Below are 135,827 nucleotides of genomic sequence, written 5' to 3' on the forward strand. Positions count from 1 at the left end.
GTAACCATACTGGGACTGGGGCTGCTCTATCCAGTCTGTTAATAGTATTGACTACTCCATTTTCATTATGTCATTAAAAGAACAGAATTTTGTATTTTTTTGCTTTTTTTGTTTTTCAATGCAACAGGAGATGCAGTTTGTAAGAGGGAGAAATGATCTGAGCCACAGATTATGCACCCAAGATTTACCACCAAACAAATGACAGCAAAGAAGCTGCAGGCTTTCAAACTGAAATTAGGTGTGCTGTGTTTGTATTTGGACTCCAGAAATGAATGAATTTGAGATTTCAGTGATAATGGAATTTCTGTGCCTTGTTACAAGGTCAAAAATGTCTGATTATTACCATGGAATATGCCATAGCAATGTCATTGTCATCATTAAACTATAACATTTATCTATTTATTTATTTATTTACCTCTATATGTCTGTGTGGAAAGGTGGTGGACAATTCACTGGCACACAGGAGACAGAATTTCATTTGTAACCTCGCTCAGGTGCACTGTTTTATTTTAGCCCGCAGAGGGCGCTGTTGTCCGTGGCCTGAATACCGACAACGGTAATCAGGTCCATGGGAATACCAACACAGGTAAACAGTCCACAATTTTGTTGCACTCACAGGTGCTCTGAAAATAATAATAATAAATGACAAAAGGTGAAAGAAAAAGGGAAAATAAAACACAGTAATAAAACTACAAAATAAAGGTGCTGCACTCTGCAGCTTCACCCCGTCCGTCGCTACCCATGCGCCCTGGTCTCCGTCCTACGCTCACTGGTTCCCTAAGTAATTAGCTGTATACTCTCTGGGGTTCTGCCCAAGTCTTTTCCCCGCTACTAAAAACTATCTTTTTTTTATTTTTATTTTGGTCCTCTCCTGCTGTGCTTGGTCCAGCAACAGCGCTTCCGCTGGCTCGTATCTCATCTTTGAGGGGCAGATCTGAGGGAACAACAGAGCGTTATTTAAAGGATCAGAAATCCCCCAAGGCCCACCTCTCAGCCACTCAGAGAGAGGGAAATCCAACACACCCTCTTCCCCACCTCTCCGTGTCATTGCCATGATTGACAGGCTGCTGCCCTCTTCCTGCAGCACCATACATACGCCAGTCAGTACAGATCTCCCCTGTTACAGTCTGAAATAACACTGTGTAACAAATTTTTTTTTTTTTTTGGTTCCTGGGTAGTAAGTGTTATTTCCTAATTGCTTATGCCTCAAAAGTATAGAAAATGGCTATTATTCCCCACAAACTTTGCTTTTGTGACCAGGACAGTGATATTTTGAAATGTACCTATTTTCCAGAACATTCCAGACAGATTCAGTGCTGAATAAACTTGGAGTAACTTCTAGAACTTTCTAGAACTTTCCAGTAATATAAATAGTAATATAAATACAGGGGCCTTAAGCCCACCAGTTCAGTTTAGTTCCAGCTGCCTAAGTGGATACATATCTGCATTTTTCTGAGATGGCATCAAGGTCATAGGAGGCTTCAAAATGGTGGCATTCCTGATGGGTCTCCAAGGCGGTTTTACCAAGTTTCCCTGCTATCTTTGCCTTTGGGACAGCAGGGACACCAAGGCGCACTACCACAGGCGGGACTGGCCACAGCGGACCGAGTTCTCTGTGGGGAGGAACAACGTCAAGTGGGAGCCACTGGTGGACCCCCGGAAGGTGCTGATGCCACCACTGCACATCAAATTGGGCATTATGAAACAATTTGTCAGAGCTCTAGATAAGGAGTCGGCAGCCTTCAAGTACCTTCAAGACTTCTTCCCGAAGCTGTCTGAGGCAAAGGTCAAAGCCGGTGTCTTCGTCGGACCACAGATAAAGAAGATCCTGGAGTGCAATGAATTCCCCAAGAAGCTCACTAGTAAGGAGAAAGCGGCTTGGAACAGCTTTGTCGCAGTGGTTCGGGGCTTCCTGGGCAATCACAAGGCCAAAAACTATGTGGAGCTGGTTGAGACTCTGGTGAAGAACTACGGCACAATGGGCTGTAGGATGTCCCTCAAAGTCCATATCCTTGATGCTCATCTTGATAAATTCAAGGAGAACATGGGAGCGTACTCGGAGGAGCAAGGCGAGCGCTTCCACCAGGATATACTGGACTTTGAACGCCGCTAACAAGGACAGTATAACGAGAACATGATGGGAGACTACATTTGGGGGCTGATTCGTGAAAGTGATTTACAGTATAATCGTAAATCTCGAAAAACTACTCACTTCTAAATCTTTTGTAGTCATTTTTGTATTACTTTAGTATAAATACATGTTAATTTGGATTCATATGTTGTTTATTTCTGACTTATGTGAACGAAAAGACACAAATTCGCCCGTTTTCTCATTGGAAATAGGTACATTTCAAAATATCACTGTCCTGGTCACAAAAGCAAAGTTTGTGGGGAATAATAGCCATTTTCTATACTTTTGAGGCATAAGCAATTAGGAAATAACACTTACTACCCAGGAACAAAAATTGTGTTACATAGTGTAATCATTGTAGTCCACTGAAAGACTTATTTTTAAGAGCAGGGCTTGAGCGTCCCTGTGAAGCGTTTCATTAGTAAGCAGTGGTTTTAGAACATGTGACATTTATTAGTGTCAAGGAACATGTAAAATAATATTTTAAAACCTTTCTGTTTCAGCTGTCTCTTAATAGCTATAGCTAAGTGTCATTGTCTGATGTATTTTCCATTAACACAAATGATGCAAACTGTAGAGTAAAAGGCTTTGATAAATGAGGGGCAAAATATATTTAAAAGCTAACACATGTGAAATTGGCCTGAGAAATCAAAGGGAAATGTATGGGAAAACTGCAACAAAAACAATCTTGTCTGATTAAAAGCCTCACAAAAAAGAATATGCCAGATGATCCATTAATATGTTGCTTGTGTTCTCTTTGCTCTTTAAGAAACCAAATGGCAAAGTCATAATCAATGTTAAAAGATTACAGAGAAAACTTTGAAATGAACAGAGTTTATAAACAGCAGTAACCAAGAAAAGTAATTTTCATCAAATGGAAGGCCAAAGTAAAATGAGGTCTGGTGCTCTGAGTGCTATCATTAGAGAAAAGTGGGCACCATACTGCCAGAGACAATGTGGAACAGACATCTAAAGCTGTCATTCGCCTCCCAGAGGCCTGAGCTAAGCCCCCATCACAAATAAAATTAGTTTGGTGACTTCTGCTATGCCCTGTTGAACTGCTATCCTCAGCATAGATCCATGCGATGGTTTGACAGAATTGTCAACTGTTTATTTTTCCCAAACAAAACAAATAAAACAGAGCATGACAAATCAAAACAAACACAAATAAGTATATACTAAAGAGCTCATACACACAGCAGAGAGAAAGATGAAAAACAAGAAAAGGAAAGCATAGTTATTCCAGAAGGAGTTTGGCCAGGGAGGTGGAGACCCATGTCTCCACTGTCCCCGGTCTCGTCCCGTTTAGTCTAGCTGTTGCCCACACCAGGTGAACAATATCTCTAAACACAGTTAACCAGTAGTAGGCTGCAGCCATTGCAGGCTCAATCCAAAGTTTGAGAATAACATTTTTGCAGCTGTCAACCCTGCCAACAGAATTTTACATTGCATTGCATTAAGGTCAACTAGTGAATCATCATTGAGCAAAAATAAAAAGGGTTCTGGCAGCAGCTGAGAACGTAACAATATAGAAAGCACATTGGCCACGTATTTCCAAAATGCTGCAATTACTGAGCAGTCCCAGAACATATCAAGCACAGTACCAGGTGCACCAAGGTTGCAAATATTACAAGAAAAATCAGGGATAAGTTTCATACAAAATGTCTGTGGAGTTGCATACGCTCTATGAATAAGTTTATAATGTATTATGGGCAGCAATGTGGAGTAGTGGTTAGGGCTCTGGACTCATGACCGGAGGGTTGTGGGTTCAATCCCTGGTGGGTGACGCTGCTGCTGTATCCTTGAGCAAGGTACTTTACCTAGATTGCTCCAGTAAAAACCCAACTGTATAAATGGGTAATTGTATGTAAAAATAATGTGATATCTTGTAACAATTGTAAGTCGCCCTGGATAAGGGCGTCTGCTAAGAAATAAATAATAATACTAATAATTAATTGATGGGTGTTTTTTTTTGAGGCTGCAAAGGTATTTGACCATACATTATCCCAATTAGGGGGGCTTCCCAAACTCCCCAATTCCCAATCCCAAATGTTTTTCAGTGCTTTTCCATGTTCTCAGTGAGTCAGCTATAATAGGACCACATTTCAAGTCAATATTTCTAGAGCTAATACCAACAAAAGGCATGTCTTGTAATCTGTGAGGTGATACCAAGGCTTCCTCCACAGAACGTCAGGTTCTCAAAGCTTTAATCCGAAAAGCCCAGTAATAATACTTGAAACAGACAGTCTACCTGATAATTTAGCTCACTGAAAAATAGTTAAGCGTACACGTTGCCCCCCCCCCCCCAATTAAATGTTGAGATCATTGAATGGGCTTCTTCAAAATATTTTGGAGGAGGAGCTAGAGGCAACATAGAAAACAAAAAATATGTGGCAGAACATTCATTTTGATTGTAGCTATCCTACCTTGCAAGGAGAACTGCCAAGCAGACCCTCTGCATCAATTAATAAAAATTATGCCTAGACATCGGATGTAAAAAGGGATAGATTTGTGTGCCTAGATATGTACAACTTTTATCTATAGGGATGATGGGGAGTAATATAACGTTCCTTGCAATAGAATTCAAAGGAAACAAAGTTGATTTGGTCCAGTTAATTTTGTAACCTGACACATATTCTCAAAAGCCTCAAACAATGTTAAAACATGTGGTACAGATTTGAAATGTTGGAGATGTACAAAACGACATCATCAGCATAGAAAAAAATGGCATGTTTTCAACCTTTAATTTCAATAGGAGTAATAAGAGTGTTTTGTCTAATGGCTTGTGCTAAAGGTTCCAGAGACAATGCAAATAGAAGGGTAGACAAAGGACATCCTTGTCGTGTTCCCCTCCCCAGAGAGAAGTGGCAAGATTCAGTGCCACCTGTGAGAACCGAGGCCAAAGGAGTGCTATACAAGGTTTTCACCATACCAATAAAGCCAGAGCCAAATCCAAAATGTTGCAAAACTAGCCAGAGGTAATCCCATTCCACCTGATCGAAGGCCTTTTCAGCATCCAGGGAGAGGACTGCACAATCAGCAGCAGAGATAAATACTCAAAACGCAGCATTTACCTCCTCTGGCTTTGAAACTAAAACATCTTTCTCTGTTCTAATTGCATTGCTAGAGGCCAGAGATTCATTGTGTTTCAGTCTCAATGCCAGCAGCCTACTCAGTCTATCCCCTTGAAAATAATATTTCTGTCTAGTGCGGTGCCTAATAAATTCAGCTCTGGATAAAGACAATGCATTAAACTCACCCATTAATACATTCAGTAGAATCTGTTTTTTAAAATGTTACTTCATTAAAGAAACCTGGATGATCAACCGCCCTCCAGGGCACATACCTACATAAAGACTGAGGTATCTTTGGTGAAGCAGGGCATTCAAGTGTGTCAAAATGTGTAACATGTTGTATTGCCGAACAAAACGGAGTAATTACTGGTTTATTGCATGGAAACTACATTGTTATTGATAGTTTGCATACTACAAGTGATTTTTTGCTACTGTTTAGTACAATTATATGTATACCTTCTAATTATCCCCTTGAAATAATGAGTGCACAGTTATAGAATGTATTTAGATGTTCTCTATTGCTAACTGGTGATATAAGTGCCCTGAATAGGAATATTTACTTTGCAATCCTTTTTTGCTTGGTAACACCAATCACCAATACCATTGACCTTTATTTATAAATAGTATTCTGAAAAATATTACATAAATTGCAAATATGTGTACACCATGCACAGTCCATTTCATTTACCAGTAAAGGTCATTCTGCACTTAGGTTAGCCTGGTTATGTGTGGCAAAGGACAGAAAAATAGAAATTGCAGGAATCTGTAAGATTGAAAATGATCCATTGTCAAAAGCTAAGATTGCTTGTTTTTCTTTTTGGCTTGCTTGAAATTGGCTTTGTGTTTGCCATTTGTTTTCTGTAACCCTTTGAGGTGAACAGCTCCTATGTTGAATCTACTGCTCCCTTTATTATTGACCAGACAGGTGTATTGTGTGCCTGCTGGTTGAATGCCTGTTTTGTGGAGTACACAGATAGAAATCTAAACATTGAGACAATTGCTCGGCGCATCAGAGGTCGCGGTTACATCAAGCAGTTAGAAAAAGGGCTCCGATATACAGCAAATGCCAATCAACTTTTTAGTACATGCCCACTTCTATTTCCAGCAAGATGAGGGACAGTGATGAGGAACATGAAGAAACACTCGTTGTATGTGATCAATAGAAGGCATAGGAGACAGAGAAGACAAGTGTGGGGACACAGAATACCACAGTGTAGGGAGGAGTTAGGGGAATTCCACACGCTCATAGGAGAACTGTCTTCCCATGAAGACAAGTTCTTTCAATATTTCAGGATGTCTGAGTGCCAGTTCAACGATATTCTGGCGCTATTGGAAGATGACCTTCTAAAGGAGACGATCAAGTTCAGGAAGCCCATAGGAGCAAAGGAAAGGCTTGCAATATGCCTCAGGTGAGTACAAATATGAATTATTCATTGTTCATTCTTTGTAGTACATATTGGAAATGCCTATATGTACAGATCATTTTTTTACGACCTATTACTTAGGTTTTAATATACCATACTAGGTTTTCATTTTATGTAGTACTGTAAAAATGGGTACTGGCTATACGCACACTCCACGCATGGCAGGTTTGGTATAGTCAAGTGCTGAAAATTATGCTGTGGGTATTGCCTCAAGGAAGTAGGCACGGTTGCCTTTGTTACAACCACTTGCCATTAAAGTAAAACATAAAATAAGAACATGTTATGTATTGTTTATTACAGCTTACTTAATATGATGGTACTCCATAAATTATGTATATATTTGTACTGATTATTATTATTATTATTATTATTATTATTATTATTATTATTATTATTATTATTATTATTATTTAAAGCAAAAAAAAGGAACTACAATATGCAGTCTGACATGTCTTTATTGAGCATATAAGATCATACATAGTGCTTGTGCTTTAATTATACATTAATGACTGCTTATCAAATAATTTATAACACTTCAAACAAAAACAAAAAAATTCCTTGATGTATGCTAGTACCAGTTTTCTGACATGATGTTCTGCGGTGGAACATTGGAGGGCAGTCTTCTCTGTAGTAAAAAATTGCAATGCCTGTATTTACTGTTTATCGTTTTTAAAATAATATATAAAATAACACCATGTATTGTGTATTACAACTTACTTAATATATTATTGGTTATATTAAAACTACAGGACTTTGCAGTAATTTCATTACTTGACACATGGCCCTTTTTATTGAACTGTACAATTCTACAACAACAATATATTCGGTTTATGTAGCTCAGAATGTAACTCATCCCAAAATCCAAGCAGGTCATGCTTTGCAGATTCGGTACATTATGGAAATCTCCCATAGCCCCTGATGATGGGCCGGGACCGTGGGTGTCCCCCCAGGTGCTGGCTGGGCAGATGGGAACAGGACCTCCATCTCAGCTTGGTGTACAATTTGATATATTTTGAATTTGACCTCCGCTTTTGTTCTGTCAGACAGCCTTCTAAGACTGGTAGCCATTGAATTAAAGAAGTGACATATTTCATCTTCATCTTTGACTGCCACTGGCTTTGAGGTTTTTGCCTTGAGGTAATTTAAGATTGATTGGTCCACCTCAAGACTAGTATCACACTTTGTCTTCTTAGTGGGGACTGTCAAAGATGACACTGAATCTGGTACTGAGGAAAAAGAAACATTGTTCTGATCAGTCTGTATGTGCTTCCTCATTGCTGTCACCAACATACTCCCCATCCGCCTCGTCTCTTTCACCACTGTGCTATCACTTAGCTATCACTAAGGAGCAGGTTACCTGAGGTACTGAAAAATAAGGGCAATTAATACATACAACATTAACAATCAAAACACAGCCATTATATACTTTAGTGTTTTTTACAATTGTGCATATGATGTGTCTTCTGTTAAATTACTTACTCTCTGTGCTGAAGGTGTGGAATGATGAAATCAAGTATGCTGGCAAACTTGTATTTCTTCACTGTCTTTGCTGCATCTCCACTTTTGGAGGCTGTCTTCTGCCTATTGTGGAAAGCATCTCTGACATGTGTCCATCTCTTACGGGCTTTGTCTCCTGCAATCTCCTGCAGTCTGTTACAATATATATATATAATCTTTAAATTATCCTATTTTTTAGGTTTTTGGCCACTGGAGATTCTTACAAGATCATTTCCTTCAGCTACCGAGTTGGCAAGTCAACCATTGTCAACATTGTGCCTGAGGTATGTGAGTTGATTTGGCGAAGACTACAGCCACTGTACATGCCAGTTCCAGAGGAGGAGGACTGGGTAAAACTAGCTGATGGATATCAGAAGAGATAGCAGTTTCCAAATTGAATTGGTGCCATTGATGGCAAGCTTGTGGTAATCAATCATCAATCAATCAATTTTTATTTTATATAGCGCCTTTCATAGTGGACCACCATCACAAAGTGCTTTACAAGATGCAGTAAAAACAAGAAAATCCATAGTACTTTAAATACAGAGAAATGCATAATACAGGCTCCCCCAAACACAGGATCCACCTTTTACAGCTACAAAGGTACATTTTCTGGGTGCTGATGTCATTGGTGGATCACATGTACTGCTATACTATCATTGATGTTGGAGCATACAGATCCAACAGTGATGGTGGCATATTTGCAAAAAGTACACTCGGGAAAGCCTTGCAAAATAACAGTCTCTATTCCACCTGCTAAACCTCTACCTGGTGCACCAGAACTTGGAAACGTACCACATGTGATAGTAGGAGATGTGGCATTTCCCTTGAAATGAAATCTGATGAGACCCTACCCTGGACAAAACTTTGATGACAACAAACACATTTACAGCTACAGGCTGTCAGGAGCTTGCAGAGTAGAGAAAAGTGCATTAGGCATTCTGGCTGCAAGGTGAAGGATCTACCAGAGGAGGATACAGCTTCATCCACAAAATGTAGACAAAGTCATCAAGGCTATATGTGTACTGCACAATTTCATACAGAAGACATCAGTCTGTGCACCCAATCAAGCGCAAGTGGAGCCTCAGCTGCCAAGTACTCGTGATCGTCCTGGTGCTATAGAAATCCTCAGTTTGAGAAGTATCAAAAGAAGCCTTTACAGTGAGAGAGACATTAAAAAATTATTTCATGTCCCCAGCTGGTGACGTCTCATGATAAAGAAGCGCCTTTTTTGGACAGGCACATTGAATGAAGAGCCCATACATAAAACATTAGCTTCCATGATATTACAAAATGCAATATCTATTTGTATATGTATATGTTCTTGGTATGGAAATGCCAAATATTGAAAGTTTATTTCTTACAAAGTTGTACTATTAAACATCTTATTCATCTGATTTCAAATGTTTATATTTATTTGCAGCTTCTTTCAAGATTTTCAATAATATTGATACTAGGGTGTGCAGTTTAGAGGAATTTAATTTTCCCCTTTAACATTTACCATCAATTACAGAAATCAGCAAATAGTTATAAGAGAAAAGAGGGGAGAGAGAAGGGAAAGAGGTAGAAGTCAGGAAAGAACGACAGAGGGAAACAGTAGGTCTGCCAGGTGGGAAGCAGAGAAAGCATCAGCCAACCAAAACAGGAGCATCAAGAAAGGGATGGGAGCTGGAGGCAATCAAAATAAGATAAGAAAGGTTGCCTTGCTGTATACAATTTCTCAGTGGAGCCACAAAGAGTAAACTTAATTTTTTCAAACTTGAGAAAATGCAACACTTCTCTAATCCAGCAGATGTGAGTGGGCGGGGCAGTTTGCTTCCAATTTAGCAAAATTAAGCATCTAGCCAGGAGAGTTACAAATGCCACAGTGTCTGATTCTAATTTGGGCAAACAAATAGTGCTGGGTACCACACCAAACAAAGCAGTAAGCGGTATGAGGTCAATGTGCAGCTGCAAAATGTGTGAAATACTCTCAGAAATAGAGGACCAATAAGAGTTCAGCTGGGGGCAGGACCACAACATATGTAAAAGTGTAGCAGGGGCTTGTTTACATCTGTCACATGTTGGGTCAGTTTCAGGGTAAATCTTGGAAAGTTTAAGCTTAGTCAAATGAATACAATGGAACATTTTAAATTGTATTAGCCCATGCCTTGCACAGATAGAAGAGGAGTGTATGCGGGACAGCACTGCCTCCCAGTCCTCATCTGCAATAGCGTGGCTAAATCTTGTTCCCAAAGTATTTTTAATGTGAACAGTGACGGGCAATGTAAGGCAAACATTTTTTAATAGATTTGGGATACTAAGCCCTTAGAAATTGGAATCAAACTAAGAATTTAGTCAGTTGGGTAATTTGGAGGTAATGTGGGAAACTGGGTGCTTGTAAGTAGCGAAAGAAATGAATTCAAGGGAGGTCGAGGTAGCGTTTCTAGATAACGTTGCTCACACAATTCGATCGTATTACCTGTCGTATTTTACCGACGTCAATTTACCTGGTATATGATGGGTGGATCACAGTCATTTCCTGCGTTGAATGTTAAGAAACATGGCTGCTCTATTGCATGCTGTGCATAGACAGAGACAACTGCAGCGACAGAGAGAATCAGCTCAAAGAAATCTCAATAGAAGATGTGTGTGCAGTATCTTTGATATGCTTTCTGATCAGGAAATTATATTGAAATACTGCTTGAAGAGGGAGGTTATTTTTAAGTTTTAAGTTTTTTAAGTTTTGTGATTCCTTCGCTAGCAGCACTCAATTTGTTTGCAATGCCTGTCCATTTCGTCTTTTTTGTTGCTGTTTGGGCACAAGCCATTATTGTTTTTCCTATCCGCCTTTTCTCCCAACACAAAATTTCTCCTACAACTTTGCTTTATATATAGGCTCATTATATATATATATATTCTGTTGTTGTTGTTGTGTCTCACCTGTTCTGACAGATTTACTAATTATTTTGGACAATATTTATTTAGCCTTATTTAGTTAAAAAATGTGGTTATTTTCCAGTTGTAAATATATACATTATTGTGGATATATACAATCCTGCATAGGGTAAAGATTGGGTGTTAGGTCGTTGAAAACAGTATTTTCTGTCTCTTACATGAATAATGATTATGCAAACATGATTTCCTAAACAATCAAAATACATGTTCCCCCTGTGCTGCGTGATTCATCTAGTTTCAGACAGTACAGTATTGCTAGCCGACACGGCACCGACAAGTAACATAGAAGCAGGTGATAAATGGTCGAGTTTGCAGGTGATAACTGGTCATAAGACCTATCGTATTTGAACTTACGATGTCGCAATATAGAACCGAGCCCCTGATTCCTAGTGCAAATTATAAACTGGAAGATATGAAAAGACACCTTGATGTCTTCAATATCTTCCATGACAGCAGGTGGTTTGACAGGTGTTTTCTTTGATTTTGCGTGGTGCAGTGATATGTGGCTAAGCACAGTTGCAGTGATTTGCCATTGTTCCTAAGTACAGTAGTTCCTAATCGTGACATTGTGCTGGATATTGTAACGGCTTTGAACACTGAAGGACCAATCAGCATGCAGCATTCTAATACTCTGTTTTATAAGGAGGCAGTGTGGTCCAGTGGTTAAAGAAAAGGGCTTGTAACCAGGTCCCCAGTTCAAATCCCGAGCATTACTCATCAGACCAGAGAACCTTTTACCACATGTTTGCTGTGTCTCCCACATGCCTTTTGGCAAAATCCAAACGGGATTTGATATGGGTTTTTTTCAGCAATGGCTTTCTTCTCGCCACTCATCCATAAAGCCCAGCTTTGTGGAGTGTCCGGGTTATAGTTGTCCCATGGATGGTTTCTCCCATCTCAGCTGTGGATCTCTCCAGCTCCTTCAGAGTTACCATTGGCCTCTTGGTTGCTTCTCTGACTAATGCCCTCCTTACCTGGTCACTGAGTTTTGGTGGACGGCCTTCTCTAGGCAGAGTCGCTGTTGTGCCATATTCTTTCCATTTTTTAATAATGGATTTAACGGTGCTCTGGGGGATGTTCAAAGTTTGGGATATTTTTTTATAACCCAACCCTGATTGGTGCTTCTCCAGAACTTTATCCCAGACTTGTTTTGATAGCTGCTTGGTCTTCATGATGCTGTGTGTTTAGATATGCTCTCTAACAAACTCTGGGGCCTTCCAGAAACAGGTGTATTGAGATCATGTGACACTTTAATTGCACACAGGTGGACTCCATTCAACTAATTATGTGACTTCTGAAGGCAATTGGTTGCACCAGATCTTATTTAGGGGTGTCACAGCAAAGGGGGTGAATACTTATGCAATCAAGACTTTTCAGTTTTTTATTTGTAAATAATTTTGAAAAATATGTAGATTTTTTTCCCCACTTCGACATTATGGACTATTTTGTGTAGATCAGTGACAAAAAATCCTAATTAAATCCATTTTAATTCCAGGTTGTAACACTACAAAATGTGGAAAAGTCCAAGGGGGGTGAATACTTATGCAAGGCACTGTATCCATATTCATAACATACCATCTCCTTTATTGTGCCGGTAACAGTGTTTAACATGATGGTATTTTATTGGGGGTTGCATAAACGCCATTTACCGTCAAAAAATCGGTATTGTGTTGGTACATGACCCTTATCGGCATCATATTTAACACGTGAATTAATAGAATTATTCTAAAATTAATAATAATTACAAGGTACAGTATGTACCAGTATAGGAAGCAAGTTACATAAATGATGAAAAGTCTCTCTACTGGTGCAGAAGAAGCTGGAATACAAAGATATCTTGGAGCAATCTTTGCCAGAGATGGGTACTGGCTCCCATGTCCTTTCCAAAACTCCAGAGGATTTGCTTCTCAGGCATACATGGTTCAGAGGTAGTTTACAATCTCAGCCTCTACTGTAGAAGGTGTGGCCACACTGGAAGGAGCACACAGAAGTGAGCTGAAAAATAATTTTCTTTTCTTTTCAGGTGGTTCACAGATTTCCTTTTCTGTTTGTAAGGACATACAAGCAGTTTCAGCTGCAGCCTTGAGAATAAGGTTCTCCTTTGTGCTCACTGTGTCACTGTATGTGCACCACTGTAACTTGAAACGTGGGTCCAAGACTGAAACTGTTATGAATGCATCACACTCTTCATCAGGTGACAGGCGCTTGTTTACAGGGGTTTGCAAGGCATACACAAAGGGTGACTGAAATTTCTGATGTAAAGTCTTCATCTCAGCCTTCAGAATCCTCACACATGGCACTACCATACTTCCAGTGACAATATTCTCACCTTGAATGCAATGAGTTGCACTTTCAAATGGTGCAAGAATCTCCATCAAGTCACTGAGTACATTCCTATCATAAGCAGTGAGATGCTGTAGTGTCAAGGTCTTGTAGATTCTCATCTGGCACCCTCAGGATGGAGCGGATCATGTGAAGTTGAGAGTTCCAACGTGTTGCACTGGCTGTCTGAAGGCATTTTTCAGACTCTAGTATATCTGATGCACGAGTGGACCTGCAGGCATAAGAGACTACACAAGCAGTTTTGCTCAGAACCTTGTTTTTTGACCACATTTCTGAAACTGTCCTTGATGACCAGCTGTAATGTGTCAGTAAAGCAAGGAATGTGTTCCCACTGTTCCAACTGTGCATAGGTGGTGCTGTCAGAGCTGTAGGCAACAAAGATCTTCATCACCAGTATCATCATCACAAAAAGCACTGGAAGAAACCTTAACAACTATATTCTCAGAGCCAGGTACAGAGAATGCCTTAATGATATTGGCAGCATTATCTGTGGTAATGTTAGTGTCTTTATTTGTGAGATTAAAGCCAGCAATGGTCTCATGATACTGTTCAGCTATACTCTCAGCTGTGTGAGATCCACAAAATTGCTTGCAAGCAAGCATGACAGAGTTCATTGTCCAGTTCTGAATGAAATGAGCAGTAATCCCAATATAGCTGCACATCTGCCTGCTAGACCAGATGTCAATAGTCACACAGACATTCTGGGATTGCTGCATATGAAGGGTGAAACCTTCTTTGAGCTGCATACACTTCTTATGTTGAGACAATATGTTTTCTGCTGGGAACCTCATAACATGGGTCCAGCTAGTTCAAGAATGACTGGAAGTATGTGCTGTCAACCACAGAGAGTGGGATCAAGTCTCCTGCAGTGAAGGTCATTAGGGCATCAGTGATGTCAGTTTGGAGATGGTCTGTGGACTTGTACTTGCTCCTGCTGGTCTGCTTACCCTTTCCTGGCAATTTTGAAGTATACTCTTTGTAGACTTCCTTGTGTTTCATCTGAAACAAAACAAAACAAAACAAAACAAAACAAAAATGATTAACAAGGAGTACGCCTGCATATATCATCTTTTTAAACTGCCTGTAAGGAAGTTATCTTGCATGTAAGCTGTGTATAATTGGTAGAACACACTCAGAATATGTATAAATCTACATTAACAATTTCTTTAGATTACAATATTGTTTTATATTGCACTTAATATGGAAATAAACAAAAAGAAAGAGATTACCTTAAGATGCCTGAGATTGGATGTTGCTTTAGTTGTGACAGAAAGCTCAGCATAGCAACAATTACATTTTACACAGTATTTACCCTTGGCATCTGGCTTATCAAGCACATTATAGTACTGCTGTATCACAGACTGAACTGTACCTGACATCTTTACAATAGGGTTGACTTTCCTAAGTAGAATCATACCACAATGCTTTGTTGTATTTTTTGTATGTTTAATAGCCTTCTAAAATCTATGCATGGTATTTATAGTCATTAATAGTTACAGCTGGTGATTTACTCAGAACATCAAAGCATCCAATAAATGGCAATTTAATAATGTATTTGTTTGTCAAACTGTGTCATTCCTTCATACTTCAGAGTTTGAGAAGATCATGAACAGGTGAGTTTGATTGAGCTGGATGCATGGTAATTGTAGAGGTATGATTTGTAGGTCTCATCTTGATGAATAGGGGTTACACACAGGTGAAAACAACTTTTGCAATTTATTGAACAGTATTTAAATGCATTTTAAATGTTTTTGAAGCTTTCCCATGATTTTGAACTGCAATTACTTGTATTTCAGAATAGGCAATTACCAAGTGAAATGCAAATAGTTCACAGTTTTGCATTTAAATACTTTTAAATGCAAAATGGATTTGCATTTGACCCCAAGTCTGGTTTGTATAGGTGTATTTATTTTGGCCATAGTGCCTTTTTGTTTTGTTTTGTTTGGGTATCTGAAAGGGAAAATATGCTAATTTTGATGTAAAACAGCCAACTTCCAAAATCCCCAAATTCCTGTAGCACAGAGCGTCACAAGGGCCTCGGCAGAGAAGGGGTTAAATTACTCTTTGTAGACCTAATTAAAATTAAGCAATGATACTAAACTGACCAACAGCATCCAAATGCAAAAGTATTGAAAGAAAATATTAGTCCTGAACCATTGTGAAACTAGAATGAACTGCGTGAAGCTGCAAAACGAAAGATATCTGGAAACTGCTTTAAATGAAATGCTGCATTATATCGGCATATTGATTGAATTCAAGTGGAAAGGCCCTATCCAGAGTCGAATGTATCTACTGTATTTCACATGAGGTGCAGTTCTACATGATTTGCACATGAATTGCCACTGGGGTACCAGGAACATAATAAATAAAAAGTTTAATGTCTATTAATACACTGTAATGTGTATTGTGTCTAATTGTATAATACATTGGTATGAGAGATGCAATAACATTTTATTGAGCTTATTTATCACAGTTACAAAATGACAAGTGTGTAATAATGGCATGTCCATTTCTTTCCCTTGGCTGCAAAAATGCAGTTGGGTTTTTGGGGATTACACTTTCATTTCGGTTTTACTGAAAACAGATTGGATGTCAAAAACAGCTGAAAGATTTGATGAAAAACGATCCAATCATAACTGACTTGCATTCCTAGCGTGGACAATTGTGTGGATATTGTGTTGGAGTTAAGTGGAGGAGCAGTGTAAAAACTCAGGGTCTAACAAGATTGCTTTCCAATTTATCTACTCAAAGCTTGATTCTCTGTGTATTAGGGTAATTAATTATTGCCTAGACGCCTTGGATGAATAAACCAGTGGAAAAACTGATGTAAAAAAAAAACAGATATTTCAAATTTCTTTTTGTTGTACAAACAAAATTAATATATATTTTTTATATCAACAGACAAAGACTGGAATAGCATTGCTGTATAATGAAGAGTCTAATCATTCTTATGACATTCGACTAAAGCTAACAAAAGAAATATTAACAATTCAGAAACAAGACGTCATTGTCATCAGTGGAAGTGAATCAAATTTAAACGTAAGTACTTTCAAATGACTTTCCATTGAAATTCAAAAAGCTTCCATTATTTTACCTTAAGGGAAAGTTGCCCATCCATGGCACTCTCCAGTAGAGATGTGGTGAGTATGAAAATGCAGATTGAGTGTTGCGTATTTCATCATACTCGCGACTGAGTATGCATATACACGACCTTCATACTTGCGTATTGAGTATGAGTATAGCTCAATTTCTAAATGTAACACCTTCAATATTCTATGCCAGTAATCATGCAAATACACACATTTTATGAAAACAAAGTAATGGACCACAACTTTCTTCCAGGGCTTGAAATTAAGCCAGACCTTCTGGAAATGTCCAGTACAAATTCAACCAGTCTACAGAAATATCTAAAAAAAGAATTGACTTTACCTTATGCCCGCAGATATTGCATCCATTATGAATAGCTGCTGCATCGTAGCCAAAAAATTGCCAAACTTCACTTTTTTGATGACCCGTTGCAACCCGGCCACCGTGACGAAACTGCTTCTCAGCTGCTCCATCTTCGTCGTCTTCTTGGCCTTCCTCCTCCTCACCAACAACAGTTCCAAGTTTCTTCAGTATTTTCTCCCATTGCTATTCAATCATTTACTTTGTCTGATCTTGAGTGTCTTTCATAATTGTTTATGTGCAATACTGCAGTAGTTACTAGTTCTCAACAATCTTCCAGCTCATAGCCGGCTCCACTACATGGCATTTTCTTATTGGTTCTTTAGATCTCATTTCTTATTACCTCAGTCTGCTGCTAATTTTGTCAGATTTATTTTTTGATTCTGTCTGTGTATTCTGGTTGCTCAAAACATTTTTTGTCCAAAACATACTTAAGCAAAAACACAATCTATACACAATTCATTTTGATTGTGTATGCGTATAGGTAATGAGAAATAATGAGTATATGCAATTTTGTGTTTGGGTATATGTATACTCACCACATCTATACTCTCATCCGACGTAAACATAAATAATAATATTCTGGTGTGTTTATATAAATAAGGTTATTGGCTGAAACTAAAATGGAATGTATGTTGAGTCTCAATGTACATTTCTTCTCAAAGATTCTTTATTTACAGCAAAATTGAGCATTTTAAAAACTGAGCTTGCTGTGTATGATTGTTACTCAAAGAACTAGAGCTCCATTTCAAAACAGGATTTTTTTTTATAATTATATATTTTTTTGCGTTTGTGGCGATCTGTTACAAGTTTAGACATAGGTGGGGTTTCCATGCAGTTTAGAGACTCCAAATTCTGCCTCCATTGCCGTGAGAATGTGATGTAGCCGCACCTATCAAACACATTCCTCATGCTATAGGAAGTGTGGTGCCAAAACATGGCATGGCTAAAAAGAGTGGGTAAATGGACTTCTCACACTAAAAAGCCACACAAATTGACAATTATTATTATTTTTTTTTGCATGGAAACATGGCCAAAAGCTGTACCTTATGTTCACGGGACTTTAGCAGTGGAATCCCGTTTGTGACGTAACTTTGTTCAACTTTCTACTGTAACTAAAGGCCGTACCAAGCAAGTCTTTATTATCTGAGATTTTCTTTTTTTTTAACTAAAATTATTGAGATCATTTATTCAATGTTTCAAATTATTGTCATTTGACTAACATAAAACGATGGTGCTTTATAGTTTAGTTGTTTAATAAGCAAAAAATGCAGTCCTTTGCAATAAACAAATAAATAAGGAAGTACTTTCGAAAGCCTCTTGCAAAGAAATTTTTCATCCATTACACGTTTGTTATCTTTGTTAGTCATCAGATAGCTTTTAGCATAGAATTTTCTGTCCCTTAGCAGTAAGATGCAGTTCATTGTTCTCTAGCCTTTAGCATCTATCATCAGTACCTACTGTACCAAGAACAAAAAAGTCATGTTTGTGCCACAAAATGTATTAAATTAGGAAGCTGTGAATTGGTGCCAGTGGTATCCTGGATATTGTTGCGGGCTACGGATGCCCCAGGCTTGAGTGACCACCTATAGAGTTAAAGTAAAATCTCTAAAACCTAATTCATTGAGCCAACTGTTGGTTACAAGAATTTGTTAAAAAAAAAAGACAAATACGTGGCTTGCTTAACATCAGTTTGCTGCAAGTCTTACATAACGAGGTTCCAGAAAGTTACAAAAATGCCCAGGTGGATTAGCATCTACTGAGAAATGTGTTGAACTCATATGGACTACCAGTATACTAGATCCCCAATAACAACAACAACAACAACAGCAACAAAATATCTAACCACACTCTACTGGCGAGAGGCTTGCATTGTCTGTGCAGAATTTGGATTCAGATTATTATTATTATTATTATTATTATTATTATTATTATTATTATTATTATTATAAGAATATTATGTAGTGAGAAATGTGGGCGAGGGTAGCCTATTGTAGATTTACGACCAGTATTTTGAAAATGTACTGTACTAAACATTTTGACTGGATCATTTTTATATCATTAACCTAAAGTGCTGGATTTTAGCTCAGTTCGTACAGTACTATAAGGATATATGCAGCCAAAAAATGTTTAGCAAATAATATATGGATAGTACAGCGTGCTTTCTTCTGGAATGTTGGGATTTGTTTTTGTTTATTTGTGGGGTTTTTTCTTTTATTTGTGTATCGCTATGTCTGGGTTTTTGTTTGTTTTCCTTGCTTTTTAATTATATTTTTATGGTGGACAAATAAGGCAGGCTGACTTGCGGTTCTTCAACACAACCTAAAAACTTTGTGGAAAATCAGTTTAAGAAAGGTGCACGATATGTGTAGTTGTGCAAGGCCAAATTTAAATATACTCTCCCGTATTGTAACATTAATTAGGTTATTTGCATTTGGAAGGAGAACTTCTCTCCCTAAAAGAAAACTACATGGAAACCCAGATTACCCGAAATGTACTCCCAAAACAGCGTAAGAAAAAGGTGAGAATTACTTTTATTTGTCCATGGAAATCCCACCATAGAGGCAAAAATATTGTTTTTGTTAAATCTTGTAGTTGTAAAGGTATAATGGTGGCCTGAAAATTGAGAATCTATCATGTTCTTGAAAGGTACCAAGCCTTCTTAGAAGAATTCAAGAGGCTTGGTTTCAAAATAAAAAAAATAAAAAAAACAGGATAATTAATTGTATTCACTGGTCACTTATGATGAATGTTATCACATATCAGGGCAGTAGCCAGCCATGAAAAATCACGCGGCATTTGTCCATGCACTGCTGAGCAACGTGTAAGAAAATGTAAATAAATAATTATTTTTATGATTTTAACCGAGGCCCGTGCCTCAGGTGCCTCATAGCTGTGGCCTTGCATGTAGTATATTATTAATGTATGTGTTCAAATTCGTTATCAATATACAGTATATAGTTACTATTTAAGGCCCTGGATTGTGGGTGGAAATCGATTGTGACAGAAAAATGAAACACTATACTTTATTATACTTTAGACAAACATTTCCAAGTGCAAAACTGTTGTTTATGGACAAATGCATGGGAAAATCATTCTAAGGGTGAACGTGGGCAGTAGCTGACAGCATATGCAAAGGTATATTCCAAATGCCGGCGTACAGAACTTGTCTTTGCCCATGTTTATGTATTAACAAATTCAAAAGTAGAAAACTTCTTATGAGCCAATTTGCAGTTTATTAAAATAAACCCTACTGGGAGTTAATATTAGGAGCAGATTGCTCTTTCTCAGTTAAAGAGGTCCATCCAGGTAAGATAGTAAAGATTTGGCTTATGGTATCCATAGGTATTGTATTCCATCTGCCTGTATTTTATCTTAAATGTTTAGTGTAAGTTGCTATAAAACGAAATTTTCTTAGTTCTCATAATCATTAACACTCTCACAAATCCCTTGTTGTGTTGCCGTCAATTATTTTTGTTTCCACATGAGACAAAGTCAAATTAATTTTGACTTTGTCTCATGTGAACTAAATTTTTTCCTGCCCCAACATTTTAACTTGAGTATGTTTATGTATCTGTGGTAAATGTATGATATGAGGAGGTGGGAATTAAAGTGGACGACCTTCATTTTTTTGCTATACTAATATTGGTGAAACCCATAATATTGTTATGTTTATGATTTTACGGTGCTTATTGACTTTAGCAGATTACTGATGACAAACAGATAAGACTGTGTAATGCAATTCAAAACAGTGTTTTTAATTCACACCTCAAAACACAGTAAATATCATACATACAGTGTTGTTCATATTACAGTGTGTCTACTTACTGGCTTTACTGCACCCCAAGAACATTTTGTCTTCCTTTCTTTGCTCACTGTCAATGCACTGCTACTGTGATGACAGGCCACTTTCTCATCTGCTCTTACTCACTCGATCACAGTGAAAGGCCCTTTCTGCGTGGTGCAGATCTTTTACAGTTGCACTTTCTGTCATCTTCTTTAACTGACTGACCCTGAAAAGGAAACAAAACTTTGATGTATATGTCATAGGCTCAAAACTAAACATTTGATTTTAACCTCTTAATTTACCGGTATGCAGTGTGTAGATTATTATTATTATTATTATTTATTTCTTAGCAGACGCCCTTATCCAGGGCGACTTACAATCGCAAGCAAATACAAATACATTCAAGTGTTACAATATAAGTCATACAATAAGAACAAGAAATACAATAATTCTCAAGTGTGACAAACCACAATTCAATAATACAGCAGATAATAGTGAAAGTTACATCAGGATATGATTAAGTAGTGATAGTTACATCAGGATATGATTAAGTACAAAATACTACAGATTAAACACTTGGGAGATTACAATATTCTGAGGTACAGGATTAAATGCAGTAAAATAGGGGGCAGATAAGAGCAAAATAAAGCATATTTAAATGAAGGGTGATAGTGTCCCAGGATACAACAGAGGAGTTCTACAGGTGCTGTTTGAAGAGGTGAGTCTTAAGGAGGCGCCGGAATGTGGTCAGGGACTGGGCAGTCCTGACATCTGTAGGAAGGTCGTTCCACCACTGCGGAGCAAGGGTGGAGAAGGAGCGGGCTCGGGATCCAAGGTGGTATTCTTAACCTTGTCTTGAAACATACTATTGTTTTACCAAGCTAAATTATAGTTGTACTTTTCTATTTTTGCCTAAAATATAGTATTGTGCAATTTTTTAAAGCACAGAACTGTTACTCTTCGACGACAAGCTGTTGGGGGATTGGGACTGAGCATAAAAGTAAGTATACCTTTTTACTTAGATATTTTAAAGTGGTTTTTGATGTTGGCTTTTAAAATGTACATATTTTAACGGAATAATAAATCATTAAAAAAAATGTTTTGTCTTTTAGGGGGGTGCTGAGCATAAAGTACCTGTGGTCATATCAAAAATATTTAAAGATCAAGTAGGTAAGATGATCTTTCTTAAATATTTGTAATATAAATAAATAATCTATTACTGTAGGTACTGTATTCAAATAACAAACTCCACACATTATCTGTGCAGTACACAACAGAGTACCATCATTTTCGCTGTAGCACTGCAGCGCTGCGTGGTCTGTCCGGGTGGTGAAGGGAAAGCCACACAGGAAGTGCCGGAACGCTGCGACCACCACTAGTAGCTTCCTCTGGGTCACACAGAACCAACGCTCCGCCTTGTTGAGGGACCGGCTGTAGTAGGCCACCACCCTCTCACTGTCTGGCCTTTCCTGGGACAACACAGCTCTGATGCTGGTGTCCGTATCCAGGAGGAATGGTAGGCTGGGGTCTGGGGGGAGAGCACTGGGGACTGTGTCAAACACAGCCTGCCGGGTACAGCTTGAGTCCAGAAGCGGACACTCTCCACAGGGCGTCAAGGGCAGCCTGGAAGGATGCTCCATGAACCAGCAGGTTGTCCAGGTAAACAAGGCATTCTTGGGAGGGGACACTGAGCAGAACCTTCTCCATGAGCCGTTTGAAGGTCGCTGGGGTGCTACACAGCCCGAACGGCATCACGCAGAACTTACGGCTCAGTCAGGCCTGCTTCCTGCATCTCCCTCAGTACCTTCTCATCAGCTTCCTGTCTGGCCAGGGGTAGTCGGCAAGGTCGCAGCTTGATAGGTGGGCCTCCCCCGTCTTGATGTGATGCTGTTGCATGTGAGTCCGGCCTGTGAGTGGGTCCCGCTCGCGCAGCAAGCCAAGCTTCTGATTGGTGGCAATTCTCCCGTCTGTGACATCCCTGAGCACCTGCTGAAGTTGAACCTTTGAATCTGGGTCACAGAACCATCCTGAATGCAGTTACAGCAGGACCAGGGTCATTACAATATATACTAATAAAAAACAACTTAGGACCATTTTACAGGATCAAAATTAACTAAATGTATTTCTGGTTTATTAGATGTTTTGCATTTCTGAAACAAATGTGCTAATAACAATTAGAAGTGAAAAGCTTTGATAGTTTAGCATTGTGTGTCTGATCAATCTCTTCACCTACAGAGAGAATGCCTTATAAAACTGAAGTACCAAATTCAGCCAATCTGTTGCATTGCTTCTTAACAACAGAGGGGGACCGCGTGTTAAAAAAAAAAAAATGTAAAAAATTACAGACATCAGTGTGTATTATAATGCAGTGAGCGGTTTGTTCAGGTTAACTGATTTGAGTGACTTGGTTCACTGCATGATTGCCTCCCTGACTGTTTGGGTCATCTAATGCTGAGAAGAAACAGACAGCACACGTGGAGGAATTTAATAGAAAGGTGCAGAGCACTATTATTGTACTAGGGAAAGAGTGATTTCAAACATCGACTTTACTTACCAAAGTGTATAAAACATGTAAGCAAGCAGTTATATTTGTAGTTTATTTATTTATTTATTTATTTATTTATTTATTTATTTATAGGAAAACACATTCAAACTGCAGTATGAAAGAAAAACAACCTTGAATATCTAAAAAAAAAAAGATTCACTCAGCAGCAGTAAGGATGGTCTCACTGCACACCATGTCATGGCGTATTCCTTTCTAGCCATTAAATCCCTCTATTTATAGTTATTATAGCTATAGTTATTTTGGATCTCTATCGCTATTAGTCACTGTTAGTCCTTGCAGCACTATCAGTTACAGAACTTTATTTGCCTTTCTGGAGTCTCTGGTATATGCTTCCTGCACTGCCCTTGTGGCTTGATTGACAGCATATTTCCTAAAGTGGTTTTAACTCTTCCATTAGGAAACTGATACTGTGATTTATATGCTCCCATTGGGAGAAATTAGTCTGTTCCATGCATGTTTCCACTCGTACACTAATGACACGTTTACTTTATGTTTAGTCAAACAAATGGTAAACAGGTTCAAATCTGTTTTTAGTAAGCAAGCATGTTCATTCATTCCTGTTTGTGCATGTAGAAACCAGCTTGAGAGTAAACATTAATTAAAATGTATTAAAATCTGCCAATAGACAGAGACTGTATGAGATGGGTATGCTGTATTGATCATATTCATGACACTAAAAGTGTTGCTGATTGCTCATGGCATCACAGAAACTCAGTAAGACACAATTTCTTTTTTCTTTTAATTTCTTTTTGGACCACACAGATTCTAAAATTATTTTCAGACATTTCCATTCATTTTTAACGTCTTTTCAATTTGTCTTTTAGCTGATCAAACTGGAATGCTCTTTATCGGTGATGCAGTGTTACAGGTAAGAACATTAGAAAATTAAAAAGAGCAAAACATTTCAAAACTGGTTCCTGTTCATAAAGCTTTACATTTTTTTAATGTATTGTTATAAACTTTTTCTATAGTTCAGAGGCTTTAATTTAGGCAGATGATCTTTCAGCTGAATAGTCAAGTGCTACATTTTATAGTTTGTTTCTTTTGCTGGTGAGTGACTAATTGAAAACCTGGCTATTTCCCAGTTTAAAGCTACTAACAAGCTGATTTTGAATAACAAATCCTTGATTTAGATTAACTCAATCCTTTCAGTCACTCGCTTATTTTGAAAATCAAATATAAGACATGCAGGCGGTTTCAATTGTGTTTTTTAGTCCACAAAATGCCAATCTCCACAAAATGTCAATCTCTAAATCCTTGTTTGTTTATTTGCATATGAAGCATTTTATGTGAAATCTGTGTTCATACAGAAAGCATAGCCAACATGAATTTATTTAATAATGCAAATAGCTGATTATAGGCTTACAGTGAAAGTTAAAAAAGACCAGAAAACAATCACCCTTCAAAGGTGTCAATAAATCAGTCAAAAGTGTTGTTGCTGTTTAAATAGAAACATAAATATTATGTTATAAAAATTATTTTAACTTATGTATTCCTTTTCTTTAGATTGACCTCTGTAGGTCAATGTCTTCTAAGTTCAGCTCATACACCTGCATGAGTGTAACCTACCATGTCCCCCGAGTAACACTCTCCTATTTGATGAGGAAACACATCAGTATGAAATACCACATAAAAGAAAGGTTGTATTTCATATATCCCCCTGAGGGCAGTGTGCTGCAGGGGAAGGTTTGTTGATTACACTGGTGTATCCACTGTATTTTGAGAGAAGACATGTTTGAGAGCTCTATAGGGGCCACTGTGTTTTAAAAGATGTGATGACTGAAACAGAATATTCTACAAAGAGCCAATCTAAAAAATAACACGTTAAAATTGGTTACAATAATTGTGATATTTTATACTCATACCAATTGTTCTTGAAGCTCTTGGAGAGCCAGTTTATTTTGTATACCTTTTTTATGAAACCGCCCTTTGTTTTCTATTATGCACTTGAGACCGTCTGAACAGTTTCGGAAAATACCAAATGACTTTTATAAATACTATATGAGGATAATACATATATATATTTTTAAAAATCATGATCAAATGGCCATACTGCTTAATCCTCTAAAAGGTGATATGTTGTTATCACCTTGAGAAATGTTACAGAGAAAAAGCACTCAATCATTTTTATGTCTGTTCTTCACCACCCATCAGTCTCTGTTCAGACTGTGATTGGCTTAGCATCAAAATTCTGCTTGGCAAGAAGTATATTAATTGTACACATTGAATATTGAAGTCAGTAAACTAGAGGTATATTTTAACAATGTAAGGAGACAATTACAGTGTACTGTATAACAGGCCACAACATTAACATATACAGCGCTACCCTGTTATAACGTGACTTGTTATAGTGCGGAATCGGTTATAACAGGGTAAGGTCATGGCTCCCATTTTCCCCATAATGCAATTTGACTCGCAAACGTTGGGTGAACGTTCCAGATACACAGTACGAAGCATGGCAGACAGCAAAAAACTAAAATCTTTCTCTGTTAAAACTAAACTCGATGTGGCGGGCAGAGTAAGAAAAGTGAAACTCAAGCAGCAGTTTCAAAATATATACATGTTGCAGAACCTACATTGCGTGGCTGGCTAAAAGACAAAGAAAAATTAATAGGTTTTCTTGGTAAGATTAACTGCAAAGACGGCTGCTCTAGGAAAAAAAAAAGTGCTGTGCTAAAGAGTGAGACAGCTGATGTGTGAATGTGCTGAAGCTGATGTGTAAATGTGCTGCTGTGAGAGTGCAAGACTGTTTGTTGTTTTTGGTGTGGCCCAGGCTGACAGGGGCCAGGAATAATCATCTTAACAAACCGTGGATTCGAGTACCTGCAAATCATGTGTGTCTCCATCCTTCATTTTCCACCGTATGCTTGTCTGACTCAGCTGTCAGCTCTGTTCACGTTGATGTGGGCGTCAATCAATCCCGGCTAAGGCTAGCTTACCGCTTCCCTGCTTAAACACACACACACACACACACACACACACACACACACACACACACACACAGGGTCCGTAGACCACTTGTGTAACAAATCACAGACATGGCGCCGCGGCTAAGTCTGTAAATTTAATGGCCACTTGTCTTAAAAACAGACTGTTGCACAATACAATTCACTTAGAAAAATATGATTTTTTTTTGTGCCGAATGTAATATAGGTGAATTGTACAATCCAAAGAATGATATTTTGTGAGATTTATATAATATTTTGAGAAATTAGTATTAAGATTAATATGGCAGGTTTCATTGTCTTTTGCGATATGTAGTGACTTTAGAGCTCTGTAAACATAAAACTACTCAAACATACTTAAATATTCAGATGTGTAGTGGACACAAATTGTACTAAAAATATATATTTATTTTGTAATTGATGATTACTGGAATAATCTTACATCGATTTCAAAACTGCTGCATTCACGATTCGCACACACTGTCCTCATAGGGGATAACGTGATTCCGCCCTGTTCCACCCACTTTAGTAGTAGGCCTACCAAGCAACACAGACGAACCCCATGTTATTCCTATGCAAACATCCCACAAACCCATTCTTGATACACTCACAGACAGAAACGTTTTATTTTCAAAGCATTTAAATGATTATAACACAATATTTTCAGCCTTTGTCAATGGAGAGAAAAACTACATACCAGTTAGGAAGAAGCCATTTTGGGAGAGAGAAAGAACTGTCTTTACCCCAGAACCTTGCTGGCTTTGATTCCAGACATGCACTTGGTTATTTCCTCAATAAACTTTATTTGCATGTGTACACAAGAGCGAAACAAAAACAAACAAAAAACTGTTAAAACAACTGTATGTGTTGTTGGATTTACATACTGCTAATGAACTTCAGTGAGATTTATAAACTACAGCCTTGACTGACATCTTTTTAGGGTAACATGCTTTAGCCCAGAAGATTCTGCTGGGGTGAAATGACCAAGGAAGTAAAGCAGAAATAGACTTCCTGGGAATGTGTTTCTTTAAAAACAGCACATTGCTAATCGAAGTGCAAAAAAGGTCATATTTATAGAATGATTTTGTTACCTACAATTACTATACCGAATAGTATAAAGTTGTACAATGTTTATTTTGTTTGTGAGCAATTCTGCTGTATTTTCAATATTTTGTTGGGGTGGCATAAAAGTTGTGTTTTATCTGCCGAGTCACTGTTCAAGCTGTTCACACAAGGAGCAGCCCAGAAGCAGCTCACAGATGGGTCCTCTGGGGAAAGTCCCACATAACATTGAACCAGACATTACAAATTAACATTTCTTCACAGAAAAGTATTTATATTGTATCCAATCGTGAGAACACCAAAATAAAGACTGAAAATTGTACCTTTGCTTGTTGGCAGTAGCTAAAAGACATTTGGGTGTTGTGGAATTTTCCACCTAAAAAAATCCTGTAAGTAATTTTATTATCCGTTTATGGCATATGCTTTGCAGCAACCATCATTAGAATTTGAGTGTTTTACTTTTTTTTGTAATTGTTTCATGCATTTACCCTTTAGGTTAATGGAACTAATGTAGAAAAATCTACACATGAAGAAGTGGTAAGTGTGTTTAAATATTATTTTCCCTGTTCACCTTATTGCATCTTTAAATAGTTAACATTGTACCAGCTAAAAACTATATACAGATATTGAGGTGTTTTGGAGAACCTCTTCATATTATTGGAGTACTTGAAAAAAAGTGTCTTTAACTACGACTGCTGTGCAAGTGATTTTCTAAGTAATTCCCTTTAACCTTTTTTTTGTCAGAAGGTATTAAATAAACCAAACACTGTGTAAATTCCACTGCAAGAAAAGCTTGTTTGCACTCTTCTGTGCAGTTGTTTGCCCTCTTCTGTACCCTCTTCAGTACCAATCGATGGCAATTAACTTCCGCATTGACTACCGATTGGAAGCTAATTTTCCTTTAACCAGGATGCTAACATTTTAATGCTGTACTGCCAGTTGATGCCATAAAGTGACACAAAACATGTTATTACCAATGGCGTAGCTAGGGGGGTGATTTTAGGGTTTTGAACCACCCCCCTCCCCCTGAAATGAATTATTCAACGACGTTGGAGAGAAAAAAATGTCAGCCACCTGCGACACTGTAAACCGCCGTCCCAACCAATGTAAGCTCTGACCTGTGAGCTGTTTGCTTCGCTGCCGTCTAAGCACACTTAAAAACAAAAAAGAAGAAAAATAAAAATCAGTCAAACACATATCTAGTTGTAATTGGGCAGAGTCCTGTCATTTTTACACCAGATTCAGCCTTCGACTTCTTTGATTGGAAAATGCGTGTGAACATATTTTTTTTTCCTTTTTGTCCTATGTCGTTTTACTCCCATGTGAATCGACCATGTCAGTGTTATGTTACAATTGATGTAACATTTTCAGGGTATTGGCCTCAAAGAAATAACAGGCTTCGCAATAAACCATAATATAATCAAATTGGCACAATCTGTCCTGAGATTCTACAGTTCAATAAAACACAACGATTGGGCATAACCAAACTAAGGGCAGACGAAAATACAAAACATAATTGGCGACTTAAAAAATTAATGCTTTTAACGGTGCATTTGAAGATATGTATGGAAGTACATGTCACTCAAAGGAATGGTTATTCTAGAAGGTACAACATAATTATCATTGTTTACAAATCATACACAAAAGCTCCTTCTCTGGCAACAACATTGCATTTCATTTTGAATTTACCAACTTTCGTTTACAAAAACAAATCCACATCTGGGAGGTTACTAGACTTCCTGTGCTTTTGACCAACTCTGAGGACACCTGTTTTTGAGTCCCGTGCAAATCATGCTTTAAATGGCTGTTGTAAAACCGAGACCTATAGTACTCGACAAGTTTGCAATGAAAAACAGGATGGCTTTGTGGATCTAAACATCAGGTAAGGTAAGTTATTCTTTCAGTTATTTAGTTTATATGGTTGATAACTGCATAGAAGTGGTTCTAAATGTGATTGTGAGGTGAAGCATCACGGTTCTTAATAGGACGATTTCAAGTTAATTGCAAGTTTGGGGTGTAGTTAATTTTTATTTAAAGAAACATTTTTATAAATTATTACCCATCTGCAAAAATCCCCCCCTCCCCAAAACAAAATCCTGGTTGTGACTAGCAAAAGCAATTGATTTTTTGTATACCTAGGGTCATACCTTAGTCCTTAAGAGCTTATCACACTGACTGAATTATCTCCAGCTGAGCATACTGGGAGATTTTTGTTGAGTTTAATCAAAGGTTATATCTTGCCCAGGACTATAGTCCCATAATTCATGAGCAAATTTAGAAATGAGCAAAATAGAATGAGGTCAAATAATTTATTATAATCACATAATTGTGCTGACAGATACAGACAAAGGAATGTTTTGTTTTGTGTTGTGTAATTAACACATATTCCATTTAATCAATACCTAGCAACTTAAAACATGTTCAAGGGAATTCAGATTTTCTGATATCTGCACAACCCTAATTACAACTTTTTCAGATATTCATTTTACTTCATTCTTTAAAGTTGACTGTTTGCACATTTTATTTACTGTGCTTAGATGAGTGAGTTATTTTTTCTAACCACAAAGTCTTATTTTTCTTTAATCTCCTCCAATCAATAAAAACCATGAACAACATCAAAGAGGTTTCCAATATGAATTAATTTTGTCTTTAAAAAAATGGGATAGCCACTACATTTATCGCACAGTTCTAGTTGTATTTTTGCAATAAGAAAAAAAATAAATCCATTATTGGAAAAAGACATGTGGATAGGTCATAAGCTTTTAATAAGGTACAAGTTAATCTAATGATATATATTTGCTAGCTTTGGTACTGAGATAGACCTATTCTACAGTGTACATCTGTGCTTAAAGTTACCTTAGCATTTTGTCTGACCAGTGGGAATTCAAATGATTTGCTTCCAGTATCCAGCGTTTCTGCTAGAAAAACTGCTGCCTGTCACAGTGACTGGTCACTAAATGTTTTAACTCAAAATATAATTGTCATTCATGTGACACCTGTCCGTTCTTAAAATGATACACATACACGTAGTTATGGAGAATAAATATGCCTATGTGAAAATGTGTAAAAAAAACAAAAAAACTCATTCCTTTCTCTTAGCAACTTTGTTTTTTTTTAATTGAACAGAACATGAAATAACATAATTTATAGCAATTTGTTTTCAAAAGTTGTCAAAATTTTTTTTTTTTGGAATTTCGCTTTATAATTTCAAGTTCAAATATTCTACACAATGGTTCTTAGAGTAACTGAAAACTACAGGTATAATATCAGTGTGAATTAAAGCATTTTGTACTGAAAACATAGCAGGAATGCGCAAACTTACGTGAGACCAGAGTGATATATCTACACTAAAGAGAACAATTAAAAAACAATACAAAAATAAACTTTATTTATACCACTTCATCTCAACGAAAGCACGAGGCTCAGCCAATCAAAACCATCATGGATGAAAACTAAATAAACAAATCCTCCCTATAGGAGGAATGAAAAGAGGGGGTGTGGATTGAATCGACCTATCGGTGACTTGCTTTGTTAACAAAATTAAGAAAAGTTGCTAGCTCTGGTGACAAAACAAGGGCAGTATTAAAGTGTAACTTGGTGTGGGTATGAATTATCACAGTTATATTTTTAAATTCAGTTGAGCTCTTAGACCAGTGTGTAAAACATTACCATGTCCCCTGAAACTCTCTGACCCTTGTGGTGTAATAAATGGGTCCTTTGTGGTGTTTCTTATTGGTGTATTTCTGGAGTGTTGCATGGAGCATGTTCATGGCTACACTCTGGTGCAGCAGCTGTACTTTGAGATAAGCCTTGTGATTGCTATATTGAAGACACTGGTGCGTTTCACTTAAGAATTTTTTTAAAAAAATCACCAACATGTCATGACTGAAACAAAATAAGACATGCCAAGTTAATCTAAATAGAACAATATATTAGTTAACGTAAATATTTCATACCAATGGCAAGTTGCTTTTTGTGTCATTTTTCTAGACACCCTCTCCCTTCTTGGGGATATTTATATTTAAACATTCCTTTTATCATTTAAAACATGACAGATGTTGTGCCTGTCATTAGGGGAATATACGTAAACAGACTGCAGACGTTTTGTTTACAAAATGTTGCACCTGGGATATTTCCAATGTTCCTTACAGAAGGCAGAGTGATGTCAAAGCAATTGCCAGGTTAAATAAAATAATAAAACATAAATCTAGTTAGAAGTGTGTTTTATATCAAGCTTTTGCCCTAGATAAAATAGAGAGGCTACATTTAACAATCCCAGTGGAGTCATTGACTCTTTTCCAGTAGAGTTTTCAAAATCAATTTCTTTACCATGGAAAAATTGTTTAAAACATTCTCTGTTGAAGAAAAAGGAGAACTTCGAGCCACAGGATTGTTTTTAAAGTGGTTAACCAAAATGTATTGATCACTCATGTTATAGACTGAAGCCCTTTCTTAAAACCCATCCCTGGTCAGTTACCATGGAATTCTCCTTGATTGAAATGGAGCTGTATATGACTATATATAAAACCATTTGGCTGAACAGAGATTATTTTGTGATGTACAGTACTGTATAGTGTATACTATCAGTCAGTGTTAAGCTGAAGTCACAAAAGTAGTTTTTGTATTGTACACATTGCAGGCTATAAAGTAACAAAAGCTGCAATCAAAATATTGTCTTATATTAATGAAAATATTGTCTTGTATAAAATGGGGTCTCAAGATTGAAAGGGAGTTTCAGTGGTCAGCTGAGGGAGTTTACAATATGTATATTTTGAATGCAAACAGACTAAAGATGCTGTACTTGATATGAACTTTGCTATAGATTCTTCAGTGTTTGCTTTACTGTGGTAAACTAGCTGTGATTTATCACACTGACAGGTACATCTACTGCGGAGTGCTGGAGATGAAGTTACCATCACCGTTCAGTACCTCAGAGAAGCTCCATCATTTCTTAAGCTCCCATTAGGTAAGAAACATAGCGACAGTAATCGATAAAGGCTGCAGTGCTTTTCCTTCTCAATATTTATAAATGACAGCTGCACAAGAGAATTATGAATCTCACACATTTCTATTTCAAGGAAAAATAAATTTCTAAGGATATGAACCTTTGTACTGTACAATGTTATGATGTAGAATTCGCCAATTTAAAAATAATAATAACTAGATGGTAACTTTACAAGTAAAGTTGTGGGGCTTGCTTTAGCTCTTTAAAAGTATTTTTGTGGTAGTGGAAGAAGTTTAAAAAGTTTTACTTTTTAAAGCAAAGCAGTTACATACAGTCAAAGTTACATTTAGTAAAATAATTGGTCTGATTACTTTGATAGACTACTATATCAACTTTATTATTTTGGTTTGTGGGGCAGTTAGAGCACACATTTCATCAGACATGTACCGTTTGATTGGTAGAAGATATTTTTGAACTGATTTCAGATTTGAATAGCAGAGAAGTAGAGGAGGATTTCATACACTCTAACTTTGTTGTCTAACTTGTTGGGAAAGTAGCTGATTTGTGTCAAAAGTCACATTGTTTACTAATTGTCTCATGCTTAGAATGTGCTATAATTTGAAATTTCTCAAAGTTCTATGACAGTTAATTCAACAGTGGGAAGCAGCCTACTGAAAGAAGTTGATGCGGTTGCTAAAACAGCTGTACCTCTTGATTGGTAGACGCCATTCCTGTTTTGATTTCATATTTGAATAGCTGAGAAGTAGAGGAAGATTTCATTTGCTGTAAGTATTTGTCTAACTTTTTGGGAAAGTGGTCAAAACGGCAGTTATTTCTAAAAGTTCACAGAAAACGTAGTTGGTGCGGTTACTAAAACAGGTGTACCTCTTGACTGGTAAAAGTTATTTCTGTTTTGATTTCATATTTGAATAGCAGAGAAGTAGAGGAAGATGTCATACCCTCTAACTTTTTGTCTAGCTTGTTGGGAAAGTGGTCAAAGTAGCTAATTTGTGTCAAAAGTTACATAGTTTACAGTAAATAGAATGTTGGAAGTCTGGGAGTTTTTAAGCAATGGGGAGCTTTAGAATGTTGAAAAAAGTCACATTAAGGTGAATGAAGATGGACAAAAAAGGGCAAAAAGCTTAATAGTTTAAAAAGTATAAAAGAGATCAAAAAGTTGTATACAAGCACACTATTCCAGACCGGTCTACACGTTTTAAAATTTGAACGGCGTTTGTAGCTTAAACGGTGTAAGAGGAGTAGCGTGCCAAAGAAGAAGAAGAAGAAGAAGAAGAATGTCGAAAATTTAAAGTGGGGACTCTTGCTTCGCAAGCCCCACTAATAATAATTGTTTTCCAATTCATTTGTTCTTACATAGATTATGATAACAGGAAGCGCATTCCAAAAAGGACTGGGAAAAGCATTCCAAAAAGGACTGGGAAAATAATAGATTACATTTGACATTATGACATTGTGTGATACATTCATGGAAACGCAAACACTTGCCGTTTTAAAGAGCCTGTATTATGTCCATATAAGTTATAGCACTACATGTAGGATGTACTGGACCTTGCTGTGCTGTTTCCTACTTTCCCAGATCCCTTGAAATAACTTTCAATACTTTTTCATCAATATGAGCTGCTTTTTGGCAACTCTTTGGTGGTATGTTTAATTTTTTTTGTTTTTTTTGTTTTTTTCATTCTTTCTGGTAAAGGTAGTAGCAGGTACACCATGATAAGTCATAGATGCACCTATTATTCTCATGTTGCTAAGATACGGTATTCCCGGTGTATGCTGCAGTGTCATCAGGGGTGAATCAACTCATTGGCCTGATGGTTTTAGACATGTTTATTTTTTTAATTATTTTAAACACCATTGAAACGTAATTTTAAAAAAATGTGTAAAATGCCTACTGCAACGGTAATTGTATGCAGTAAATTAAATACCAAGATGACTCTGGTTGTTAGCTGAGGTCCGAACCAGTGTTCGGTTGACATCTTGTGCCCTTTTCCTAACCAGAAGCCTGGTCATTCTGAATCAGCATTTCACATAGACTAGTTATTTATTTATTTATTCATTCATTCATTTTTTATGTTATAGTAAAGTTATTGTAGTAACAGAAAAAAAGACTTACTAACACATGTTTGAATTATTAACATATCAACCAACTGTATATTGTGACAGCAAGAAATAAAACAGAACTACATTTCGCTTAGAATTTGTATGAACTATAATTTTCATATAAAATGCTGTGTGCTAGTTTTATTATATATAGTGGTGGCACGAAGCCTGTGCATAATATGATTGAATGTACACCCTCTTGATGATAAGACTGCCAGCCTCAATTTTTCCAAAAGAAACCACCACCAGAACAAGAACACAACAAAACAAGTCAATATCAAAACAAAAAAAAAGGCCAGTCTGTTATTTCATCATGTCTTATAACAAATAATATACCCCAAACTATACATTTAAGTCTGTAATTCTATCTCTGGTTTATGTCACCAGAAACCCTTGGTAGAATTATAGCCTTATTATGCACAGCTGAGTGTACATTATTTCTTATATATACTGTATTATTATCCAAACTGTTGCTTTGATTGGGACCATGGATCTTCAAAGTGCACCTCTGAATAAACCATTTGCAAATGTTTAGAACAAACATGATTTTAGTTACTAGTCATTTTAGAAATAAAAGCCAGTGTGGTTCTCCTCCACTGATAAGGCAGCAGTAATTGAATGACAGTTTACCTCTACTACTGTGAGCAGGTAAATCTTGATTCCTGCTGTTTTTTTTTTTGTTTTTTTTTAAACAAGTCAGTGCTTTTTCAAATTGCACTTTGATGGCTGAAATGTTGTTCCTGGCGTGTAAATTGAAAATGCACGCATGATTCGCTCAGGTAAAATGAGAGAATGACAAAACACAGCATGAAAAAGTTTTCAGTTTAGATAAAATCGTTTTTAATTGAAAAAGAATGCATGTACAACACTATGTAGTTTAAACTATGATAATGGATCTCAAAGTGTCATGTGATACTGTCACACTGTGCACAAAAGAAAGTAAATGCCACTATTTTTTTTAAGTGAAAGCACTTCTGCTTTAAATTATTTATAATAACATCAAGAGACCATCCCAAATTGAAGCATGGACTATGACTATTTTATGGCAGCCTAAAGCCAATTTATTAACTAAAGCATCAGAGATGCAAAGCCTGTTTCTGGCCTACGATTCTGTAAACACAAACAAGCACTAATGTAGAGCTTGGCAGAGTTCCAATTTACGCAGACAGGATAAACAACATAGAAAAGAAGAAACAAAACCTGCATATTTTCAATTTAAACCATATTCCTTAAAATACCTCCCTCATCAAGAAACCAGCCTGGTACTTTCTTTGAAATTAGAAATTAGAATTTTCTTTTTTTTTACTAAATAAAATATCTAAAACCAATGATAGATAATCCTTAATGCATTATGTAAACATTATGTAAACATAAAACAGGTCGAGGGGCACTGTGCTATAATGACATGCATCTTGTATGTTTTCAAGCAGTGACAAAATGATTAATGAGTTGTAAAATGTTCAGTAAGTTTGCATACTATCCTTAATTTACACTGGCCAAAATGTGCATTTGTTACTACAGTACTTTGTTTAGTAGCATTTCTTTCAGCAGGGTCAATAAGACAAATCATCATGTGTGAACTCCACGAGGTTTTGTGAGATTAGTCTGTTACAACACGTCTTGTGTACAAAGACAACATTGTGAAACAACATTGTTTAATTGCTAATCCAATATACAGCTTTGGCCAAAAGTTTTGCATCACCCTATAGACTTAACCAATTTTGCTTCATAAAGTCGAATGAAACCTGCTCAATAATGTTACAGTAACAAATTTAATTACATACCGCTTTGTAGTTTTCAATATACTTAACGAAAAACTGACACAAATTGTAAAATATGAAATTTTGATATCTAACATGAAATACGTCTATTATGCTCCGGTAGACTTTTGCGAAACAATTTTGTAGTTTCTTTGATTACATGATGTTAAATAAAAGATCAATTATGTTCATCCACTTTTTTTTAAATGATGTCTCAATCCTAAAATAATTCAAGGTGATGCAAAACTTTTGGCCACAGCTATATATATATATATATATATATATATATATATATATATATATATATATATATATATATATATATATACTGTATATATATATATATATATATATATATATATATATATATATATATATATATTGTAATGACTACTTTGTGTTCAGAATGTGGGGATATAACCATGTATTCTTGATAACAGCTATATAATATGCAATAAAACATATGAGTACAGCTAAATTGTTTCAATTTCCTTTAATGCTGTTCAGGTTCTCCAGGACCATCGAGTGATCACAGCAGTGGAAGATCCTCCCCACTTTTTGACAGCGGTTTACATCTAAATGGAAATTCCACAAACACAGTAAGCTTCGTTTTTAGAAATTAGATAATGTTACTGTCACAATATTTCTACTTTATTTCGGAGTCTTCGTGCAGTTAATATCTCAAGACACATTACTAACTGATTCCTCTGTGATGCTAAAATGAGGTTTCACTGACAGAATTAATATAAATCTTCAGTGTGATATGTGGTGTTTTATCAAGTTATAACCAAGGATTTAAGATCATTTAAATATAATTAAATATAATATTATGTTTTTGAATTCCAGATGAAGCACATTTATGCAGCCACCACACTAAAGACGTATGATAGTAAAGCCGAGAACAGATAAAGATTCACAAAGAATGTTTGCTTGACAAAGAATATGTATGAAATGAACTAGAGGACACTGAAGTGTATAAAAATGCAAAGAAACAGCTGGAGACAATAAGATGGATTTGAATTTGTCCTGTCTTTCAACAGATAGACATAAATAAAATACATAAAAAAATCACAGAATATAGTTTGGTCACTACTATTTGTTTACGATTTGGTTTTCCTTGGCTTATAATTATTTTCTCAAAAAGAATCACCATCATGTAGTGTATTCTTAAAAATGAGAAGCTATATTTTGTTGGCTTTGGCTTTCTATCATTCTTGCACTAAGTGTGTGTAGAATGTTTATTTTCCACCTAAAGCACTGGTTGGGCTGCAAAGTCAGACAGCAAAGCACTAAACTGGAGGGTCTTTGAGGAGACTACACTGCACTTTCAGGTTTTAAAAACAAAACAAATAAGAGACTCTTACTCTGGGCCTTGTTGAGTATTATAATGGTTGAGTGGCGGCATTAAAAAAACAGTTTATTCTGGCTCTTTTCCTTTGGGTCCCATGTTTGGAATATTGGTATTTTTTTTAATCTTATGAAGTAAAATTGGGGATTGATCTTGCTGCAGCACGCAATCCAAAAGGTGCAGATGCTAACCTGCCTATTCTGGTGGTAAACTACAGTACTTAATAGGAAGGTTCTGTTGCCAACATATCTTTTGTATATATCTGCTTTGGAAGAAGCAAGGGTTACAATGATATCTTCATGAGGCGTCATCATTTGCCCAATGGTGTTCACTTTGCCTTATATTATATGGCTTACACAGTACCTTGAGTATGACCATGTTCAAAGGGGACATTCAAAATACATTTTCGAAATGTGTGTTTTAAAATACAGGTAGAGCTGTGCGAACCTCAATTCATAGTAACAATTTGTGATTTTCTAAATGTTCACATTTTACAAAGTAGTTCAACCACAGGGAACTCTAAAATGTATGTCATTATGTTATTTTTGTTTGAATCTATCTCTATGAAGTGTCTTCAGTTCACCTCATGACAAAACAAATTGTCAAAAACAAAAAAATATATAGTAATACATGTAATATTCAGTTCACATTCAGGAAGCTTTATATAAAGATTTATATATTTTTAAACCATGTTTTCATGAATTAAATGCAGGTATGCATTACACTTTTCTAGAATGCAAAATCATCAAGAGTCTAGAACAGATTCATAAATATCAAACTGGAATTAATCAATCAACACATTAAAAGCATTGTGTATTGGACCCACTGTTGCCCCTATTAAAATATAAATGATGGATTGCACTTCCAATGAACAGTCTGTGCAGAAACCTTAAAACATCTGTTGAAGTTTCATTTCTATGACTTACTATTTCTAGAATCTACTCTAATGGAATTAAACACCACCCCAGATACCAACCCTTGTTCATTGTGCTGCGTAAGCAGATAAGATGATGTGCTCAGTGTCGCATTTATTCTGTGCAGGCACCATCATCACCTTCCTCACCCACAACTAATGAACCAAAGTATGAGAAGCGCTGGCTCGACACCTTATCGGTCCCTCTGTTGATGGCTCGCATTTCAAGATACAAAGCTGGAACAGATAAATTAAGGTTTGTAATCCAGAAGGTGGGGGGGGAATTGTGCATAGCCATTCTTGTTTTTGAAGATATTGTTGTGTGTTAGTTTTGTCTAGATGTTTTCATAAAAGATAAGAGGCTGTTAAGCTCAATATCTATGCACGGACATGCCGCTGACCTTCTAAGGTTGCTTCCTTTGAGCCTGCTAAGATACCAAATATTCAATGCTATGATTGAATGCTTTGTGGTATATACTGTTGGATGTAAAACTAGATTTCATACAAACCATGTAGGCTGAGCAGTTTTTAATTAAGTCTGAGACAGTGACAGAAACTCCAAAGCAAACTATATTTTAGATAAATCTCAACCCATCTAAGCAGTTAAATAATGCATTGACCAAAACAGCTATTGTGATTATATCTATAATTTAATCAGTACAGTATGTTATTTAATTAGGTTTCCTTAAGCAAATTGTTAATTCAGCCACGTTAAAAAAAAGTTCGGATGGAGGAAAACTACATACATTTATGGGAATTCTAGGCTATTTCCACAGCTATCTCATTTATTTATTTATTTATTTAGTTATTTATTTTTATAAGTTGCAATAAGTACCATAATTGTAGTACAGCAGAGCGGTTGTTTTACACCACTGTGCTGGGTGTTCATTCTTATGATCTATGCAAGACTGGTCTCCCAATGGAGGACAAGCACAGCAGATATGCTGCCTGCTTGGGTCCAGAGCATGCAAAGGAGGCACTCATCAACCGCAACTCTTGTGAGTTCTGTGCGTCCTTTTCTAAGCGGAAGCTGGAAAAGTGAGTGTCTCGCAGCTCTGTGGAGCGATCTTCGTCCATCCCACCTCGACAGAGCTCCCCTCCATCCTCATCAAAGAGAGAGGGCTGCATCCTCACCTGGCTCTGTGCCAGTAACGTGCGGTGAGGTCAGTGGTTGGGTAGGCACTGGCCAGTCTCACACCCCAATTTACATAGATTCGATTGGCAGGCTTACAGAGAGCAGAATTATAATTATGCACAGTTGGGAACAAGACTGTTATTGACGCAGCTCAACGAAAACCCCGATGTAATTACACGATTCAACCAACAGATGGCACTGAATTTCAATACCTACTTTATTATTATCTGACGTCAATGTCAAATTGATGGTTATTATTGTCCACAAAAGAATGTACTGTAAAGCGTACACACTGATTTAATTTGTACTTTTAGTGTTTTTATATAAATGCCCAAATCTACAGTCATCCTGTTACCGTTCTTTAAACATTTGCTTACCAATACACGACAATTAAAATGAAAATAAATACTTGCACTTACATATCTACTTGTATATGAAGTCCATCCTTCCCTACTTCTGGACGAAGATGTCCGTGACATCATTGTAGAATTGCTCTCTCTTGGCCTGAAGTTTTAAAAGTCTCTCCTTTTCAATGGAAATAAGCACCAGGGATGAAAGCCGCCCTTGATCGGTCTGATTCCGAGTGTGGGTTTTGATCCGTTTAAGCTGACATATAGCGTTTTTCATTTTCGGATTGGTTGATGTTAGACTTGCTAGCGTAGCTTGGTTGGTTTGCTAAAAAGCGGTAACTCAAGGACACGCCCCCAGAGGCAGAGAAGGTCTGTGCCTTTCCAACAGTTGTTTCCACAGCATTTTTTTCCGCAAGAACGCATGCGTCACTATTAACTGTGTAATGGAATTAGTGTAGTCAGGTAACACAGTTAAGGCAGCATCGCGCTGTGCTTTTTTCTCACTCATTGCTGAGACTATAAGGTTGGAATGCGCTTGCACGACTGAGTAAAGCGGCTTATGTTCAAGTTCAGTGGTAGGGAAAGGCAGAGCGCATCGCTGCCTCTCGTCTTTTCATCGAATTTTGTGTATTACCAAAAAAAAAATCCACTATGCAGAAATGCGTTGTGACAACAAAAGGTAATGAACAGTCATTCACAATTTAATATAGTTTTTTTGCTGGATTCTCACTAGGTAGGCAGTGCCTACCTTGCCTACTCTGACCGCACGTCACTGCTCTGTGCCAAGGGAGAGCAGGAGAGCTTCACGTAGGAGACTGCCTTCACGGTCCCCTTCCTCTTCCTCTGTCACTCCTTCACCTCCTCCTGCTTCCCCTCCTAAGAAGGTCTAAGAGATCGGAGAGCTCTGAACAGCTGGATAAGCTCTGGGCCATGGTCTCCCAGCAGGGCACCGTGATAGCAGAGCTACTGTCTGAGTGCACCGCTCCACCTAATCCCATTGAGCCTTTGGAGCAGCGGACGCAGAATGGCAGCAAGTGGATCTGTTAGTTATTTATTGCTGCCTCTGAGGAGATGGACAATCAAGAGTTCCCGTATGAGGAGGGAAACTCAGATAACGCAATACCAGTAGCGCATCTTTCCTTATCAGCAGAGCTTTTGCTGCTGAATAAGAGGGCCACTGAGACCTTACAAGTTCCATGGCCGGTATGTGAGACTCAGAAGCACTCAATCTTTGAGGAAAATCCCGCTCCTTCTCAGGTGTCTCCCCCAGGGCACCCCTACATTCTTTTTGAGGTCCATCCATCCTGGGGCACCCAGCTACAGCACCTGCTGTTACTTCTTCCATGGGGACGCTGTACAGCGTGCATGATGCAGAGAAACTCGGCTTGGCTGACTTTCCTCCAGTAGATGCTGCTATTGCCTCGCTGGTGCAAGCACCAAAAACTAGCGCTCCTAAATAAAGACGCTACCTGCCTGAATAAACAGTGCAGGGTTTCAGAGAGCATTCTCAAATGGGCTTACTCAGCCGGGGTGTTTGCCGCACAGCATCTTGGTAGCATACCAGAACTGCTTGTTAAAGTCTGCTTGTCCCAGAGCCACCGACCCACACCACAACAGCTCGAAGAGTTGCGATTGGTTAATAAGAATCTGCTCCGTATCTCTAAATTGAACGGGCAGGCAGTGGGCAGGAACCTTGTTGCTTTATTAGCAGCTAGAAGACAGCTCTGGCTGTCTCAAGCATGAGTGGCTGATGGCACCACTGCTGGATGCTCCCATTACACCGGGACATACATTTGGCCCTGTGGTGGATGACGTGCTGCTGCGCTCTCTCCACTCGCGTGAGTCTACAAAAAAGCTTGTGCACCTGCTTCCTAAGCCTCCTCCAGTACACAGACCAGCAGCAAATTGGCGGCCAAGGTTCCAACAGCCTCAGAGACCGACACAGCCAGCTCCTGTGGGAATTTTCACAACCGACCCACGGCTACGCAAAGGGAAAAACTTTAAGTTCCGCCGGCAACTGCAAAGGAAAAAGATTCAGGCTAAGCCACAGGCAAAGCAGCAGCCCTATCAATTTGCTGCCACAGGTCCAGAGCCCCTTTTCATGGAGTCACCTGGAGTACTGGTGTCAATGCACCACAGACACCTGGGTGCTCAATATTGTACAGACCGGCTATTCTCTACAATTCAAAAATGGTCCACATCCCTTTCGGGACGTGACTACAATGTGCTGTGTCAGGAGGTGACAGCCCTGCTACAAAAGCGGGCTGTTTGCACGGTACATCCTCTTCATTTGGAAGAAGGTTTCTACTCCAGGTACTTCCTGGTGCCCAGACAGGATGGTGGCCTCAGACCTATCCTCGATCTCAGGCAGGTCAGCCTGTGTCTGAGCCGAGAGGCATCAGAGTACTCAATTACCTGGGCTCATTTGTGCTCAGCCTCCAGTGCAGGTACAGACTCACACGGAACTCGTCACTGACCACAGTTGGGCCTGTTGGTGAAACGTCCAAAAAGCCAGCTTACACCCTCACAGACAGTCTCCTATTTGGCAGTGTGCCTGGATTCCAGGTCAATGCTGTCCACTCTGTTGGACAACAGAGTGCAAAGAATAGATGCTTGTCTGAAGCTTTTTCAGCTCAACAAAAAGCTCACAGTAGTGATGTTTTAGAGGCTTCTGAGCTTAATAGCAGCAGCTTCCCAGACCCTTCCTTTGGATCTTCTACACGTAAGGCGCTTTCGCTGCTCGGCAGCGTCAACAGAAGGAAGGTCATCACCACGGATGCGTCCAGCCTCGGCTGAGGTGCGGTGTGAAATGGCAGGGGAGTGCAAGGGGCATGGAAACCCCCATGGCAGAGTCGTTATATAAATATTTTGGAGCTGCAGGCTCAGCTGCAGTGTTTCCAACTTCAAGGGAGACATTTGCTTGTCCGGATGGACAACACTACTGTGGTGGCTTATATAAACCACCAGGGCCTCCATCTAGTGGCCCACAAGCTGTTGCTCTGAGTGCATGATCACCTCCTCTTCCTGCGAGCAGTACTCCTGACCGGGGTGATAAACTGAGCAGCAGACCTCCTTTCAAGGGGAGTCCCAAGTGCCTCGTAGTGAAGGCTTCACCCAGAGGTGGTGAGCCTCATCTGGCAATGGTTCGGGAAAGCACAGATATACCTCTTTGCCTCCCAGGAATCCAATCATTATCCTCTCTGGTTCTCCATAACAGGAGCCAGGGACCCACTGGCAATAGATGCCCTGGCACACCAGTGGCCGAGGCAACTGCTGTATGCCTTTCCACCACTCGCCATGCTTCCGCTGTGCCTGGAAAAGATCAGGCAGGATCGGGCCAGGGTGCTATTAGTAGCCCCTTATTGGCTCAGGAGACTGGTTTTCCACCTTGATGCAGCTCCTCAGCGGCCAGCCGTGGAGTCTGCCCGAACGCAGTGACCTGCTCAGTCAGGTGCAGGGGACATTGTGGCATCCCAACACATTGAGATAACCTGTCATTGCATTTGCCCTATGCTTTGTTGTTGCACTTTTGAGTGGGTCTTTTATGTGTACAGTGTTGCTTAGACATTAAGACCCGAAGCTGTATACACTAGGGAAGTTACATCTCTTCCTTCCAAAGTTTTGTAGAACACAAGCAAAAATGTGCATCTTTTTAACAGAAACCAGAATTCATTCGAATTTTGTATAGTGTTTTTTAAAGGACTAATGTTCACTGACAGGTACTGTATACAGTGTTCCCTCGCTATAAGGCTCTTGGTTATAACACGCCTCAGATATAACGCTCCTACAGCATTTCCCCCAATTCCCTATACGAGTGATTCATGCAATATTTCTACAGTAAATACAGTAAAAACTATAAACAACTTCTCCATTTCCGTCTCTCCCTTTTCATACAGTATCTGAACTGAAGAAAAACTGTGCTGGCACTTTATAACACAGACATATTCAGCATTAGTTTTATAACTAAATAAATATTAGGCCTATTATGTGGTTATCTTTCCTAATGTATTTACTTTTTTGCTGCGAGAGGAGCTGCAGCTTTCTCACGGAGACGAGACGCTTCAGCCCCGCTCCGGCAGCCAAACCCAGGGCGAGCCCATTCCCTCTTTGCACCCAAGTAGTAGCTGAGTCTGTGTTTTAGTTCCTGCTTCTGGCCTGATGTCACTACCAATTTAATGAACATAATGTACTTGAGTAAGCAGAAAACAGAACACTGAAAATGTTCTTATTTTGATTCTCCTTCCCTGGGAGACTTGGTCTATCTTCTTCATTGCTGAGATGTTGGTTGAGGTACAGCATAACTAGCTAGAGGATGTGATAGTAGAAAAGTTCCAGTGTTATCTCTATTTATCCAACACCACATTCCCCTTCATAAAATGAAGTATTTTTTTCTTGGTGCCCAAGACAAAAAGAGCTGCATTGCAGTGTTCAAGCTATATAATAATGAGACAACTTAAGCAATGTTTCTAAGTCAGCCATGTGTAAGCTGTTTTTAGTAGAGCAGTGTTGTCTGCACTGCAGATAATCTGATCAACTACTGTGTAGATCAATTTCAAATGTGGAACTGGAAGTTAGGGAAAAGTGTGAAATGGTTGTGGAAGGTAGGTACAGTAGCAAGGAAAAAAGGTATGCTTGCTGGTTGAAGTCCTAGTTCACCTTATCAAGCGTCCGCGACCCTTGTATGTCAAGGGGCCCCACAAATTCATTTGCAACAATAGCTCATTGTGTGCATCATTGTTGTTTGATGAAGTTATCGGTAACTAATTTATGAAGTAAATAGAAGACTAATAAGGTTATTCTTTTGTTTTTAAGCACTGCTTTGGTTGTGCAGATTATACAATTAGAGAAATACATTTGTCACAGATAACCATTCTACCTCAGCTGTCTAGATGTCTTTTGCCAGTGATGAAAATCAATAAGATGTGACAGTTCCCACTGGTAATTAAGTACTAAATATTACTAGCTCTATTTGGGTCCAGAAGAATTTGGGGACATTAGTTTACATTTAGATGGAAGCTCACCCAATAATTAATCTGTGACGATAAATACCAAGTTGCAAGAAGGGTATGAAACAGACACGACCAGATAAAAAAAGCTTAGAATTCACATACATGTATATAGTTGTTTCTTGTAAATTGATCTTCTTCTTCTTCTTCTTCTTCTTCTTCTTCTTCTTCTTCTTCTAATAAAGAATGTTTTGTGCATGTTTCTCAAAATGTTTGATTAATAGAAAGTATGTATTATTTAAACTGCATTAAAATAATGTAGGCCATAGTTAAATGTATTTTTATGTTGCTCCTGAATTAAACCATGACACAGCACAAACATACAGTACCTCTGGAAAGTTTTATTGAATGCCACCATAGAGATACATAATGCAGGTCTCACCATTAGTAATGGCAGCACCAAGATTTTGATTTAATCCAGACCCAAATAATTTTCCCTATTGTGTGAGATCCTCATTCCAGTCATGTGTGGCTGTGACCATTCTACTACAGACCCCTCCTGGTCTGTGCAAATGCTTTGAGATAGTCTAGGTTGCTTCAATGCTTGGGAAAGTTTGTGGTGGAATGTAGTATACAGTATATACATAGAGGTCTCTATTACAAGTATATCTTTGCGTTAATGATTGGCCTTTGAAATAAGGATTTTTATTTAATAGTTAAAAACGTATTTCCAAAAAAAGAATAGCAACATATGTATACAGATTGAATTTATGTACTGAAAAAATCAATTAACTGAATTGGAATGAATTTGGGATAAAGCCTGAACCCGAAGAATATATAAGATATATGGCAATGTGGTTGATTGGGTACAAGTGCAGGAGTGATGCAGTGCGTAATTAAACAGAGGTTTGTAATCCAGTTTGGAACAGTTTTTAATTGTATTCAGTGACCAAATAATAATCCCTGGCAATACACAACAATGTGTAGTGCACAGAGTAAATAACAACCTGGTTGCAGTCCCAAACAATCAACACAAATATCCGTCCCACAATATACTAACACGGTCACCAGTCCTGGGTGCATGCAGTAGTGCTCGTGGTGGGTGATACAGGTTTATAAGTGACAATGGTGCAGTGCTGTTCCAGGTTTTGTGCTGGCCCTTGGTGACAGCTCCAGAACGTGTTATCCGTCTAATAATAACAAACAAAACACTCATGATACTTTTTATCACTGGGTCTCTCACAGGTCCTTTCAGGTTCAATCTCACAAACCAAAGTCCCGCCCCCTTTCTAGCTGGCCGTCTTCCCTTGAACCCTGGGGAAGAACTGTTGGGTCAGCCCGTACAAGGAACTCTGTTCTCGCTGGAATCTTTATAATAAAGCAATCTGAATGTCTTTGATCAAAATAATTTTTATAAAAATAATTATATAATTATTTTTTGAGTATACACGTCAGAATGGTGATATAAGGATAATTAAATTAAATCTGAGTAAACTACATGAAAATGTACATACGTTAACCCAATCTCATGTTGTGAGTCTTTTGAGCTTAATTCATCCACTTCAGCCGTCTACTACCAACAAGTGACCCAGCGGCAAAATATGTGAAGAGTGCACTAATTAGGTTGGCATGCAATGAGTCAGCAATACCAAAGTTTAATAAGCAAGACTGTGAATGAAAAGGAGAAGTGACTTACCTCTCTCTCTCTCTCTCTCTCTCTCTCTCTCTCACCCACCAGACCTAACAGTTTTGAAGTGCTTGCCTTAGATGGAGTGAGCACTGGAATACTTCAGTTTTGTACAGCGCCAGAAAGCAATGACTGGCTTCGAGCAATATCAACAAACATCAGTGACCTAACACTTCAAAATGTAGGTGATGTGACATTTTTATAACTGTCTGCATCCCATTACATTGCATTTTAAGTTGCACCTCATTATATTGCATTTTAAGTTGTACTGTAGAGTGAAACAATGCTGTTTATTAGTATTTATGTAAGAGTATGTTTAACTGGTAACTAAACTACAACTTGACCTTTAACAGTAGTTCAGGACTATGTCATTGTATTTTATTTTCTAATATGAATGTAAAAATTAACATTAACATCAGTTTTTGAATAAAGCAACTACATTTAGTCTTGTTCATACAATTACAGTACAGCTTGTAATAATACAATCAGCTTTTTTCTTTGACATTGTTGGGCTAATGTTTTTGGGTCATATTATATTAATCTGATGCTTTGTTCAGTTCAATCAACCTGATCTACCGTAAATTCTGTATGTGTTTTGAACTGGTAACTTTGTTAATTTTGCATTGCATTTGTTGCTAGTATTTTTTCCAGCTTCCCTGTTATTTTGTTGTACAGACTGTGACACTTTCCTGTGAAAGACCTAGTACAGACATGCTCAAATTTGTTGGTACCCCTCCACAAAAAACGAAGAATGCACAATTTTCTCTGAAATAACTTGAAACTGACAAAAGTAATTGGCATCCACCATTGTTTATTCCATATTTAATAGAAATCAGACTTTGCTTTTGATTTTTTATTCAACATAATATTGTAAATAATAAAACAAATGAAAATGGCATGGACAAAAATGATGGGACCCTTAACCTAATATTTTGTTGCACAACCTTTAGAGGCAATCACTGCAATCAAATGTTTTCTGTAGCTCTCAATGAGACTTCTGCACCTGTTAACAGGTAGTTTGACCCACTCTTCCTGAGCAAACTGCTCCAGCTGTCTCAGGTTGGATGGGTGCCTTCTCCAGACTGCAAGTTTCAGCTCTTTCCATAGATGTTCGATAGGATTCAGATCAGGACTCATAGAAGGCCACTTCAGAATAGTCCAATGTTTTGTTCTTATCCATTCTTGGGTGCTCTTAGCTGTGTGTTTTGGGTCATTATCCTGTTGGAGGAGCCATGACCTGCGACTGAGACAGAGCTTTCTGACACTGGGCAGTACATTTCGCTCCAGAATGCCTTGATAGTCTTGAGATTTCATTGTGCCCTGCACAGATTCAAGGCACCCTGTGCCAGGCGCAGCAAAGCAGCCCCAAAACATAACCGAGCCTCCTCCATGTTTCACTGTAGGTATGGTGTTCTTTTCTTTGAAAGCTTCATTTTTTCGTCTGTGAACATAGAGCTGATGTGACTTGCCAAAAAGCTCCAGTTTTGACTCATCTGTCCAAAGGACATTCTCCCAGAAGGATTGTTGCTTGTCAATATGCATTTTAGCAAATTCCAGTCTGGCTTTTTTATGTTTTTCTTTCAAAAGTGGAGTCCTCCTGGGTCTTCTTCCATGGAGCCCACTTTCGCTCAAAAAGCGACGGATGGTGCAATCAGAAACTAACGTACCTTCACCTCGGAGTTCAGCTTGTATCTCTTTGGCAGTTATCCTTGGTTCTTTTTCTACCATTCGCACTATCCTTCTGTTCAATCTGGGGCCGATTGTCCTCTTGCGGCCGCGCCCAGGGAGGTTGGCTACAGTTCCATGGACCTTAAACTTCTTAATAATATTTGCAACTGTTGTCACAGGAACATCAAGCTGCTTGGAGATGGTCTTGTAGCCTTTACCTTTACCATGCTTGTCTATTATTTTCTTTCTGATCTCCTCAGACAACTCTCTCCTTTGCTTTCTCTGGTCCATGTTCAGTGTGGTGCACACAATGATACCAAACAGCACAGTGACTACTTTTCTCCATTTAAATAGGCTGAATGACTGATTACAAGATTGGAGACATGTGTGATACTAATTAAAGAAACTAATTTGTTTGAAATATCACTATAATCCAATTATTTATTATCTTTTCTAAGGGGTACCAACAAATGTGTCCAGGCCATTTTAGAATATCTTTGTAGAATAAGCAATAATTCATCTCTTTTCACAGCTTCTTTGCTTTATTCTATGACATACCAAAGGCATGCAAGTATACATGATAAAATAGCTTTTAATTTCATCACTTTTCAGGAGGAATAAAGCATTATTTCAATGAGCTGTAAGGGTACCAACAAATTTGAGCACGTCTGTACATGTTGTCACAATTACTTATCAATGAAAGTTTTGGCTAGTGATGTGTGGACTGTGAGAGATTAAGGTGGTAATGTAGTAATGTGGCTGGAAAGATAACAGTAACCCCCACATATCCTAAAATTTGTTTTAAAACACATGACATGCCCTGGATATTAAATTGGGTAGATTTTCTAAGTCTGGTGAAGTAATTTCAGGAAGCGTAAACTATATTAGCAGATAACCAGTTACTGACACAAGTCAGAGAACCCACAACCACACAAACACACACTTTTTAGTATTTGCACTTAATTGCCTGTCACTTCATTCTACCCTCTCACTGAATTATAATTGTACTTTTTACTCAATAACTTGAAAAATGCTTTTGAAATATTTAATGACCCACAGTCAGTTCTTCAAAATGCAATACAATATATGAAAAAATTTAAAGCATGATTTTAATTAGCAGGCTTATTATGAACTGGCTATTATTAATTTTCTGAATTTATTTATTAAAGAACAATGCCATAAGAAAAGGCATGTTATTTTCTTTTCTTAGTATTTTTTTTGTTGTTGTTTTGCATCTGTGTTTCCCAATTAGGGTACTGATTATTAAGGAGCCAATTAACAAAGGGAATGCTGCTCTGCTTCCTTTCCTTTTGCAAACCAAGGCTTACCACTCAGACAGAGGCAGTCAGCAAAACAAAAAGTCGAGTTAGATGAGCTCCTCTTAATCCCATGTTGCATCACTCGAGTTGTCCATATATAAATAAGGGTGTCACAATAAAGCTTTATTTAGCTTCTGTTGTTGGTAATTGGATGTTAATGGGCTTGCAGTGTGTAAGGAATGAGACATGCTAGCATTAGTTTCTGAACTACCTGTAATAATTAGAAGAGAAAAAACCTGCACCACAAAATCAACTGGCATTACATATTAATTTTATTTACATAAAAGTATGATTTTTGAGGCGTAAAAGCCACAGCATGTCCACAGCAGTAATTGCCAGAGGTTGATCCATAAGTCCCAATTTTACAGATGTCATTATACTGTTCTGATCGATCAGGTTATGTTATTCTGTTATAGTGACATTTTAGATGGATTGAAGATGATTCACAATGAAGAGTCAGGTGAAACTCTGAAGTTAAATAAAATAATGTTTTTGAACTTTTAGTACAGAACTCTGAATAGCACTGGCTGTGCTAAAAGACAGTTTGCGAGAAGGCACGTTGCCTTGGTTGAGGTGTTGTAGGCACATGACCTCATTAAATCTCCAGCCACAGCCATGCTAAATTAAGCAAAAGTGAAATGACCACACACTTCAAAAATGGGAATGTGGTATTTTTAATTCCTTGGAAGAGATATGTTATTTATTTATATTATTATGTATTTCTTAGCAGACACCCTTACCCAGGGCGACTTACAATTGTTACAAGATATCACATTGTTTTTACATATAATTACATTATTATTTTACACATTATTTTTACATACAATTACCCATTTATACAGTTGGGTTTTTACTGGAGCAATCTAGGTAAAGTACCTTGCTCAAGGGTACAGCAGCAGTATCCCCCACCAGGGACTGAACCCACAACCCTCCGGTCAAGAGTCCAGAGCCCTAACCACTACTCCACACTGCCAGGTTGCCCAGGTAATTCCGTACACCTCAGACCTGTAGGTTCCTTGGCTTTCTCCTCAATTGTAATACATCTATAGAGATAGTCAATTAAAATGAATACGCCTCTGCTTTCACTAAAACGGCACTTTCACACAATCATACAATAAGTTCCTCTTAGACAGAAATAGGTGCCAAGCTGATTGAACTAATGTTTTGCAAACAAGCAAAACATTAGATTTTTTTCAAACAAAAAACAATTTTACAGCAACTGACTATTTAACAGACTTGCATGGTAAAACAGCACCTGCATAGAAAATAAATAAATCAGAAATACTTTATACTCTGAGTTCAAGTAGTGTGTATTTTTGGCCCTGCAATATAAGAGACTGACAGGCCATGAGGGTTTGCGTTTTGGGCATTCCTCTAGGCAATGGGAAGGCTAAGTTTGAATTAGATGGTATGCATGGGCTAATGTCCTGTGGGTTGGTTCTTGGGAGTGATTGTGGTCCACTTATAGGTCAGCATGCACCTGGACAGATGGGCTACACCAGGAATTGAGGCCAGCCAGGATTGGCAGTATACAGCTGTTGGGCTGTCTGTATTCTGTAATTGCCAGCTGTGATCTTATTATTCTGACCTCCACACCATTATTGTATATCTTAAGCTTATTTCATTAATGCAGTCTTGGAAGCTCTCTAAATTCAACCAGGTAACACCGTATAACTATGGCAAAAAGCTTTGCATCACCTAGAATTTTAGGATTGAGATATTTTATTTAAAATCATGTAATCAAAGAAACTAGAAAATTATATTGCAAAAATCTACCGGAAGTCATAATAGTAGTATAGTATTTTGAAATGTCACATTTTTCAATTTTTGTCAGTATATGAAAAACTACAAAGCAGTATGTAATTCAATATGTTAACATAACATTATTCAGCAGGTTTCATTCGACTTTAGAAAGCAAAATTAGTTAATTCTACAACATACCTGTCAACATTGTAAATTGAAATCTTATGCCTCGCTTTCACTGCGGACTGGGGCTGGTGCTGGCCGGCCCTGACTGGCCCAGGCCAACAGAAACGCATTTCTTTGTTTTTTCCTAACGTGGCAAAATTCAGAAGTTATTGTACTGCATCATAAAAACCGCGTCCAGCCAGGGCTGTTGTGGCCAGCAGTGGAAACACCACTTTTATGGCCATAACCAGCAATGGCCGGCAGTGGAAACAAGGCATAAGTGGCCTGAATTGAAGTGAATACCCTCATAAGACAAAGGCATACAGCTATTCCACTGTATTATTTGGTGGAATAATAGACTGTGACACGCTGCTCCTTCTAATTGCTTTTTAAAAAGGAAACATATCAAACAGAAAAACAACTGTGAGATGCTTCACAATCCAATTCTCTCTGGTCCCTGTGGTTTTTATTGTATTGTAGTTGTAGGTGGCTGATTTGGCAGCAGCCAATACTTTGTAAACAGGCCACTGTAGTTAATTTTGCAGGACAGCAAAGCATACACAATTGGTGTTGTTACTTTCATCACCCAACAAACCTAAATGCTGAGTGCACACTGACCTTGTCATCAAAGGACGAGCTATGGCACCTACTGTATAGCAAGAAAAGAAAACTCTATTCAATAAGTCCATCATAAAATAATAAATTAAAAAGACAAAATACACAACAACCTGGTATTGCAACGGTATTCATTACACTACACATATGTGGCAGATCAATAATACCACTGTCAGGAACATTTCATTGTCAACTATCTTCTATTTCAAATGAATACACTACTGCTGTATATACAGTAAACACATATTATCAATCTGAATTTCTAAAGCAATGTTGATGCTGAAATTGTAATAGAAACACCTTTCACTATTTGTTGTCTTTTCTGCAGAATACTTTGCAATGTGTGAGTCTGGGAACATGTCTACAACAGATTTGCTGAACTGTCACAACATGTAATATGTAACTGTCCTGATCTCTGTTTTTCCTTTGGCAACGAAATCTATTATTGAAGCGCCATGTTTTTCTGAACGTCACTGCCTTTTTGGTGTTTTTGTGATCTCTAGTGCTTACTACAAACATCATCATTCTTGCTCCCATGTCCCACCGTTAAAATCAGTCTTGGATAGTTTACAGAAAGTATGCCTTTCCAACGTTGTTTAGGATTATGTGTAATGTGCAAGGGACATTAAAAGGGCAGGGCACTTTTCAAGCATCGCACCCTACCCCCTCCCCGTGCATGTCACTGTGAGAATATTTTTTTGTCCAAGAAGCTTGAAATTTGCATTGCTATTTTTGGATTCTTTTTTTACCGGGCAGGCACGCGAAATCTTTGTAGATGGTCAAGTATGTGAGCTTGCCTCCTCATGCATGCCTACTCTGGCATGCTCCTGTCTCTTCTTCCTCAGCAACATACACAGAATTCGGCCCTTCCTCAACAACTACTCCACACAACTCCTAGTTCATGACCTGGTACTGTCCCACCTTGACTACTGCAACTCCCTCCTGGCCGGCCTTTCTTTGTCTGCTACCCGTCCACTCCAGCTCATCCAAAACTCTGCTGCTCGTCTTGTCTTTTCCCTTCCTCATTTCCCCCATGCTACACTGCTCCTCCAATCTCTGCACTGGCTCCCTATCACTGCTCACATCTAATTCAAAACTCTTGTACTCGCCTATTGCTGTCATGACCTTACCTGCTCCCATCTATCTCCATCATTTCTCCCTACACCCCCGCTCACCCCCTCTGCTCCTCCGCCTCTGGCAGACTAGCTGTACCCTCGCTCCGCTCCCCCACCTCCAGAGCCCTCTCCTTCTCCACCCTTGCCCCTCAGTGGTGGAACGACCTACCCATGGATATCAGGACTGCTCAGTCCCTGACACCTTCCAGCACCTCAAGACACACCTGTGCAGACAGCATCTGTAAACACCACAACTCTCGACCATACTGGATTATATGGCACCCAATTGTACCAATACTTGCATCAGCTTGTACTTCCACTGAACTGCTCCATACCTTGTCACATTCAGCTACTGCTCCTAACTATAATTACTTACCATATCATGTATTTGATTTTACTCAACTATTTACTCTAAGTCTTAACTGCTCTTAGTCGAACTCGCTCTACTTATAATTTACTGTATTCTTTATCTTGCTCTTACTTGAATTTGATCTTATTGTTCTTTCATAACTGCTCTTACTTGTATTATGATATTCTGTTATGTGATATTTAATGTGATAACTTGTAATGTGATATTTTATAATGCAATACTTTGTACTGTGATACTTTGTAACAATTGTAAGTCGCCCTGGATAAGGGTGTCTGCTAATAAATAAATAATAATAATAATGCTTGCCACAGGGCTCCCCTGGGTCCTAAACCCTGCTAGGTACACATGGGGATTGCAGTAACCACTGCACAGACCATACATTACATTTGAAGAATTTATGTTTTGCTGACATAAAGGGGTTTAACAGTAGTTTTGAGCAAAATACGGGAGGAAATCTGACCAAAAACCATGAGAATCCCGGCAAATAAGGGAGAGTTGACAGATGTGCTATAGGGTGATGCTAAACTTTTGACCATAGTTGTACACTTGAATAACAATCCATATGTGCTAATCTGCAATACAGTATGTAAGATGTTTTGTTTACCTTTTACCAGATGAAAATGGCCAACAAGTGCTGTTCTCCTAATGACCAGGTAAGGATATTTCTCTATCCATTACAGACATTTATAAAAACATTATATTTCCCATTTTCCATGTCATGCTTTTATTGTTTTGTAAGACTTCTATGACATTCAGTTTAGTTATGGAGGCTCCTTAGAAGAGGCAAGGGAGCCAGTGCCTCAAAATTTCAAAGTGTAAAAAACAATATATACAGTTGTAATTTTATATCCCACTGGAAATTTATAATTTCTATACATTTCTTGAAAACAAAGAATTTTAGGAAAAATCTTTTATTGCAAAAGTTTTACTTTTGAGGATGAGGAAAACAAGTAACAAGAAATAGATGTCAACAATTATTTATTTCAGCAATTTTCTTTGTAAAACTCCAAAAATGCTAATTCAGAAGTATTCATACCCTTTGATGATATGATAGTATTGTCTACAAGGTGCTAGAAATTTCAATATGATAATGCAGAACCTAATTCTTGGAGAGCATGAAAGGGTTAGGCATAGGATGATTGCTGTCATTACCAATAAGCAATATGGGAAAAAGTAAAATGCTATCTGAAGACCTTAGGCAGAAAATTATTTATTGTCATAAAGCTGGAGAAGGATACGAGAAGATTTCCAAGAATTTGAGTATCTCAATTTCAACTATTGTTTCTATTGTCAAGAAGTACAAGACTCATGGTACTGTCACAGCGCCCCCTCAGTCTGGAAGAAAGAAGGTTCTTTCACCAAGAACAATTAGAAGAATTGTGAATTAGATTAATAACAATCCAAGATGGACTGCCAAAGATATTCAAAGTGAATTAGCTGCAAGTGGGACTGTTTTTTCCATTTCAACCACAGGTTGAGTATTGCATGGTGAAGGTCTCAGTGGTTGCAGGCCAAGGAAAAAGCCACTTTTAGGAAAACGTCACAAGGACAATCGCTTAAAGTTTGCAAAACGGCATTTGAATGATGGAGATGAGTTCTGGTCAAAGGTTTTCTGGAGTGATGAAACAAAAATCAAGCTATTTGGTCATGCTGATAGTTGTTACATTTGGAGAAAGTCTGGTGTGGCGTACAACGAAAACAACACCATACCTATTGTAAAGCATGGTGGTGATAATATCCTTCTATGGGGCTGTTTTTCCTCTAATGGCACAGGACATTTAGTTCCTATACATGGTAAAATGGATTCCATAGCATACCAAAAGATATTGGCCAATCATCTGAAACCCTCCGCTTCAAAACTTGGTTTAAAGCGCAACTGGACATTCCAACACGACAACGATCCAAAGCACACATCAAAATCTACTTCAGAATGGTTAAAGAAGAATAAAATCAAGGTTCTAGAATGTCCTAGTGAAAGTCCCGATCTAAATCCAATTGAGAGTCTTTGGTATGAGATGAAGAAGGCTGTGCGCAAGAGAAGTCCTTGGAATTTGAATGAACTGAAACAATTTTGCGAATGGTCAAAAATAACTAAAGAATCATGCCAAAAGCACATTGACAGATAACCTAATTGTTTAAAACAGGTTTATTCTGGTAAAGGCACTGTAAAGTGGAGTGCAGGATGCGCCCTATGGCCTGGAGGTCACCTATTCGAGTCCAGGCTATTCTATTGCCGACCATAGATGGGAGCTCCCAGGGGGCGGCGCACAATTGGCTGAACGCCACCCGGGGGGGGGGGGGGGGGGGGGGGCTTAGGTCAGCCAGGTTGTTCTCGGCTCACTGCGCATCAGCGACCCATGTAGTCTAGCCGGGCACCTGTGGGCTTGTCTTTAAGCTGCCCAGAGCTGCGTTGTCCTCCAACACTGTAGCTCTGAGGTGGCTGCACGGTGAGTTGGCAGTGTGAAAAAACTGTAGGCTGACACACGCTTCGGAGGACAGCGTGTGCTCATCATGAGGCGCGGGGGTGGTAGCGTTGAGCTGAGCCTAAAGATAATAGGATATGCCAAATTGGAAGAAAATAATAAAAAATAATTGCCGATTACTAATTTAAAAAAAAAGAGGTTATTATTGTTAAAGGTGCCTCAACTATATATTAATTTAATGTTCCTCATCAGGGTATGAATACTTTTGAATTAGCATTTTTGGGGTTTTGCAAAATAAATGCTGAAATAAATAATTGTAGACATCTATTTCTTGTAACTTTTTTTTTTCCTCACCCAGAAAAGCAAAACTTTTGCTCCAAAAGATTTTTCCTATAATTTGTTTCTGGGTATATATATATATATATATATATATATATATATATATATATATATATATATATATATATATATATATATATATATGGAAATAATTCACTTTATTTGAAACATATATAAACCCGATATTCTCAGCAAAAAAAAATTGTTCTGGACCTTTTGTTTTATTTTTTTGAGGATTGATTTTCATTTTTTGAAGGTTTTCTTCTGCAGGTTATTCATATGGGGTGGGCCAGTGAAAGACTTCAAGGGACGGACTCTTCACAGCTGTACAATTTCAAGTTTCTGGCACTAAAGGGATCATCTTTGTACATTTTCAGCAACCCCCCGGTAAGCCTTTGTTGTTGTGTATTTACTGTTAACAGTGTACGGAAATATTAACAAATGCTTTCATTTTTTGTAACCAGGATTATCAATTTTAAGTTTAAATGCACAGAAGTTGCTGTACTGTTCTACTAGATTAAAATTCCATTAACATAAAAATCTTACTAAATTCCAAAACATCTCACAACTTTTACATTAACATTAGGTCAATACAGCACACCATATTCTATATGCTTAACATAAGGTTAAAGGCATATTCCCTAATCCATACCACTGCACCTTGTATGTAATTTCATTCCTATTATGTTTCCTTATCCTTTCAAACAGGTCAATGTCAGTCACTCGATTCCTCATCGGGTGTTCTCCTGCCTGAATTACATGTTCACTTTTATATTTAACATGAGCATCGTTCATCTTCTACCATTCTTCTTTCATTTTTAAGTCTTAGTTCTATAAATACCTTGTGTAAGACGGGGCCATTTTCCAATTGAAAACCAAAAAATTATGTTTGAAAGGGGTTATCTATTTTTATCACAACTGCCACTTGTGTGTCCTATACACCCTCAACATATACTGTATGTACTGTTCTGTTACATCTAAAAATATATTCCTGCATATAGAAATAACATATTGGGTTACATTTTCAAAGATTTTTATTCAAAATCGTCATTAGCCTTATTTATTTATTTTTTTTACAAAAAGAAGAATGTGCACAATAAAGTAACCAAGCCAAACATTTAAAAAGAAACTATGGAGCTGTAATATCACAGTTATCTTAAGTAATGTATTCTTCATGGTGTTTAGAAACACTATGTGTGTCTGTTTCAGTCTTAAAACTTTATCCCTGCATCCTCAAAAGGGCTCTCTGTCTCTACGTTCAACTGTAACCATTAACCTTTCCCTGTAACACTGCCCTACATATATATTGCAGGGGGTAGGATAATGTACTAGCTGAATTTAGAGAAAATACATGTTTGAGAGCCCTTTTGAGATAACAGGGGTGCTTTAAACTCCTTAAAAAAAGTAATTAGGATATTTGTTTAATATAAGTAGAAATTGTTACTGTGGTTGATGTGTTTAACTGAATCTGAGTAGAAGAATGTGTATAATTCAGGACACAATAATTCTTTATGACTTAGCCACTTGATTTTTGTAGATCAACAGTCGCCATCAACTAGGTCTCCAGATGCACATGGTCAACATACTAATATGTACGTTGCTGCACAGCAGTGGCATTTTATTAGACAGTAGGGATATCTAACACTGATAAATCATAATGCAGTTACTGTAGGTAGAGTCTTGCAGAACATGGGAAATAGGAGTGTGGAAATGGGGAGATGTTGCCTAATTTTTAGGTTTGATATAAACAGTATTGAGGGATCTTATGGTATTCCTGTTACACTGTTATATTTGTGAAAATATTTCCATATTGTTATAACAAACTGAAAATATACCACGGTATGTAACAAGGGAAGCGGTTTAGCTTCAGGATGAGGTTATAGGCTACCTGACAGGTGATTGGTTTTTTTTTCTGTTTAAGAAAAGTATGTAGTACAACAATGCAAAAAAATACAAATAAATTATGAGATCATCTGGTCACATAGTTAAACAAGTGAACAGTTATGGTGTTCAAATGTACAGCAGGCCCCTGCTGTGTCCAATATGAAATTACATTTAACCAGACAGTAGAGGCTGACAGACTAACAGCAAAAACTTGTACCTGTTTCAAATGCAAAACTTTTACTTTTAAGTGAAAAATGCAGCACATTTTTCACTTGAGCAAAACATAATAATGTAGGCTATCTGCAGCCATTAGCATGCACTGACAGCATCATCATAGCATCTGCACTGTGCCTTGTGAAAAATAGTCATGATATGCTTACGTTTAATGGATTGCTTTGAAATTGAATAGAGACCAATGTTGTATGTAACTTTGTTTTAATCCAAATTGAAGCACGTTCTGCTTTTTGACAGCGGTCATGATCAATTTACTTATACCGCAATAGGAATGAAGGTGGTATAGGTTCCATCTTGAATCATTGGATCTACTATTGTGAGAATGGTGAAAATGGAAGATAGGACTGGTATTATATGGTTATGATCTAGAGGGCAAAGATTTCCATAAATCCTTGTGTGTCACTTAGTTAACCTGTGTGGTGCTGACTTGTGAGAAACAGGGCATGAAGGACATACTGCAGATACATATATGTGTGAGTTATTTAAAGACGCGTACAAATGCTTTGAAAAAGTGGCTTCAACCATCACAGTTTCCATTCGTACTCACTTTGTTAAAAAATAATAGTTTGTGATTTGTTACTATGATGAAAATGATTACAACATCACTCTGTTATATTTAAGAAAATAACATTTTGAGAGGTTGAGTTTGTGTGGATTTGTTAAGAAGGAAATGCAACACTTACAAGTTTAAGACATAAAATAATGGAATAACAAAGGAATGCATAGAAAAATATTTCTTAACCAGAACAGAGGACACATGCTTGTTATATAGACTATCAAGCATGGATGCATGCTTTACTCCTCCCACCGGAAAAGAGGCACACCTCTGGTTCAAAGACATACATTTATTTAATAATGCCCCAGGTGGTGCTTTCATCCAACAGATCTCTACCAGTTCTAAGAAAGAACTAATAGACACAATCAAATAAAATAAAATCTCTATGATTTGGACCTTTATAGCACTCATAATGCATTATGGATTTAAGAACTAAGGGACCAGGCATCAGAAAATGAAGAGTTAGAAAATGAATTATAAATGAGAATACCCACCAAGTGAAAAAGTAAAGACCTGGTGTGCTCCACAAGGTCAGAAACACTACTGACTTTGTACCTGGTGCAACTCAATTAGGAGCACAGTTCCACTATCCCACCTACCTGTTTTTCAGTCCAGTCAAAGCCAGACTGGTCGCAGTTTAGTGTGGTATGACTTTTGTATTTCTTGCATATGTACAAAAAAACAGATTTTCTTTGTACTAAGAGTAGTCTTAATTTTTTAATGCCAACAGTGCTAATTCATGTCCATATATATGCTAATACTTATAAACTATTTTGGTATGCCCTATTACTGTTTTCTATGCCCTAATATTTGTAGAAACTAATACAGTACTAGATATAAATGTGGTATTGTCATGCAAATCATGTAGTAAAACACATGTTGACATTTGGGATTGTAAGGGGTTTTCAATAATGCTTTAATAATTGGAAATAGACAGAATGTGTTCATCTGGTATATACTGTACAGTTTATACTGTAGGTGAGTACCCAGAGAGATCCTGTTAACATACATGACATTTCATTATTTGTTTATACATTGAGCGATTTCTATTTGATTTTTTCAGGTCAGTACATTAGACTGGGTACAAGCGGAAACAATCTATAACCTCTGTGAGGTTCTCTTTAAGGTTCACAAGGTAGGTTCCTGCTACTAATCAATATTGCAATTTAATAACTTACTTTAGGGGGAAATGGGTTGTTTATAGCCCATGTTTTAGCCCAAATGCAATGGGATTTTAAATGACATTTTGATTAAAACAGCAATATTCGATCCTCCAGCCAGTGGCAACAGTGGACAGCATTGGCAGTTTAACAATGCAATCCATGGTCTTTTCGCAATAATAATTTTGTGATGAGGACGTGCTTGGTTGCATTTGAGGACAAGCTTTGATCAAGCAAGGGGACTTATGTAATGGGTTCCCCCTAGCAGCTGACGTACTAACAGCTAGCTCTTTAGTTGAATGGTAGGACATGTACAGCCCCCGCTTCTCTATTTAGTTCAATGAGCTGACTTTGCTTTGAGGATATTTCCGCAATGAAGAGAAAGCTGCAAGCAAATCTGGAAAAACTGACATTCCCTTTTAGCAAATTATAGCCCTTGCGATTGCTGTTGCTGTCATCTTGATATAGGAAAAGTTGCTCTTTATTGCCATTGCACCATTCGTTAATGCAGAATTTACAAATATATACATTCAATTAACAAGTGTTGCATATGTGATTGCATCGTTTCGTTATATTCATTAACTGTGATTTTGAACGTGGTAAGAGATGTGGCATTTATATTTAGGAAAACAGTTTTGTTTGTTAGAAAGATTGTCATTTTTAGATCAGCACTAAAGTTCATGAAGCCGCACAATGCAGAACCATATCCATATTATCCTATATAGAACACTGTTTTAAGTTTATTTGTATTTGTTTGTGTGTATTTGTACTATTTTGATGTTCTTGTTACCAAGGGATTTTAAAAAGAGCTGCCTCATGCCACTAAATACCAAAGCCGAATACAAACGTTTTCCTCAATATTCTAGGAGTAATACAGTTTGCTCAGAATTCAGCTGGTCTGGTAGCCTTCAGGTTTCAGTATCCCAGAGGTGTGCATTATAGGTATTTACAATACACTAATAACGCTCTCTCGCTCGCTCTCTCGCTCGCTCGCTCGCTCGCTCGCTCTCTCGCTCTCTCTCTCTCTCTCTCTCTCTCTCTCTCTCTCTCTCTCTCTCTATATATATATATATATATATATCCTACTTACACTGAGGTGTTCTTCAGTTCAGGTATCTCGTACACAAAGGCAAAAATGTTTTTTTTTTTATCTACCTCTTAAAAAATGTAAAGCATGTAAAAAAATAAAAGTATTAGTAACTTTTTTATTTTTTAATTAGTATTTAAATACACATTTGTGTATGTGTGTTTCAGTATCTAAGTTACTGTTGTCCTAAAATGTATCATGTGTCATTCAAACTGAAGACTAGTTGCTATTGGTGTGGTTAACAGCAAACAAAATTTATTTGTTTTATTAAATGTAAATAGATAGAATGAATGTACAGGACAGCGAGGAAGCAGACTTAGGCCCTGTCCACAATACATAACCGATCTCGAGAACCGCACTCAAAAACATTTTAATTAATCCGGCACAAAGTGTCCACATTAAACTACTGTTTCATGTTTAGCTTGGGCTTAATGCGTACACACACTATTAAAATAGTTTGGTTACAATTCCTAGCAGGGCAATGAACAGTGGAAATGTGTACAATACTATCCCACCATGCACTATGTTTTATTTTAAATGTGTTATGCCCCATATTAACAGAGGTCCATATTGATAAAAATAAATAAAAGTATTTTGGAAAAAGTAAATGCGAACACACATGTAGGGCTTTAAATTTTCTGGTTTTATTTTTAGTCAGGTGATGTTCTTTTAAACAAATTGAGCTGATTCTGTTTCATCATTACACTCAGAAAAAGCTGTTAATTACAAAACAATCTTTGCTTTTACCTTCATATCTTGCCTGAGCCTAATTGTGGTCCCCTTAATTTTATTTCAGAGCTGACAAATGACATGAATTGTTCATCCCTGATCCTACTTTTAACTTGCATTTCATTTTTGCAGTTGTTTAATTTAACACTGTGCTTTTGTAATTTCCCCCATTAGTTTAACAGAGAGATATACTGACAGATTTTTTTAAGCATAAAAATGAATACCTAGTGCGGAGTGTACACTGACAGCAAGTTCTTCTGGCGCCTGTTCTGAGTATTTAGCCAAACATATCAAAAAGCATTCTGGGATATTGGAGGATACACAAAAAATGTAGTTCGGTATTACAGCGTCCACACTTTTGACAAACCGCACTAACTGATGCGAGCTAATTTAGAACTGGACTGGAGACTACCCCCTGAGGTGGTCTCGAGTCCAGTTCTCAAGTACGGTATTAAATGCTGTGTAGTGTGGATGCTAACCATGTTTAGCACTTTTAAGCCGGTTTAAAGGCATAGTGTGGACAGGGCCTTAGTCCACATTGACAGACAATATCCTAAGGGTGCATACTAGAATGATGATTTTCTTTCATCAAGCAGAAAAAAGACAAATTACATAAATGAATACTGTATTTACATATTTTCTGGTGGATTGATTTGGAACAGAGATTAAACATAGTTTGAACGATAACATTCAAGGTCCTTTACCATAGATTAGGGACCTCATACTGAGCAATCAGGTTAAAATAAATCTCCAATCCATTTTCTTATTCCACAGAATGCCTTCTCAGTTTGTTGGCTTGTTTAAACTTTCACAGTATGACTAAAGATTAGGTATAAATCACGTCTCTCCATTACAGATTTTTAGGATATCAAAGTGACACTGTACAGGCAGAATGGCAGAGGCCTGGCAGCTTCATACGTTTTAGTACTGCTCTGAAAAATTCTGACAAACAAAAACATTTTTCTTAAATAATATAAAGCCCATACTTCATACCTATGTAGGTGAAATAATGTATTCCTAACCATGTATTTTTTTTAAGAGAATCATGTTTGGGGTTTGAAACATACACAAATTCCTAAAGATCCCACACAGCAAATGATTATGTGCATATTCAAACTTGAAGTATGATGTGTATATTTAAAAAAAAAAATCCTATAAATCTATATTTTTCTGAACAGCCCTAAAGTTAGTGAAGGCACGTGCCACATCATAGTTAGCATACCTACAATATGTGTTGTTCATTTTAATTAAAAAAGAAATATATAAAATTAGAATGTTTTTGTAAGAAAAAAAAGGATATTCTCTCTTTCTCACTTGCTCCTTCTCCTTCACCACTTGCTATTTAATGTTCCCTTTACGTAATGGGATCTGCTGCGCCTGCATTTCAAATAAACCTCCCCTCTGTGCCATCTTCAAAATTGTTCAAAGCTAACTAGTAAAGGAGGCTTACCCCCACAAAAGTTATGCCGCCAATCACATTACCAAAATCACATTACACTGTTTGCGCTGAGTTTTGTCATCATTAAATTGAAAATAACGTATTTACAAGGTAACTTATCTTTAAGTTACACAAACTAATTTGACTCTAAGACCTTGCATGGCCTAAAACCACTGACAAAATGTGCATTTAACACAGTAGTGACACATGTTCTCCTTAACACTCTTAAGCCCCTTTCACACTGGCACTCCTACCTGGGTTCTGGCTACCTGGGTCACAATCCCACATAGTGTGAAACCCTGTACCTGGGTTGACTCGGGTTCCAGGATGTGGGTCGACACGCTTTGACCCTAGTTGAGCTGGACAAAATGCATGACAGCCGTTCGTAAGCCGATGAAATAACAAACATCCACGTCTGCGTGAAGGTTTCACTTCTGCAAGGAAAGTTTCTGTTTATTCTGTTTAGCTATATTTTTGTTGCTTGAGACACACCATGAGCCAGATTGCAGCAGGGATGAACAAACATGTGCTCTAATCAACATTTGGGCGGACAGTTCAATCCAGAGAAGCTTGGATGGAAACGTCCGTAACAAGCTGCTCCCGGGGCATCGATACGCATATTGTTTATGTGTGTCACCCAAGTCAACTTTGCTTTATCATAAGCAGTGTGAAATCGCATAGCTGACCCGCTTTACACAGGGTCCTGCTCCGGGTAGGTTCCGACCCGGGTAGAGCATGAGCGTGTGAAAGAGGCTCTATAGTATCTGAATCCCTTTAGTTCCCTTCCTGTTTGCTCATCCTTTTATTCTGGCAAGGTTAATCTCAATGACAAGCCTTACAGCACAGTTTACATTAGATGTTATATTATTAGAGAAATAGGAACAAAACAAATGGTGGTATACTGTACCATCCTAGCAACCAAATACCTTGACTAAATCATGACGCTCAAAAATGGTGCCATCAACTTTTTAAATTTTTCCACAGAGAAATGATTGTATAACAATGATGATGAAAAATGTACTTCTTGATCAATCAAAGATTCAAAAGAAAGGCTTAATCCCTGCAGCATTTTGTGTACTACATATAATTCTCTGTTGAATTGTGACAGGAATCTTTAACTGGCTTAGTTTCTTCCAAATATAGAAATACTTGGTTTTGAGATACCCAAAGTGTTATAATTTACAAAGGAATATAAATTTAACTGTACCAATAGTGGCTTTAAACAGGTTTTACAGGATAACAAGGATATACAATTTGTTGAGGGGACTGTAGTACACTTGTCATCTGTTGTTATGCTGAAAAAGATTACATTCTATCCATCCTAAAACATCACTTTTTTTCTAAGAAACCAAACATTATATGCATCCAAATTAGAGGGACACAACAGGTGACAAAGGGGAGCCAGTGTACATTTGTATATTTTCATACAAACAGCTTGTAAATCATGTATCTCTTTTATATTTTTTATATTCTTTTTATGGTATGTATATTCATGTTCAACTGCATAACAGTGTTTACATTAATATTAATATTCTCAATGACCAGTGGGAATGTTTGAAATGTAGTACATATTTTGAAATGGAGTGTGGATTTCTGAAAATCCTATAACGAGAATCAACTTTATTGACTTCTGAAGTAACTACGAGATGAAATTGGAGAGGAGTCGTGGGGTCCATATTCTTCTTGTAACATTCTTTTTCTTCCATTCTAAATCTTTGCATCAACTGGATATGCCCAACAACTTTTTCATGCATGCCATGTCCAAATGTAAAGACATTTCCTTCTCTATGCCAGAACACAGGAACCTACCAAGTGCCAGTGCCACATTAAATATGATTGTAATAGTGTTCTGTGGACACAGGACTTGCAATATGGCTATTAATTAGTTTGAAAAATATCAATTAACTTAGATTTATGGATGGCATGTAGTACTGTTTACAAATGTACACAAGATAAATTATGATTGTTATTGCACATGTTAATCTCATTTAAACTGGTGAAGCTGAAGAAAATCTGGATAAAGATCAAAAACAGTTGTAAGACATTTACTTAGGTCTCACCTCCTTACATACCCTAAATATAACCTCTTGTGACCATATCTTTATATTGTTTCAACCATATTTTTCACCAACATCTTTCAAACTTGTCAGTTTACATAGCAGAAACTTATGAACATATCCTAAGAGCTCCATTGCCTATACATTTTATAGCTGCAAGAGCATGTCTTTCAGCTCCAGATAGAAGATTGCTGGCTACAAGCAAACTTATATCTAGGCCTTCACCAGGATTGGGAGCTCCGCGACCATCGGCCGTATTGCTTCAGTGTCATGGCTGGACAAGGCAAGAGCCACTACCTTAGTGTGGAACTGGGAAGCGATTTGGCAGAGTGGGAGAAATCTTTCCAAAGAGCAATTTTTATGGAAGTACAGAGGACAGGGGTAAGTAAATGAAATGGGAAGTATGTATGCGTGTTTTTTTATGGTATAAATATATTTTGGTTGTTATTAAACCACAGTTGAACCTGGTTTTATTGTTTGGGGTTGCGGCTGTGAGCCAGGTTGAATAATAATTGGACATTCCAATATTGGGAGAAAATCTGAATTAATGAAATATAATTGTTAAAATAAATAAATAAATAAATAAATAAATACAAACATTACAGCAGGCTTACTTTAAACTATGGGTGGCCCTAGTACTTAGATCGGATCTCTTACAATTGGTGCAATTTTGAATAATATACAAATAAAAATCCCTAGGATAAGGGACTAGTACTTCACAGATAGCTTGTACAATGAAGAATTAAAAAGTAGATTAGGTCTTCACAATCTAAATCCTTGTTAAATAAAGATTAGAAAATTAATCAATCAGGTGGTCCTTATCACTGGTAAAGGTCCTTGAATGTTATCTTTCAAACGATGTTTAATCACGTTCAATCTATTTAAATTTAATCGAGAATAGTGTTTGCTGTCAGCAGCAATCCAGTATCCTTAATAGTAACTAGTCTCCGGTTTGAATGACGAGAAATATTTTTAATTACTAAAACATTTTTTTTTTTTTCACCAATTAATTTTCTGACCTAACAGTAACTTAAACCCTGTAATTTACACAAATCCATGAACCAGCACTTAAATCCTAATTTTAAAAAAAAAGTTTGCTGTACTTTTATTATTTTACATGTTTTAGGTACCTGAACTAAAGAACAGCTCCATGTAAGTAGAAGATTTTTTTATTTTATTTTTGGTATTGAGGTATTATTTATGCTATTGGAAATACCCATGACTTGTCATAGTCCACCGCTAGGATAATGAAGCCTCAAGGCTACCAGACCACAGATGGAATTCTGAGCAAACCGCATTACTCATGGAATATTGAGGAAAACATTTGTATTCATTTGCAACAAAAACTAGTGCTGCATAAAATCACAAAAAAAGAAAAGCAGTAAAACCTATTTTTTAATAGCAATAGAACCCTCGTATGGGGGCTTTACTGTCTGGTAAGGCCCTTCTCATTATGTTAAATGCCCTCACCATTTAGCAGCACATGGCAGGCCTTACTAGACGGTAAAGCCCTCTTCTTCGGGGTCTATTGCTTAATTAAAAATCAAATGTGAGTAATGGGTCCTCTTCACAGCCCATGTTTTACAAATTTACAACATAGTTGCCTCACCCATCAGCGATGGAAGATTGGAGTATACATGGCACTTTACTGGATGCAGTCAAGTAAATGCTTTAAAATTTAGATAAAGAACAGAAGCTTCATGTGTCAAGGTATCAAACGCCTCTGCAGTATTTATAGTGCCTAGTCAGAACAAGAGCCTGTTAACTCTTCTACATAACAATCATGTTATCATTACACCGTGTAACAATGTTTTTTTTTTTTTTTTTTGTTCCTGGGTAGTAAGTGTTATTTCCTAATTGCTTATGCCTCAGAAGTATAGAAAATGGCTATTATTCCCCACAAACTTTGCTTTTGTGACCAGGACAGTGATATTTTGAAATTTACCTATTTCCAATGAGAAAACGGGCGAATTTGTGTCTTTTCGTTCACATAAAGTCAGAAATAAACAACCTATAAATCCAAATTAACATGTATTTATACTAAAGTAATACAAAAATGACTACAAAAGATTTAGAAGTGAGTAGTTTTTCGAGATTTACGATTATACTGTAAATCACTTTCACGAATCAGCCCCCAAATGTAGTCTCCCATCATGTTCTCGTTATACTGTCCTTGGTAGTGGCGTTCAAAGTCCAGTATATCCTGGTGGAAGCGCTCGCCTTGCTCCTTCGAGTACGCTCCCATGTTCTCCTTGAATTTATCAAGATGAGCATCAAGGATATGGACTTTGAGGGACATCCTACAGCCCATTGTGCCATAGTTCTTCACCAGAGTCTCAACCAGCTCCACATAGTTTTCGGCCTTGTGATTGCCCAGGAAGCCCCGAACCACTGCGACAAAGCTGTTCCAAGCCGCTTTCTCCTTACTAGTGGGCTTCTTGGGGAATTCATTGCACTCCAGGATCTTCTTTATCTGTGGTCCGACGAAGACACCGGCTTTGACCTTTGTCTCAGACAGCTTAGGGAAGAAGTCTTGAAGGTACTTGAAGGCTGCCGACTCCTTATCTAGAGCTCTGACAAATTGTTTCATAAGGCCCAATTTGATGTGCAGTGGTGGCATCAGCACCTTCCGGGGGTCCCAGCCGTACTCATCATACTTCAAGGTGTCCAGCAAGGTCTTGATGCTGTTGTAATCCTCTTTGCACCGAGTGAGCCAGGGGAAGAGACGGGTACTTGTTACCATTATGGAGCAGCACGACTTTGAGGCTCCTGGATGAGCTGTCAGTGAAGGACAGTATAACGAGAACATGATGGGAGACTACATTTGGGGGCTGATTCGTGAAAGTGATTTACAGTATAATCGTAAATCTCGAAAAACTACTCACTTCTAAATCTTTTGTAGTCATTTTTGTATTACTTTAGTATAAATACATGTTAATTTGGATTCATATGTTGTTTTTTTCTGACTTTATGTGAACAAAAAGACACAAATTCCGTTTTCTCATTGGAAATAGGTAAATTTCAAAATATCACTGTCCTGGTCACAAAAGCAAAGTTTGTGGGGAATAATAGCCATTTTCTATACTTATGAGGCATAAGCAATTAGGAAATAACACTTACTACCCAGGAACAAAAATGGTGTTACATAGTGTTATCTGTATTTCTATTGTTTCTAATTGATATTGTATATGAGTACTTTGCATCTTGTTAAGTAGTATAAGCACAGCAATGTACAGTAGGTGGCCCTTGTCAAGCTTTTTAAAATGTGTTTTAGTGTATTGTAATTAATAAAGGTTTTGAGAATATATTATGTAGAGTAGACATTTTAATGGTTGCAAGAGCTGCCTTCTCAGGATCTGCCCACTTATACAGTTGCCACTTATTTAAGATGTATACCGTTAATTTTAGTTTTGCGGCATTGTTTGACAGTACAGTAGCTCAGAATGTACAACTGAATGTTAGGATTTTTGAGATAAAACTCTGCTAGCCACAACTGCAAAAAAAACATGTAAATACATAAGCTGTACACATGCAGCAAAAAAAGAAAGACAAAGTTAATAGCCTCTTAAATTTGTCACAGTTGATTGCAAAGGCAAAATAATCATTTTTAAAAGGGCGAAATTAGGTTTTTGGTCCTAGGAGAGAGACAAAAATCGTTTGCATTTGATCACAAAATGTAAAATTTGGTTTCACAGATTCAATAAAATCAAAGTTTACCTTTCAAATACATGCATTAGTAATAGATGACATTTTGTGTGCCTGATTCCTGAACAGTGTTAAAACAAACTTACAAACCATGAGAAATATCAAAAGAGGAGATTACAATTATGGTTGGTTTAAATATTTCACAAGAGATAATTATTTGATGCTTTTATGTAATTGATTCTTACAATGCTGGGCAATGTTCAATGGTTAACCCTATACGCATTTATCACAGTATAATTGTACATTCATTTTGCAGTTTCTCATGCTTTTCCTAATTTATACAATAACTTTACTGTATTTATCATGGTTAACAATTTGTTCTATGTTATTCCATAGTTCCTATTGGTTTACCGTGCTTGCCTGGGCCTTTCTATGCCTTTTTCCAACCATAGTTTACTGTAGTACTCTTTTATATTCCAAGACTTTAACTCAATATATTTCCAAGACTTGAAGGAAGTATATTTCACCTAGCGATTTACAGGTAAAGGATGGAAAAAATGGAAACAATTCTGCTGCCGCTGACACCAGCTGTAGGCCTCTTGAACCAGCTGTGCCTTCAGAAAATGAAAATAGTAGGAAAAATTCAGAGGCCAGTAGTATTACAAAACATAAACAAATGAAAGAAGCCAGAAGGGCTCTGATCAAGCTTTTGTCATCCGTACTATATCTTGGCTGCCAGGAGCTAACAATACAAGGGCACAGCGATGAATAGTCAAATTTCAAATTTACACACACTGATTGCACACACTGATTGAAGAAATCCACGAAGCAGGTTATTTTCCCATAATTATAGAAGAAACTGCTGATACACCGGTTAGAGAGCAGGTGTCGGTATGTTTTCATGTTGTTAAGAATGATCTTGACATAGAAGATATATCTTTTGACTTTTACAACATGTCAGACACCACATTGCAGGCACTTTATACTCGTCTAGAAGATATACTCCTTAGATTCGACTTTCCAACATCTATTCTACTCTCTTGCACCACAAACCCAGTTTACTACTTGACCACCTTGACACTCTTCCGGTTGTCCCTCCTGCCCTCTCCTCCTTGTCTCCCCTCTTCATTATTATTATTATTATTATTATTATTATTATTATTGATAATAATAATAATAATAATAATAATAATAATAATAATAATAATAATAATAATAATATTTATTTATTTGGGCTTTTTGCTTATCAGGAAAAAATGCATTTGCCATTTGGGGCCATGTTTTTTCTTTATTTCTTTCTTTAGTTTTTTTCAGAATGTGTTTATTATGGAAGGTTGTTGTAGTTATGTTATACTATCTCAAGTGGACAGATTTTGGTATGGCAGCATAGGCTTGCAATCTGCAATCTACATTTATATAAAAACTCTTTCGGAGTTATTTCAGATGCCTGTACTTTATGCTAAGTGTATATAACATTTCAAAACCTTCATTTTTAAATGAGCCTGGAGTCCGCAAACTTTATTTATTTATTTATTTTTTAATGCATCAGCTGCCAGAGGTTTGTCAATGCACAGAGGTTTGTCAATCCACATACCGTTTGAAAGCGAGGACTGATTACTGGATGTATTTACATATTTATACCTGGTACTATATCTTCCTCTTTTTAATGTTAGTCAATGTATTTTTAGTGGCTTTTGACTTTCAAATTAACTCTGCTTGTCTTGCAACAATTAAGAACTGTTAACCAATTAAAACGAAGAACGCGTTTTATGAACTGTAAAGATGCCAATCTAAGAACAAAAGCAGCACTTATTTCATGGATGACTTGGAGGATTTATTTTTGTAGATAGTCTTTGAAAGTGTGTATAATAGACAATTTAGCGCAACAAAGCATTTATGTATTTCGCGCTAGCGAACAAATCCTTACCTGGTTAACTTAAAGCACTGGTTTTGATAAACACTTATCAGCAAAAAAAACTTTCCACAGGTCCATCATCGGGCACCCCGCCCTGCCCCCGGGAAAGCCTGCGCCTATGATACAGACTATAAATCGCACTGTTTCGTGAGGGAGGATGTTTCTGAATATGATTTACAAGCATTTGCAGTGAATTTCAATCAAAGCTTTGTAGAACCAAAACTCTGAAAACTATAAACAACCACCAACTAGAAAAGTTTTGTAATGGTTTTGGTAATATGATTATTTATTTAGTCAAGTTTTAATCAATGTCATTACAGTGGTTTTGTTTATTTGAAAGAAGGACAATATGCTTAAGACTTAAGCAATACATTATGAATCCAGTTTTTTGTTAGATGCAATCCTTTTGGAGGTACAGAATATGGGAAATGTTGTTGTATGTTGTAAGTTTGTTAGTACCACCTCATCTTTTTTTCTAGTCCAAGACCTACATGTGTAGCAGCCAAGGAAAGATACTCTGCTTTATTATTGACTTTGGGACAGGCTTTACCTGCTTTGAAAATATCTCCAAGGTGAGTATGAGGTGTTCTTTGATACTGCAGTAACTGTATTGCATTCCATTACCAACACATTAATACATCAATAACACTAACTTAAAAGTATGTCTTTCACTAACTGCTTTGAAAATAGTTGAAAAAAATGAAGTTAATTAAGGAAGATTTCACTTCCAAATGTAATAATGTAAATCAGGGGTGGCCAAAGTTGGCCCTTCCACTCCTGGTCTTTGTTCCAGCCCTGTTCTAAATGGTTTACTTTAACTAATTAAACCTCCATCTCGACCCTAAAGGAGTTCATTATCTCATTTTACCTGTTAAACCTGGAGTGGAAGAGCTCTCCAGGACTATGATACACTGCCTGGCCACTTTATTGGGATCTGTCTAACCAATTGAATTTGGCATTGCCTTGGTGTGGGGTATGTTCTTCTGGTATACCCTGGGTTCCTGGATTACTCTGGAAGGATAGACAAATGCTGTAGTTTACTAAGGTATAATTCTGGGTCAAGTCTATCCAATAATTCTGCACTTGTATCCAATAGCTATACCTGATAAGGCACAGATTTAATTTGACAGAATTGTGTACAAATGCTTTAATGAGCATGACAAACGTGTTATATGGCCACCACAATCCACAGATGTCAATCGATTTGAGCATTTTTGGATGAAATTGAACTGCACATTTGTTATCACGATTATGATCTTTTGCCTACCTTTCATGAAATAGTAATAACTGAATAGATATCCCTCAAGACACCTTCCAGCATCTTGTGGAGGCTATGCCGCATCGTGTCAAGGCTGTGATCGGGGTGAACGGTGGCCCAACATGGTTTTACATACATGTTCTAATAAACTGTCCAGGAAGTGTACAGTACGTGTTCAATCTTCTTCTTGTCCAGCTTAAGCATTTATTGGAAAAGAAGTGAAAACAAAAGATAAGTTTGACAATAAACTGTGTAAAATAACTTGCTGTTTGTTTTTCAAAGCAAAGATATTAAGCCCTAGTTCTTTCTAAATGCTGCCTTAAGCATTCAGTTAATTGTAATACCAGTGTCTTGAACTGTTACTTCCCAGAATGTTCTTTGGAAGTACAAGTTTTCACAACTGAAAGGATCCTCTGATGATGGAAAGACACGGGTGAAACTTCTTTTCCAGAATTCCGATACCAAACAGATTGAGATGAAGGTAAATTAGATCATCAGAATCCCACTTGGTTAAATTAAACCTTGCACTTAAAGGTTACCTCATTCATAATCCACAGCAAGAAGAAATAATTGGCCCACTCACTGATTTCTGTTAACACATGTCAAGGGTGCAGAAATCAAAGTTGAAATTTAAATAATTTAAAATTCCAAGACCTTTTGAACATCGAGCGATTCTCAAAGCTGTTTTTTTTTTTTTTTTAAATAAAAGTTTATTTATATATTTTTTTTTCTGGAAGAAGGGATAGGATTAAGATAAATGTTTTAGGTAAAATTGTGAGGTTTAAGGTTATGATTAGATTAATGTATAGATCCTCCTGGAATTGTGTTTGGACCTATTGACAATGTTAATCACAGCATGGCTGTCTATATTCAACAGAGGAAAAATGTGAAACCCTTTACATCACTTAGCAGTTCACTTGGTAAGATATTCCAGGAGAATCCTTAGGAAAATTATTGCATATTTCAGAGTGTGTGTTTGTGCCCCTGGGTTTGAACAAATTGGAAACCTACATCATATACAGAGTGGATTCATTGTTTATAAAGAAGGATTCCAGCAAAGGAATAAGACACTTCTGTCTGCTAGCTGTCCATGGGCTAATATGAAGTGGCGGTCAAAATTAATTACTACGCCAGTTCTAACTGTAGTGAATTGCCGTTTGCTATATAGTTTTAGGGATTGAAATAATAATTGATAAAAGTAAAATTGAATTGTTTTTATTCCTGGTTTAATTCCTTGATGAATGGTCCATGTTTAAGTTAGGACAGATGTCACTCTGTGTGATGAAGTGTCTCAGGGAATGGCTGGTGATAAGTGCTCTGTAAAGGTGAGAATATGTCTCTTATTGGGAATCAAAACTTTTTTTAAACAATTAGAAATATGATACTTTTGCTTTCTTTTTTTCAGGAATTGGAATTTGCTGACCTCACTGCAGTTCTACACTGTATACACTCTTTTATAGCAGCAAAAGTGGCTGCTGTGGATCCAGTGTTCATTGACAGTCAAAGTGTTGCAAGAAAATACATGTACAGCAGCTAAACCACACACTTTACATTCTGGTATTCTAAGAGAGAATTCTTTTATGCATATTACAGATATTTTTGTATGAAACTTGTGAAGTTACAAAAGAGTATAAATCGTCACTTTTGACTTGTATTGATTACTAATAAGTACCGGTATGTTGTAGTTTTGCTTGCACTTTATTGATATCGGTGTTCGTGGAGAAATATGTGAATGTCACTGCAGTTGTTGAACAAATTAATTTCCAACATTCTCACACATATTAATTAAGGTTCTATAGTAGCATATGTAATGGAAATGATCATGCAAGACAGCACAATACTCTCATCTGTGAAAAGTGAGATAAGAAGATCAGATTAGCAAGCTTTATAGTTTTTTTTTATTATTGATAAAGCCCTGTTCAAAGCTCAAGAAGCTATTTTTTTTTTTTTTGGGGGGGGGGGAGGGCGCAGCATGTTCTTTATTAACTATTAGCTACACTGCAGAGTTAAGCTGACATTTTTGTAATACAACATACAAGGCTGTTTCCTTTTAGATATTTAGAAATGCAGTTGGATTTCCTCGATATGACTCATCTTCAACTCATGACAGTTAACCTAGTACTGCTTTGCTATTTAAAACTGAAACACACCTCAATGTATTGTCTGAAAAAAATAACTGCCACTTTGCTTTGTTAATCAGTTATTTATCCCCCATGGCAACCAAGTGGTATGGCTGGTTGCCCTGGCACTTTGCACATTCTGGTTTCCTGTTATGTGACTGAAGACACACTATTCAACCAAGTAGTATTGGTTTCTATAAATTGCAAAAAGAAAATTTTTTAGATGATACATCAATTTTACGTACAATTGGTTCAGGTGTGGGCAACTGGGTGATATTGATTATAATGTAGAGTGCATTATTGGTCCACTGCCCAGGAGTTCAAATCAGAGCCCAGCCATATAATTAGCCGGTGATTAACATCAGACCTGTGCCTTTCACCTTGAATGGCCAGGCCATCTGGTCATTACAGTGCTTTCCTCTGGGACAACTGCAGCATACAGAAGTCCTGTACCAGTAGCACATGACATTTATATTTTAAAATACTACGTTTTTGCTTGATCACTAAGACACCAAAAAGGTTGTTTAAAAAACAACCAAATGCTACCTGCACACAAAATTTAACAAGTAAAATAGTCATGCAGTAACAGGTTAAAACTACAGTATTGCTCGATTGAGATGTATTCACTTGTACAACTTCTGTACACAATTCACAGTATATTGCATCATATTACCTATACCTGTAAAATACTCACAAAATTAAAATACCTGATTAGACTGCTAAAATTCAGTATCCGTAAACAAATGTCATCCCATCATTTAGTTGGCTGGTAGAAACCTTTTAGAACGATTTAATCACGTGGGGCTTAAAAAACATCCAAATACCATACATAACCATTAAGTATAAACAAAGAGTGTAAGAATACATACCAATCAATATAACAGTCCCCATGAAATGTAGTCCAGCATTACTACAGTACTTGTTTGTACTACATTTTAGCAATTACAGCTTTGGCCAAAGTTTTACATCACTTGATAGAATTAACTCATTGTGCTTCATAAATTCGAATGAAACCTGCTGAATAATATTACGTTAACATAGTGAATTAAATACCGCTTTGCAGTTTTCCATCTTTAACAAAAAACTGACAATTGAAAAATGTGCCATTTCAAAATCTAACATGAAATACTGTACTACTATTATGACTTCCAGTAGACTTTTACAGTATCATTTTGTAATTTCTTTGATTACATGATGTTAAATAAAAGGCCTATATAATGTTCATATAGTTTTATTTTTTAAATGGTGTCCCAATGCTACAATTCTAGGGGATGCAAAACTATTTTTTGGACATGGCTGCATATCACAAAGTTCCTGGACCTGAAATACGTATATACAGTTATTGCTGAAAGGGGGAAAGAAAGAAAATGTACATTGTCAGAGCAGAAGGAAGCAAGTTTTCTTCCAGGACAACCTTGTACTTGGCTTGATTCATGCCAAAGCTGCCCTATTCCAGCCTTGCTGAAGCACCCCCAGATCATCACCGATCCTCCACCACATTTCACAGTGGGTGCGAGACACTGTGGCTTGTAGGCCTCTCCAGGTCTCCGTCTAACCATTAGACGACCAGGTGTTGGGCAAAGCTGAAAATTGGACTCATCTGGGGGTGCTTCAGCAAGGATGGAATCGGGCAGATTTGTCTTTGTGAAGGACGCATGAATCAAGCCAAGTACAAGGTTGTCCTGGAAGAAAACTTGCTTCCTTCTGCTCTGACAATGTTCTCCAACTCTGAGGATTGGTTTTTCCAGCAGGACAATGCTCCATGCCACACAGCCAGGTCAATCAAGGTGTGGATGGAGGACTGCCAGATCAAGACCCTGTCATGGCCAGCCCAATCTCCAGACCTGAACCCCATTGAAAACCTCTGGAATGTGATCAAGAGGAAGATGGATGGTCACAAGCCATCAAACAAAGCCGAACTGCTTGAATTTTTGCGCCAGGAGTGGCATAAAGTCACCCAACAACAATGTGAAAGACTGGTGGAGAGCATGCCAAGACGCATGAAAGCTGTGCTTGAAAATCAGGGTTATTCCACCAAATATTGATTTCTGAACTCTTCCTAAGTTAAAACATTAGTATTGTGTTGTTTAAAAATGAAAATGAACTTATTTTCTTTGCATTATTCGAGGTCTGACAACACTGCATCTTTTTTGTTATTTTGACCAGTTGTCATTTTCTGCAAATAAATGCTCTAAATGACAATATTTTTATTTGGAATTTGGGAGAAATGTTGTCAGTAGTTTATAGAATAAAACAAAAATGTTCATTTTACCCAAACACATACCTATAAATAGTAAAACCAGAGAAACTGATAATTTTGCAGTGGTCTCTTAATTTTTTCCAGAGCTGTATATATATATATATATATATATATATATATATATATATATATATATATAGTGCACCAGCTGGAACAGGCTTAGATAAATAACCAGACCACATATCTCACAGATATCAGAGGACTAAGAAAGCAATACAATCTTTTTGAAAGTTTTTTTTTCCAAAGTTTTTGTTTTTGTTTCCAAAAGCTCCCTAGCTTGTATGGCCTCTTCCTGACTGGACCAGATTACCCAATACACTTAAATACTGGATGTGATTTACCTTTCTAAAAATACCACTCATTTTCCATAAATTCTCCATTCACTAAGGAGCAAAAAAAAAAAAGTGTTTAAGAAAGCAATGAGCAATAATTGTAATCATGGTGTTTTTCAGGTAGCAGGAGCAAGGGCCCTACCATTCCTCCCCATCACCACCTCTCCTAGAAAAAGGGGGACACCTGGCCAATCCAATCTGTCTCTTCGTAAACATTGTGAACAGTAGTTTGAAGTTCCTACAATGTTTTCAAAATTTAAAACATGATTGTGCCAAACATGATTTGTCATTACTTACGCACAATGTATACTGTCCCTCTTCTATAAAAATAAGTAAAGCCTATAATGGTTAGAATAGTTAATCACTTGTACCATTACACATGGTTGGACAACTTAAAGGAGGTTCAGTTTTATTTGTAGCAATATGTATTACCTGGTCGTTCAGGTAATGCTTTTTCATACATACTCCTGTTGTTATAAATGGGAAAGAAGTGTTTTTTAAAAGATTGTTGTTAATATCTTACGAGCTCACTATTGTTATTGTGTTATACCCATTGGTGTATAAATGGACAATGTTATACTGTTAAAAACAGTTTGAATATGTATTTTATTTATTTTTTCTAATAACTATACTATATATTTAGCTCTACTACTCCTCATCATACATTCATGTTTAAATCAAATTAAGAAACCTTTGTAAAGACGGAAAGATAAATCATTTTGTATTGATGTGTGAAATGACTTGATTTAAATATGCTACACAATTAAGAATTGTACTTTTGAATATTTAAAGAACCCCTCAAGAATAGTGCTGCTTTTGTACACTGTTTTGGGAATAAAGCATTTTCTTTAAGAATTGGGTGTCTGGTTTCCAAATATTTGCATTTAATAACATGAGTGTGATTTATGGAGGGTTCCTTTTCATGAAGTCTGTGCTGTAATATAACATTTATGATATCATCTGAAATATTTATATGATAACCCATTTATAAATTGCAGTTTTGTTGATTTAATTCCCTTTGTGATGTACTGATATTGTACATGCAAATCAAAAAAAAAATGTTAAATTGTACATATGCTTTGTATTATTCAGTATGCACATTTTAGTAAACACATAGCATGTAGAACATCTTAATTTACCCTATTCAGACCCCGATTTACGTTTTTATTTTGAGAAGTGTTTTACTCCACCAGTACAGATGTGCTCTGAAGGGACAATTAACCATGACTGTTTCACTCCATTAACTGTAGCCTGTGTAATTTTCACAGATATGCAGGATTGATTAAAAATTACACAGAAGTGGATTAATCAAAAAAAAAGATTAAAAAAAGTACTTTATGTGATGTTTCCCTAGACAGTAAAGTGGTAGAGTGGGTTTTTAAGAGTAAGTAACGGGGTTCTGAAAAATAGAGACTTTAAAGTCTGGTTCAAAGTTATTTTTAAAATGTCCGCTCTAGTGCATTGATAGTGTAAGGATTATTGCCCACATTGTCAAACAGATAACACAGCAATAACAATCCATGATGTGGCACACAGTGATTTAGAGGACAGATCTCAAACCCCAGTGCACAAGAGCAAACATTTTGAAAATAGCTTTGAAGCTGACTTTAAAGTTGTAAGTGTAAAAAGTTGTCAGCGTGTTAATGAAAAGAGCTTAAACAGTTGTAGCAACACATGGGGATGTATAACGCTATATTTTTCGGAACCCCCTACTTACTCATCAAGGGAAACACTAATTTGGTATATTAGTGTTTATTACTGCAACTGGAATGCTGTTATTAAATACTTAGGGAAATATGTCGCAAAAACTTTAAATCAGAGCTATTTAAATATATGTATACAGTGCCTTGCAAAAGTATTCAGACCCCTGACCAATTCTCTCATATTACTGAATTACAAATGGTACATTGAAATTTCGTTCTGTTTGATATTTTATTTTAAAACACTGAAACTCAAAATCAATTATTGCAAGGTGACATTGGTTTTATGTTGGGAAATATTTTTAAGAAAAAAAAAAACTGAAATATCTTGCTTGCATAAGTATTCAACCCCCACACATTAATATTTGGTAGAGCCACCTTTCGCTGCAATAACAGCTTTAAGTCTTTTGGGGTAAGTATGTACCAGCTTTGCACACAGTGTCGGAATGATTTTGGCCCATTCTTCTCAGCAGATTTGCTCCAGGTTGTTCAGGTTGGTTGGACAACGCTTGTGGACCGCAATTTTCAGATAGTGCCACAGATTCTCAATGGGATTGAGATCAGGACTTTGACTGGGCCACTGTAGGACATTCACCTTTTTGTTCTTGAGCCACTCCAATGTTGCTTTGGCCTTGTGCTTGGGATCATTGTCCTGCTGAAAGGTGAATTTCCTCCCAAGCTTCAGTTTTTCAGCAGACTGAAGCAGGTCCTCTTGCAGTATTTCGATTTTGCTCCATCCATTCTTCCTTCAATTTTAACAAGATGCCCAGTCCCTGCTGATGAGAAGCATCCCCACAGCATGATGCTGCCACCACCATACTTCACTGAGGGATGGTGTGTCTTGAGGCACGGGCAGTGTTAGGTTTGCACCACACATAGTGCTTTGAGTTTTGGCCATAAAGCTCTATCTTGGTCTCATCTGACCACAAAACCTTTTCCCACATCGCAGCTGGGTCACTCTCATGCTTTCTGGCAAACTCCAGACGTGCTTTCAGATGGTACTTTTTGAGTAACGGCTTCTTTCTTGCCACCCTCCCATACAGGCCACTGTTATGCAGAGCTCTTGATATGGTTGACTAGTGCACCATTACTCCACTCCCAGCCACTGAACACTGTAGCTCCTTCAAAGTGATTGTTGGCCTCTCTGTGGCTTCTCTCACAAGTCTTCTTGTTTGAGCGCTGAGTTTTGAGGGACAGCCTTTTCTTGGCAGTGCCTGGGTGGTGTGATGCAGCTTCCACTTCCTGATTATTGATCCAACTGTGCTCACTGGGATATCCAAACACTTGGATATTATTTTGTACCCTTTCCCTAATCTATACATTTGTATTACTTTATCTCTAACTTCTGTAGAATGCTCTTTGGTCTTCATTTTCCTTCAGATTCACAGCCTGACCAATGATCCTTCAACAGTGGGGTTTTTATCCAGAAAATGTGACAGCAACTTTAATGGTTCACAGGTGGAGGCCAATGGTAAGGTAATTGTGTCCTTGTTAGGGCAATTTCTTTCATCGGTGTAAACTGGGAGCTTCCACAGAACAGGGGTTGAATACTTATGCAAGCAAGATATTTCAGTTTTTTATTTTTCTTAAAAATATTTCCCAACATAAAACCAATGTCACCTTACAATAATTGATTATGAGTTTCAGTGTTTTAAAATAAAATATCAAACAGAACGAAATTTCAATGTACCATTTGTAATTCAGTAATACGAGAGAATTGGTCAGGGGTCTAAATACTTTTGCAAGGCACTATATATATATATAGGGCAGCAGTGTGGAGTAGTGGTGAGGGCTCTGGACTCTTGATCGGAGGGTCGTGGGTTCAATCCCTAGTGGGGGACACTGCTGCTATACCCTTGAGATTGCTCCAGTAAAATCCCAACTGTATAAATGGGTGATTGTATGTAAAAACATAACGTGATATCTTGTAACAATTGTAAGTCGCCCCGGAGAAGGGCGTCTGCTAAGAAATAAATAATAATAATATATATACACACACACATATATATTTCTTTTTTTTAAGACTTTGGATGGATTAAATAAAGTTTAACAGTTGGCTTCTTTAACAGCAGTTATGGCAGGTAAGCCTAAACCTTGAGACTGTGCCATGCTTTCGAGTTTCACTCCTCCTCAACCTCCATCTAATTTTCAGCCTCAGCAGGGGGTTGGCAGTTGAACTGTCTCCCTGCCTGAGATGTTGATCAGCCATCCAAAGCATCATCCAGTGCCCCAAAGATAAAAGCTTGTATCAACTTTTTTTTTCTCATATAAAACTGTTGTTTTATCCTGACTGAATGTACACACACCTTTAAGCACTGTAAAGCTGGCAGTTTTTATACCATTGAGAATACTTTATAACAGTGAAAATTCTGTAAGGGAAATGGAGTTAGTGCAACACCATGGCTGTGATTTCTGACTCACAGCAGGTAAAAATGCCACCACCTTTGAAGTTGCTTTTTGAAATGCATTTAATACTCATACATATTTAAAAAAATGCCAACTGATTTGCATTATTTTTTATTTACATTTTCTACAAGGCATAGTTTATAGTTCGTTTCTAGATAAGTCCCTTTTTTTAGTTTTGCTTGGTTTTTTGCAGACTCCACCGTTGGTGTAGCAAAAAAAGTCTTCTAATGAATCCGGATCGCTTCTGTACTTCTGGTAAATTTCGGTTTCATCATACTCTCCAAGATAGCTCTGACACATTTTAAATAACCTAAAAAATGTAACATGAAAGCAGAAGACAGATACATTTACCTAACGGTAAATCTGTTGGGGTAACAATGCCCTGCAGCACATTAACCAAACTACAGATTACTTTACTTTGACTTCACTAGACATTCAGTTCAGGGTTATCCGAAGGGGAACTCGATTCTGTGTCCCCATCTGTTGATCTTGTATTAATACCATTCACCGCTACAGTTTACAGCCTCAGGCACAACCTACCTCTCTATCAGTCATGTTAAGCAGATCGGTTTGTATTACCCACAGAATCATTCTGCATGTCTTAATGAAGTAGTACTTACTGGGCCAGTTGGCTGAACTTTCTGCTCTGTATCAATACTGTTCTATTAGATTCTTCCCAAGCCACGTGTGCTGCCACTAACTCTAATTTCAGGGGTCTGAGGGGTTTTGATCAACCTGTAACCACCAGAAAATGTTAATGTAAGAGCTCCTACAGACAGCTCCTATAAATGTGTGTTGCTATTTCCGTAAAATAAGAGTGTCCCTAGACCCCCTCTCTCTCAATGACTTGCTTTGTAAACATGCTTTGGGGCACTGCAGTGTATCTCTTGCTTGACATATGTGGCACATGTCTGGAGGCTCTATGCAGCTTCTATGCAGCCACATGACTACATAAATGTGCAAACCTTGCTGACTTGGGTTTTTTCTTACTTTACTTACAATGTCCACTTTTTGGTAAGTCAAGGTATATATAGAACACTAGTGTTACATATGGACGACCACATACTGTACAGTATATCCCCAGGTTGCATTCTCAGCAAGGGATCATGAACATAGATAACTTTTCTCTTTTTTTTACCTTTTTGGCCAAGGTCCTCCATACATGACCATACCCATCTTATCTGCTGTCTCCAATCCAGGCCCAGAAAGACGTTTGAAACCATGCACCTCTTTCAGACCATACCTTAAACAATAAGAGTTGTATTTTTAGGAGATGTCTGAACATTGCAATGATGCTAGTGAGACAGATGTACAGTATTTACTGCAGTAAATATGCTTCCCCTCTAGAATGCTTAAAATTGAACACGCATTTCCCCATCCATACATCCATTTTGTTAAGTTACTGTAATATTCACAAACTTACAAAGTTTCCACCATAACAGCACCATGTAACACAAGATTTGATTAATTGTAAGGCTTTTCATTAATTATAAAAGTAATACCTGATAATGAAATGTAATCATCCTAATTAAATACTGGGGTTGGACAACAACTTAGAAATACCTGCAAGAACACTATAAATATGACATTAACCATGGGCAACCAGAATAGCACTAATTCAAAATGACAAGTCAGAAAGGTGTTTCAATTGTTTTGGAGGGCTACACAGCCTTTCCTAAAATTACCTCAGGTTACTGTTAGCGTGTATCAAAGTCTGTTAGATCAGCTGTTCTGTCTACGGTGATTGAAACTGACTTTCAACAGGAAGGGTCGGCTTTAATAACAGAAATGCCAAAATTGACATTTGCATGACAGACTGCAATTTTTTTTGTGAACAATAATAAATCATCCCCAGATGCATAACATAAAAGGAATGGCATATCTGATAGAATGATATGCAATGTGTTAAACTGAAAAAATGAGTGACATTAGGGGCAGTTGAAGAAGGGGTGGTGTGTTTCCAAAACATGTAACCCCCCCCCCCCCCCCCCAAAGGATACTTATTTAATTAGTCAAAGCAGGGGCAGGTCATTTCTATTTAAAAGTGTGTATTACATAATGCAGGTCAGTAACTGTATACTTACTGTTCCCACTTCTGAGAGCAGCAGTGTTCCAAAGTGTCCACGTACTCCGATTCACTCAAAGCTGCTCCTTTACCCTTCACTGCTGTCCTCTTGGACTCTGCTTTTACAAGATAGTCTTTCATCTTATAAAAACACACACAAGTTAGCAGAAGCTGTCATGGTTGAACAAGCACTTGGTGTAACAAGTATTTAATTAATTTCTTGTCCATTTTTGGTTTTACCATTAACAGTGTTGAAAGAAATGCATATTTTTTGTTTGTTTGTTTGCATGAATATGCACGTACTATTTAAATCATTCCAAAAACGTTTTCCACAAGTATGACCAACATGTTTTAAATATGATAATTTCAGGGTAATCCCTTGGCTCTGGCATTTTTGTTAGAATGTTTAAAAGTAAAATGTGCATTGCCAAACCAATACAAAAATGTGGTTCCTGGTTGGCCGTTTTCTGTAAAATTCCGTAATTAACCATTCTTTACACTCTACTCCATTAGAAATCCTGTTGGCTTTCCAGTTAGTTTACATTTAAAGTTACTATTGTATATCCGCTGCAGGCACACAAGCTTTCATCTTTTTGAAACCGTCTTGCCTTAAAAAACAAAACAAAAAGGCATTTATACTATAGGCAAGGTAACCTGAGCTTTCATACTTTCTGAATTTAGATGCAGAGCAACAGTGTCACGTTTCAGCGAATCTCTTCTTCAAATTAAACACACGTGGTTAAGGAAATAATAATAATAATAATAATAATAATAATAATAATGTTTGTATTTTGATTTACAAAAGCGTAGTGCCCTTACCCGTGTTGTACATATTTGCGCTTCTTCAATGTTAGGATTTGATACCTTACCTGAAATGCAATAGCTTTACAGGCATCACACTTCAGATATCCAGGCATATGATCTGAGTGTTCGTCCTCTGCGTTTAATTTTGGAGCTGTGAAACGTATTGTTCCTGATGAGTCAGGTTCTTTCATAACAATATTTTCATGCTGTTCGTCTGCTGTAAACAGGCCGCACAAAGTTGACAGTATTAAGAAATGCAAAGAGAATACAGCCCTCATTTTACCAAGATGTACACTTGTAGCTGCCCTGTTTAAAATCTGAATTAGTTAAAAATACACCGCGGAAGGAGGAAAGCAGAGCAACAAACAAGTGAGCACCAATGGGAGTTTGAAGCGTGTTGCGTACGTAAAGGAAGTTGAGCTGGGTATACGCAACTGTTACAGTCGTCACGGAAGTTGCATTTGTACTGTAAATCAGCCAGTTGATGCGTAATTTTTTTTTAAATATAAAGCCGCCTTTCCTGGATATAAATCTACCCCCAAATTTAAAATGACTTTGAAGCGTAATTTACAATTTAATGCACTTGTCCTACTACCATTCTTTTTAGAAGTTGTGTTACAGTTGCTATTATCAGATTGTGTTTAATTTTGTGAGTATGTGCCTGCAGCTAATAACTATTGTTGGCAGTGTTTTAATGAAGGGAAGCTGTTACAGAATGCTAATGCAAATTTCAGATGAGATTTCGATTAGAACTGAAAACATGTACATCTCAGCACAGCTAGTCAGTCATACCAGCCAACGTTTGAAAATAAAAAAAATGGTGAAGGATTTGGGGGGGATTAACGATACATAGACATTTTATACATATATCAGTCGTATCAGTGCTAAAAAGGTGAAACATCCTGCATCCCGTGAGATCTTTGCCTCCCTTGTCCTTCGGATCTCTTCAGAACGCCTCTGCTTTCTTTCGCTTCACGTGCACGCGCAGCTGTGAGACAGACGGCAGAGATTTTAATTCTAATACGTAATTAAAAAAATAAAATAATTAAACTGCTGGAAACTCATATCTTCAGCAAACCATGACATGTATGTATATAAGTGGGATTCAATAAGATTGACTGTAACATTGTCTTTTTATTTTGTGAGTGGGAAATGTGTTTATTTTATCTTTTAAAATCTTTTTTCGTCACACGTGTCACGAAAAAGGAATTATTCTCACAAAAAGCAGCTGTTCTGGCGAAAACAAGTATTCTGCGAAAAAAGAATTTAGAATTTCATTTCTTTTGTCGTGAGGGTTATCTTCTTTCGTGAGGTTCTTTCATTCTGTCAAAAAAAAAAAAAAAGATGTATTCTGGCAAAAAAAAAAAAAAAAAGAATGTGGACAGCCACCGTCTAAGCACCTCAAAGATCAGTGGATTGAAAACTGGTGAAAACTTTTTTTTATATTAATTATACTTTTATACAAACATAGTTTATTAGGTTTTTTATTACATATTATATATTAAATATTGTAATGGTTATAGTAAAATAAAACATCCTCGCTTGAACACTATTAACTATTACGTTTTTACAAATTATTATTATTATTATTTTGCTGAGAGAGGTACAGCTATGGCCACAACTATTGCATCACCTACATTTTTTTTTAATTGATACAATTAAAAAAAAAGAAAAAGAAGCCTAGATTAACTTAATTTTAGATGTTTTATTTAACATGATGTAATCAAAGAAATTACAGAAAGATATCGCAAGTGTCCCGGAAGCCATAATAGATGTACAGTAGTATTTAAGGCATGCTGGATTTCGAAATGTCACATTTTTAAATGTCACAGTTTTTCGTTACGTGTAGTATACTGCAAAGTGGTATGTAATATTAACGTAGCGACGTCTCTTGTCTTATCTGCAGAGAGTTGAATGTTGTTTGTCTTAACTGATGATGGCTGTCTGTGGTTGCTTGTGTTGCCTTGCCCTTTCCTGTGCTTGTAAGGGGGCAGGAAGGAATGCAGAGTTAGGGTTAAACAATTTTCATTACTGGTTCGTTTTCATATAGTATGACTCATTTATACAGTTGACTAATTTCAAATGTATTCTTGTGGAGGAATATAAAGAAATGATAGTCCAGGTTGTATATTTAAAATGAGAAAATAATGTTTATGCATATTGCTGGGACAGGGTCACCAGCAACAATATTGACTGTCAGCATCATTGGTGGAGTGTATCTGCCTAAATTGTTTGTCTTATATAAATATGTTATATTATGTAGGATTTATTCCATTGCCGGTCATTCTTGAAAGAGAGGGAGGCTGTGGGGTGAGTTTGGTCTGAGCCAAAGTTACTGTTGTAACCAGCACCTTGACAACTGACATTAAATTGAACACTTTTTATCTTCTGCTATTCCAGGCAAAACCAGTTGAGCAGGAGAGCTCTTCTGATTGAGGACAGTGTGCTGGGGATTTCCCCCCTATGCTGCAGACAATGGGGGGATTCCAAAATTTTAGGGGGAATGGCAAAAAAAAAAAAAAAGGCACTTTTGCATATAAAAAACTATATATATTTACTGCATCATCATTCACACTGGTGTTGCTTTAAAATAATATGCTTTCAGGAGACCTAACAGCTGTTCATCCCTGTGAGACAGAGCACTCTCCATTGCTTTTGCCATTGCCTGACATGAAGTTTTTGCATGCAGCAGAAGAAAAAGGTGCTTTTCTTTTTAACCAGCGCTCCATTTCTTTTTTTTTTTTTTAACTCTTTACACTCAGCCCTATTTCAGCCTGTTTTTAACTGTTTTCATTTTTGTATGGTTAACTACATGTACTGCATGCATGTAACATATCAAATGAAAGGCCACAAAATGTTTCATATTATGTAAGGATCAGACATACACTTTTCCAAAAATATCATGTTTGGTCATTGCTATATAAAAACAACAATGCACAATTGAACCTCAATATGAAATGAACATGGGGGGGGGGGGGGGGGGCTGAGCTTATAAGCTTTCCAATGATACCACCCTTTTTCAGTCTAGCTGCCACAATGACGGAGCAATAAACTCAAAACGAAACCTAAGCTGCGAACCCTGTTACGTGATGGGAGTCTTAACTTCAGGCTGACTCGTAGTTCTGGCTAGGAGTACCGCATACACACACTGGATACGTCTTTGGAAAACCCAGAGTCTGTACTTTTTGGCTTTTTGGCTTTTATAAGAGTTAAAACTGTTTACTTATACTGCAGTTTCTATAATGCTTAAAGATAGCGGCCGTGAATCACGTATAAGAGAATAAAGTCTCGCGACACTTAAAATATCCAGCAATACTTTTTTTTATTTTTTTATTTTAACCAGAACTACTCAGAATGCAGCTCATAGTGCTTTCGGCACTGACACCCACTTCCTTAGAGATTGTTGTAGCGTTTCAGGCATTCTAAATTGGGTGAAAAATACAGTAGCTTGGTGTCTTAAAATATCTCTGCGGGATTTTCCCGCACTGAAAGTTGCAGATATGTGGGAGCAACTTGGAAAGTGCGTGATTCTCGCAATCCCACGCTGAAATTCAAGCCCTGGTAAAAGCTTGGACAAGTATAAGCTTACAGCTATGTATAACACATGATGAGAAATATTAACATAGGTAAAAGTAATTTTGTAACAACTTGGCCCGTACTTTAAGAAAAGCTGTATACTGTATATGTTTGCTATCAGCTACTTATAATACACACAGTAAGATATCTTAATTAGATCATCCACAAAATAAGATATATTTCTGGTTTTGTACTGATTTGTACCCTAAGCCTAGAGTACTGATTTATCATGACCAAGGTTTATTGAAAGGAAAGGCAGTTTATGTGAATCATGTTGGATCAACTGCCAGCCAGCAGAACAGTTTGATCCAAAATGGTGCCCAAAACATACATTAAGACAATGCAGCATATGCTAACCTTGCCTTTCTATAAGCCTCAGCTCAACCTTGAAAAGTTTCATTTTCTCGATATCCTCTCTGTGTGGCTGTAGTAAAGATGTGCCTGTGAAACACACACACACACTCAAAACTTAAAAGAGCATGTTAAAGAGAGCAACTGTGCTTAAGAGAAGTGTTTTCACAGGCTCTTTTCTTGATGCCAGGCTCCTTTATACTTTAAACATCAAGGAGCTCCTGTACAAAAGATATCTTTCAAGTTCTGCTACACTTTGCACTAAACAGAATTCCAAAGATCAATAACACTCTTCTTGGGAGTGTTCTTGGCCCCAGAACATAACGCAAAGGGCAAAGTCAATAGTCCCACTGCTGGGACAGTTACAGAATGGAGTGCTGTGCTCCATAAGAAGGATATATTAATGTGAGAATAACAGTACAGTTGTGCTTCCCATTTGGAATTCTGAGCTAAAACAGCTTCAAAGTTTCATGTACAAGCTTATGCTCTTGCAAATAGTATTTGTATCACACAAAAATCACCATACCATTTAAAACCAATGGTAATGTAAAAAAAAAATATATATATATATATATTGTACAGTACATTCAACAACGCTTTGGCTCTTAAAGTAGAATTCTAATTGTGTAGGTTTCTTCGTGAGTATGGATGTTTCAATTTCAACAAAACACAAAAAATGGTTTCAAACCTAGTTACTGTTTCTCTACAGGATGCATCTGTAAACCAGTCAGTTTCAATATAAAAAAGAACAAATATACCTACATCTACAGAATATAGCGGTAAACAAATGAATGTGGTCAAGTCAGTTAGATTCTCATTAAATCCTCTTGAGACTAAAGTTTACTTTTTAGAGGGAGTTTCGTACCAGACATGCTACATTAAACAGAGTGACAAACACTATTAAACCTTTACATGTGCCCTTGAATGTCATTTAATAAACTAAATCCATGTCTGTTCTAAGTCATTACTGTATGGAGAAGAAACTGCAATTACCACAGATATAAAACAAAAGGACTGATTGTGTAGTAATCACATCATTTTAAAAACCATGCTATTATAAAATATCAGGATGCCCAGCTATGTGTGTGCCTAATGAAAGCACACAGTTTGTGCAATGACAGATTTTGTCTTGATTGGCTATTAAATGTTCTGATTAATATATCTCATTATAAAATGGCTTGGATAAATTAAGTGCTGTGATTGGTTGAACAAGATCACATGACCGTGCTGTAATAATTGTCTTACCGCACGGCTATGACATCATAGACCAACTTACTTGCCTGATCTATTAATATTACTACGCCTTAATAGTAAAAATTATCTAAACGGTGTTTCTGTAGGTAAAAATGCCAACATACAACTGAAACAGCATTTAAATCACTCAACAATTTTTTTTTTTCATCTCTGTCACTAAGAATTACAGAACAATTGGCAAATATACTGTGGTACTTACTTAGTCAGAGAACAGAACAAAGAAAACTCTGAGGCAAGCAGTAGCAGTAACACTATTCAAAAGCCATTTGAGAAATCACCACGCAAGTCTCACTCAGCATGTAATATATACGGTATATGCAGCAGCGGCATCTACTTATTAAACTAAATATCGCCTTATAAAACTGACTAGCGAGTATGCTGACACAACCATTGGGCTTTTAAACAAGGTCAGGTTCGGCAAAGAATTCTATTGTGCTCGCCATGGACGGGAAGGACCGCGCAAACTGACGTGGAAGTTGTTTAGTCCACATATCATCTAATGCTGGTTTACAATCTAGTGAAATTATGCCGGTTACCGGCAATTGGTGTGAAAACAGCCTCAGAAATTATTGGTCAGCTTTTCTTGAAGACCGCAAAGCCTGAGTAGGATCATTTCCTACAAAAAAAAAAAAAAAAAACACTCGGAAACCCCTCCCTCGAGTGCCAGTGCAGTGTTTGGCTGTTACATGAATCCTCCCTCAGATGTAGGAAATCAGTCTGCTTTCAATTCCCAAATGCCATTTAATCTCGAAAGTTTTACTGTAAATGGCAATGTTCAATGTAATGTTTATGGCAAATAAAAAAGTGCAAAATGTATGTTACCATCAAACAGTCTTCAGGGACTATTTTTTCTCAGTGGAAGGATACATAATATATTTCTTATTTTTTCCTTCAACAAGCTATTTTGTGTAATTATTTTCAAGAAAAAAGGGTAGCCATTTTATAAGCAAAATAACCCACTCCAGGGTGTGCGGCAAGACAGTTCTTACCACACTTCCTGGGTGGTTGAAGGGACTCGGCCTGCAGCCTTGTGCCTCACAACCCACCCACTTGTGGGTTATTTCTTACATACTGTATTGAAGAGGGGGAGTTATTTTATTATTGACCATTCTAACTTAATAGAAACTGTGTTCCTATTAATTTTCAAGGAAATATGTCAAACACATGTAGGTCAGACCAACCATCTATCACTAGGCATAGTGCACATGTAATGAGTTGTCTGTATGAGGTACTATGATGAATACATGGTTTTAGTTTTACATTTAGTCATCTATATAAGAACCTTTGAAATTCTATTTGGCTATCCAGAAATCCAATCAAGAATCCCACTTGGAGCCACAGTATTCAAAATGAGATTTATTGAGCATCATTTCTCATGAAATACATTATCAGCTTTGAACAAGCTTTTAGTTCAAGTACATGTTTTACTCTTATGTGCAGGGCTGGATTAACCTATATGCAAATTAGGCTATATCGTTGGACCCCCAGCAGAATTGGGGTCCCCGTGAGGTCACCTTTTATTTGCGACATTTTACAAAAACTGCATACAGGCTCACACTCACAGGAAGAGAGGCGCACAGAAGTTTGCTTTTGGTTAATTTTGTTGTTTTATGACGGCTTTGGATTTCTTTCTCGATTACAGCATTTCTGGTCTCTGAATCTCTCACGCAAGCAGCTTCCTGCTAATGTGCAATACCAAATGCCCCACTCCCTCTACCTCCTGGGAAAGGTCTGCCCCTAGTTCTACTAAGTCAGAGGCATCAGTCTGCAGGATATAATAAAGAGATATTGCAAAGAAAGCCAAGGTGTCAGTGAGTACAATTTCCTACACCATCAAAAGGCACTTGGAAACTGGAGGAAACTCTGACAGGAAGAGGTCTGGCAGACCCAAAGCCACAACAGAATCAGAAGACAAGTTTCTGAGAGTCAACAGCTTGCATGATAGGCGGCTCACAGGACAACAGCTTCAAGCACAGCAAGTCTCAGTCTCAACTGTGAAGAGAAGACTTCGAGCTGCAGGTTTGACAGGTCGAGTGGCAGTAAGAAAGCCATTGCTAAGATAGCAAAATAAGAAAAAGAGGCTTGCCTGGGCCATGATGCACCGCCAGTGGACTACTGAAGACTGGAAGAAGGTCTTATGGACCGATGAATCAAAATTTGAAATTTTCGGTTCATCACCCAGGGTTTTTGTACGCCGTCGAGTAGGCGAAAGGATGGTTCCTCGGTGTGTGACGCCAACTGTCAAACATGGAGGAGGAAGCGTGATGGTCTGGAGCTCTTTTGCTGGATCCAGAGTCGGCGACTTGCACAGAGTGAGTGGCACTCTCATCCAAAACTGTACCACAGCATTTTGCAGCGCCATGCAATACCCTCTGGTATACGCCTAGTTGGTCAGGGGTTCATCCTACAGCAAGATAATGACCAAAAACATACCTCCAGGCTATGTCAGAACTACCTTAGAAGAAAATAACAAGATGGTAGGCTTCAAATCATGGAATGGCCAGCACAGTCTCCAGACTTAAACCCCATCGAGCTGGTTTGGGATGAACTGGACAGAAGGGTGAAAGCAAAGCAACCTACAAGTGCAACACATTTGTGGGAACTTCTGCAACAGTGTTGGGAAGAACTTTCCAAACAATATTTGATTTCCATTGTAGAAAGAATGCCACGAGTGTGTTCGGCTGTTATATCTGCAAAAGGTGGCTACTTTGAGTCAAAAATTTAGATTAAATTTTGTTAAACAAAACGATTCCATGATTTCTTTTTTTATCTCCAATTGTTTATTTGTTCTATGCTTTAATTTCAGAGTACATTGAGACATTAAACTGCGTAAATTTTAATAAAAACTGGAAAAATTGAGGTGTTCTAAAACTTTTGACCGGTAGTGTATATATATATACACTGGTACTGAAGCTTTTTTATGTCTGTTATTCATATTGCATCATTTTGTGTTCTGTGTTCCCACGGATGTTTGAATTTTAATTAAAATGATCATTAACAGTGAGATTTAATTATCACTCGCATGTGATTTCTGTTGTATGGTACAAGGCAATAAAGGCATACACAGTTTAATAAGCCTCATGCCCAGCTATGATCAAAGAAAAAAGCCTACATAGTGTTCAGATAAATTATCTGATTCAATTCGAAGACAGATCCTCATTATTATTGATTGGTACTGAAAAAATGTGTAAATTGAAAATAAAGTAAAAGTTATGAAATATCATTTTGCAATTAACAGGTTCCTATGATGTCATGTACAGTGTACTCACCTATTTCAAACTTCACATATGATTCATATCAAATTAACTTTATGATGGGCTTGTTTTTATCCGAATATCTCATAGGGAGCTCAATGCAACCCACGAACAGATGACTTGAGTGAATCTGAACGGGGCTGACGGACCACCCTATAGTGTATGAACTATCCTTAAGAAAACAGAAAATATAAACAGTGTTCACAGCGCTGTATTGGTGCATAACCATAGAACTGTATAAATATAGGCTATGTAATAACTGCAGACACATGGACTTGAAAGAGTGGGCTGGAAACGTCCGCTCCAGCAACTACCCAGCTGCGCTTCATATACAATTGGCTCGCTCCGCTGACACACTGTCTCCAACGCTGGGCCGGATTTGCCAATAACACCATTAGCCATAATATGCATAGAGCCCCCAAAATATGGTAGCGTCAGGCCCCCCATCTCCTTTAATCTGGCCCTGCTTATCTGTATGCAAGATGAAGTAAAATTCTCCCATGACAACATTTGTTCTGTCTGGTCTAAAAACAAGAAACTGTTGGTAAGTGTGACAGGGATGGCTGGGTGGACAGAGATTTTTTTAAATAAACACAAAATAAAAAGGTTGTAGAAACAGAACCACAGCTCACACAGCTAAATAAAAAGGTTTACCAAAACAAGTCACGAACACAATAAACAGAAGCAAAATAACCAGGTCAGAGCCCAAACAAAAAGTTTAAACAAAATACAAAAGCCGTAGGCTGGGCATTTGCTTTCACTACCTTAAGAAAACAAAACCCAACATTAACAAACAAACCTTCCATATGGTCTCTCCACTCCCAGGCAGTTTTTTTTCTCTCATTGACCTGTGTAGCTCCCTTATATACCATGTGGCCAGGGTTGATTGACAATTGATCATTCCATCAATGCCTGGACGCATTTTCACGTGTATCTGACAGGGATAGGAATTAACCCTATCCCTGCCAACCACCACCACAAACACACCCAAAACAACCAGGGCTGGAATCTTAACTTCCAATCGTGCCATATCTAACACACCTTTTCACATAATATTTACACATATTTACAAATTATACATTTATTTACACATAGTAAGTCTTTCACAACAGTTTTCTTAGCTGTTATGTAAACCATAAACATATATCTTTTATAGCTTTAAAAAAAAACAAAAAAAACTTAAGTGCGGCAGGAGCACAGGGGCATGAAGCATGTGTTAAGTGCAATACTAGAGACATGAACACATTAGTCTAAAAGCTCACAGGTGAACTATATACTGTGAAAAACGGACATCTCAGAATAATTGAAGAGCACCACATGAGGTAAGGGCTTCCAGCTATTTTACTGTATATAAAAAAACAGTATGCTTTGCATTTAGCTTCATTTATGTTCTGGCTGTGCTGTTGTAGTTGCAGGTATCTTGAATATAAAGCATTATTCATAAGTTTGAAAAGTATAGTTGTTTCGAAAGACTCATCCAAGATAGCCAAGATATTCAATTACATTTGTTTCAGTGCTACTTCCGAAAAAGTACTTTACGTGATAAAGATTGCAGCTGTTATAATGTACAATCACTTTAAGGTGTATTGCTCATGTATGGAGGTTACATTATCATCAGACTGTCATGTTAAAGGTTAATGGTCACACTGTACAATGTGTAGGCAGACATACTGAATATAATTGAAACGTGATCATGAGTCAACTTTTGGACTATGTAACATTTATGGTTTACATATTCTAATAAAAATATATCTGAATAATTCAAGTGGAATATACCATAATATTCTGAATGTGATCTGAAAACACAGTAATGTACACTAAGTATTCTGAATTTAAAATCTGGTTTCCTTTGTGGATGTGTATGTTCTTCTAGATGTCTGGTTCTACAAAGTCACTAACTTTGATAAATTATTAAAATGATAAGATATACACTGCACAGACTACAAAAATGAAACATATCTGCATGCAAAAACAGATCATGTTTTATGTTGCATGGTTTCTGGTATCTGAGACTATTCCTCCAGAAGGGCTTGTTCCAGTTATGTTACAAAGGTGATTTGCTCTACAATTCCCCATGCTGTGTACAACCAAGAACATTGGTCCTCATAATATGGACCACAGGCCCTTGTAGGCCCTAAGTGTATCTCTGTTAAAACTGTACACTTGCTCTTATGCCAAAGTTGGGAAATCCCATTAGTTTGTCAGTAGCAGCCACTTTAACTAGACTACAAATGTGTGACCTACTTTGCTGAACAGTTTCAGTGACTTTTGTAACAGAACAGTTTGAAAATATTTGGGGAATAAATGTCATTATAGTATCACCATGTGGCCCCAACAATTTTGTTGTTACTAATGTCGTTTTCCCCAATTCTTTTGTTTTTTAATTGAACTACATCTTAAAGAGCGACTTTGTATGGGTATGCTATGTCACAGTTACCTTAACTGATGTACTCTTGTTCCTAATGTCCTGTTCTTGTTCCTAATGTCCACTGTGAGTATAGCTGGTACAGTACAGTAACTATTAAACTGTCCCATAGTGGCTGTAAGAAATGCATCAGTAATCCCACATAGAACAAATGTGATATACTCTGGTAAACTTACATGATCATAATCGTTTGCACAAATGTAGCATGCATTTTATGTAAGATTCCTTGTTCTTCATTACGAGATTTATTTAAAACAGTCCTTACTTTACTTTAACTTCCTTAGATCTCATCATCCACCAACCTCAGGGAATTTAACAAGACATTCATGTTTGACCCACATTTATACTGCCAGAGTGTTTGTCAATGAACAATTGAAATTGTAATATTATATATTCTGCTTATTGGTGTTGAGTTGCATACCTCCCAGGATACGCTTCAAAATATTTTACACATCTTAAGAGGATTTTCTAGATTTTCAATTAAGTGTAAATGCAGTCTAGTTTGAACAGTATAAACCTTCAAATTAATGAACCAAAAACAGAAAATAGGCTTGTTTTCTGTATGTGTTTTCCCTCATCCTACAGAAGGCTTAAACATCAGTTTTAACCTTAGTAAATGGTTTAATGTACTGAATTTGTGACAGGCAGTGCTGTGTATACTGTGTGGCTACTGCTGGCTGGACAAGGGTATGCTATATTCCTTCTAAAATAATTTCTTCAGAAGAATCGATTATTGTTAAGACATTTGCAAGGCGGTGACACTTTTATCATTTTCTGGTCTTAGAGTAAGTAGCTTCAGATTTAAATAATTTTTAAAGATCCATTATGTATGAAATTTGCAATAATTCTGAGTGGTTCTTTTTGCAAAGACTGAAATATTGTGTTCAGTTATTTCTGTTTTTGTTAAGGTGCTTTGACATGAGTTCAGCAACTCTTCAGTTCTAGTTGTCTGACATGTAGTAAGGCTAGATCAGCTAAATCCCTGTTATATTAGTGAGTCCCAGCACCATTTAGTACAGCAGTGTATTGCCAGAAAAACAGAAAGATACCAGATCCAAAGTGGCCTGTGTTACACATACTGTATCTATGGCAGTCAATGAGCACTAAAGCACTGCTCCTAAACTCAGGTGAAAACACTTTATTTCAGATTTATCAAAAAAAAAAAAAATTAACACCGTGTTTGAGTAATTCCAAACATTAGGGAAAAGCAAAAAAAAACAAAAAAAACGTAATTTGAAGCTGCACTCAAATAATTTATACTTTGTTCATAATAGCAATAATACCTTATGCTGCTACAAACAGCTTGTAAGTTCCTAATGTCCTTTAATATTGACTTTGATATAGTCCTTTTGTATCAGGCACACTTACAGTATGCTGTATTGTTTGCACTGTATATGTATGACAGTAAAATATACACTAATAATAATTCCCTTCATTTATTTTTAAGTTACAGTATATTTAATAAAATTTCACTCATTCTACAGTTCTGTCATGAGGATACACTCTGGCCTGGGAATTGCTGCATTTTTATCCTGCAGTGTGGTCTTGTTTTTATTCAATTATAATACTGAGGACATTCTAAATGGTAGGTGACTTTTTTTTTCTTGTAAATAAAATTTACTACAGGGAACAAATCTGTGCTTCCTCTGAGTCAAAGTGAAAATAAAAACATATTTAAGCCTTGTCTAATAAATCTTATGAGGTCAGAACACCAAAAGTATATATCGTGTCTATATAAAAACATTATGTGGTGTTGATTCACTTAATAGATCAGCTTCCCTACTTCTAATCTTAAAATACAGTAGTAAAGCCATGTTTTGTGGACTTCACTGAAATCGTTAACTTGTGCCCTGGATACATTTTCCTATAGACCCTAATGCCACCTAATTTCAATCTGCTCCATGAAACGAGTCCGTAAAACTCAATCTAATCTCATTCCAATAACTGTGGCTTCTGCCGATTTCTTCAGAAGTCTACAATCCTATTTGCAACCAGATATTACGCAAAAGTCAAAGATCACCTGTATATATTTTTTCTTCAGTGAGCGATTTAAAACCTGACTCCAGTGCATTGGATGCTCATTAGATAACTTCCCCCATCAGCGAGAGTTGGAGAGATCAAGTTCCGCAAGCCCGAAATCCTAACTGGGGCTGAGGGAGTCCTATCTGAAATCGACTTGATCTTAATTTGATGCTGATAGATATAAGAAAATATCTGATTTAAAATCGCTTTCATAATACTCCAGTTTGAGGATAACAAGCAAATGTAGCTGATTGTATGTTAAGAACCCAAGCCAAAGTTTAACCCCAATAGTTTAGGGTCTTCATAGAAATACAACCCCATGGGGTTCATTGTTCACTGGGTGAGGGCTAGGGATAGGGTTAGACCATTTGAATTATCTTATTATATTAACATATTTGCTTCCTAAATAATAACCAGACTACAACAGTATGCATCAGAGGTAGATTATTTTATTCCATGCTAAAATCTGAAAAAGGGTGGGGTGGGGGGGGGGAGGTTTGCAGTACAATATATACTTCAACAGCTAATAAGTAAGATTTAGCATGACAAGCGCCTTATAAATTCACACTCACGCAAAGCAATTCAGTGTTGTTTTCGATGCTTTTTTTCCTTGTTTTTTAAAGGACGTTTGAAAAAGATTGGAGATGCACTTATCTCCTCCTCTTTCCAAGAGGGTCTTCATATGGTTGACAGAGCTATAGCCTACACTATGAAAAGGTAGTACCACAAAAGAAAATGTTGAAAATAATTACTGTAAAAAATAGGATACATCTTATATAGAAAAACTAAATTAATTTTTACATTTCAACATTTAAGTAATGATTTATTCTGGATACACCTTTTCGATTTATTAATTCAATAATTATTGGGGGTATTTAAGAAATGTAATTCAACATTCAGAATAGATTCAACATTCAGAATTGATTTCTGTGTTGCACCTCTTCTATTGCTGCTCTTTGCTATCTTTTTTCCGCCTGTACATATAATAAGTGATGGAAAATCATTTTTGGTTTGACTTGATTTTCAGAAATCGTATCATGGACACACTGTCATCCCCTATACAGATGTTATCTTTTCTCAAGAGAGCTGAACCAGAGAGTCAAGAGATATCAAGGGCGGCTGAAATATGGGAAACAACTTTACAAATAGTGAAGGAAAGAATACATCAGAAACATAAAAGGTCAATTAATGCCACAGGTAATGATATCTAACTACATGTAGGCAACCACGTGGTTTGAGGGAGCACTCTTTCTAGAAGGGGTAGATTAATCTCTGGGTGAACATCGGCTGCTTTCTCATCACATAAACTTAACTCATCACTCCACACTAAAGAAATCCATTTGAAACAGTGCTTCCACTGTACCTTTGCTGTGGTCCTATGTATTTGTAAACATTTTGGCGTTGCAGAACATCGTTTCCTGGTTAACCAAACTGTTTACAAATAAAATAATATTGAAATTAACATTCACTTTAGAAACACTAGGACAGGCGGAACTGACTCAAGACAGGATTGTTTGCCACCTGCAAGCGAGTGTTGTGTGGCTGAAAGTCAGAGCACCGTACAGACTACTGCGTTATACTTATAATATAAACATTTCTATATCGTGGAGGACTCACATATAGTTAATATTTTTTTTTTTAATTAAGGTGGTGTATTAATGTTTAATCATATGCCTAATCTGGGAAAAATGTGTTATGAACAGTTCCATGTGTAAAATGTGAGACTACAAAAGGGATTAAGGGTCTGATGTAAGGATATGTGCAAAGTAATTTGCAGCTGCAAAACACCCATATTGCGGCCATAATTTGCGTTTTGCACGTGCAAACCGCGTTCAGTGGCTATAAAGTAGGACTTCAGCGGCACATGTAAATAATGATTTTCACCAGCCGTTCTGCACCCGCTATCAAATTAGCACTTTGACATCATTAATCCATTTAAATGATATTGAAATGTATTCAAATGAAGAAAATAGGATGAGGATCTGGAATGCTAAGCGGGCGCAAACATTATGATGAGATGTAAGGATTTTGCCTTGCACTTGGGCAATTGCTGACCCTCCAAAAACCGTACAAGGTGCAAACCATTGTAGAAGCGAGTAATTAAGAGCTGCATAAAACCACACACCTTCAGAGACCTGTCATTGGCTTCAGGATGGCTGCACTTCCTGATGTGGTGATGCTCGGCTCATGTTGAGGACAAGCAGGGAAACCTTCAGAGGATAAAGGCAAGACGGAGCAGACCCTGCATAATCAAACTGACTTTGTTTGGGATGCTGGAGGATGCGGTGGTAAGGCATTATCGTCTCACTCTGCAGGTCATCCCAAATGTAATAGCTGAATTTAAACTTTTCATCACCTGGTTGACTATCCTCCTGGTAACACCGACAGCATTGACTTTCTCCACTATAGAGGACCATATGGCCTCTTTGGTAGCATAACTGATGTTGGCTGAGGCTTTTCCAAATAACTCAGTTTCATGCTGAGTGAAGTCAGCTGTAAGGACTCTCAGCTCCTCCTCAGAAAACGTTTATTTTCTTTTCTGTGCACGAGGATTTTGCTGCCCTTCCTCTGACATATTTATTTTGTTTGGTTTGATTTTCGTGCTCCACAAATCTCATACAGCTCTCTGTACTCCTAACTCACCTCCCCTCTGGGCTGTAAGTGTGGCTGCAAAATAGCCAGATGCACAGGCGACGCTTCTTGCGACCCTCATTATCATGATTGCAGCTCATTATTTGTACATTTTGAGTAATTTGCATTGTTCTTAAACTTACATAGGCCATAGTGCAAAATAACTGCCTGGCCGCTAGGCAATTTGGATTTTGCACCCGCAACTGTTTGCACTATGCCTATCCTTACATCAGCCCCTCAATGCTTATCCATACTTGCATTTTAACAAAAGAAAACCAAAAATAAGTTTGATTTTCAAATTAAAAGATGCAGACATAAACAATATGCTGATATAGAAGTGATAAATAACTAAATATAACTTTATTTTCGTGACTGTATATTATAGACAAAACTTTTTTTTTATAGATCTCCTATCAACAGATGAACTAAAAATGATTGCCGACATGTCCGGATGTCTTTCTCACTTGCAGCCTCCAATATGCCCTAAACATTGTTTAGCCAGCAAGTACAGAACTATCACAGGAGCCTGCAACAACAGGTTAATATTCATCTAAAATTAAGTGTGCCTTTTCTTTTTCACTCTGGCTGCTCATGGAACTTAGGTGGCAGAATGGCTCAATATTAATAAGGTCTGCCCCTGGCCATCAGTGAATCCAGCAATTATATGTAACAGTGTTAGTCAATTTAGCACATTAGAAAGTTACTTACCATTGCATGTCTATGTAGGGCAGTAAAGGAAATACCCTAGTAATTGTGTTTAGTTCAGAAAGTAGTGTTTTATTGTTAAATATGTGCACTAAACATAAACAATATACTGAACTGTATTTCCAATTGGGGAATTTTGTATATACTGTACATGTGTATATGTTTGTATATAGTTTATGATCTAAATCAAATATTATTAGTATACCAACAAATTAATAAAAACAATACAGTACTTAAGCAAGTTTTCTTTAGAAATAACCATAGATGGGGAGCTTCAAACTCTGCCTTGGCCAGATGGCTGCCAGCACAATATGAAGATGGCTACAGCCAACCTAAAAGCTGGAATCCGGGGCATCTTTACAATGGCGTTGAACTGCCTCCTGTAAGTATCCAGTGAAAAGTACTAACAGTAATACCAGAAAGTAAGGATCACCCTGCACTTCAAATATTTTGACCAGTAACAAATATTTTTAATAAGTAAAGGGTTATACATTTGTCATAATATTTTTTATATTGTTTCACTCTATTTGTAAAATAGAAATGGGCCTCAGGTGACACAGTTGGGTTTTTACTAATGTTGACCTCACAGTATTTGCTATATGGAGAACATAAGGGGTTAATAATACTAAATAATACAATGAAGTTTTGTTTTTACCAAAAAATAGGCCTTATTAAATTAAGTAGTTTTAAGAATTCCAGCAAAACAGAAAACTGCAGAAGTTGTTAATTAATTCCCCAAGAGAGTTGACATCCTTGAATCAAGTTGATGTGGATGCAGAGTACAAACAATAAATAAAGTCAAAAGGGATGAGGATTCATTTTGGACCAGACGCTGCCACGGTTCATGGCTTGTTGCTTGTATTTATTCAGCCTCTGTCATCAGTGTTTTATGTATACAAAAAAATGAAGAAAATTGGATATTAATTAATATTGGTAATGATCATCTAATTCTAGTAAAGTAAATTAGACAAAAATCATGTGATCATAGCTGTGCTCTGACTTTAAGATTAACCAATGCTGTTTCTGAATGAATGTTGTAACAGGTACGGGAAATAAGCAACAAAATTTTCCGGGCATCTGACAACACTACTTCAGATGACAACGCCTATACACGTACCATTGTTGAGTGGGGCCAGTACATAGACCATGATATTTCATTCACTCCTCAGAGTACAAGCAAAGCTACTTTCAAGGGAGGACTGGACTGTCGGCATACCTGTGAAAACTTAAATCCCTGCTTTCCAATAAAGGTATCCAGCACGATAAATCTAGATGTTCAACATACAAAATGTAGCTATATTTGTTTGTCAGCCAGGATAAAAGGAATGTTTCACCGTCTCATTTATCCTGGAAGACATTTACCTTTATACATTGAATATATGTATGTTCTGTGAAAATTGATTCAGTGATGGAGAATGGGCAGTTAAAGAACAAAACTAATATAGTATATGGTGTCATTCATTCTCTCTTTCCATTTGTATAATTGTATCTGATTAGCGATCAAGTCCCTAGATTCTTGCTACTTGTACTTAAAACTTTATAGATGCACCCTGCAGCCAAGTACTTCGGTGGACCATTTAGGTGTGGGAAAGGTATGGAGTTTTAGGAGGGATTTGGGATCTCGACCATGTTAGGTTTTACATGTTTCTCTTGAACAAATCTTGTAATTATGCATTATGCATATAAATGCATTTAAGAAGTGTGTCTTTGTTTCAGAACAGTAAATTAAAATATGCATGTGTTCTTATATACAGATTCCACCAAATGACACATTTTCCACAAAGAAAGACTGCTTGCCCTTTTATCGTTCATCTCCTGCCTGTGGTACCGGTGAGCAAGCAGTCCTCTTTGAAACTCTGACAGTATCAAATCAGAGACAGCAGATTAATGCATTAACATCCTTCATCGATGGCTCTACAGTGTACGGAAGCACCCCAGCATTGGAAAATGAGCTTCGAAACCTTACAAGTGAAGAGGGTCTTCTTAATGTTAACACAAGGTTTTCAGACAATGGACGTGAGTTCTTACCTTTTGTTGCCCAGGTACCTTCGCCATGTGCTCAAGATCTGGGGGATCCAGATGGGGTTAGAATTGAATGTTTCCTGGCGGGGGATAGTAGATCTAATGAAGTCATTTCACTGTCTGCCCTGCATACGCTGTGGGTCCGAGAACATAATCGGATTGCTAGGACTCTGAAGAAACTAAACACCCACTGGAGTGCAGAGACAGCGTACCAGGAGGCCCGCAAAATTGTCGGTGCTTTGCATCAGGTTAGTGGTATAGCCAGTTTAACCTTACTGTACCTGAACTTTGACAAGAACAGTACCTAGCGGAAATCATAATTGGTTAAATGTTTTGTTTTGTTCAATTTATGTGACAAATGTTGTCTTCTTTGGGCTGATAGCTTCCATCCTTTTCACTGTTAAATACAGTTATCAGTTTCCAGCCTTATTTTCAGGAAACATGTAACACTTTCATCTCAGTAGTTGGGGTCAATGGATGGGGTGGGGAAAATGTTACCTTCTGGTGGGAATACCCAAGGAAGTGCAACACTATCTGACTGCATAGCTTGGAAGCATTTATTTAATGTAGTACAGTACCAGATGTCATTTAAAAAAAAATCATGTATACTATAATATATTTCTATTAAAACTGCACATTTGTGACCTATATAGTGAAAGGAAGTGCACATCAGGTAAGATTTATGAAACTATTTTGTGTAGCTGCCAGAGGAAATGTGGTGGGTGTGCTACATTAGTCAAGTTTCTGTATTTTCAATTTACCTCATTCATCACAGGGTCATCTATGTGTAGTTCTAACCCCTGTTATAGACATAATGGATCTTCTTTCATCCTAGCATTAATGGTATTGTTTCACTCTATGTTTAAATACTGTACCAGTTAAAAATGTATTGTATTTTAGTTTTTGGAATGTAGGGAGCATCATTCATTTTGCTCTTAAATAATTACTGGTATTATTTTTGTATGTTTAATGAAGCAGAGTTGATTTATTGTGGATTTTTGTCATGTTTTACAGTTTCACAAAACGTTATGAGATCAATAAACTGCTGTCATCATCAACTTACAATACACATTGTAAACAATACCACAATTAGAACATAGTAGAATCCACATGCAAGCAGATCTTAGATTTATAACACCAGAATGGAACAATATGATAACCTTGTTGCATACTTTGTATCACTTTCTGTTTTAGTCTACCTGATGAAGTTTTACATTTTAAAGCCATACCTTTAATTTACTGTCATTTATTTGAAACATTTTTCAGTCCACATGTCTGTGGAATTTTAATATGCAATACATTCATATTCATTACCAATATGAAAAATAACTATTTTTTTTATCTCTTATTCTTTTAGATTATTACAATGAGGGATTATGTCCCCAAAATCATTGGGATCAGTGCTTTTCATCACTACATAGGTCCTTATGGAGGATATGACCCCTCAATAAATCCTACAGTTTCCAACGTGTTTTCAACTGCAGCCTTTCGCTTTGGCCATGCAACTATTCCACCAGTATTACAAAGACTGCATCATAAGTTTCAGGAACATAAGAATTTATCATCTTTAAGTCTGCACGAGGCATTTTTCAGTCCCTGGAGGCTTATTAAAGAAGGTACACTTCATGCTCTTAACAAGTCTACTACTACTAATGTGTTTTAAGATAATTCTCCCATTGATATCATACTGTTACATCTTGGTTTTAATCTGTATGAAATTATATTATTTTGTTATACATTTAATGTAATTAATAACAGGCTTTCTTGCCTTGGGCACTGCTATAATTAGGTCAATGTGTATATTAACTTACAGAAAATCGAAAGGTAACTCCCACATCCCACCTTAGGTAATAGCATTTAGAACCAAAAAGTCACTGTTAAAGCATTCAGATGTCATTGCGGATCTCGACACTGTCGAAGCGGATGTACAGTGCTTGATTCAGAATGCTATTTCAAAATTGCAAAATCCAGCATATCACGTCTGGGTCCAGTCTTGTTTATATGATTTGTTGATTCTAGGTGGACTGGATCCAGTAATCAGAGGGCTTTTATCAAAACCAGCAACATTGCTAACACCAGACCACATAATGAGTAAAGAGCTGACTGAGAAACTCTTTGTATTGTCCAACCCTGGAGCACTGGACTTGGCTTCTCTGAACCTGCAACGTGGGCGTGATCATGGCCTACCAGGTTTGTTTCAATCATTTTCATAATATGCTGAGGAATGCATTTGAGTTCCTTTTCTTTGAGTATTTTTTCACATTTGCAAACAATACAAAGCGGTAAATTTAGAAAAAGGGCTCCACAGTTTGATGCAAGACACATGGCCTTGAACCTTTTTGTAGATACCACATCATATACCTGGACCTTTTTTCGGTACACAGTCTTTATTCAGTCTTTAAATAACAGTGATAAAGCTTGTGAATAGAGCCCAATATATTTTTATAAAATGTAAAATTGGGCATTTCACTTATTTATTTATTTTTACAATGTTTTAAATGCTTTATTAACACAACAAAATATTTACATTGAATAACGTGAGACAAAGAAAAAAAAACAGAACAAATGTACAATGGTTGGTTGCCAGGGGTCCAAAAAAAAAGGAATTTCAGGGGAAAAGCATAACTATAAAGATTTTTTTTTTTTTTTTTAATAAAGCAGAAGTTGTACTTGCTTTTGTGTTCCTTAATTTAGTAATTGCATAGATATCTATCAAAAAATATACATAACATTGTATGTATGTGGAACTTCTCTAACAGAATAATACAATTAATAACGTAATTAATTTCTATTCTGGAAGCTTAGCTAAAGTAACATACTATGAGGTAGGTGTACTAAGATGGGCTGTGTGGTCAGGTGGTTAAAGAAAAGGACGTGCTACCAGGAGTTCCCCAGTTCAACTCACAGCTTAGCCACTGACTCATTGAGTGACCCTGAGTAAATAAACAATTTTTTAAAAATGGTCCAGTCGCAGCACAAACAAACCACAATTTGCTTTTTCACTGCAACACAGCAAAGTAAACATTTTGTTGTATGTACTAAGAGAAAATATGTTAATGAAGAGAGTAGCAATATACTAATTTAAATATTTGTTGCGTCTTCTTAGATCTCTAGCATTATACATTGCGTGAATCATGCGACATTGTTCAAATAAATAGGGGGAGTTGAGTTGTGGTTTGCTGCAGCAGAGGGTGCCCGAAAGATAATGTCTATACATGCAAAGGTGAAAGAGTTTATTGCTCTATATGGGAATAATGGCATCTTCATACAGTATGAGGTCATCATGCATTTGCGTCTTCCATATGTCCTCATATAAAGACTAGAATTTTTTTTTTTTTTAATCTATCACCATATGAGGTCACATTGCATGAAAGGGCTATTATTGCTACATTTTTCTAATATATGAATAATTGTATTCTATTGTGATCCTAAACTCTTTAATTAGGCCTAGCGTCACAGACAGTGCAATATAGTCTTCTAAAAAAGTTTTAGTCTAATGCCTGTGAAGCATTGAGCTGTTTTTTGTTTTAACTCTGACAACAACAATAACAAACTCAATACATATGTTGTTCGGCAAATCTTTAAAGTGATATTAACTATTTTTCAGGAAAAAATGGTTTAGAAAGGTTTTTAAAGTATTTCCAGTATCTAAATGCTCCTCAAATATATGGAGTGGTTGTCTTTTTTTATGAATACTTAAAATGTTCCTGCTGTGCAGTCTACAATTCTTGTCTATATCTTGGTTTTTAACTTGTGATTATTAAATCATTCTGTTCATTTGTTCATGGTTTGAATCATATAATCACATGACCCATAGGAGACAGCCATTTGTTGTTGCTTGCAGACACTTCTGGTACAGTACAGAGAGTTCTAAGGACCTGCTTTAGTTCCAGATCTCAGTGTCTCCTATGTGAAAGTGATTACACCATTCACCAATTATTCTAAAAACACAAAATAATTACTTAATTTCTTTATTGTTTTGATTTGATTCATTATACCATGTTTTTCTACCCACTTTAAAAAGCGCATAAAATATTTTTTGCTGCCTCAACGAAGTTCCACAGTTGACCTCTATTCTTGCTTTTAGAAGCTGAGGCTGATATTCGGGGGAGAGATTGTTGAATGACTGCTCTCTCATTAGGTTTATTGAATAATTGCTCTCTCATTAGATCACTTCCTCGTATGCTATTTAAATCTCAGGTAAACTCACCTGGGCGTTGCTGTCGCAATCCCAGTTGTAATCCTACCCTCCACCTCCTCAACTTCCACCTTAATGCAAGCAGTCCCCTTGATGGGGGGGACGGATGTGGCTTTGTCACGGTCCACCCTGCTGACCTGGCATCACCAGATCAGTTCCTCTTTCAGAGGGCGGTGGCTTCTTCTTCTCCACTTAAAAGGCGGGACCAGCGGCCAGATAGTCCATAATCACTACTTTCACCATACCCATACAAGCAGTCATGATCCCAACATTGAATAAAGCCATTCGCCTCTTTTTACTCCTTGAACCAAAGCAAGGGATTTTACCAAACTACTGGAGGTGAGATAAATGTTCTTCCCTAAGTGGAATGCGTCACTCTCTGTGGGACCCCAGCCCTGCACCCCATGTGTTTTTACTAGATGAACCACTGAGTGGCCCCAAGTGTTGCCCATGAATTTGATAGAAGCACTATATTCAAGGGAAGATATACATAATGTATCACTTTTCTTTTCTTTAATAGTAGTAAAGTGGTCTGTTTCATTTGAACCACTTCATAATAATTTGATTTTACACAAAGTACCAATTTACATCTCAAATGACTAAAGCTGACAATCTACCAAATTAGTGCTTTGTTTCCATTTTTATAAGTGTCATTTTGAAAAGTGTTTGCTACTTATATATACTTTTCTATTGTTTATATGTATATATATTAGGTTACAATGATTGGAGAGAGTTCTGTGGACTTCACAGACTGGAAACTCAAGCAAGTCTAAGTACAGTAATAACTGATTTGAACTTAGTTCAAAAGATAATAGATGCATACAGCCACCCCAACAATATTGATGTTTGGTTGGGTGGACTTGTAGAAGACACTGTTCCTGGGGCTAGAACTGGACCACTATTTGCATGTTTAATTGGAAAGCAGATGAAAAACCTAAGGGACGGTGACAGGTAGGTTGATTGGTATGTCCGCAGTTTCAGACATTGATAATAAATAATAATAAAGATCCTCAATTGTATATTTTTTTATTTGGCAAGTTTTAAAAATGAAACTCAAGTAATCTAAAGGCCGGTGGATTTAAATACCTGTCTTTTAATCATCAAAAACCACTGTCCATAAAATGTCCAAAAACCACTGTGCTTTTGCATATTTTCTAATAACACACATCCAATGCTGTTTCATGTTCATAACACTAATACTGTACATGGAAGGACACATTTAAATGGTTTGTGTTCTCCACTTTTTAGCTCAATTGAATAGAACCCCAAATCACGAAGATTAGAATAGAAGTCAATCTTGGCAGTCATATTGTACCCTATTTTGACTATGCTTTATTAAAAAGCCGTGACTTATTTATCTAGTAAAGTAAAAAAAAAAAAAAAAAAAGATTATCATCAAACTTTCTCTAATTACAACCACTTTATATGTTTCTTTTTTTCTTAAATTACATTTATTTTTGTATAAGCCTACAAATATGAAGTTAAAAAAATCTATGAGCTCCACTTGCATGTGTGCCTAATTATTATTATTTTTTTTTTAATTACAATTCAATTAAACTGTCTTTTGTGTTGGTAGGTTTTGGTGGGAAAGTGACAATGTATTTACAGAAAGCCAAAGAAATGAACTTGCAAAGCATTCTCTTTCCCATGTGATCTGCGACAACAGCGGAGTCACTGAAGTACAAACAGATGTTTTCAAACTAGGACAATACCCACAGGACTTTGTGTCTTGTAACCACATACAGGGGCTAAATCTTGAAGCTTGGCAGGAAAATCCTAACCGTGGTAAAGTTCAAAATGTTTTGAATTACTTTTTTATATATTAAGTTTAACATTTTGCAGAGAACTATAACTCAGAGTTTAATTGAGTGCTTAATTCAGATAATATGATAAAAAATCTAATTATTTCACAACATAAAGATACAATACTTTATTCAAATCATATTATTTTTTTACTTCTTAAAAGACTGCAGTCAGTTTCAAACGCCAAAGCCCACCTGAATTTACCAGGTACATTTTATACCGTAGGACTGACTACTTATGATCAAATTTAAACAACTAATCACTTGTCCATGGATATTTCTTGTCAATTTACACCCGTATCTTAAAAAGGTTTATTTTTTGTCAATTTCTTTGTAGTTGGAACATGCAACTCACCTCCAAGGATAAAAAATGGAAACTTTGTTCTTTGTACAATGTCTGCTCAAATAGTGGTTGTGTACTCCTGTTATTTTGGTTACAAACTAAAAGGTTCAGAGGAAATGACATGTACAGATAGCGGTTGGAGCAGTGATCCACCAACATGTAAAGGTAAGCACAGTCCCATCTGTTTTTTTTTTTTTTTATTATTATTTTTTATTCAAAGTGCTTCATTATTTTACCCCCGATTTTCTCCCCAATTTGGAATGTCCAATTACATTCCCTCACTGCAGCAACTTCCGTCAATAGAACTGAAGGTCAATGGGCTCCCTCCAATCCCACGACAAAGCCAACTGCCTCTTTACATCAGGAACTTGAGATCCGATGTTAGTGAGCTAATGGCCTGTGGTGGACAAAAGTCAGTCCTGCAGGTGCCTGACCAGAAGGTCTGCTGTAGCACAACGAGGAGAAACAGTCCCTGACGTTTTTGCCCCCCTAACCCGCAGGACCACCACAACCAATATGACACTCCCACTGGAAGACTACCCTGCGAAGACTTCCAAATTTCCACAGCCAGGATGCGAACCTGCGCTCCCCTTACTGTATGATACTCTGTACACCGCACAGCCCTCTCCCTGTTTTTAATAACTACTCTACTGGTAATTTAACATAGGAAATTTATATACACATGGATTCATCAAAGTGATAACCATAGGTTCTCCTGTACAGGTGGTGGAAAAAAGATCATGTTTACACAAGAAATCGTCACTAAGCCTTGTGTAACATGTCATAATAATAATAATAATAATAATAATAATAATAATAATAATAATAATAATAATAATAATAATAATAATAATAATAATAATAAATGATTTTGTAACTTGTAATGATTAATTAATTAAATAATAATTTCAATATAAGTAATTAAATGCATTTCAGTAAACTAAGTTTTAAATGAGGTCCTTTAGAAAAATAGGTCCACTGGTCAGAGTGACATTCATGTGTTTGTTTTAATTTTGCATAGAAAAGCCTAACTATATACACCCTGCAATATACAGCAATTAAGCTTTGAAATATCTTGGGTTTTGGGCTACAAACACTTTATTTTAGGTGGATGGATCCTTTGTTTGAGGGAAACTGACCGGGACTTCTGGTCCTATTTTTATTTAGGTAACAACAACATATTTCAATTATAATGGGTTTATGTGTTGGGGTGACAGGAATTTAAGAAAGTCCTTCGGTGAGATTGAGAAATGGACGTGCTGCTGTGAACTGTCTGGGGACAGACTGCAAACACATGTATTGATTATAAAATACAAACTCGAGAGTACTGAGCCAAAACTACGGTGAGGAGGCATATGGAGTGTCTCTAGATAAATCAAAACCATTCATTCATTAAAAATTTCTGGAGGAGCAACATGCAGAGTTTGTAATTTTGGTACTGTGCATCAAATAACTGTTGTCAAGCACCTTGTATTACAAAGACAAATTTTGTTAATTAAGTAATAATCCTATGTAAATACCAGTTAATGATTGATTTCATGGTTGATCGGTAAATGTCCACAGTAATTTAGCAGTTTTCCATGATTTACCATAATTGCATGCATTTACCATAATTAAACATGGTGTGCCATGTTTTAAAATGTGCTTTACCATAATGGTATGTGCTTTACAATGCTTACCTGTGCTTTACCATGCTTTATAACACTGTATACAACCAAAACCGCCAGAAGTTTTTCCTACTGTGTGGAACTGATTTATGTTGAAATCCTGCCTGAAAATGTAAGCTACTGTTTTAACTTCCTTTAGCAGCCAACTGTGGGAGAATGTAAGTTACTTAGAGAGGCAGTAATTCGATGGATTTATTTTTATTAGTTATATTGATAGAAAACCTTGTCACAGGTTATCAGGTAACTGACTGACAAGCAACATAGCTATCATATTTTATATATTTTATAGCACTTAATAATTGCTACTTGATAAGTCACATTTTTTCTTGTTCTGAATAAGGTACCATATAACCAGCTTGAAGGAGTTTGTCACATTACACTTCAGCTATCCGACTACCATTTCAGCAACTTATTTACAAGATAATAATGATGTACTTACACTCACAGCTTAGCTTGTGATACAGTTCTGATATACCGTAAGTGATGTGAAAAGTGTGTTGTACGAATAAGTATATACAAGTGAATACAGTAAATCAATACAATACAGTTGTACTTTTTTTTCTGAAACGGGAGCCAGCCTTAATACCATGCGAATCAGGCTGGAAACTATTGCCTGAAATACAGGGGCTAGTATAACCAATTACCCCTAAAATTAATCATGTGGACTAGTTCTATGAAACACTACAGTATATTTCACTTATAATAGAATCCAAATATGTTCCACAGATGCACACTTGCTAACTAACAGACATCTGTGCCCACTGTAAAATGTATAATATTCTAGTGAACAAAGAAGTGAATTGATAACCTTTTAAATGCTGCATGTTTTGCTACATTTTTTTTTTTTACTGCAGACATAAATGAGTGTGAAGATCTGCTAAAACCTGTATGTCACAGGTCAGCTAAATGCAAAAACACCAATGGCAGCTATCGATGTCTCTGCTCAGATCCATATGTGCTTGCTGAAGATGGCAGGACTTGTATAGGTAAGGTAGTGATCCTTTCATTGCTTTGAGCAGTTGAGCAATGTAAAAAATGATTTACACAACTTACCTTAATTTTTAGATTGATTTCTTTAATTTACATTTCACTAGGAAGCACTTTATTTTTGAATGAAAAACAAACTGTTAAATCACAAAACTAATAAGAAACAATTTTGTTAACGTACCATATTCTGCTTTACGGTCTCAATCCCTCAAAGTTAAAGAAGGACAACATAAGTAAAAACATAACATAACTGGGATACCAACTATATTAGAAGGGGGCAAGTTGATAAATTACTTTCCTGTAGGGAAATGCATTTTAGTGGGATATACAGTAAGGAACAGTGGTGGGATTTAAGGTCATCGAAACAATAGGCAAAAGTAACATTGCAGTAGGCAGAAACTGAGAAACACAGCAACTGGAGTGGGGCCAACTGATGAGAATTAATCTTGTGCATAGTTTTATAAAAACATACATTTTGTGAAGCTCGTGATTACCAAGATAACACTAGTACAGTACCACGATGTCACATTAAAGTACATTGAGAAATTTATTTTGCTCAGTATGTATTTCTGATACCTGTGTCCCTTCAAACAACTCATTTAACTGCTGTCCATTAGAGCATGCTTTCAATGAAGCTAAAATATACATAGTTTCTAGCTAGTTGTAGACAGTTACAGGTTAAATTCCTATCAAACAATTTTAATTTGCACTCTGTATTTATTTGAGGTTAATTTATAATAGTAGTGTGTTTATGTTATTAGTATGGCTATTGATTACCAAGTGTAATCAATAATTAAATAATTGTTGTAACTGATTAGATACATGTTATCATATTTTTGAATAGTTAATTTATCTTTTGAAGGGCTTTGATCTTATAGTAGAAATCAAATCAAATACCCTCATGGAATACATAAATACTAGCTGAGGACCAGGGTACCCTGAAAGATGCAGCCTCTGATTAGCCTTACCCCTGCAGTGTACAGTATTAACCAAAATGGTGAGAAAAGCAGAATGTTATTCCAACTGTATGGATACACCTCAATGTGTTTGGGTTTGGTTCAGTGAAAAGATATCAGGTTGCGTAATTCATCTCATTATAATGTCGGGCATCTGTGAAAAAGAAAGGTCTTTCAGCAACAGGTCTTGTATGTCAACCAGTGGTGGCTGGTAGGCAACATTTTTGGGTGTTCACACCTGAGATGCAGGTAAGGTGGTCGGGGGGTGGGTCCAGGGAGCCAACCTCAGTGGTAGTAGCACTGTCCAGTGGATCTGTTTCATGTTGGAAGCAATACAAAAAGTTTGCTCTACAATGTCTTATCGTGGAAAATTTTTCGATTTGCTTTATTACTAAAGTCAGGAATGTCAGCCATCATGTCATGTCTTCAATTGATACCATGGCTAAAGCATTTAATTGTTCGGTTTTCATACATTAATATATATATATATATATATATATATATATATATATATATATATATATATATATATATATATACTGTATATATTGAGATGTTGAAATAAGACAAATATTTAAATACACTGAATGTACTCAGAAATGTAAATGTGTTTTTATTTAAATTTAAGTTATTATTATTATTATTTATTTCTTAGCAGACACCCTTATCCAGGGCGACTTACAATCGTAAGCAAATTACCCCTGAATCTAAATCAATCTGAAGTTCAAAGACCAAGAACAGGGAAAAATAAGACATTAAATGGAAGTCACAATTAAGGCCAAAGGAAAATAAACAAAACAAACAAACAAAAAAACCCACTGTAATTACCAATGAAGTAGATTTTTTTATTTCTATTTTTTTCAGGAACCAGCTGGTAATTTGTATAGATCTAATAAAAGACTGATTAGCTTAATTTAAAAACACCTAGACAAAAATAATGCCTCACGCGGCTATCAACAAGAGTATATTAAAATAACTCAATATACTGTACGGTATATTTAATAACTGATAACCCCAAACAGGCAGTAGTGGTCGGTAAATTAACAAAAAAAAAAGGAAAATTACCAAACCTCCAGCCTCTGGAGAAAAAGGGACAGACTGCGCAAAATAAAGGCAGATTAAAACTCTGAAAAGAACAAATAAGTATTTATAAACATTCATTTAAAGTTAGACGAAGTTAGACAAAGATAATTGGACTTTTGTATTTTAATATTTAAACAGCTTAAACGTCTTCTGTCTTTCCACAAGACTGAGAAGATACGAAGGCGTGCTGCTCATATTTATATTCTTTATTGTCTTGGCACATGCGCTATGATCGCCTGATCACCATGTCCACTAACCAGCTGCGCTCCATCCAGATATTTTTAAGAAAATCATAGTCAGTCCTGGCTGACAGCTGGCTGCTACTGCGCATGTGCAAGGCGGATTTGGGCACTCGCATTTCGGAGCAAGCACAGCCCAGCTTCAGATGGAATGAACGGCATTGTTGATGTGCCAGTGTCACGTGAGAGGGGGGAAATGAAACACACATCACCCAGAAGAAGGGAAGCGCAATTCATTAATAAGAGACTCAGGGTTCAGTGAGCAAGCGAACACTGTCAACCAGCCGCCCTGGTGTCAACAGCATCCATTATTAGATGGACTGATCTTTCTAGATGACAGATTTGACTCTTTTCATTTCGTGATACATTAACCTCCTTAATAGCAGTGGAAATTGCTATTTGTTGCGAGTGGCAGGAGAATTCATTTGTAAACTGCTTTTGCCTTTCAAATGTTAGTCAAAGCACGTGGATGTCATTAATGACAAGTGAAGAAATCTAAGTAGCTGAAACTAAACTGACCTGATTATAATCATGACTATTTAATGGACTGTTACAAATATTTCTGCTTCAGATTAGTTATCCATCAGTTGATGTTGCTATTATTTTGTTTATTACCACAGAAAGCAAATTGACAACAAAACATTATTAAATACTGTGCTTAAGGGAATTAAGTTATATATTTTGAAGATAACGTTCATTTAAAATTGAATAAAAACCATAATTTCTACCGCAGTAACTTTCTAATATTAATTAGTTGTCATGATCTAAAGGTTTTCTTTGTCTCAGTATTCACATTTAATTATTATAATACTCAATTCCTCAGCTTTTCCTATTAAAAATATAATTATGACTAAGCTAAAATCTATTGAAATGAATGTCCTTCAAATATAATAAAGCTAAGGGAAGTGTAAAAATAGCAGTGTATACTAATTGGGTACCGAGCAGAACAATAAAACAACATACCTGTATGTGATAGAACAACTTTACAATGAAGCCATAATAGTATGCAAATTAAACCAAGCGGACTCTGTGATCTTCTTCAGCCTTAGATATTTATTTCTAGTGTATATTTAAAAGGTGATTAACTATAATCAAAGAATAAAAAAGAGACATGTAATTGACTGTGAATTGTAGCCCTTATCTTTTGAATACATTCATGTTTTCTATTTGATAGAACCTGCGAATAATGCTCACTGCTAACATCTTTACTGTGGACAAACACATTTCATTCATCCAAAAATCTTTCTGTGAAACCTACTTTTATGAGAAAGTTATCCATGTTGCTATAGATACTTGCTTTCTGCTATAGACAAGTTCATGCTACCACCTACAACAGTAGAGAGGTACACATAACAAAACAGTGTTTTTTTTTATTTGATCATAAAAGTGGTGGGTCACTTAAAGTTGGGCTTTGTGTGCCAAAAAAGGGTATGTAAAACACCTATTTTAATTATATGAATAGTGGCAGTATTTGAAACCGCCACCTAAATTGACTGAATAGACCCCAAGGTCTGTTATAACCCAGGAGGATATACCTGCTATGAATGTTATAAAGGGACCATCAGTTTTTGGTATGCAGATAAAATTTTATTGGAAACACCAATAATTATATTTTTAACATAAATGTAAAGTAGGAACATAAGGTACAGAGTGCATGTTAATTGACAAAAGTACAAGGTTTGAAGTGAAAAAGTGGGGGGGGGGGGCGGGGGGGGAATCTTGCAAATAGGTGCATACAGTAAGGGAGTGAGCAAGGCAAGCAAATCTGCTTATATACAGATCTATTTCAGAAGAAAGAGATAAAAGAATGGATTTGACTAAAGTGCTTCAGAATCGCTGCATCTGTATCAGATTCTCAGACATAGGAGACTAACACATAAATATAAAATTCACTTATTTACGTAATATTATCTTATAAAGACGTAATAGTATGGTAGATACATCATCTTTTTCTCTTTAAAAATTTTCAGTTGGCAGCAATACACTTCCATATTAACAATACAAAAAATATTGGGCCAGATATTCAAAGTTTTTGTGAATTTATGCAACTTTTCTGTCACTCTTCTTGCATTGTGAATATCTTGCATATATTCAAAAAGTCTGAAATTCAAGAGTTGTGGGTAAATTGCTAATATCACAAGGCTGGAGAAATAAATACATTTCAATTAATATAAACAGGAAATTAATTGTAACTCAGATTATACCCAAATGATGCAGCTCTACGAGGTGAGGCAATGGCTCAAAGGGCCTGATTTTGGAAGGTTTTGCAGGTTCACAAATTCAGCAGTTATTGCAGACAGGGATTCTATACTCAGCAAGTAGTGTGCTGCTTTAAAACGAGTACTACAGCAACAGCTGAGTAACATAGTGCTACACAGACACTGTCGGCTGAGTGCCACGCCAACTAAGCTGCAGTCAAATCACACAAAGTATCCACTAGCTCTCTAATCCCCCGATCTCGCTGCCAATGCCCTCACTCCCTTATATGCCCTTTCCACCCCCAGCACATCACCCACAAATCTCAAACATGCCTGATCTGCCAACCTTTCATTCCTAGTTTTTCAGTGTCGATCCCATTTTTCCTTGTAGTGGCGGCCCCTCCATTCTGCAAACTGAGCTCATTATTGGTGGAAATTATCTTACTTCTTGCATCACTGAACACCTGCAGTAGCAACTAACTTGGTGAAGGGAAGGCCTCACAGGTAGTGTCGAAAGTGCCGGGCCGCTGCAGCCACCACTAGTAGCACCCACCGGGTCACGCAGTACCGCCGTTACGCCTTGTTGAGGGACCGGCTGTAGTGGGAAACCACCCACTCACCATCAGGCCCTTGTTGGGACAGTACAGCTCCGATCCCTCAATTGCTGGTGTCCCTGTCCAGGAAGAATGGTAGGCTGGGGTCTGGGGGGGTGAGCACCAGGAACTGTGTCAGTGCCTCCTGGAGGGTGTCAAAAGCTGCCTGATGTTCCTCCATCCATTCAAAGGGTTCTCCCTTTCGCAGTGCTAGCGAAGTCCTGGATGAAGTGGCGGTAATAGGACACAAGATCCAGGAACCCTCAGAGTCGACGCTGGTTGATGGAGGTGGGCCACTCCCAAATGGCAGTCACCATGTCCAGCTCTGTGATTATTCCCTCTCCACTGACCTGGTGGCCCAAGAATGTGGCCTCTAATTGCATGAAATGGCGCTTGTCGGGGGGCAGTTTAAGTCCAGCCGTGGCCACTTGCTGCAGCACTTTCTGCAGGGTGTCAAGGGCGGTCTGGAACGACGCTCTATGCACCAGTAGGATGTCAAGGTAGACGAGACCTTTTCCATGAGCTGTTCGAAGATCGCTGGGGCGTTGCACAGTCCGAACGGCATCATTCGGGCCTGGTCTCTGGTCACATTGGCTTGTGGCGGTGGCTGTTGGTTGGAGCCCGCCAGCCCCTGCGGGCACGTTCTCGGGGGTGTGCTGATTCCCCGAGCCGGTCCTCTGCTGGTGCTGGACTCGGTCATAGTCGTCAGGCAAGGGACGGTGGCTGGTTCCACTGGGAGGGCCATGGCAAGAGCCAGGCCCCCCTAGAAGTGTAGGGTCCCCATTTTTTTATACATACAGTAATCCGTCGTGTACCCGTCCGTCATATATCTGCTCTAGCATCAACCTCTTCAGCAACATTAGTTTATTATTGAACAGAAAAGATTAGTTCAGATATTGTAGATCCTAAGTTTTCATATACTGTGTTGTATGTGTTCTATGCGCTGCCATTGCTGGTAGTGTCACGTGAGCTGTTCAGTGTGTTGACTCAATATGTAAATAAATCCTGTTCGTCTGCGGGACATAACAACTTCAACCTCTGTCTTGATCTCTTGCCTGTCTCTCAGCAGCGAATGCACACACCCACACGGCAGATGGCTACCCTGTCACAAGCATTAGTACCCTGTATCTTTCTAAACAAGGGATTTAGGGGAGCTCCTTAATAAAAGCTGAATCTCAAAACAATAAGTGTGTGAATACAGTAATTGTTACAGCTGTGTATAATGGCATTTAAAACAGGACTCATTCATCTGACTTTTTATATATCCGCCCTTACTCTGGTCCCACCACAGTTGGATATACGATTACTGTATTTAATAATTAAATAGTATATTTTTTGTATATTTAGCCTACAGTATCTGTTTGTGTTTTTTTTTCAGTTCTCGTACTGCTCTGAACAACTAGAACTAAAGTTAATTTAAACAAAGCTTAGTGAGCTTTACTCTCCCTCTTGATAGGAGGAAATTGTATTTAAATAGTATTTTAGCTTCTTCGCGAATTAGTTAAGCGAAGGCAAAGACATGCAACACATTTTCCCCCAACATTGTGACATTGTGTATTTTTTAAATTTCACACTTATAGGTGGACATGCATAATTATTTACAATTCCTCCTCCAAAGTTGAGGAAAAAACAATTGACAAAAATTATGAGCAAGGGTTTTTTTTCCCCAAAAACTCTTGTTTTGGATTTCACTCGCAGGCATAACTTTTTTCTCAAGTCAGAAATGAGGGGAAAAAATCCCTGCAACTGCCCTTGTGATGTCTTACACTTACATGTCTTGAATAGCTGTCCCAATATACTTTAAAGAAAGAAAGAAACAGAAATGTACATGCACACTGGAAATCTGTTCAAGTTCAAGTTCATATTTTTTTAATAATGTTAAATGTAACTGCTTTATTGAAATTATGGAATACTTACATAACAAGTTCATATATTTTAGATTCTGGAAAACTGCCTAAGGGATCAGTGGCTTCAGTTGTGCTAGCATTTGTAGCACTTGGCTGTTTTGCTGCCTTGTTTTTGTTTGCAGTCCGACAGTGGTAAGTATTTTGACATTTGTACTACAAGTATAAAAGGTAATTACCAATTTCTGTGAATAATTGGGGAAACACTGAGGCAAAAAATGATTTGTTAATTTTATTAAATTACAGCTTCATATATAAAAAAAATACATAGTTTAAATCTGCATATTATATAACTGAAGTACAATGAAGAAGGTACTATCCAAAACTTTTTCTACTTGACTTAGTTTCTTATAGACTGGGTTATCATGCAGTAAACTAACAAGATTAAAAATGGGACTCACCTGACCAGAAAGGTGTTCTTGTAATTTGCCTCAGACCTTATGCTTTGATCAATTAAATTTTTTAGGAGTTTAAGGTAGTGTTGGTTCTGCACTGGAACAAATGTAACAACCATTTAAGTAAAATAGTAATGAAGATGTATCTCTTTCAATTCCTTTCAGTTCAGATTTAAACTTAGTTCCTTAATTCACTCCCAGTCCTACCAGACTGACTGTGAAAACAGTCAATCAGTATAATCAAAACACAAGGGTACATGAAACGCCCCTTACTCGTTAATATTCAATTAGTGAAAACAGTTTATTTGCAGAAGGATATTTTGATGTGTATTGGTGAATACATCTTAGTGGAATGTAGTTTAGAACTCATTAAGAAGTTTCTCATATACTGTAGCACCTTTCATGTAAAAAGAACATTAAATTTTTAAATAAACTTGCCAGTTCATATCACCTTACTTCAATCCATTCTCAGGCCTCATATGACACAATTGACAACCATTTCAATTATTGAGAATGCAGGACAAAACCTGAGCAGCCAAACCTAATTAATATGATAAGTGTAATGCTTTATAGAGAAATCATGTTGGTCACAATAGAAAGTTGATCCTTCTTTGCAGCTAGTCTTATATATTTATTAAACCTTGGTTTTAAAATATGTCTTTGATTCGGTAAAACACCATAATGTGATTATAATTTGCACTATAGCCCATTAAAAAAAGTTCTATATTCATAGCAATGATGCATATACATTCATTCTTCCATAGCAACGGTACTTATTCTTGTAGCAACCACTCTTACCTTTCAAGGAAAAACATGGCAATATATCCCATCAGATACTATTTCCACTCGGGGACAGTAGTTTTCTACTATACGCCTCAACACCAGCTCATATTTGTATACTATGTTTAGCTATATTTCCTAAAAGGTGTGAAAGGCAAAACATGAATCATACCAATACCAAAACATAAACCAAAGCTGGATTTTTTTCAACATACAGTACAAACCTTGAATATCTGTGGCTTATTTTGTTGAAGCCTTTGTGTGTGCTAGCTCGCAAATTTCTTAATGACCTTTCTTATTACCTTTGCTTTCAAAATATAACACACACCATTTTACAATGTTTTTAAATGCATGTGTTTCAGTACTGTTAGCTAAGTAATAATTCTTGTCATATTTGTTAACATTTATATTGTTTTGTAAATGATAATGTACTGCAGGAACATATTCCTGTGACTGAATATGTAAGAAATTACAGTATGATTAAAAATGTGTACTCTCTGCATGAACTAAATAGTAATGAATGTACTGTTCATGTACTTGTCCTCATTTTCCAGGTATACATTATTTTGTTTATTTGATTTTTCCCTATTAGTAGGAATAATGAAGTTAACATACCAGCAAATAAAATGAACGCACCAAAAGATGAAGACATTTTGCCTGATGAAAAGCAGTTGAAAAACCTCTATAAAAATGTATCGAAAACAAATCCATCCTTCGAGTTAGAAAAATAGGTTTGTTGCTTTGTTAACAAGTCTCTTTTGTATAAAAAATAGATGCAAAATATGTTTTAAAAAACTAAAATCACCTTGTGGGAAATTCACAAAACCATTTACTCCAAGTGCCATCAAACCCCCTTTTCTGAAGTAGAAATCCATCCATTGATGTTACAAAGCAGAGCAGTTATTTCTAGTTTTGTGAAAATGAATGATTTAACCTGATGATTTAAATCAGTAACAAAATAATAATTGAACTGTAATCTATTTCTTTTTTCTTACTTTTTTTTTTTTTACCCCTTTTGAGAATCAAACGTATCTTTCCCTATAATATACAGTGCACCCTGATATCTTACATTTCTGTTTATCAGTTTTTATCAGATGGAATGATGTCACATTTAGATTAGCTACACTGTTTCTTTATTCTTATTAAACTATATTGGGTATCAGCTAGTATGGTACAACATCCTGTACACTGTTCTATATGCTATCTTACTCCTGCTTTACTACTTTTACATTTTTAATTGCATCTGTCTGTGTCTCCTTTTTCTTAGGAGATTGCAACCCCTTATGGAAATGGTCCTTACTCTGCATGGAATTTGAATTTGAATTGAAGGCCATTGTCAGCACCCATACAACAGTATATCTCTCGTCGGGTGAAATACTGTAATTACAGCTCCATGAAAAAGGAAAATGTGTGACTGCATGCATGTCCTACAAGTGATAAAAGGAGTATAGATGCATTCTATCCATTCGTTCCTTTTTAGAGTGAATATAGATAATCACAAGAACTATAATTTGATTGGAATGTCATTGAAATGTGAAAAGTAGATGTATTTGTTCAGAAAAGGATTGGATTTATAAAGATGTTGCAAATAAAAGAATGGAAAAAAAGGAATCTTCTATTTTTCATTGCTAAAGGCTGCCACACACTGGACGCCATGTGATTTCACCACTACCCTCCGCATATATTAATAAACATGTTCTGTACCATACCAGGTATATGCATCTATACCGGATGATTCTGTTTCAGGAAGACATATTTGCAAAAAATAGGACTCTGTATTTTTTTTTTATTTTTTTTATTTTTTAGAACACTCTAGTGTCACTCAGGCGACACAACAGGCTATGCCTGGGTGGCACTGATTTGAAAGCTTCCTATCAAAAGTATAGGTTCTATCAGTTTTGTCACATCACTGCACTTGTCGCATCATGTCCGGTGTATAGCAGCCTTAATATACTGTTTATAGTTTGTGATACAATGTTAAACTAGACATTGGTGTTTTCTGCACTTTTGGACAAGTGCAATTTTCGACAAAGTTACAAAGTGTAAACATATATCAAATGTTTTATGAGCCAAGAAAACAACAGATATAACTTGGAGATATTTAAATGCAATTCGAATGTTCATGGGTTGGGAATGAGAAAATCTTGCTATAACAGTCAATGGAGTTTAGGTCCACCATGGGCAGCCAGGACAGCAGTGATTAAAGTAAGCTAGTCTGCAAGGTGTTTAAATACAGCCTATTTACACAATAAGTCAGCTATATATTGATAGTTAAGAGGTTGGTTGTAAGGTTTCTCTTATAAGAGGTCATCTCATGCAATTTTGGTGAGAGGATCATAAAGGTGAGCACTTCTGGCTGCTCAAACTGTACAAAATGATGTCTTCTATAATAACAGACATTCTACGCAGAACGTATGAACTTATTGATTGAACTCAGGAATGGTAAGTGAACATTAAAAATAAGAACTTTTACAAAAACATTATTATTATTATTTATTTCTTAGCAGACGCCCTTATCCAGGGCGACTTACAATTGTTAGAAGATATCACATTATACATTGTTTCACATTATTTTTTACATACAATTACCCATTTATACAGTTGGGTTTTTACTGGAGCAATCTAGGTAAAGTACCTTGCTCAAGGTTACAACAGCAGTGTCTCCCACCTGGGATTGAACCCACAACCCTCCGGTCAAGAGTCCAGAGCCCTAACCACTACGCCACACTGCTGCCCTGTGTTGATTTACTTATTTTTACATTATGTTATGTATAATCTTTGTCCAACCCCTGCATATCAGAGATGCCTATGAAAATGTATAATTTCAATATGAATTCTCAGCAGTTCTGGATAGATATTTGTTTGTTTTGATAATTTATTAAGTACAATCCAGACCTTATACTATATTAATAAAATCTGTACTATATGACCTACATGCAATTGAAATTAGCTGTTGTCCATCACTTTCTACTGTGTCAAAGTATTACAACTTTTATGTTCTATATATTCTGCAATTTTGAATGTGTTTTCGAAATTGGTATTGTTTAATATACTACCCAATGTAATTCTTGTCAGCCTATTCAACTGCACATTGTCAATAGTGTTCAAGATGGTCACTGACACAAATCATTATTTTTTTTCATTGAATAACTATATAAAAAATTGTTTTCTTCATTGGAAGGTAATTATCAATGTACACCTCCAGTGGTTCTTACTTTTTATTATTTGTTTATTTAGCACGCACCTTTTATCCAAGGCGACTTACTAGGGTGTGTGAACTATGCATCGGCTGCAGAGTCACTTACAACTACGTCTCACCCGAAAGACGGAGCACAAGGAGGTTAAGTGCCTTGCTCAGGATCACACAATGAGTCAGTAGCTGAGGTGGGATTTGAACCAGAGACCTCCTGGACAAGCCCTTTTCTTTAACCACTGGTCCACACAGCCTCATTTTCAATGCCTTGAAGGCCTTACTTTCAGAATACAAGAGAAGGAAATACCCTGTGCCTTAATGAAATCATAGTGATGGTAGCAATCTTCGAGTTAAATGGTGGCCATTTTGAGCAATAAAAAAAATAAATCTAGGTGTTCACTGCACCATCTATGACCTGTGGTGGTAGGCCCATTCACACTTGAGTCAGTTTATTTCAAACTCCCAACTAACTCAGCCCCACTCTACATTCTTCTAATAAAACCAAACTTAACTGAGACCACCTCAAGAGTGGTTGAACTGAATCATTGTGTTCTTTTGCACAGAATTGTAATATTGAATCAAAAGGAAATCAACCATATGTGTAAAGGCCCTTTCATTCTTGTAGCGTCCCTGCTTATTAAGTTTTATAGTGCTGCAATGTGGCTAAGTGACCTTTTATCCACTAATATTAAACTTGATCTTAATATAACTTGTACCTTTAACACTGGTTGAATTATGGGAAGCTTATAGCTGCTCCATACTAAGGCTTTCAGCTTGAATATCTGTAAGGCAATTTATTTTTCATATCCGGAGGGATTTATGGTATTGCTTGTAAATCTATCTGCCATCAGCGTATTTTGCCTCCAGTTGGAATAAATTGACAGCTTCATTTCTGTAGGGGGATTCAATTAATACGTGCAAGACTGTGTTATCACTTCAGTCAACTTTTACGATATAAAGCTTCAATCAAATTGGAGCACACCTAAAAACAAGACATATTAAAATCTTCTATAATTTTTTTTGATTTAAACAAAAAAAAATAGTTCTTAATATATTCTTGAAAAAAAGGTATGACTTGATCTAGTTAGGAAAATATAAATTTTGTAATTCTCTTTATTATGTCAATTGTTTTGAATTAATTATTTGACATGTGCCACATCTTCATTCCAAAGACATCTACCTTAATAGCCTTTATTAACAACTTCTTATTACCTGACATGGTAACCATCTGACCTTTTTTCATTTACACAGACATTTGCAATGTTGAGTTGGGTGCTGCTCTAATGCAGTTTGTACTAAGACTTAAATTAGCTGTGGCATTCAGTAGCTATTTGTTACATACTGTACAGTATGGTTGAGAAACAGTACTTTGTACAATTATTCTATCTAACTATGAATCCAGACTAAAGTGTCCTTCATTAAAACCTGGCCCTTAAAAATAATGTGTTGATTTCCTGGGACCCCCTTCCCTGTAATTCCCCTGGAATTGCTTACTTCAAAGTGTACATAAGCAATCTCTGACACTCATAGATGGTCAACCACAAGAACACATTTAGGTGAGCTCACACAAGTCATTATTGACTGCAGGGATACCTTTCTTTCTTCATTGGATCTTTCTTGGCATCCACAACCTGAGCCTTTGAAAGCAGCTGGACCATGTCTGACACGCTATATGTATATATGACTGACTGCTACTCAGAAAATAAGATTCACCACCGCCCAGAAGGAAATATTATTGCAGAGGTAGTGGAGGAGAGGAGACATGATAAGGTATACATAGGACACCCTCCTCCTGAACCACAGTGCTGGAAATCAGAATATTTTTTTTTTTTTTTGACAAATTCTTACAAGAGTTGTAATGAAGAACTTATACCTGAAAACTTCACCTGCAGTAGAAAAAATGTAACTTTGTAAATTTGAACTGGGGTTAACTGCCTGTTAAGACCAGTTACTCATCAGTTCAGGTTTTTAATACTGTACAACTTTTAATGTAATTCAATCGTGTCATACAGTTTCATTAACACTAGATGGCAGAAAAGGACCAGGATGTGGATGGATGTCTAGTAAATGCAGAATGAACCAGGAAACAAAATATAGATATCTGGCTTATGTCCACCAGTTGAATTCCTTGTAAATCCGTGCACAGTAAAACAAATAAAATAAATACAAATACAGTAGAACCTCAAAGTTACAAACATCTTGGGAATAGAGGTTGTTCGTAATTATGAAATGTCTGTAACTCTGAAAATCAGTTTTCCATGGTTTTAATATCTGCTGTCTACACCCTCAATGTGGTCAATAATACAGCACAGTAATGCACTACTCATATTGTTATGGTTCTAAAGTCTTTAAAATGGCACTGAAAATAGAAAAAGGACACATTTAAGTTACCATTGAAATTTGAACTGTAGCAAAAACACAGATTTAAAAGTCCATGAAAACATGGGTAAACGTAGTGCTTGTTTTTATTTTATTGCATTCATGCAGCTTGCTCAGTCATTCAGCCTCCTCTTTGGCTTAAAAAAAAAGCCCTTTAATGCCTGGTAGTGCCCTTAATCTGTGTCAGGATGTGTTTCTTCAATGGAAGTTACAGTGGTTGGCATGAATATTGAATCACCTTACACAGACAAAAGTGATATTTAATTGAGAAGTGAATTATAGATAGACTTCTGATTTTCTGTGTTTTCCCTCGACTTTTATACTATCCTTCAAGAATGCAATTGATAAACATGTTAATAGTTTTTAAAGGAGAGTAGAAAAGTCAGGTAAAACATTGAAAATCAGAAGCCCGAATTATGGCTTCATGAAGGTTTTAACATATTTCCGGTCAGATAATTTACTTCAAGTTACCTGTTGGAACCAAGAGCAAAGACTTTTTCTTCTGCTTTTCTCATCAGATTTAAAAAGAGATCAGTAATAAAGGTAGGTGAGTGAGTAAGCAGGCAAACAAATACCTTTTCACAAAGGTTTGCAACCAGGTATCTTGCTTTTGGAGAAGGACATGTAAGAGCATCTGTAATGGCATCAATGACAGGATCGCTATTCTTATTTCCAATCTTTAGATATCCATTGACCTGATGAGTAATTAGCTTTACAATTTTATGACTGAACCTTTTTTTTTTGTTCATCATCAAATTTATTCCAGATTACATCAGCCATTTTTCCCCTCTGAATATTAGTTGCATCTGCAAAGTTCCCTGGTTCAATGATACAGACCTAGAGCATGAAACAAGTAAAGTTTACGACAGTATTTATTTAACAATGAAGTAAAAGCAATCCACAATGGTCTTTGGGCAGATATATTATTTGTATTATTATAGTCTTTGCAACAATGATAATAGAATGCTTTATTGCAAGAAATATATCTGAGTCTTCTTCATGTTCATACCTAGATGCAAGCCAAAATAAGTTTCTGCAACATGCAGCTTCCCATGTCATAACACTTTCTTAACTGAATTTTTTATAAACAAATCATACAAATTTTATTTGCTCTCAGTAGAAGCACAGTACTAAAAAAAAATGCATGAACAGGAATGACAGAAAACCTGAAACAACAATGTTTATACCAATAACAGAATTAAAAAAAAAAACATTTAAAAGCAGGAAAATGAAAATATGAGAAAAAAAACACTTTCTGACATGAACCTCACAAAGTCGTACTGTATTTGCGTTCAGTGGGAAAGATAAGGTGTAGGGAAAAACAGATGTTTTCTTTTTTTAATCAGTCCCAAGGTTAGGACAATCAGTCATCCAAATGTTAGTCTCAAATTAAGCATGTCTACAAAATATACAAACTCAGAAAGGTTAAGGATATTAGGAGCAGTGAGCGGAATTTTGGAGCCACTCCGCTCACATTCTCTGGCTACGACTGGGGCATAAGCATGCTCAGTAGAGTAGTGAAATCTGGCAGGTCTGTCAGTGAACAGGTGACGTCGAGTGAGCATTGTCCCTCCAGGACAATTATTCTGCGATCACGGAGAAAATCATGGAATTTGCTCTCTCTTGCAGAATTATCTTTTTTTTTTACAAAAAAATGAAAACTCAAACATTTTCTCCCTACTATCACTGTACATGTCACTAGAGCGTGTACACGCTATTTGTATAGTGAGAAGTATGGCAGGGTTTCAGTGCGAGCTTTAGTTCAGCCATGGCTGAGCAGAAAATTTGAGCAATTCCTTTTAACATGTTTTAACAAAAGAAAGGCAAATGCTACTCTGATGTTGCACAACCTAGCTGCTGTTTGCTCCAGAGGAATGTAACTAAACCAGCCAGTAAAAGCCAATGCACACTAAGGGTCAGATGTAGTTGGGATTCTTTTTAAGGAGGACTATGAATATACAAAAATGCATTTGCAACTATGGCAGTTAATCAAGATATACATTTTACTTGCAAAACAACAATGCTAGCTAGAAGCATTTACTCTATCACAATAACTGTTTATGGTTTATCTGTACTACTACAATGACTCTTTATTATACAGTAACTGGACACACTGCTATGTTTTCCATAGCTCAGAAGACACTATTAATGACACTTGTTCTAAAACCACTGCTTACTGATGAAACACTTCAAAGTCTCACACTTCTCCAAATCAAGCTTAGTGTTCTCTTGCTGAGGGAGACAATGATGTGAACAGGGCTCATAATTGTATTCACAAAGTAGAAAGGAAAATGCATTTTACCTATAATAAGAAGAAAAATGGGGTTAGAATAACAATAAAAGCACCTATTCGTTATTCAGACCAATTTTAGCACATTGCTGAAAGATTTAATCAGATGTATCTGGGATTCTTGTAAAGTTATTGATGAACATTGTTTTTTAGGAATTTTTCACGCCTTAATACCTTTTTTTAGTTTGGAGAAATCTGGATGGTATAATTGTTTTTTGCGGTGTTGACTTCAATGGAAAGCTTTTATAAAAGCCTTATTCTATACACTGAGAATTGTTTTATTCGGCATTTGGTGAGCATAATGTGAAACCAGTGTAAAACCATTAAAAACACTGCACAATAAATACAACTCGTGAAAAATCTGAAAAATGAATGTAAATTGACCATGGTTCATTTTTAAAAGAGAATCCATTTTATCGAAAATAAAAGTTTGTGTCTAAGTGAGTGTGGCAATGTGCCCCGCCCTGTGTGCAATTGTGTGTTATGTGTTGTATGTTGCGTGCGTGTGTTAATGTTGGTGTATAGTCATTGGTACACGGGATATAAACGGGTCTGTGTTTCACGTGTATTTAAAAAGTGTAGATTTGTATTTAGGCACGAGGAGAGCACAAATCACTTCACGTGCTGGTTAAATGTAATATGTGAGCACGGGGTTGCACAGAATTAATTCACGTGCTGGGATTCAAGTGAATAATTAATTAGTAATTGAATCCCAGCACAACAGTATATATAGATGCACATTTCTTGCAGTCGGGGTTTGGGTGTTCGGTGAGTGGAGAACGGGAGAGAGAGAAGGAGAAAAGTAATTGTTAAAATAATCGTTAAAAGAAGCTCACCGTGTTTTGTCTGTTTGGTCCGTTTTTGTTTGTCTTTTTATTTTGGCGTATAGTGCCGTGTCCTGTTTTTGTGTTCCAACCTTTTATTTTCTGTGCTGTTTTATTAAATGCTGAGCGAAACCATTCGCTCAGCTCCACCAAACTCCAAGTCTCTGTCTGTTTATTTCCTGCTTCTGGTCTGACGCCACCCACTCCGGCCGTCTTTGTGACACGTGGTGTCAGAAGTGGGATAATAGCGCCTCGAAGCGTCAGACCAGGAGAGGGGGTTTTGTGAAAAAAAAAAAAAAAAAAAAATTGGTAAAGCGAGGATGGGAAGAAAGAGCTGCAGGAAGCAGCAGCAGCAACAACAACAGCTGCAGCCCTCATCCTGCATGCCGGGCTGGGAGGAGGACAGCCACAACGGGGCACATTGCCACAGTGAGAAAAAACACTTTTCCACAACATTTGTTTGTTTGTTTTTGTGGATTACTCTGGTGGTTTTTATTGTTTTTTTATGCCCATATTTTGGTTTGATTTACCTTCTGCTTCAGTTCTCGCACGCAAGCCTCATTTCACACAAGTGCACATATATCTGTGCAGTTATGTGTGTATATATCTGTATATACTCACCTTTTATTTTTCTGATTAGTAGGCGCAAAGTTGACTTTGGACTTATGCTCTTCCAAATTGTTTTATTTCCTGATTTACATAGATCTGGAGTCACTTTGTTTTCAATCAACAGAATCATTTCAGGGTTGGTAACTGACCCATACACATCTGCCAAAAAAATTTAAGACATGTGAACATTTTCAACTCACTTGTTCTGCATTATATTCTTTAAGGATTGTTTCAGCTTCCAAGTTGAGCGCTATTTCTTATGAAAATTTAGGATCTTGGAACAGTCATTCTAAAGTCCACTACACAGAGGAGATACTTGCGTTACAATCTTTGAAACAATTCATTTGAATCTGAAAAATGCAGCATGTACACTGTTCAATACAGCCCATAGTTCCCCCCCCCCCCCTCAACTGAAGGATGCAACCTATCAATATTTTTAAGTTAATATGTCATACAACATGCATTCAGTCATTAAACATTTCTGTTAATGCCTTCTTTAGTGTTAGCCAGAACAATTATTTGACTTTTACCACCTAATATTTATTTTACAACTTTGGAAAAAAAGCATATGAATGAAACACAAGTGTTACCTTTTCGGCGTAAACTCTGTTCAATGAAACGCTTCACATTTGTTTCATATTCATCCTTAGTAATGTCAAGCTTGATAACCGTAAACTTGTTTGAAAAGTTTATTTTTTTATTTTTTAACTTTTCTTCATGGAAAGCAGCAAACACAGTGAATCCCATTTTGTCCAGCTGTTTAGCAAACATATATCCAGGTCCACAATCGCTGTCTGCAATCACAACAGCTGTGCCTTTTGAACTGTCTCTAGCAAGCTTAACTTTTTTTTGGCGAAAGATACAAATTATCAGAATCAGACCAATGCATGAAACCAACAAAAACCAGCTAACAGAATATAAAGTAGACAGCATGGAAGCAAACCATAGATCCACTGCCATCAGAATTAAACGGATAATCACTTCAACCATATTTGACAATGAAGTGCTGAATAAAAACTGTATACAATGAATGTAAATCTGAAAGTGACAAGATCCCCATGTGACATTGGGAAATGTTGCTGAACAAATGGTTTTTGTTTCAAAATAAAGTATGTTTAGAGTTCAAGCTTAGAACTGAAACTGCACATAATCTGGGACAAAGAGTGGAAGTAGTTAGACAGCATAACAATACCATAAGGCAGACAGACATCAATTCTAAATCAAGTACTTTGAGCAGAACTGCAATATTAAAAAATGAGAATGTCAACTCTGACCATTTAAAATCATCAATCAAGCATGTATTGCCAAATAGATTTAAAAAAATTCTGAGATCTGCAACAGAAACAACAGAAACAGCAGCATTCCTGTTTGCAGGAGCAAGCCAGACACTCTGCCTGTTTCGATATTAAATAATTGTGCTTATGTGATTTCCAAAATTGTTGAATTGCAAAATAATGTTAATATCTTAACGAGTAGTGCTTCTTTAATTTGCACTTTGAAAATGAGGGTTTTATTTAACGAAAAAATATATAACTTACCTTGAAAAAAGTTATTTGGTGTTAAAAAAAATAGAATAAATGAACTCCAGTGTGGCCTTGCTGGGAGTGGCAGCAGTTGCAGCAGCTGTAGCAGCAAATGCGAGCCTGAGACGACAGACCCCGGCTGCAATGCCGATGATAGAAAGAGGGTGAACATAAGAACATAAGAAAGTTTACAAACGAGAGGAGGCCATTCAGCCCATCTTGCTCGTTTAGTTGTTAGTAGCTTATTGATCCCAGAATCTCATCAAGCAGCTTCTTGAAGGATCCCAGGGTGTCAGCTTCAACAACATTACTGGGGAGTTGGTTCCAGACCCTCACAATTCTCTGTGTAAAAAGGTGCCTCCTATTTTCTGTTAGGAATGCCCCTTTATCTAATCTCCATTTGTTTCTTTTTTCAGGTCAAAGAAGTCCCCTGGGTCGACATTGTCTATACCTTTTAGGATTTTGAATGTTTGAATCAGATCGCCGCGTAGTCTTCTTTGTTCAAGACTGAATAGATTCAATTCTTTTAGCCTATCTGCATACGACATGCCTTTTAAACCCGGGATAATTCTGGTTGCTCTTCTTTGTACTCTTTCTAGAGCAGCAATATCCTTTTTGTAACGAGGTGACCAGAACTGAACACAATATTCTAGGTGAGGTCTTACTAATGCATTGTAAAGTTTTAACATTACTTCCCTTGATTTAAATTCAGCACTTCTCACAATATATCCGAGCATCTTGTTGGCCTTTTTTATAGCTTCCCCACATTGTCTAGATGAAGACATTTCTGAGTCAACATAAACTCCTACATAAACTCCTAAATCCTAGGTCTTTTTCATAGTTCCCTTCTTCAATTTCAGTATCTCCCATATGATATTTATAATGCACATTTTTATTGCCTTCATGCAATACTTTACACTTTTCTCTATTAAATGTCATTTGCCATGTGTCTGTCCAATTCTGAATGCTGTCTAGATAATTTTGACTGACCTTTGCTGCTGCAACAGTGCTTGCCACTCCTCCTATTTTTGTGTCGTCTGCAAATTTAGTTTGCTTACTATACCAGAATCTAAATCATTAATGTAGATTAGGAATAGCAGAGGACCTAATTCTGATCCCTGTGGTACACCACTGGTTACCTCGCTCCATTTTCAGGTTTCTCCTCTAATCAGTACTTTCTGTTTTCTACATGTTAACCACTCCCTAATCCATGTGCATGCATTTCCTTGAATCACTACTGCGTTCAGTTTGAGAATTAATCTTTTATGCGGGACTTTGTCAAAAGCTTTCTGGAAATCTAAATAAACTATGTCGTATGCTTTGCGGTTATCCATTTTCGATGTTGCATCCTCAAAAAAGTCAAGTAGGTTAGTTAGACATGATCTCCCTTTCCTAAAACCATGCTGACTGCCTCCCAGGATATTGTTACCATATAGGTAATTTTCCATTTTGGATCTTATTATAGTTTCCATAAGTTTACATATAATAGAAGTCAGGCTTATTGGTCTGTAGTTACCTGGTTCAGTTTTGTCTCCCTTTTTGTGGATCGGTATTACGTTTGCTATTTTCCAGTCTGTCGGTACAACCCCTGTGTCAAGAGACTGTTGCATGATCTTGGTTAGCGGTTTATAAATAACTTCTTTCATTTCTTTGAGTACTATTGGGAGGATCTCATCTGGCCCAGGGGATTTGTTTATTTTAAGAGCTCCTTGTCCCTTTAACACTTCTGCCTCTGTTATGCTAAAGTTATTTAAAATTGGATAGGAACAGGTCGACATGTGGGGCATGTTGTCCGTGTCCTCCTTTGTAAAAACCTGTGAAAAGTAATCATTTATTTGCTAGTTTTTTTTTCTTCATCTATGATTTTGCCATTTGTGTCTCTTAGACATTTAACCTCCTCTTTGAATGTTCTCTTGCTGTTATAATATTGGAAAAATATTTTGGAATTGGTTTTAGCCCCCTTAGCAATATTGATTTCTATCTCTCTCTTGGCCTTTCTAACTTCCTTTTTGACTTGTGTTTGCAGTTCCAAGTACTCTTTCTGTGTACTTTGTTTTTGTTCCCTTTTAAACGCTCTGTAAAGTGCCTTTTTTCACTGAATATTTTTTTAATTGATCTATTTAACCATTTTGGCCATTTTATTTTACATTTAGATTTGTCTACCTTTGGGATGTAATTGTTTTGCGCCTCTAGTACTACATTTTTAAAAAACAGCCATCCTTTTTCTGTGGATGTTTTCTCTATTTTACTCCAATCTACTTCTGTTAGTCTTTGTTTCATACCTTCATAGTTTGCTTTTCTAAAAATTGGGTTTTAAAAATCACTTCAAATGAGACCATGTTGTGGTCTGAGTTTGCCAATGGCTCTCTGACCTCCGTTAGTTATTCTGTCTTTGTTATTTGAAAAGACTAGATCAAGGCATGCCTCCCCTCTAGTCGGTGCCTTGACAAATTGCATTAGGAAGCAGTCATTTGTCATTTCCACCATTTCAATTTCGTCCGTCGTGCTCCCCACCGGGTTTTCCCATTTTATATGGGGGAAGTTGAAATCCCCTATTAGTATGGCTTCTTTTCTACACGCATTTCTAATGTCATTGTATAACAGATTATTTTGCTTGGCGTCTGAATTTGGCGGTCTATAGCATGCTCCTATTATTATGCCCTTTGAATTTTTGTCCATTATTCTGACCCATATTGATTCGGCGTTGTTTTCTTTGTCCAGATTTAACACCTGGGCTTCAAGACTATTTCTTATGTATAGCGCTACCCCTCCGCCTCTTTTGTCCTGCCTGTCTCCTATACAGTGTGTACCCACTAATATTGTATTCGTCTCCATCACTCTCGGACAACCAAGTTTCTGTAACACCTATCACATCGTAGTTACTTGTTAGTGCAGTAGCTTCAAGTTCTAACATTTTGTTTCTGAGACTTCTAGATAAATACATTTAATAGCTGTCTTACCTGAGTTGTTGCCTTTGTTTTGATGTGGTCTCCCTTCTGTTTTTTTTTGTTTTCTCCCCCCTTCCTTTCTAGTTTAAATGCTTCTGGACCTCCGCAAGGATCCTTTGTCTGAGTAGACTGGTTCTCTTTTTGTTTAAGTGCAGTCCGTCCCACCTATATAGATAGTCCTTGTTGTAGAATGTGCTCCAATGTTCAAGAAAGATGAAGCCTTCCTGTGTGCACCACGATTTCAGCCATGCATTTTGATTTTGTATTTCCAGCTGTCCATATGGTCCTTTGCAAGGTGCTGGCAGTATCCCAGAAAATACCACAGTTTTGGTCTTGTCCATTCACATATACTCGATTCACATGATTGAACGTATCGTGGTTAAAAGTCTAACTGGAAGGCAGTGACAAAGTCTAAATGTATATAATTTGGTTTTCCACTAGGTGGTAATGTATTTATTTGTTTATTTGTCAATAATGATAATGGAACATGTGTACTGTATTCTACATTTAAATTGTATGTAATAATCAAACTGACACAGTGGCATAGAGGTTTAAAACATACAATGCTCTGCATACAGTCATTTTTTATAGCAGGTAAAATTAATTGCAGAGAGATTGCATTTGCCCCTGCTGCCAACTTTATACCCTGTCTACTTGTATTGTTTTCAGTGACAAACTAATATGATAGGCCACATGTGCCAAATGTTGCCTAACATATAACATATGCACCTGGAAGTTTGTATTCTGATTGGCACACAGTAGAGTTGCACCCAGATATCTGAAGGGACCACTAGCTAATTCTGTTACACAAGGTGTCAGTTGTGGACAACTAAAAAAATTAGCACACTACAAATCCACACAAATTATATTATTTTAAAAGGCTCAATAGCAAATAGATCATTTGTGCTGGAATGAACACATACAGTAAAGGTACAGCATCAAAGTTGTCTGGAGCAAGCAGTCTAGTCTACAAATATGCATAAACATACATTAGACTACTGAATGAACTGTATGTTATTGCTGTACTGTACATATATCAAAGTACAGTATGTCCTGTAGAAAGGGAACAAGGGTATGCACTAACTTTAATTTGCTGGGTTTATACAACATAACAGGAACTATTATATTACCAATATATCTTGTAGGGAGGAAAGATCTAATTATACCAGGGTTCAGTTTCTACAGTAAACCTCCTGACTGCTGCACTCTTAGCAGTAACTGCTATTAATGCAGCCACATTAAACCAACGGGGTAATTTGCCTAATGCTTTATTCATTTAGTTATAACTGGATTTGCCTCTAAGTGGAGTGAAATTAGGATATATATTGTTCAACTGTTTAAGAAATCAGGCTAACAAGGTACATTTGGTAGGTTTCAAAATGTTATACAGCAAAAACTAAATCACATCAATAAATGCAGCAAGCCTTGGGACCTTTTAACATTTTTATTGCTGAAAGTGTAAAGCTAGAGGTATGCACTAAGTGATTGCTCATAGGGAAGAACTGTGAGGTCTCAATGACATTTTAAGCTGTAATTGAGAAGCATTACTCATACTATTTGTCTCAGAGTAACATTAGTCACTGTGTCACTAATATAGCAAGATGTATGGATCTTGACAAATAATTTTCTCTGTTTCACACAATCTCAAATATATTAGGCATTAACAGTGTAATTTTCAATAGGGACAAAGGAAGACTTGGCAAAACCTTGCACACTTGTAAGCCACTGAATAACCTTTTCCCCCCAAGCTAAATTGAATTTGTAAATGAACACTTTGCTCCTTTCAAAATGAATGTCTCTTTGTTGTTCAGGATGTAAAAAAAAAGGCTCACTTTCACTGACCATATGGTGGCATAAACAACCTTGTGGTAGCCCACCAGAGTGTGACTGAGTGTAGGAGCAGGTTGCAACACAGCCAGAACGGCTAGTTTCTGGAAGGCACAGAATGGACTATAGTGCCTGCCTCCAGTATTCACTCAACAGATTCTGGACATGAACAGCATAGACTGTGGCTTACAAAATATTTGTTCAATGATACATGTCACATGTGTAACAGGGTGGATTTATTGTATTTGTATGCACATTTGATTTGAATTTTCACTTATAAATATTTATATTACTTTGCACTTTAGTTTATCATTTGTACATTCCCGTTTTATGATTTAAAATTTAGCACCTTATTTTTGTCAATGTCCCCCTGCGTATTTGCTGAAATTGCATATTTCCTTTTAAGACGGGTCAGCAGTGGGCATGTTGTAGGAAAAGCCTGTTCTCCAGACTGTGCGGTAGTCCTCAGTGATTGGGTGATTTTAGCAATGTGTGTCGTAACTTCCTTTATTCTTTCTTTTAAAAGCTGACCGGGAAAAGATTCCTGGGTTCCCTTTTGTGTTTTAGACTCGCACTGGGAGGCATGGTTGGAGCGGATGGCTGCAGAGAAACAAGCGATTAAGAGGCAATGTACGCGCTGAGTTGGAAAGCACCCGTTTGCGAGATGTTGTGCATTTTGGGTATCCATAGCGGTGAGATGTCTGTAGCAGACAGCCCTTTTTCTAAGGAACTTTTGAAAGAAAGCTCCGCTGCCATCCCTGACTCCAAGGGCAAGCCTCTTTTTGTCTTCGCTTTTATGTTGAGCACTGTTTGTTATGTCCGTGTTTATTTTTGCAACCTCCGGTCTGTGCTAGTGCTGTGTGTGTGGCTATATCTGTTTGAATACTTGTGAAGTCAGAAACAATGTAAACTTTACTCTAAACGAGTTGCTGTTACTGAAACTATGTAACCGTTTTGATGTCTGAGAGAATGATGGAACGCTTGAAACAATGGAACGAATTGAAGTATTTGACTGAAATAGAAC

General features: G+C 37.0%; 3 protein-coding genes across 4 annotated transcripts; 2 read left to right on the forward strand and 1 right to left on the reverse strand.

The window, feature by feature from the left end:
• The first annotated feature begins 6,336 nt into the window (after positions 1-6,336).
• LOC117410877 (gamma-2-syntrophin) lies at positions 6,337-74,094 on the forward strand. The gene is made up of 18 exons (XM_059025946.1): positions 6,337-6,614; positions 8,326-8,410; positions 16,308-16,445; positions 21,584-21,640; positions 21,753-21,810; positions 24,031-24,074; positions 27,709-27,750; positions 32,092-32,179; positions 36,547-36,638; positions 38,429-38,556; positions 46,470-46,599; positions 54,028-54,066; positions 56,446-56,562; positions 59,913-59,984; positions 65,495-65,701; positions 71,360-71,452; positions 72,509-72,619; positions 73,544-74,094. Exons 1-18 carry the CDS (start codon positions 6,337-6,339, stop codon positions 73,673-73,675), a joined length of 1,911 nt encoding a protein of 636 aa, XP_058881929.1. The 3' UTR covers positions 73,676-74,094.
• A 6,906-nt stretch (positions 74,095-81,000) lies between these two features.
• On the reverse strand, positions 81,001-84,262 carry LOC117410989 (marginal zone B- and B1-cell-specific protein-like). 2 transcript variants are annotated; one of them, XM_034017974.3, is made up of 4 exons: positions 83,891-84,260; positions 83,041-83,162; positions 82,095-82,199; positions 81,001-81,266 (listed from the first exon to the last, which is right to left on the reverse strand). In XM_034017974.3, exons 1-4 carry the CDS (start codon positions 84,101-84,103, stop codon positions 81,095-81,097), a joined length of 612 nt encoding a protein of 203 aa, XP_033873865.1. In that variant the 5' UTR covers positions 84,104-84,260; the 3' UTR covers positions 81,001-81,094. The 2 variants fall into 2 exon arrangements, with proteins under 2 accessions (XP_033873865.1, XP_058881262.1); XM_059025279.1 differs by lacking the exon at positions 81,001-81,266 and adding an exon at positions 81,281-81,691 and having other exon boundaries at positions 83,891-84,262.
• A 9,268-nt stretch (positions 84,263-93,530) lies between these two features.
• On the forward strand, positions 93,531-120,703 carry tpo (thyroid peroxidase). The gene is made up of 17 exons (XM_034921730.2): positions 93,531-93,582; positions 96,170-96,270; positions 97,331-97,424; positions 97,735-97,904; positions 99,744-99,876; positions 100,296-100,425; positions 101,087-101,293; positions 101,798-102,313; positions 103,423-103,681; positions 104,085-104,255; positions 106,977-107,214; positions 107,840-108,048; positions 108,403-108,573; positions 110,930-111,061; positions 118,071-118,170; positions 119,803-119,941; positions 120,478-120,703. Exons 1-16 carry the CDS (start codon positions 93,578-93,580, stop codon positions 119,939-119,941), a joined length of 2,775 nt encoding a protein of 924 aa, XP_034777621.2. The 5' UTR covers positions 93,531-93,577; the 3' UTR covers positions 120,478-120,703.
• The last annotated feature ends 15,124 nt before the right edge of the window (positions 120,704-135,827 follow it).

Source organism: Acipenser ruthenus, chromosome 6 (genome assembly GCF_902713425.1).
Source record: "Acipenser ruthenus chromosome 6, fAciRut3.2 maternal haplotype, whole genome shotgun sequence".
Classification (NCBI taxonomy): Eukaryota; Metazoa; Chordata; class Actinopteri; order Acipenseriformes; family Acipenseridae; genus Acipenser; species Acipenser ruthenus.

Excerpts from the sequence above, each read along its gene's own strand:
- LOC117410877 (XM_059025946.1), top strand. The coding sequence starts at position 6,337 with ATGAAGAAACACTCGTTGTATGTGATCAATAGAAGGCATAGGAGACAG. Across the intron at positions 24,075-27,708 it reads TCGGTGATGCAGTGTTACAG|GTTAATGGAACTAATGTAGA; the intron begins GTAAGAACATTA and ends TTTACCCTTTAG. Across the intron at positions 46,600-54,027 it reads GTGACCTAACACTTCAAAAT|ATGAAAATGGCCAACAAGTG; the intron begins GTAGGTGATGTG and ends ACCTTTTACCAG.
- LOC117410989 (XM_034017974.3), bottom strand. The coding sequence starts at position 84,103 with ATGAGGGCTGTATTCTCTTTGCATTTCTTAATACTGTCAACTTTGTGC. Across the intron at positions 83,163-83,890 it reads GTAAAGCTATTGCATTTCAG|ATGAAAGACTATCTTGTAAA; the intron begins GTAAGGTATCAA and ends TGTTTTTATAAG. Across the intron at positions 81,267-82,094 it reads GGAGGACCTTGGCCAAAAAG|GTTATTTAAAATGTGTCAGA; the intron begins GTAAAAAAAAGA and ends TACATTTTTTAG.
- tpo (XM_034921730.2), top strand. Across the intron at positions 97,425-97,734 it reads ATAGCCTACACTATGAAAAG|AAATCGTATCATGGACACAC; the intron begins GTAGTACCACAA and ends CTTGATTTTCAG. Across the intron at positions 99,877-100,295 it reads ACAGGAGCCTGCAACAACAG|AAATAACCATAGATGGGGAG; the intron begins GTTAATATTCAT and ends AGTTTTCTTTAG.